Raw genomic sequence first — 144,179 nt, forward strand, 5'->3', positions numbered from 1 at the left:
GCGAGGCTTTGTGTGCATTTTCTTATCACCTCGTCACAGCAACCCCTGGAGGTAGGACTTGGTTCCATTTTACAGACAAGGAAAATAAAGCTCTGAGCTATCAAGGAATCTATACCCCAGGTCTCACAGCTGATAAGCGGCTGGACAGGAATTCCCATCTAGGTTTGTTGGAATTCAGAATCAAGTTCTCAATTACCACGCTGTAATTTCTCTTCCCCAGGTAGCCCCTTAATTAGGAGTATTTCCTGGAGTTCTGTGTTTGGCCCGTGTTTCTTCTCTCTGCCCCATCCCTGAGAGGTTCATCTTCAGCCTTCCTTTCATAGCCCCTTCATGATATCTTTAACCAAAATCTACCCTCTGATCCACCTTTCCAGCTGTTTCCAAGATATCTTCATGTGCATGTGCCACAGTCACCTTGCAGACGTGGTGATGGTGGGCCCACCAACCGCCCTTCCATTTCTGCTACTTGGCCGAAGTCCGTGGTTGCTTACAGAGTGGGCACGTGACCTGATCCTGCCAGGAGAGATTGCTGGCAATGTCTAGGAAAGGTTTTTTTTCTCCCTTTAAAAAAGACACATGAAAAATGGTTCCTTTTCTTCTTCTGGATGTTGTTGTGCCTTGTAATACTGCAGTGGTGACAACCATCAGCAACCATGAAGGATAGGTTGACTCCAACAAGAGAAGCATAGAAATTGGGTCCTTAATGACCAGCTGACAGTATCTTAACTGGGACAGGGGCTTCCAACAATGTTAAATAATACTTTTTCTTCTTGTTTGCATGGCTTTTTTCTTTTCTTTTCTTTTGTTGTTGTTGTTGTTACTTGCAGCCAAAAGCATCCTAAGTGACACATCAAATTCATCATATTCACAGCTCAACTCAATGTCTCCTCCTCCAAACAGCCTCTCCTCCTACGACTCTATCTCTGTTAATAGCACCATAATTGACTCATTCACCCAAGTCAGAAGCCTGGACATCATCCTTGACTCCTCCCTCTGCTTCACCCCAAAGTGAAACCAGGAATTAAGTCCTGGAAAGTCTAATGTTGAAATCTCTCATTTTTTTCTTCCCATTAACCCTCTCCTTGTTCTTTTCAGCACTTTGCTGAATTTTACTGGTCTTCTGCCCCCTTTCTCACTCTAACTCAAGCCACCACCATCTGTACTGCTCCCAAAGAGATTTTTAAAACTCAGTACTAATCCTGCAACTCCTTTGATCAAAATGTGTTGTTAGTCTACCCTCGTCTTCAAGATGAGATCCATCCAATCCACGTGGTTTCTAAGAAGCTTCAAGACAGGATTACTTGTCTGGACTCTCACCTCCACCACTCCATGTGCGCTTTAAGTTCCAGCGCATTGATTTCCTTGTGGTCCACAAGCCAAGTGTCACTGCATGTGAGGTTCCCTAGACCTGGGATGTCTTCTCTGACCTGTCTCCCTGGACAATCCTGGCTGGCCTGTATATTCTCAGGTACCTGGATTTGCCACCCATACAACATAGCAAGTGTGAGTTTCAGGCATGCCAAAATTTCTTTCCTTATTTTCATCTCTCTGCCCTTGACTTTTATTTTGAACCCCCATCCTAACTCAATCTCGGTCCGTTTGGTGCTTCCTCTTTTTCTGGTGTTGTATCTGAGTTGTAGACTCTCTAATGTCAAGGTGCTGAGGGACGTGTCTGCCTGGTCCCAGGGCATCTGTTCGTCACAGGTCGCCATAGAGACATCCCTGGTTTTCTCTTCATAGCCACTTCCAGTGCAGGAGTCATCGTGGCAATGCCCAGTCCATGCTGGATCCCTGGAGTCTCTACCAGGTGGCTTTGGCTATGTCTGCATAGACACCAGGACTCCTGCTCTGAAGTCTTGCCACCTTCATGGGGGTTTGTGGATGGACTCCCACTCTCGGGCCGTCGCCCCCTCCATCTCATTAACTCCTTGCCTTCTCTCCCTCCCACAGCACCTGGGAAGTTTCTTTTCTTGAAAAAGCACTTCCACCTACTTTCTTCTTCTGACATTAGTTTATTCCTGACCTCCCCTAGGTTCCCCTGTGGGAGCTTGGGAACTTGGAGAGTTTAGCAGGATGGAACATGAGAGGCAGAGACTGACGGCCCTTTTCTCTTCTACTCTGCCACATTGCTTCCTTCAGACAGAGAACACGTTCCCAATTAACTACCTGGGAAGGGGGAAAATACCAGGGGAGGAAAGAACACAGAGGGACAATGACAATCCACCACTGCCCTCCACACCTTCTGTCAGCATCTGCCTAGGTCCCATTTCTCTGGGCCCAAGCGTTCCAGTAGCCAAGGCCCGCCATGTGCTCTATCCCAGTGTTGTCAGCACCTGGTATCTGGCACACAGTAGGTCTCCATACTATCAGTTCTAAAACTAAAAGTAGGAAGAGAGTGGCCTTTGGAGTCAAGGAGACCTGACTGAGTCCTGCCAACTGCCTTCCTAGTTGTGTGACCTGGAGCCAGTCCCTGCCCCTCTGCCAGTGGGCAGCGGCCACAGGGAGGAATGGATATGAATTGGGGGTGGTGAGGGACACGGTGCTCCTTACAGCTCTGGTGTTTGTATGTCCCCTCCTCCCAGCCTTCCCAGACTCCAGCTCGACCTTACCATCTCTCCTCACCCTTCTAGAGGCTCAAACTTCTAGATCAGGTGCCTCTCCTCTGCAAACTCATCTTGGATGTCCAGAGATTTTTGCCCTGACTCCTCCAGGTGGATCATTTCTCTGGCTGCAGTGAATCAAATTCCGGATTCTTGAGTTCCAGGGATTCAATTTGTGATAAAGCTCAAAGTTAAGAGGTCTGGTTGTGCCACGCCTTGGCTGGGGACAGTCGGATGAGTTTCTGAGTCCCAGTTTCCTCATCTGGAAGATGGGAATGATGCTAACTAACTGAACTAGATACTTCAGAGCCTGCCTTCAAATCCCAGCCCTGCCACTTTCCAAATATGCAGCTCAGGGCAAGTGACTTTTGTCTTAGCTTCCTTGTTAATAAAAGAGGCACTATCATGGAACCTACCTCACAGTGTTATTGTGAGCATTCACTCCATTAAAAAACCTAAAGTGTTGAGCACGTGGCCTGCTAACACTCCACGTATGTCAGTTATTAGGATCTCGCACGTGGCAGGTGGCCTGTCTTCACCTACCCACAAATTCATGACATAGTATTAGTCTGCTTGGGCTGCTGTAACAAAATACTGCAGCCTGGGTGGCTTAAACCACAGAAATGTGTTGTCTCACACTGCTGGAGACTGGGCATCCAAGATCAAGCTGTGGGCAGGTTTGCTTTGTCTCGAGGGCTCTCTCCTTGGCGTGGAGACAGCCGCCTCCTGGCTGTGACCTCACGTGATCTTTCTTCCGTGTGTGTGTGTGTGTGTGTGTGTGTGTGTGTGTGTGTGTGTGTGTGTGTATTCCTGATGTCTCTTCCTCCTAAGGACCCCGGTCAGATTGGATTAAGTCCCACACGAATGGGCTCATTTTAGCTTACTCACTGTTTTGTAGGCCCCATCTCCAAATCCACTCCCATTCTGAGGTACTGGGGGTGAGGGTGTTCCATATGAATTTGAGACGGGGGGACATCATTCAGTCCATGACAGCATGTAAATAAACCCCACCATTGGATGTTTGGCGGGCGAGCCTATTTCTTAATCTAATTCTTAATAAATGAATCCCAGGGTGTTAGGGTTTAGGGAATTTCGTTTGTGGTATAGTAGAAAAACTGTGCTCAGAAAAGCAGGTTTTGAAGCTCTGGCTTAAAACCCACTCATGGTGTCCGTGGCCTGCCTGACCCTCAGCGTGCGCCTTCTTCCTGAGGGGGTGGACGGCGGTAGCTCATGGTGGGGTGACTGTGAGGGCCCAGGGCACAGTGTAGGTGAGAGTCCTCCATAGTCCCCACCCCCTCACCAGGTTTTTGCCTCTGACCTAAAAAGAAAGAACTAGATTGTTTTGATTCTTCTTCCTTTTTTTTTTTTTAAAGCTGAAGTATAGTTGATTTACAATCCCTCAGATGTACAGCAAAGTGAATCATTTATATACATACATATATAGTCTTTTTCAGATTCTTTTTCATTATAGGTTATTACAAAATATTGAATATAGTTCCCTGTGCTGTACAGTAGGTCCTTGTTGGTTATCTTATATGCCTGTTATTCCAAGTCCCCAGTGTACCTCTCCCCTCCGACTTCCCCCTTTCCCCTTTGGTAACCGTAAGTTTGTTTTCTATGTCTAGGATTCTATTTCTATTTTGTAAATAAGTTCATTTGTGTCATCCTTTTTTTAGATTCCACATATAAGTGATATCCTATGATATTTGTCTTGCTCTATCTGCCTTACTTCACTTACTATGATATTGACTTTCCTTTCCATTCTCAAAATTGTGTGATTCTGATTCTAAGGGTGGAAATTCAACATCAAGAACAAGCTGCTAGGGGAGCAATTCCCAGGCCCGAGGCTCAGTAAACACTGCTGAATCGAGGAAGGAAATGGGCCATCACAGGGAACCCCCTGCTCTGCATCTTCCCGAGGCCCAAACTGCAGCAGTGCTCACGGCATCCTTCCGTCCCTGGGTTCTGCTGTGCGTGGCTTGTCTGCTTTGGCAAGAACTCACAGCAATGTGGGCCCATAAATTAGGTGCCAGAGACAGGAAACCTCCTTGTCTTTAAGAGGACCCCAGGATGCTCTGTCAGAGAGGACCACTTGAAATTCCACATCTGCCCAACTGCCTCCAGCTCCCTCTAAAACCAGCTGTTTCCTTTTCAATGAAAGCTGTGCTCTAGAAGCAGAAATGAAGGGATGGGGTTGAGAAGTTAGATGCCGAGTTTGATTTCAAACCGTGTCCCTGACTCTGGGCACATCATTTCACTGACTCAGTGTCTTCATCTATCAAATAGGGTAATGATAGTTCTCACCTCACTGGATCGTATGCGGCTTCAGTGGGGTAGCAAGTATAAAAGTGCTTCTTCATTCCTTCCACAAATAACTTTTGAGCTCCTCCTACATGTAGGAACATTTCCTACACTGTCCTAGGCACTAGGGATGCAGAATGAAACAAAGCAAAGCCATCATCCTAGGAGAAATTAAATTCTAGTGGGTCAGGTAAAAACAAATAATACGTCATTGATGCCAGATTGTAAAGAAAAATAAAACAGGGTGAAAGGAATGCACTGACTGGGGTCATGACATGTAAGATACCTTAGTCAGGGAGGTCCTGGATGAAGATGGGGCGTTTATCAGACACCTGGGCGACACAAGACGTGAACCCATGGGACTATCTGGGGGAAGAACAGGTAGAAAGGCCCCAAGGAATGGCTGGGCTTGGCAGGAAGCTGCAAGAGGCCGGTGTGCCCGGAGCTGGGTTGGGAGTGGGTGAAGTCAGCGGGCCTTGAAGATCAGAGTCAAGATTCTGGACTTTAATCTAAATACTCATGAGACGTCATGAGAGGACTTTGAGCAAGGGGAGTCACTTTGTCAACTACATCTTCAAAAAGGATCCTCTGACTGCTGTTTGGAGAAAAGACCTTAAAGAATCATGGTAATCACCAAGCTGATCGCCAAATATTTCCTGCATCTGCCGGGCACACAGTGGGCTGCGCTTCCTCTTGCTGAATGGGGCCACAAGACTCTGACCCATGAGCTGCGGGCAGCTGTCACGAGTGTCACTTCCAGGGCCAGCAGAACTCCTTTTCCCTCTGTCTCGGCAATCAGCAATATTAGAGGTGAAGCCCGGGTCCCAGAGGAGCCAGAGGACAGAGCTGCAGGCGGCCTGCAGTGGGCACGTCGCTTCAGTAAGAAATCCGCCTTGGTCAGGATAGATCATGAAGATCTGGCAGTTGTAACCACAGCATAACCTAACACATCCTAACAGGTGCTGAGAGCAAGAGGGGAAGTGGGCAGCCAGTTAGGAGGCCCGAAGGTGATCCCAGCTTGGATTGGAGTTGACCGCAGTGGAGATGATGAGAAGTGGCTAGATTCAGAATATATATTGAAGGTTAATTGCAAAGGATTTGCCGATGGACAGAAGGGAGGGTATAAGGGAAAGAGACGAGTCACGCATGACTCTAAGGATTAAGGCCTGGGTAAGTGGGTGAATTACTGAAAAGAACACTCGGGGAACACAGGATCACCCACAGTGCTAGGCACACAGCAAAACTAGAAAATGCTAGCTCTTGTGGTTACTACTATTAAGGGGGCAGGTAATATGGAATGTTGGGGACCTTTTCAATCCCAAGAGATCAAAAGTCAAATTTATTGAGGCGTTATTTATTTAATTTTATTTTATTGGTGCTTCTATTTTGTTAGCTTTCTTTTTTTTTTTTAATTGAAGTATATAGTCAGTTTACAATGTTTTCGATTTCTGGTGTACAGCTTAATGTTTTAGTCATACATTTACATATATATAGTTGTTTTCATTTTCTTTTTGATTATTGAGGTATAATTTACATGTAGTAAAATTTACTCTTTTTGGTGTATTGATCTGAGTTTTGACAAATGCATTTTGCCTCGTAGCCACCTAAACAACTGAGATGTAAATTACTTCCATCACCTGTCCAGTTCCCTTTTGTGGCTCCTCCCTCTGTAGTCAAAAACTCCTCCCACCCCTAACCCCTTGCAACCAGTGATCTGTTCTCCATCCTTGCAGTTTTGCCTTTTGCCTTTTCCAGAATGTCACCTAACTAGACTCACACCCTGTGTGACCTTTAGAGACTGGCTCCTTCCCCTCAGGATAATGCATCTGAGATTCACTGGTGCTGCACAAGTGTGTCAGCTGTTTGTTCCTAGTGCTCTTCCGTGGCGTGGGTGTACTTACCACTCTTTGTTTCTCATTCACCAGCTGAAGGGCCTTTGGGTTGTTTGCCAGTTTTGGTGATTACCCATAAGGCTGCTATAAATATCTCAGTTCAGGTTTTTGTGTGAACATATGTCTTTATTTCACTTGGTAAATTTCCGGAAGATTGCTGGTAAGTGCATGTTTAACTTTGTAAGAAAATGCCAAACCAGCTCCAGAGGGAGCAATCATCTTACACTCCCACTGTGTTGCGTGAGGGGGGCTCCACATCCTCCCTGGCACTTGGGAATGTCAGGATTTTTTGATTTAAGCCATTCTCATGTGTAGTGGTATCTCGCTGTGGGTTAATTTGCATTTCCCTAATGAATAATGATGTTGAGTGTCTTTCCACGTGCTCATTAGCCATACAAATATCTTTTTTTGGCAAAATCTCCATTCAGATTTTTGCTCATGTTTCATTAGGTTGCTTGTTTTTTAATTGTACAGTAAAAGGTCTTCATATATTCTGGATACAATTCCTTTACCAGCTATATGTTTTGCAAACATTTTTCTCCCAATCTTTGACTTGCTTTTCATTTTCTAGACAGCGTCTTTCAAAGAGCAGACGTTTTTAATTTGGGGGGGGGTTGGGGAGAGGTAATTAGGTTTGTTTGTTTGTTTGTTTATAGTGTAAAGGGAGGTATTGGGGATTGAACCCAGGACCTCATGCATGCAAAAGCACACACTCTACCACTGAGCTATACCCTCCATCACCCCCCAAAGTTTTTAATTTTGATGGGGTCCAAGCTACCAACTTTTTCTTTTATGGATAATGTTTTTTTGTTGTATCTAAGGAATCTGGATCTATCCAAGGCTACAAAGATTTTTTTCTATATTTTCTTCCAGAAGTTTTATAGTTTTAGGCTTTACACTTAGGTCTATGATCTATTTTGAATGGATTTTTGTAAATGGTGTGAGGTATAACCCAGGACAAAACTGACAAAATATTTCCTACCGTGCAAGAAGCAGATCAATGAAAGCTTCTACCTCTGATAAGCACATGCTCAGGTGACATTGTAGCTGGTTGCAAAATCTGGTTAAGGTTCAAACAGATGGTCCTGGAAGCTCCACCTCTTTCTGGCTCCAGGGTTGCTTCTTCAGAAGTTGATCCTATCTTCAGAAATATTCTACAGATATCCCCAGTGATACCAGCCCAGGCCTGAGTTTTTCCAGTGAAATGAGCTAGGTTTTCCGCAGTTCCTAGGACACTCCAGCTAGTTAGTTGCTTCAAGAAACAAAGTTCTCTCTTAAACCATTGAAGGAACACTCAGCATAAAGTACGGCATTAAGTCTTGGCAATTACAATCGCAGTCTTAACCCTCCTAGCTTTTATCCTTTTGGGGCAGCTTTTTCAGGCACTGATACTGTTTTCTCTTTCTCTTCCCCTTAATCACACTATCTTGGAAAGTTTCGTGAAAATTATTTAGATTTTGGTGCACGTAAAACATCAAGAATAAAACTGGTGAGGAGGGAGGGTTAGGAAGGCAACACAGATTTGTCAACTTGGGATTTTGTCAACTGAGGATGTTTTAAGCAAGGCAACTACTGTGTACTATTGCTAACATTCCATTTTAAAAAAGGAGCATTTAAGTAACCCAACCCTCTGAGAAAAGAAAAAAATTGGAAGGACATAATCTCGGAATAAAAAACAGTCTTTGCTGAGAACCAACTCATTGGTAATTTACTTGCACGTACAAAAGGATTCGTCCATTTACCCCCTTAGTGTTCTCATTTCACTGCAGATTGGCAAAAATCTCACCCCGAACCACATTTGGACTCAGACCATAGGAAAGTGTAACCTGGGTGGGGCGGGGTAAGCCCTCAGGTATTTGGAGAAGGGCTTTTTTCTTTCACTTGTTTGTATTACCTTTGTTGGGTATTGCTCAAGTTCAAAGTCCCAGTCTTAGTGAGTATTTAGGTTTTCTCCCTGGAGTTGCACTTGCAAATTCACAGGCAGGAGGAAGCTGAGTTGATAATGTTCTGGACCCTCCTCTTGACAGCCAACAGTAGTTTTTGCTGCTTTCCTGAGCAAAAGAAAGGAGGGAAGAAGCTCCTGCGAACTGCCCTTCCTGGTGCAACTCTCAAGCCAAGTCCCCGCTCCAAGGGGTCTGCCTCTCCCAGCCGCTCATTCGTGAAGGCAGACCACAGACAGTCAAAGAGTCTTGGTACAACTATCAGTGGCTTCCATGGCCCTCCGGATAAAGACTCCACTCCCATCTGAGCCCACCCTGCCACACAGGATCTAGTGGGGGTCAACCTCTCTGGCCTCATCTCTCCTCTCCCACAGGGCTTCTGCCACAGCTCTCCTCCCAAGCTCCTGACCCCTGAATGCTCTTCCTTTCTCTGTTCCGAGGCAATCTCACCTTGCATCCTGTACTTTGTCTTTGCAGCAGCTGTCACAATCATAATTAATTACTCAAATAAAGTCTGCCTTCTCAACTAGAATGTAAACTCCAAAAGATCAGGAATCAAGTCTATCTTGTTTATCCGATCTTCCAGTTCCTGGCATGGGGCATGGCACCTAGACGCTCCTCAATAAATTATTGTTAAGTGAAAGAAATTCTTTTCAACACATGTTTACCAGGCACTGTTCTAGGCGTTTATATATAACACTGTGTGTACTTGGGCGAGGGGGGAGACAAAAAGAGAAAAAAATCCTTGCCGTTATAGAGCTTACACTCTTCTGGGCAAAGATCTGGTACAGAAGATAAGTAAACGGCACGGTATGTTGGACGGTGATAAGTGCAAAAGAGAAAAAAGTAAAGCAGTTAAGGGACACACCAGTTGCAGGCTGGTGGATGATATTTTTAGATTTGGTAACCAGGGAAAACTGGTCACTGAGAATGTGACTTTTAAGCAAAGACCTGAAGGAAGTGAGACAGCTGAAAATGTGGTTATCCGGGGAAAGAGCATTCCAAGCATATGGAACAGCAAGTGCAAAGGCCCTGCAGTGGGAGCATGACTTGTTCCTGGAACAGCTAAGAAGTGTGACTGAGGTGGAGTGAATGAGAGGAAAGAAGGCAGAACATCAAAATGTGGTCTTTTAATCTGTCTTGTGTATCCATGGAATCATTTAGATCAGACATTTCTCGGGGAGTGCTACTAGCCAGCATCTATGCTACAAACATGGGTTTCTCATAGTTTTTAAAGCAGTAGAACACTTCCATCAAATGAAACATGAGATGGAAGTTCAAGGCAGGAAACAGGAGCAGGAGAGGGGCTGTGTGTCAACTTCCACTCATCCCTTCACCCCATACTGGTTCAAGGTGACACCATGGAAAAAGATTTGTTCCCCACCCAGCTCAGATTGAAAGCACCGCTCTAGAATCATAGTCTGATGCTCTGCCTAGAGCCATGCCCTTCTACCGCACATTGCTCCAGAAGTAGCCATGTCTGGTTCCTGGAACTACCAGGAGACTTTCAATAGATATTTACCTCCAACATGTGAATTAAGTTAGAGCTTTTACAGTAAGAACCACATGGTGATGTGTGGGTCTGATATGTTCCTAGAAATTAGTTGTCTATTTTGGAACTTTTTTTTTTCTTAAAACCATTTTTTAAACTTTTTCTTTTTTTGAAAAGGTAAGACAGGTCAAAGACAGGCACACAAAAATATATTTAAAAAGTCAGTCTCCTGTGTATAACTAAATTATCATGTATTTGCTATGGAATTCTACACACTTGAAACAAAAATGAACTACAATATGGGAGAATACCACAAATGTCATGTTGAGCAAAAAGTACCAGCCAGATGCAGACGGTACATACCATATGATCCATGTATATGACATTCACCAACAGGCAAAGCAAATCTTTGGTGACAGAAGTTGAAACAGTGGTTACCCACAGGGTGGGGAGTAACTTCAACAAGAAGATGAAAGTATGCTATATCTTGAACTGGAAAGTGCATGCATAGGTGTGGTAGATACACATAAAAATTCATGGAGCTGCAAACCAACGTGTGCATTTTACTTTAGGTAAATAAGAATAAAGTCAGTCTCCTTCCCACTACCTGTGGCTCCCAGCTACCCAGCTTCCGTCCCCAGTGGCCACTCCTCCAGCTGGGATTTCTTAATGCCCCTTTTCTCTCAGTACCTTCACCCCAGGGACAGAGTCCTGGGAGCAAGCCAGGCAGACACCAGAGGCCAAGGCTGTGGGCACCGGGCCATGGCTTGTGTGCACGCCCCTCGCCTTTCTCTGGCCTCTTTGGCCCTTAGCCCTGTGCCTCCCCCCTCCTCTTCCTCCTGTCCTCCTTGAAGGGTGGCTTGGGAGGTTGCTGACCCTTGCTAAACAGTGTTATCCCTGCTGGCCCTCCAGGGTGTGCCGGCCTAGAAAGGACAGCATGTGCTGATCAAGCTTATCGTTGACACATTCCCTCCCTCTTTTATTCTCTCTCTTCTGATCCCTGGACTGATCCTAGGACTTCTTGCTCCCTGGGCACTCAGTCTCAGAGAGCTTCCCTGGTCTCCTGCCCTGGTATGCTTCCCTTTTATGGGGTGGTCTTGATAACAACCTGCCTTGTGTTTGCATATAAACTGGGGTGGGGGGGCTACCTCAGAGGAAACCGAAGGCCTGTCTTATCTTCCCTCCATACCCTATCCCCACCCCCCACCTTTTAGCATCATCCTTTGACTCTGTCCCTACTCCCACCCAGGACTTCAGCCCAGCCAAGTCTTTCATCTTATCATCTGTGGTCCTCCCCTTACCACAATTCCCCATTGCCTGAGGACAGAGGGGCCTGAGTCACGTTCAAGTCACTCTGGCAAGCGTTCTTGGAGCAGGGCAGAAAGTAAAGTGTACTACTTGTTCCTCACCTCCAAGAAGCTTTTAAAGCCAGGGAAATGGTGCACAACCCAGGCCCAATTGTAATAGTTCTCAACCCAATACTTTGTATCGGTCCTTTCTAAGTGCTAGGCACCGACCTGCATGCTTTCCGTGCATTACGTCCCTGAATTTCCCAAATGACCTAAGGAAGATGTTTTTAGCCTCTTTTTGGAGATGAAGGCGCTGAGACACAAGGTTAAACTGTTGGCATGTGGCCGAAGGGATCTGAACAGCAAGCTCCCTAGGGAAATGCCCTACTTAAGCTCTGGGGGGGCCCAGGCAGGAGCTGAGTGTCCGGCCTTGGGGGACATTTAGTTGTGCCACACCCTGTCAGCACACTTCCCTCTTGCGTCAGGGGCCAGGGAAGGGGCTTCGGGGCGGCGTACAGGCTGGAGGCAGGGACTTCACAAGAGGCTGATACAAAGCTCCACGTGGCAGAGGAGCAGAAGCGCGCGGGGGAGCCCGGGCCAAAAGAGGCCCTACCGGCTCCCGGGGCACTGCAAGCCTCGAGGCACTGCGAGCGTCGCGGCTGTTGCAAGCCCCAGCGGCGCGCGAAAACTGCGCGCAACTACTTCCCTGAGGCGGCTTCGGGGCCGGGGGCCGGGCGAAAGCCCCACGGGGCGCCGCGTGGAGCCTGGCGCCCAGCGCCGGCACCCGGGCGCGGCCACGTGCGCCCCGCCGGGCTCGCACGCTCCGCCGCGCCGGGCCGCGGGGCCAGCGGCAGGCACGCGCGCCCCCAGCGCGCACACACTCCCGGGCACGCACACCGGCGGCCCGGCCCACGTCCGCCCCGCCCCGCCCTTTCCCGCGTCCCGCCCCCGCCCTCGCGGCGCCGGCCGCCGCCTTCCCATTGGCCGCCTGGCGCGTGACGCGAGGCGCCCGGCCCCGCCCCTCGTCAGTCACTCGGCGGAGGCGGCGCTGGCGGGGACTAGTCTCGTCCGGAGACTGGCAGCGGCGGCGGCGGCGGCGGCAGCAGCAGCAGCGGCGACGGCAGGAGCTCGAGCCCCAGCGGCTGAGGGCGGGCGGGCGCGGGGGAGGGAGGGGGGCCGGTCCGCGACGACTCCCCGGACGGCGTTTCTCCTCCGAGCGGCGCCGGGTTCGGCTTTGGGGGGGGCGGGGGTACAGCCCATCCATGACCATGGGCGACAAGAAGAGCCCGACCAGGTACCTGCTCCGAGCTGAGGGGGCGGAAGGGGAGGGAGGACTGGGGGCGGGCGGGGGCCGGCGACGACTAGGCCCCGGAGCCACCCGGGGCGGGGGGAGGCGCTGCTAAGATGGAGATCCGGGGGCGGGGGGAGGCGGCGGCGGCGGGCGGTGGCGGTGGCGGCGGCGGGAGGCGGTGTCGCTCCTGCTCGGGGCCGGCGGCTGTGCGCGCCGCAGCCATGGCGGCTCCTCCTCAGCCGCCCTCCGCCGCCGCCGCCGCCGCCGCCACTCCTCCCAGACAAAGGGAGATTTAACCAGGTGGGGAGGGAGGGAGGGCGCGAGCATGGGAGGGGAGAGGGAAGGAGCCTGCCCACTCCCCGCCGCCGGCCTCGGGCTGCCCCTGCGCGCCCCCTCCAGATCCGGCCCGCGGCTCCCCTCCCGGCCCCCCCAGCCCCACGCTCAAGTCCACAAGTCCGCCCGCTTCCTGCGCCCGCCGCGGCCCTTCCCGGGGCGCCGCCGCCGCCTACTGTGCGAGGCAGCACGGCCCGGGCCCGGAGGCTGCGGGGCGCCGGTGGGGGCGCGGCGTCCCCTCCCCCGGTCCCTCTCCTCGTCCCCGAAAAGGGTGGGTGGGTGGTCGGTCGCCCGAGCGAAGTTTCCAGCGCCTGATTCCTGCGAAAATACGACGCCTCACCACCGCCTGTTTTGCTGTCTTTCCCCCCTTTTCCTGCTCCCTGACTCTTCCCTCCCCTTTCCCCCACTCCTCATTCCGCCGAAGGCCAAAAAGACAAGCAAAACCTGCCGCAGACGAAGGCTTTTGGGATTGTAGTGTCTGCACCTTCAGAAACAGCGCCGAAGCCTTCAAATGCAGCATCTGCGATGTGAGGAAAGGCACCTCCACCAGGTACTTGAAGATCTGTGTTACCTTTTGTTATAGGACTTTTTTTCTTTTTTTCTTTTTCAAAGTGGGGAAGAAGGTTGTGAGCTCTACTTCTGCCCTCTTTCCAACTTGTTGATGATGGGTTTTTCTGCATTTGGGAGGGGGTGTTGATGTGTGGTTTTGGTTGTGTGTATTTCATGTTGGGTGCAAAGCCTCATGTTCACTGAATGATTTATGGGAGGGAATTTTTCCAGGTTTTGTCTTACTTCAAACAGATCCTGAATTTATTTGACACTTGAATCCTTTGGCTTATTGGTACTGGAACCAAACGTAGTACTTTTGCTATGGATTCTAGGACATTAGACCGTTTATTTTTGCCATGTGCAAAATGTTTTTAATTTACTTGCCCTGAATTATTTTTCTCTTCTCTGAGAAATGGAGTGGTGGTTGTACGGTAAAGTGGTGGTTGTGCTTTTCCTGTCCTGAGCTGCAAATGTCTGGTTTTTTTCTTGCACTTGAAAATGAATGCTGGGGTTTGTTAAAGTGCATTTTGGGGAAGACTGAAGGGTCAGTTTGTGTATGGTTGGGGTTTTTTTTTTTTCTGATTAGCTTATGCAGAGTGGTGATGGAGGACGATTTTTGCAAAGTGTGAAATGAACGGTGTGATTATGTTGGAGTTTTGTTTAAAGCTTTACTATGATGAAAAGAATGTTGAGAAAATTCCTTTTCATTTTGTTGGAGGTACTAAACCTTCGGGTATCAAAACGAGTTGAACTACTCCATAATCAACATTTAGATGTACTTGGATGAAATCTCGAAGCTAATTTTGTAGTTTTCCTGTCATCTTTTAACTTGTATCTGGAATGTGTTTCAGTGATGTTAAGAGTTTGAAGTTAAACTATTCTTTATGCCGTTTAATGGTCAGACATTGGAGTGTGTGTGTATGTGTGTGTGTGTGAAAGGAACACAGAAAGAGTGAGTTCCTGGTGGATCTTTAAAGTTGGTTGCCAAAAGTCTCATTTCATCAGATACTTATTTTTTAATTGGTGGTGTTCCAACATGACCTTATAAGTAGTGCTCTGCATTTCTAACTAGGTATTTGTTCTTTGATTAAATGAATGTGTTCTGTTAGGGTTTAGATGCTTTATTTATACCTTGGAGTAAGTAGGGTATTGGGCAACTTGAGAATAACTGGGATGAATTGGTTCAGTGACTGGTGGATCAGTTCTGTGAATTCCACTAACTCTAAATAATGAGACCTTTGAATAAAAATACTCAGGAACTAGAAATATTTCCCCGTAAGTAGTTTTTAAAGTGAACTCATATCAATATTTTCTGTTATCATAGAGCAGAAAGAACACCCATTGGGAGCTTAGTAGATTTTGTTTTGCTGTCTAAAACAGGGAATTCCATCAAATGACATGAACGTTTAGAAATGTATTTGTTATCTAAAGCGGTAGTGATTGTATTTTATTTATGAGTAATGTTTTTTTACGTGTAGAATCCCTCAGAGGCCAAACCTCTTTATTGTGGTTTTGCTTTGAGTGTTACCGTAGATGATGTTCAAGTAAATGACTAGGAAACTCCTAAGAACTTGAGAACTTTACTGATGAAGAGAAACTTAAAGCAAATTCAAGTTTACATCCGATGTATTGCTGGGAAAAATTATCTCATAATAAAATGCATTTCAGTTTCTGCAAGTAGAAAAAAATCTGACTCATCAACTTTTTGGAAGCACGTGGAAGGTTTTGACTTTAAAAACAATATAGTTGCTAAAATGTTTTGAGTCACAGATGACAGCAGTGGAATTCAGTTTTTTCAACAAATGTATTATTAATAATGAAAATATTCTATAGTCTGTTCAGGGATAGGATACTCACCTATTCTTTTTGAGAATCTCCTAGTAATTTTTTGATGTCTGTGGTTGTATAGAATTTGAACAGATTTTAGACATCTGAGGACTTAAAATCTTACCAACTCTTGATATTCTTACATAGCTTAAATTAGCTTCATCTTGGTTATTGTCAGTATTTTGGTGTGTTAGATCTAGAACTCTATAAAAAGACTTTACCCTAGAAGTCATTAATCGGAAGGCAAATAACATTTTGTGTTTCTTATGCAGTGAATGGGCTTCATGTGTAAATTTTGTAGGTTTCTGTTCTGTCCAGTGTATTAACTTGGTTAATTTCTGTGTGCTGCTAATTACTGCTCTGTTTTTTACCTGGACCTTTTTCTTGTAATTTTCTAGGATAATTTTTAAATAATAAAAGGAAGTCTAACCTGTTGACTGGTATAGAAATTGGGTTTTATTGCTCTGAGCTGCTGTTTCATATTTTAACAGCTTTGCTAGTTGGCTAGCCCAGTGGTCATTTGGAGTTTGTTCATCACTCTTGTCATTGTTGTTGCCGTCGTATATCTACCAGTAAAGCAAAGAAGTCAGCTTTGAATTAGTGGTAGTCCAGTAGGACACAGAACTGTGTATACCCTTTGAGATTAGAATTGATGTTACTCAATTTGATTAGGAAAATATTGCTACTCATCCAAAGAACATTTAATTCCTAGGATGTGAAAGATTCTGCTCGACATGGTGGGGGGGGTGTTAAAAAAGGTTGGTAAGACACTTCCAGGAATGACCATAATCCAAGTTATAACGGTTCTAAGAGAGGTATAAACAAAGTGCTATGGGAAGTCCCAGCACTCGGGGTTGGGCATCAGTTAGAAGGATTTCCCCCTCCCCCCAACTCTTCTGGACAAGGAGAATTGATATCTACAAAATTACCTGCCATCTTTCACTGTTACTGCTATGTGTACTAGATAAATTTAATTCTGCAGGTAGAGTCATGAAAGTAATTTAGAAGGTCTTTTCTTTCTGGAGCAGCATAAAGCAGAATGAAAGATCAGAAGCTCCAAAGGAACGTGTTACGAGAAGGAGGTGGCACCACTTCCTAGGCTACTTAGAAGTTCAGGGGGCGGTAGAGATCTCTATTTTGAATGTACTATCAATTTTATGTGGGGTATCTTTGGTTCTTAAACTTCTTTTTCCATCTACACTGTTCCACGTTCTACCCTTTGCCGGTTATTTTTTTTTAATAGTTTTATTGAAGCATAATTTACTTATCATAAAACCCACCAATTGTTCAAGTGTACAATTCAGTGATTTTTAGTAATTTTAAAAAGTTGTACAACCATCACCACAATCCAGTTTTAGAACGTGTCCATCACTTTGAATGGTTTCCTTCTGCCTGTTCTGTGGCGTCCTTTTACCCAGTCTTCAGTACTGGAGCCCGGAGGAGGCACCTGCTGCTGGCCGGTTGCCTTCCCACCAGGCTAACGTGCTCTAAGCCTTTCGAGGTAGTAAATAAAGGAGTGCGCATAGAAGCTGGTTGTGGGTGGGGAAGAGACACTATCCCTTCCCTAGGTGATAGCTAAAGTAGTATTTCCCAGCCCATTTTGCCAGTCTCCTGAAAGAGGGTGCCAGTTTTTAAAAGGAAAAAAAGCAAAACAAAAGCACAAATTCACAGATTTACCTAACCGTTGTCCTGTTAAGTTGAAGTTCTTGAGTGTTGGGCAGAGTAACTTCCTAGACTTGGTGATAAATTAAATATACTTTACTTTTGTTCTTATTTCTTTGAACGCAGTGGTCTCTTTAAACATTGCTAAAACATTGCTGCAGCTCGTCTTGATTAGTGGTTCTTTGATAAATAACTGCATGTTGACCTTCCCATACTGCTTAACACTCATTGGAAAATCGGAAAATTTTTGCACTGGGTAATTACCATAGACTTAAAATTTTTCTCAGCTTCATCTCCAGATTTTTATCATGGTGTTGAGTTGAAATCATGTTTTATTTAATTCCTGTTTATTTGAATACTATCTTCCTGAAAAGTGTACTGTATTTAGAGCTTTTTTTTTTTAATGGAGGCACTGGGGATTGAACCCAGAACCTAGAGCATACTAAGCACACACCCTACCACTGAGCTGTACCCTCCCCCCTTGTATTTAGAGCTTTTACAGAAAAATAAAAGTGAGCAGTTTGCTGTAAGATATGTAATAAAATTGGCTTTAAAGAAAAGTTGGTACTCAGAATATCTACTGGAAAGTTGGTACTCTGTTGATAGTGTGTAAAACGTTTTCTTTGTTCAGGAACTCTCTGATTCTTCGCACTTAGAGCTGTGGACTTTGTCTCCCCTTAAATTCAAATACCCAAACATCCCAAAGTCTCTTGAGTAGTTTTGGAGTGCTTTAGAAGTGGGAAACACATATTTAGTGAAACGTGACAGTTTTGCTCTTTGCTGAAAGCTTCAGAAGCGCATCATCTGGTGACACTTTTCAGATAGGAAGACTTCCAGAAAGCAGAGGGGGTTCCTAACCTGGAGCGAGGCTAGGCCCTTCCCCACCACAGTGGTTTTGCTCCTTAGGCCATATTGGGTTTACTGAAGTGTTGGTCATTCATAAAACTTCTCCATAAAATACGTCGAAAAATTACCTGTCTTCCAAATCATCAAACCTTGTCAAACCTTTCAGCCTCGAAGCTCTTACAAAAGTGGGAACAGTTTTAAAGATCACTCTTACTCAGAAATGGAGTGATAATTTATTTTGTATTTGCTATTACATTGAACTTAACTGATTTATTGGTACTGACTTGATCTTTTGTATACTGGATGACCTTGAAGTAAATTACCTGGGTAGTTGTGGTTATTTGACAAGTTTTTATTGAGTATGCAGCCATCTGGGCTCTGGGTGTACAGTGGTGTAAAGACAGACAAGGTCTTTGTTTTCATGGAGCTTGAAATACTATGGAGAGGAAAAGAAAATAAACAAGTGAACAGAAAAATAAGATAATTTCAGCTAGAGACAAGTACTACGAAGAAATTTGAGCAGGGTAGGGAACTGTAGAGTGAGGAGAGCTGGGTGGAGTGATGCTTTATAGACATTGTTGAGATGCACACTTGCCTTTTTAGGAAACGCTGGTGCTGCTTTCTTATGGAGCAAGGGGATTGTGATTTCTGGAGGTTTACCTGTGCCAGTTAGCTCATTTGGTTGGGGACAGTTTAGAGTTCGAGTGTTTGTGCGTAGGCTACTCAACTTGTCTTAGTTGCGTGTTGTAGACTAAACTCAGACCAGCTAATGGGTCAGTATATCCTATTACAGTTGACCCTTAAACGACTGGGAGGTTAGTGGCACCAATATCCGCCCTCCTGGGCGCTGTCAAAAATCCATGTAACAATTGTCCCTCAGCATCCTAGGGGCATGTGTACCAGGACCCACCATGGGTTTCCCAGGATGCTCAAGTTCCATAGTTGGCCTCTGTACCTGTGGTTCTGTGTCTGTGGATTTAACCAACCATGGATTGTGTAGGACCGTAGTCCATATTTATTGGGAAAAATCTATGTATAAATGGACATGGGCAGTTTAAACCCATGTTGTTCAAAGCTCAGCTGTTACTAAGATGGGAGGTTTTGAATGGATTCAGTTGTGTATTGTTTATTCATGCTTCATATATTTATTGTGTGCTTCTGTAGATGCTGAAGAAATTCCAAGTGGCTGTAGTTTACCAAGATAGTTATCAGCACTAACTCAGTTCATCAGTACTTCTGGTAATAGTGGGTCTCCAGATGTCTCCTTCACAAGTTGAACTAAAACATTCTACAGTCATTGTGGCTCTCATTTTTCCTTTTGCCCTGTCACCAAAGGAGGCCTTTTCTCTTTGTGGCATCTTCCTTTATACTTCCTATCACTAGCTCCCCTCCTGTGTTTTTTCTTTTTACCTTTGTATTTTTAAGTTAAACTTTTTTAACTCTAGCATGCGTATGGAGAAGTGCACAAATGATAAGGCTTGATAAACTTTCACAAAGTGAGTGCGCCTGTGTAACCAGCATCCAGATTAAGAAACAGCATTACCAGAACCCTAGAAGTCCTTTGGGTGCTCTTATAGTGTCTTCCCCCTACCCCAACGCTGTCCTGACTTCTAACACTGGAGATGAGTTTTGCTTGGTTTTGAACTTCATTTAAGTGGAGTCATACAGTATAGTTTGTACTCTTTGGGGTCTGGCTTCTTCCACTCATTGTTATATTTATGAATATCCGTGTTGTGTGTAGTTCTTGTTTCTTTTACTAGTGCTGTTTATCCTAAGACTGTCTTAGAGCTCAACTCTGCATACAGGTCCCTAACACATTCTAGAGATAGGATCTCTCCTCAGCTTCTGGTCATTACCTACACCCTTGAACACAGCTGTCTCCTCCCAGCAACACCGTAAATCCACACACATCATTAGGTGAAAGGAATAAGACCTGGTATGGAGAACTTTCTAGAATATTTAAACGGAGTAAATAAACTTTTGCCTTTTGTGAGTTGTATTGTTCATCATTTATATTTGACGGCATTGGTTAAATTGAAAATTCCTGCTCTTAAGGAATCTAACAGACTTGTTGAAAGGATAAGACAATAAAAAGATAGCCCGCGGTATGAACTGCATGGTGGGCTTGGAATAATGAGTAGTAGTACTTTTTAGAGGAGATGGAGATGGTCAGTCTGGGGGGGTATGATGAGGAGGGCCTAGCTGAATCTGGGGTTTAAAATAGGCCTTTTTGATTCTTGGATATAGGATTTATTGTGCAGGTTGATACAGGTTCTCTGTCCCTGCCTACCTCCTTTTTAACTGTTTACTCTCTTCAGATGTCATCCATACCTTTCCACTTCTCTTTACAGGTTGGTAATCCCCAGATGCTGTTTACTAACCACTTGTCACCACCCGCATGCACACATACATTTGACAGACAGATCCAGCTGGTTCTTGGGCCTCTCCACTTGGGACAACTTAAGTTATGTCCTGGTTCTCATTGCCTCTAGGATAAAGTCCAAATCCGGAGCACCACAAAGGGCTTCTGATTTGGTCTTTTACCATTTCTGTAGGATTTCTGGAAGCAGCCTGCCACCACCCCATCTGCCCTCCACGCACAGCATGTGTGTTTCATGCCAGACTGCTTGGTGTTTTCCTAACATGGACCGTGATGTCTCATTTCCATACCATCACACGTTCTTTTCCTCTGGATTTTCTTCCGAAGTGCCGCTCCTTCCTTTTGAGTCCTGGCTGACTCCTATTTGTCCTTCTAGGTGGCTCAGGATGCCTTTCCATCACCTGCAATCATGTATGCTCTTTGTAACACTTGAACTGTTTTTTTATTTGATTGCCTCTGTTACGTGTTCACCTTTTTTGAAGGCAGGACCTTTCTTTTCAAAGCCTTATTTTCTTATGTCTTACAATAAGGGCACCTAGCAGGGGTTCAGTGAATGTATATATAGAGTAGGTGAAGACTGGAAGTTTCAACTGGAGTTGTCTTTAATACTGTTCCAGTTAGGAGTTCTAATACATACTTTTGCATATTGGGGCTAGCATCCTATATGTAAAGGATTAGGGGAGATTTGTCTTTATGAAGTGTGTCTTTAAAAAGTAGTTTTCTCATTTTTCTGGCTTTGTTTTCTAAACATGTTCTAGAAATTAAACACATACTTACAGCCTTAGAGGCTGTGGGCCATGCACTTAAAGTACTTTCTGGGATGGTTTTGAGCTTTAGAGCTTTTAGCACACTTACCTACATGACAATAACTGTGAAGATTCTTACTCCCTTTTGGTTGCCCATTTGGTGATTTAAGTAGCCAAAAGTCATTTCAAGAAGTCTGGTAATAAAGCAGAGGATAAGTTATGTTGCGCAAAACCAGTTTTGAGGTGTGATAAGGAACTCGATGGGTGTGCTTGTAAGCTGGCACCTAAAGGCAGTTTCAGAATGGCTACAGAACACTCTGGGTGTTGTTGGAAATGTCATGCTACCTTGGCCATTGTGTTCAGTTGTGCTGTGTTAACATACTCAGCTTGATGGTTGTGCCTTGTACATGGTGTACGTTACTGTTCTATTGAATAAATTGGGTTAATTAGTTCTGTTAAGTTGAAGTCTTGACTCATTTATTTAGCTGTAATTTCAGTTCTGTGCAGTGATTACACAGACTGTGCTGCCAAGGATGAATTCTCAGTAAAGGCAATGCAGATAAACTTCTGTTACTCAGAAATCATAAATACAGATCTTTCTCAACCTAAAATGGGGTTATGCCCAGATAACCCATCATAAGTTGAAAACACCTAAAATTGGAAGTGCATTTAATACACCTAACTTGTCTAACATCACAGCTTAGCTTAGTCTAGCTTAAACATGCTCAGGATACTTTTAACAGTAGCTTCCAGTTGGGCAAATCATCAAACAACAAAACCTGTCTTACACTAAAGTATTAAATATCTCATGTAATGTATTGAAGACTGTACTGAAAAACAGACAGGTTGTCTGGGCACAGAATGGTTGTGTTGGGTGCTTGCCCTCGTGGTTGTGATTGGATGGCTTACTGGGACCTGGGGTCTCCTGCCTCTGCCCAGCATCACCAGAGACTATTTATTGTACTACAGATCTCTCGCCCAGGGATAGATCAAAATCCAAAATCTGAAGTGTGGTTCTGCTGACTGTATATCACTTTTTCAAGTCGAAAAATGCTAAATCGAGCCATCTTAAGTCGGGAACTGTCTATAGTTGAAATCACAAAGTAAACATGAAATTTTTATTTTTAAATGTGAGTAGATTTTTATTCTTCCTCTCCTTTCCTCACTCTGTCATTTTAGAAGATCTATTTAAATGATCTTTTGGTTGGGAAAAGAAACTAGGAAGGGGTATGTGAAAGAAACATCTTAAAACTTGTTCAGAACATTTTCTCTGTAATTTAAGATCATTAGCAATACAATAGAAGGTGACACTTTGATAGCCTTTGGAAGGCACAAGAAATTTAGAGTGATGTTAGGATGCCAGTTGCATCAGTGTATTGGGTCTTAAAACCCACTGTGTGTAGTGCTTTGTCAGAGGGAGAAAACAAACCTGGTGACTGCTGTCTAAGAACAGGTCAGATGTCATAATGTAGGCGATGAGTTTTATGCACTGTTCATTTCTTTTACAAATTTGAAAATTGTTTAATATCATAAGTGCTGCAAGAATATTCAGGGTTGCAAGAAACAGGAATTCACCTCAAACTACCTTAAGTCAAAACAAAACAAAAAATGAATTTATTGGCCCACATAGCCAGTAATGAAAAGGATACTACTGTCCGAACTCAGAATCAAAGGAAGAACTGCAGGAACCCCAGTCACTTGCCAAATTCCTGGACCATTCTTTGTTGCCTGGAGGTTGAGATACTGTGATTGTGCAGTCCTAACACATCTTCAGGGTTTGTTACTTGAAGGGAGATGGGACACTTAGAACTAGGTGGACAGAAAATAGCTCTCATGGTATAGTATCCCGGCTTTGTTACTGGGCTCGTGGTCCTGATATGTTCAGTTCTAGTTTCAAACTACAATGAACTCCTTGAATCAGGAGCTCTGTTTATCTGGTATTAAACCAGCACCTTATACATTTTTATCATATATATATAAAGGAAAAAAAGATTACTAGTGACCATTGGTAAAATTTAAAGATACTGATATTCTGTAGGTTAACTTCCTTTATCGTTATGTATGGTCACTAATTCTTTGTCTTTGTTACAAAGGTAATCCTTATTATAAAAAACTTGGACAAAACAGAGAAACATAACTAAACAAAGTCCACTGTCATTCAGAATTATTTATTCAGCAATTTATTTATTTGCTGGGTCACAGATATTTGAATAACTGGTTTTCCAGGTGCTTTGTTTTAATATGCTAGTTCATTGAGTTTTCAAAATGATGTAGGTGTTACTTGCATGTGGGAATCCAAGTATGAGGCAGTGTGTGATATGAAACAAACTGAGTCTGATTGGAAAGATATACTCTAACCTGTTAGTTTATATGGTTCATTTTGGATTCTTCTAAGAGAAAATTTCTTATGAACACCTTATGGTCTTAGGATTTTTATTTGTAGACCATAAAACTAAAATCCAGGTTTAGGATTTCTTTTTGGAGTGTTTTAACTTGGGGAAGAATGAAAATGTCACTGAATTCTTAATACTATCTGTAGCATAATTAGTTTTGCCCAGCTCCTTTATTAAAGAACAAATAACTATACAACACGACCCACATTTAATCTTTTTATACTGAATTTGTTTAAAGTGGTGGTTCTCAAACTGTAGCATGCATCAGAATTACCTGGAAGGCTCGTTGAAACACATTTTTGGGTCCCTCCCCTAGAATTTTTGATTTCGTAGGTCTGGGGTAGCCTGATAATTTGCATTTCTTACGAGTTCCCACGTAATGTTGATGCTGCTCATTGGGGGAGCACTTTGGAAACTACTGGTTTAGATGATGTTAAATTCTCCTTTAAAGGGAAGCCAGCTAGGCTTCCTGATGAAGCTGAAGATAGTTTCTGATGCTTGTTCTGGAAAAACTATGTCTTGGCTTTTGAAGTAAGTTTAGGGGAAATAAGTGATCATTATTCTCGGAACCATGTTTTTAATCCAGAGCTGGCATTAAAGATGATTCCTTAATAAATATGTTGTGTGAAGTATAGGAGGATTTATAAGTTGGACAATATCAACTAAACTTGTTTATTTTTTACTTTCTACAATCAGCCATTATCTTTCATTACCAACATGTGGGTTGAATTTCAGATAAATTTATTTTGAAAATCTATCTCTTTACAACATATATTAGGCAGAAACAGATCTTACAATCAGTACACCAACATTGCAGTAAAATGTTGGCAAAGAACACTAACAGGTAATTATGAAAGAATTACAAACTAAGTCAGGAAACATGAGAAATGTATACAGCCTTCCCATTATTCAAATAAATACAAAATAAGATAATGTTTTTTGCAAGTCAGTAATTAAAGATGAAAAAAATTTTTTTAGTGAGGCTGAGAAGTGGGTATTCCCGCTGACCCTTGGTGGGTGGTATGCTAAGTTGACAAAATTCCCGAAGGCCATATGGCAGTGTGAAAATTTGTGTAAAAATTTCTGTGTATGTATATTATTACATCATTATTGTTACAAAATATAAAAACTACCTACATACGAATCAGCAAGGAATTGTTAAGAAAAAAGTATGAAGTAGCCATGAATATGCTGCAGCTCTTAAAAATGTGTTGAGATCTCTCATACACTGATGGAATATAAAATGGTACAACTACTCTAGAAAACAATTTGGGCAGTTTTTTACAAAACTTTCCATATGACCTAGGAATTTCATTCCTGAGTATTTATCTCAGAGAAATGAAAACTTACATTCACACAAAATCTCTTCACAAGTGTTCATCGCAGCTTCATTCGTAAGAGCCTAAAACTGGAAAGCAATGTAAAAGTCCTTAAGTATGTGAATGGTGCATCTTTACCACGGAATACTACTCAGCAATTAAAAAGGAACAAACTGTTGATAAATACAACAGCTGGTGTGCATCTCAAGGGCTGAGTGAAAAAAGCCAATCTCTAAAGGTCACATATTGTAGGATGCTATTAACATCCTTGAAATGACAAAATTACAGAGAGAACAGGTTAGTGGTTGTCAGGGGTTAGGGTTGGTGGAGGAAGGGAGGGAGGTGGGTGTTTCTAGCCCTATAAAGGGCTAGAAAGAGGGAGATCTTTGTGGTGATGTAATGGATCTGAATCTTGATTCGGTGATAGTTTCATTAATCTACACATGTGGTAAGATGTCATAGAACTGTTTACACACATTATACCAACATAAATTTCCTGGTTTTGATTCTGTACTATACTCAAGAAGGTGCAATCATTTCTGGGAAATTGGGTGAATGTTATGTGGGACCTTTTACTACCTTTGCAACTTCCTGTGTATCTATAATTATTTCAAAATAAAAATTTAAGAAAAATTTTGGAAAAAATATATAATAAAGGAAAATGTTCGTGATATATTAGAAAAAAGTTTCAAAATGATAAAAATATGATTCTGCTTTAAGTTATATTTCGTACCATTTCATGTAATATACATACCTAGAATTAATAGCTGATCAAAATAGTAGCTCTGCTTGGAGGGATGATGGCTTTGTGTGTATGTGTGCTTTTCTACAATTTTAGTGTAGATGAATTGGTATCACTTTTGTAGTTGGAAAAAACACTTCCACATTTGGAAATTTTTTTGCCTTTGTTTTTTAAAAAGTTTTTATACAATTTTTAAAGGTTACATTCCATTTACAGTTATTATAAAATATTGGCTATATTCCCTGTATTGTACAGTTTGTCGTAATCTGTTACATCCAATAATTTGTATGTCCCACCTCTATAAAGCCCCTCCCCCCATAAGCACTAGTTTAGTTTGTTCTCTGTATCTGAGTGCTGCTTTTTTTTGGTTATTTTCACTAGTGTGTTGTATTTTTCAGATTCCACATATAAGTGATATCATACAGTATTTGTCTTTCCCTGTTTGATGTATTTCACTTAGCATAATGCCCTCCAAGTCCATCCATGTTGCTGCAAAGTTTTTTTTTAATGACTGAGTAGTATTCCATGTGTGTGTATGCGAGCGCGCACACACACACACACAAATACCATATCTTCATTTGTTTATGAAATTTAGGTTGCTTCCATATCTTGGCAATTGTAAATAATGCTGCTGTGAACATTGGGGTGCATGTAACTTCTCGAATTATGACTTTATTTTCTCTGGATATATGCCCAGAAGTAGAATTGCTGGCTCATATGGTAGTCCTATTTTTAGTTTTTTTGAGAAACCTGCATACTGTTTTCCACAGTGACTGCACCAGTATACATTCCCATCAACAGTGTAGGAGGGTTCCCTTTTCTCCACTTCCTCACCAACAATTTGTGTTCTTTTTGGTAATAGCCATTCTGACAGGTGTGAGGTGATGTTTCATTGTGGTTTTGATTTGCATTTGATTGGATGTTGAGCATCTTTTCATGTGCCTATTGGCCATCTGCATTTCCTCTTTGTAAAAATGTCTATTCAGTTCTTCTGCCCACTTTTTAATCAGGTTGTTTTTTTTGATGTTGAGTTGTATGAGCTATTCATATGTGTAGGATATTAATCCCTTATTGGCCATATCACTTGCAAATGTTTTCTCTCGTTTAATAGGTTGTCTTTTCATTTTATCAGTGGTTTCCTTTGCTATGCAAAAGCTTTTAAATTTAATCAGGTCCCATTTGTTTATTTTTGCTTTTTGCTTTAGGAGATGGATCCCAAAATATACTGCTGTAATTTATGTCAGAGTGTTGTGCCTATGTTTTTTTCTAGGAATTTCATAGTATCTGGTCTTACATTTAGCTCTTCAATCTATTTTGAGTTTATTTTTTGTATATGGTGTTAGAGAATGTTCTACTAGAAATCATCAATGAATTTGGTAGAGTTGCTGAATATAAAATTAATACACAGAAATCTGTTGCATTTTTATACACGAACAATGAATATCAGAAAGCAATTAAGGAAGCAGTTCCATTTACCATTACATCAAAAAAAAATCTAGTAATAAACAATGCTCTAAAACATGTTGTATCTGTAAATTTAAAATTGTTTTGTGCTCTTTGATTTACAAAATTCTGTGTTGTGTTCTGAATCATTGTTGTCCAATATAAGTGTTACACATTGCAAGCCACGTGTAATTTTAAACATTCTAGTAGCCACAGCACTGAGATATTTTACGTTCTTTTTTGTCTTCAAATCTGGTGTGCATTTTACAGTTACAGCACAACTCAATTCAGACTAGCCACCTTTAAAATGCTCGGTAGCTACATGTGGCTGGTAGCTACCATATTGAAGAGTAGTAGCAGTAGTAGATGAGAGTCAGGGCGTTGGTGTCAGACCTAAGTTTTGAGTAACGCCAGCTCTGTCATTTGCTAACCTTATGACCTTAGGCATGTTACTTTAACTTGTGCTTTAAGTTTTCGTTTATGGTTAAGAACTTCATAGGATAAATGAGTGAGTGTATGTAGCATACTTGGCACAAGACCTGGCACAGAATACACACAGTAAACAAATAAATACGTAACTTGGTAATGTTGTTATTCCAGTAGATCAAGTATTGGATTAAACAACTAGTCATTCTAAATTATGTTATTTTATTACTGTTTTTTTAAATGGAGGTACTGGGGGTTGAATCCAGGACCTTGTGCACGCTAAGCGTGCGCTCTTAACACTGAGCTGTTTCCCTTCCCAACAGCTAATCATTCTCGAGGCATGACTGATTTCTTAATAATATTACTAGTGAATAAATATATAAGGAGTATGTGAGATAATCTTTGTTTTCCAGAATTAAAGATGATATCCTCAAATATGGTATCTATTTGCATAGTACTTCACATTTTGCATGCCAGTTTTATGTCTGTTTTCCCAATGCAATACTCAGAGCAGTCTTGAGGTAGTTATTCCAACTTTCACAGTTGAAGAAACTAAGGCTCAAAAAAGTGAAGTAACTTATTTGATTTCATGCCCAAATAGTAGAATAGAAGAAATTAGAAATTTACTTGATTAAATGGACAGATTAATATGGTACCAATGTGTTTTAACTATGTTCTTTTGATTCTTTTCTTTCCACCTTTCCCATCTCAGGAGAGAACACATCACCCTCTTTTAGGGCCATTTAAATTAAGAGAGGGTGAAAATATTTCAGTTGAATTAGGTACCTTGCTCAGAAATGTCCTGCCGCTACTGCCCTAATCAGATCACCTATGATTGTAAAAAGTTTACATAAGCCTGTATAGATAGGTGATTTATATTGCTTGTTGTGATGTTTCCTTTTATAAAGTTGAGTTTCTCATTTTGTCTCTTGGTTAAATATACCCATAAGAGTGGGTTAAGAATATGCTACATATGCTGACTGCTTTGTCAGCGTAATAATCAGGTTCCCTAAAGTGCTGTTCATGGATTGACTTATTCAGAAAATCACACAGTTCTTTGGAAGAACATTGCGTGCCACCATTGAAGTCAGTGGTGAGAGGCAGTGAGTTTGTGAAAGACTGAATCTCCCAAGGCAGTGGTACAGTGGAAGGCAGTTGTCTCCTGGGCAGAGTCAGATGGAGCATATATCATTGGGTGTTTAGTCTCTCTGTTCTAATATGTCGGTTCTGCTTTGACTGTATGCATTGCTGACCTTACTTATGGTTTCTTCTTTAATTAAGAAAATTGAGGAAGTCACAGGACATCTGATTTGTTGTTGGGTACTCTGGGACAAAATGTATGACAGTAAACTATCAGTTCATCTTGACAAGGTAGTTCTGATGTGTATCACTGAAGCATATTTATAATAAGAGGAATTAAATTTTAGTGCTCAGGACAGGAGTGATGAATTGAGGGGTAGGTAGAATGTCCTTTGCCCCTTAGTTTTCTCTCCTTTTTCAGATTTTTCTGCCACTGCAATTATATTGTGAATACAGGCTTTTAAAATGTTATATTGTAAACAGTGTATGTGTACAGATTTGTGTGCTAGGTTGGAATGTAAAACTGTGGGTTGCAGTTAACACTTGAAATTCCCTGAAATTCACAGAACTAGATGATTTCTGTGTTTCCTCCAATTCTGAAATACTGCGATTTATGTCAATTTTGGCAGCTTATAATAATAAAAGGACTCAACTATCATGGTCAAATTACTTATCTTAAAATATATAGAAAATAATGTATTTGTAATATCTCACCCTCTAACCCCAAGATATATCAGTAGATAAATAATCAGATTCTCTTAATAGGAAAGCTTTATCTATTAAAACTTTCTGGCATTCTCTAGTGTATGTGTAGCTGAATAGTTTCCTTAAGTTATAGTTAATATAAATTCATTATGAGTTAAGAAATCCTTGTCCCTAATTTTCCCAAAGAAATTAAATTCATTGCGGACTGACCAAAACACTAGATTCAGTTAATGTCCTATGAAGTATCTTTAAGATAAGGCTCCCTGTCAGAACACCTGGTTTGGAAGAGGAGTGTTTTGTAAAGCACAGACCGGTGTAATGTGGCCCTAGGGATATTCTTAGTCTTTGTTGTGTCGTTTAATTAAAAGAATGACTTTGATGCATCTTTTTTTTTTTTCTTTAAGTTTGTATTGGTGAAATAGTTAATACTTGTATCATGCCCTGAGGTAAAGCTTGCTTCTAACAGAACAGGTGTACATTGGACATTTTTCATGCTTAGCGTTTATTGAACAACTGTTTATTGAGTGAGCTCGGTACTGTTAAGTGTAACACAGATCCAGAAAGAGCTTCATCAGCGGTAACAGGAAGAGCAGTGGGATACAGCGCCTCAAAGGTTTCATCAGCTCTGCACCCAGTACAGTAATAATGCTGAAAAGAGCCAACATTGAATGGGCTTTTAACATGTAGCAGGCAGTGTTAGGCCCACTTCATGCACTATCTCATTTAATGCCTTCAAGGCTCTGATGTATACATAGATATATCCCCATTTTATGGATAATGCATTGAAGCTTAGAGTTTACATTCCTAACCCAAATTTAAATGGCACAGTTACACTTGAGTGAGTTCTTCCACCTTCACAGGATTTCCTAGTTGTGTTTAGTGTTATCTGAAAGTGGCATTACCGTCTGTACAGCCATTCAGTCTGTATATGTCAGTTTAGACTCCCACCCATAGCAGTCAGATACAAAATTCTGTTGATGATTTCCCCTGTATTTCTGTTGTTACTACCTTAGTTTAGGTCCTCATTATTTCATTTTTTACTTCAGTATGAACTTAAATAATCACAAGCCTTGTAACTCAGACCTGCATCTGGTCCATTGCATTAGCTTTGAAACTTGTAGGTGATGTCTTTAGAAAACAGGTAGGTCATGTAGCTTGTCTGCTTAGAATCCTTTGTTGCTCCCTCGTTGCCCAAGGAGGTATTGCCTTGTGTTGTTAAAAAACAAGGTCCACCGTGGTCTGGTTCTGTGCTGCCTACCAGCTCATCCATACCGCGTCTTACCTTGCACCTTCTGGTCACTCAGTGTTCCCTCAACCTGTTCTTTCATGCCACTGTGCTGCCTGAGGATGTGTCTTACTGCTGCTTGGGAAATGCCACTTTCTGCTTCAAGACCCAGCTTATGCCACCTCTTTGGGAAAACCTTCCTTTATTCTTCTGTGATCATTGAAGCACTTCGTGCACATCTCTAGCGTAGCATATCATCATTTTGTACTGTAATTGTTCGTTGTCCCAAATCTACATTTGAAGCTTTCATGCGCAGGCACAGTGATGTACTGTTAAGTCTTCAGAGGTAGGGTCTTCTGTGCTGCTGTTTTTATATTCTTAAATGTACCTTTTAGAGGGTAAACTGTTCTCTTAATCTGTTTAAAATCTTGTTTCCTTTTAAAAATAATTGTGTCATATATTGGTTAACCCTCTCTGCAAATGGGTATGTTCATTTAAAAAAAACCCTTGGTAAATGACTTGGAAATACTGCCAACCCTAGTTTATTTCCTCTCTTCAGTTTCTAATTTTACTCTTTGCATAGTCTATTGTTACTCTTAAGATAGGCCCCTTAATTATCCCCCTTTCAGGTTTATATCTGCTTTTCTGCTTACAGTGAGACAGCAATTGATTGCAAAATAGAATTATTCTGAAGTAGTGTGTGTTTTAAAAAGTTGATCCTTCTCAGGAGATCTCCTAAAGAGTGCCTTCCTCCTAAATTCCAGTCTGTTCTCTGCTTGCTGGCTTAAGATTTTAGAAACAGAGCTATCTTGAAAGGTTTGTAAAACAGTAACCAGAGGGCCCAGGCTCAAGAGTCTGACTTATAGAGGGAAAGGTGAATTAAATTGATAAGATCATGAAGTCTGTATTTAGAATCAGAGAACCAAGTATCTTTGGGCTGCCTCTACTTCTGCTGTACAAGGTGAAGCAAAAGTAGGAGCCATGAATGCAGAACAACTAGTGCTGGTTTCCAGTCGTCTCGTATGACTTAGCATTTCCTCATCTAACCCCCAAATTCGTTTTAATCATTAGCGTCAACCTTTTTATCACCCCCCCCAAACAAACAAACAAACAAACACCAAATAGCAGACAAACCCAAACCCTGGAATTGATCTAAAAGAAAGGCTTCTGACAAATGGAAGTTGATGTACTTTTCTTTCCTTACCTCTGGCTTTTCAAGACTCAGGGATTCAAAACTCGGGAAGGAAGTCCCACCTCTCCCTGTGTCCAGCCTCATGAAAATTTTTAGATGACATGAAGCAAGGAAGAGCTAACTAGATGACTGACCTTTGAGTAAATTCAGCCTGGCTGTGTTTTGTTCCTTTCATATCTTCTCTTGTGCTGGACATAAAAACATTGGGACCAGATACTGGTGTGGAGATAAGAAGAGCAGGGTTACTCTACTGTAGGGAATATGAGAAATAGCACAGTGACTCCAAAATTACACAAAGTTATAAACAAGCTAGATTTATGATCTCTTCAGTCTGCAGGAAAACCACTTTATGCCTTGGTGAAATTCTGGTGGTGCAGATTGTTTCTGAAGAGATGCATGTTATAATTTATAGGGTGTGTTTTGTGTCTGTGTATGTTATGGTAATGATGGTATTGATACTAAATTTACAGCTAAAATGTCAGGCTCTATTGCCAATTAAAATTACTAGGGATGAGGATAGAGTATCTTATAAGCAAGTAAGAAAATATGATCTACAAAAGTATGTTCTATTTGTGGCATTTCTAGAATGTCATCAAATGGTACTAAATAACTAGATTTGATCTCCTGACTTTAAAAAATATTAACAGTAAAGGGAAACAAGAAGTTTATACTGTACAGCACAGGGAACTATCTTCAATATCTTGTAGTAACCAATGGTGAAAAAGAATATGAAAATGAATATATGTTCCTACATGACTGAAGTATTGTGCTGTACACCAGAAATTGATACAACATTGTAAACTGACTGTACTTCAATAAAAATATATTAAAAAACAAACAAAGAAACCAGTAAAGGGGGAGGGTATAACTCAGTGGAGGAGAGCTTGCTTAGCATGCACAAGGCCCTGAGTTCAATCCCCAACACCTCCATTAAAATAAATAAACCTAATTACCTGCCCCCTAAAAATGTGTATAAATTTTGTACACTAACGTGTAATTTCTGTATTAACTCTGTGTGTTACTTAATCCTCTGTACTACGCAAGAAAAACCAGAAAGTATTTTACTGCAGTCAGGGGGGAAAGCACAACATCTTGTCATCTGTGTTTAATTTTTTTCAGTTTTATTAAAATATATTTGGCATGTAGAAAATTTCACAGTTAAAGAGTAAACTGGGAAACCACCACAAACCAGATGATTATATCTGTCACTCCTTAAAGTTTTCTTTTGCCCCTTGGTAATTCCTTTTGCCCCTTTCTATCCCGAGGCAACCACTAATCTTTTTGTCATTACAGATTAGCTTGCATTTTCTTGGCTTTTATATCAATGTAGTCATGCAGTATCCACTTTTGGGTGTTTTCTTTCAGTTAGCATGCCTATTTTGAGATTCATCCATGCTTATTACTTTTTATTGCTGAATAATATTCCATTATATCTGTATTCTGCTGTTTGTTTATTCCTTCACCTGTTGGTGAGTTTCCAGTTTCTGGCTATTACAAATGAAATTGCTCCTAAACAAATCTTTGTATGGACATATGCTTTTACTTTTCTTGAGTAGGTAGCTAGGAGTGGAAACTTTTTAATAAGTTGCCATACTGGTTTTTCACAGTGGTTATATTATTTTAAATTCCCAAAGCAGTGTATGAGAGTTCTAGTTGCTCCACATCTTTGCCAACCTTGATGTGGTCAGCCTTCAATTTTAAGCTGATAGAAGGCTTCTAATGATCCGTCATTGTGGTTTTAATTTGTGTTTCCCTAATAACTAATGATATGGAACATATTTTCGTGTCCTTATTTGCCATCTGTATATTTTCTTTTAAGTTTGTTTTTTTTTTAATACTTACCCACTTTTAAAGTTGGTTGTTTGACTTACTGAATTGTGAGAGTTCTTTATTCTAGATTTGGATATATGTTAAAAGTGTAGACTTAACTAATTTTGATGAAGTTTAAATTCTTTCTTTTTCTTTTATTTGTATTTTCTGAGGGGGAGGTAATTAGGTTTCTTCGTTTGATTTCCTCTTGGAGGAGGTACCAGGGATTGAACCTGGGACCTCTTGGATGCTGAGCATGCGCTCTACCACTTGAGCTGGAGCCTTCCCCCTTATTTTTTCTTTTGTAGTTTTTTGTGTCATATTAAAGAAATCTTTGCCACACATCATTGACAATCTGGTTTTCTGAGATCTTTACTTCTAGAAGTTTTGTAGCTAGAAAGCCTACATTTAGGTGTTTATGTCTTTCTTTTTTTTTTTTTTTTTTTTTCCTGTGCTTCTTCTTCAGTACTTGGTGTTGCCAGTTGTCATTTTGTCTTTTTTTAATAGTTGGTGTAGTAGGTTGTAGTGGTATCTCATTGTAGTTTTAATTTTCGTATCTCTAATGAATTGTGAAAAGCCCCATTTCAACCTACTTATGTACTTACCTTGCTTATGTGGGTTTTATAATTAGGTGTATGATCCATTTTGAATTAATTCTTACATATGGAGAATGATACAGATTGAGACTCCCAATTTTTGCATATGGACATTCCAGTTTTTTCCATTTGTTGAAAGACTTTCTTTTCTCTATTGAATTACAGTGTTATCTTTGTTAAAAATCAAATGTGTGGTTATATTTCTGGACTCTGTTTGTGGAATCTATGTGTCTGTCCTTTTGGCACATACCACACCGTCTTTAAATACTGTCAGTTTTCAATCTTGAAATCATGAAAACCTGAAATCAGGTAATGTCAGACCTTGAGCTTGGTACAGTTGGCCTGCCATAACTGCGGGTTCCGCATTCGCAGATTAAACCAACTGCAGATAGAAAATATTTGGGAAGAGACAATTCTAAGCAGTTCCAAAAAGCGAAACTTGGAGCTTGCTCCTCACTGACCACTCTTAGGGTAGCGTCTACTTTGTATTAGGTATTGTAAGTACTCTAGGGATGATTTAAAATATATGGGAGGATGTGGATAAATTGTATGCAAACACTACACCGTTTGTATAAAGAATGAGCATCTGCAGATCTTGGTATCCATGGGGTTTCTGGAACCAGTGTCCTGCAGATAACGAGGGACAACTGTACTTCAAATTCAAAGTTGTTTTGCGTTTGCTAGGCCCTCTGTTTTCTCACATAAATTTTAGAATCAGCTTGTCAATTTCTACAAAACTTGCTGAAATTTTAATGAGATTGCATTGAATCTAGAGATCAGTATTACTGCCCCAAAGCAATAGGACTTTCTGTAATGATAGTAATGCTTTGTATCTGCACTGTCCAGTATATGGTAATCACTAACAATAGGTGATCATTGACTAGTTGAAATGCGGATAGTGAGACTGAGGAAATGAATTTTGAATTTCGTTATGATTTTAATTAAATTCAAATGTAAAAGTTATATCGCTAGTGGCTACTTTATTGCGGTAACTCAACTGTAGATCATTTTGAGGAGAATTGAGTTCTTAATAATATTGAGTCTTCCAATGCAGAGACATGATGTATATCCCTCATTTAGGTAAGTCTTCGATTCTCTCATCAGTGTTTTGTAGATTGCAGCATACAGATCTCATACGTATTTTGTTAGATTTATTTCTTTTGATGCTGTTGTAAATGGTACTTTTTCTTTTTTAATTTAAATTTCCAGTTCATTGCTAGTATGTAGAAATAAAATTGATTTTTGCATTTACTTATTTTAGTAATTTGGGGTGATATCTTGGGATTTTCTGCATAGACAATCATGTAAACTGTGAATAAAGATAGTTTTATTTTGTCCTTTCCAGTCTTTCTGCTTTTTGTATATTTGTTTTTCCCCATTATTCCATAGGCCGGGACCACCCAGTACAATGTTGACTAGAAGTCTTAGTTTTCTGGTTTTTTGAAAAGTATGTGTGGATGTTGAATTTTTTAACGCTTTTTTTTTTTAACTGCAGTTATTGAGATATAGTTGAATCTGTTGACATGGTGAATTATTTTGATTTTTAACGTAGCGAATCAACTTTGTGTTCATGGTATAAATCCCATTTGGTATCACGTATTATTATTTTGTGTATTGCTGGATTCAGTGTACTAGGGATTTGTTAAGGAGATTTGGATCTATATTCTTGAGAGAGATTGGTCTATAGTTTTCTCGTGTTGTCTTTGTCTAGTTTTGGTATTCTAATGCTGGCCTTACAACATTGAATTGAAGATTGTTGCTCTTTTTTTTTTCTGGAAGAGATTGTGTAGAATTCTACCTTTCTTACATTTTTGGTAAAAATTCACCAATTAAGTCGTCTTGGCTTGGAGGGTTTTCTTTTGGTCTTGTTATTTCGATTGTTGAAGGTTTTTAAGGTACAAATCAGTTTGTTAGTAGATGTGGGTGGGTCTATTTATGTTATCTCTTCTTAACTGAGTTTTGCTTGTTTGGAAAAGTTCCTTGACACATACTTTATCTCAGCAGTCAACCTTAAGGGTAAAGTTGTAATTTTCCCATGTCCTTCTAATGTCTTTAAGACTTATAGTGATGTCTCTTCTTTCATTCTTCATACGGAGAATTTGTATCTTTTTTTTCCTTAATATGCTAACTCCTTTCAAAATTTAAGAAAAAAATCATCCTTCAAACTAATAGAAAAGAACAAAAGAGTAATATAAAGTATCTATGTACTCACTACCTAATGTTAATAAATATTAACATTATCCCCCATATTTGCCTTGGGCGGTTTTAATTAAAATGTTTAAATAGTGAACGTTTAGTAGGGATTTAAATGATGAGTACACCACTGTTACTGAAGCAGGTGTGTATCATTCATGTGCATATTTTCCTATTTTTATTACATGTTTTTATGAATTTGTTATCAGTATAAACCTTTTGTTTTCTTTGTTTGGGAAATCTACCTAAATGATGTACTATATTGTTTTTTTACTCAGCATTGTTTGAGATACAGCCATGTTGATACTAGGTCTGGATTGCACATGTTAACTGTTCTGTAGCATTTTATTGGCTAAAATACAGCTTATTATAAGATGGATTGCTTCTCCTTTTCTTCTATGTATCTCCTTGTGATAAGTATGGGAGTTGCTGTAGGTTAGAGATCTTTAAGTGGAATTGCTGAATCATAGGATATGAGCTGTTTCAATATTAAGAATCACAGTCATTCGTAGGTATCACCAGGGGATTGTTTCTAGGACACTCTGCAGGTACCAAACTAAGGATACTCAGGTCTCATAAAATGCCATGGTATTTGCATATAAACTGCACACGTCCTCCCGTATACTTTGTCATCTTTAGATTACTTGTAATACCTAATTACAATGTAAATGTTACATAGATAGTTGCTGTCAGGCTGCAAATTCAAGTTTTGCTTCTTGGAACTTTCTGGAATTCTTTTTTCTGTTTCCAGTAATTTCAGTCCACAGTTGGTTGAATCCATGGATGCAAAACCTGCAGATGCAGAGGGCTGACTGTGGATTAAATTGTTCCCTACAGTGATTTTTGCCAGCAGCAGAATTCCAGTTTTCCTTCGTATAGACATACCTTGTTTTGTTGTGCTTTGCTTTATTGTGTTTCTACTGTATTTTTTACAAATGGAATGTCTGTGGCAGTTCTATGTCAAACAAGTCTATCTATTTTTCCAACAGCATTTTGTTTTGTGTCTCTGTCACATTTTGGTAATTCTCAGAATATTATGAACTTTTTCATTATTATGGTGATCTGTCATCAGTGATCTGTGATGTCACTACTGCAAAAAGATTACGACTCACTGAAGACTCAGATGATGGTTAGCATTTGTTAGCAATAAAGTATTTTTTTAAAACTATCATATAATTTAATCCTCATGCTAGGTAAGAACTACTCAATTTCCATTTTACAGGAGAAGACACTGATTTAGAGAGCTATTAAGACACAATTGGAAAAATATTAAGATTTGCAATGAAGTATTTTCTAATTAAGGTGTGTATTTTTTTAGGCATAATGCTTTTGCACACTTAACAAGCTACAGTATAGTGCAAACATAACTCTTAAGTGCACTGGGAGACCTAAAAGTTTATATAACTTACTTTATTATTGTGTTCTGGAACTGAACCCAGGATATCTCCAAGGTATGTCTGTAATATCAACACTTGGGGTTATCAGATTTACGTTTGAGAAGGGAGAATGGAATTACAGGATGGGAAAGGGTTTTTCATTGTTTTAATTTACATTTCCATTATCAAGAAGGTTAAAGATCGTTTCATGTGTTTGTTAGCTATTTGAAATCTTTCTGTATTTAACTGTGTTGGAATGTTGAGAACGTTTAATCTTCTGAACATACTTCGCTGAGATATAATTTGAACTTTGGCATTCCTTTCTTTTAGTTCCTTCAGAGTCTCTTCCCCTGTTTTTCTGTCTTTTGTCTTTAGACCTGTGTAATTCAGAATGTGAAAAAGACCACAGTACAAGCCCATTTTGCTTTTCTTCCTATTGTAACTGTCAGGTAATGTTACAGTTTTTCCAGTGACTACCTTACTGCTGCCCCTTTCTTTGAAATGGAGAGGAAGGCTTCCCACCTTCCCAACTCTCCTTTTCCTGGCAACTGTCCCTTCATTTGAAGACTTGATGGTGTAATCAGTAGATCACCAGATTGAAGGGGCTGGGCTTTACTGACCTTTTAAAGTGAGGATAATGGGAAAAGATGGAATCAGACTCACAGAAGACAGGTAGAAGCAGAATGACTGTGTATTGTGATAGTCTTCCCACTAACCAGAATGCTCAGATGTCCTATCACATGCACTTTGTTACATGTCACGGTGCTAAGAACCCTGGTTAGTGACTTGAACTTGCTTGGTAAACCTGAAATTCCTAACAAAAAGTGTGCCTGTTTGTGTGTCTTACAGTTTTAGAGGCATGGCTTATACCATGCTGTAGTAAATACCTTTCTGATAGATAAGATTGTTCTTGTTTCCAGTGAAAATTTTAAATCCACCTCCAGAGATTGTTTTAAGTGGTTTGCTGTAGAAGTGTTATAAGGGCTGAATTTCTTTCTTACCTTTTTTGTCTGGTGTTTAAGAGTCAATAGTTAATGATTGATTTTGATCACAGCATTCCTTCTGGTGAGGAGGTTTTTGCCCCATAAAAAAGAATAATGTATTGCAAGACTTAAACATAATGCAGCCTTCAGAATATGTGATCTATTGGTAGTCCACAGAGGTAGTAATGCAAATATAGTACTTCGATTTTTTTTTAACTTAAAGAAACTATATCTTGAAATAATTATAGATTCACATGCAGTTGTAAGAAATACTACAGAGAAATCTCAGATATTTTTTAGCCTGTTTTTCCCGGTGGTAACATTTTTGCATGACTGATAACACATCCAGAATATTAACACTGATATAATCTACAGACTTCATTGAGATTCCTATAGTTTTACTCCGACCCGTGTGGTGGTGATGGTGATGGCGGTACATGTGAGAGAATGCATATTTACTTCTTTGTAGTGTTATTACATGTGTAGCTTGTGTGACTACCACACAGTCAGGATACAGAACAGTCCCATCACAGGAATCCCTCATGCTGCTCATTTATAGCCAGAATCATGTCCACCACCCCCAGCCTCTCTGGCAACTACTAATCTGTTCTCCATCTCTGTAATTTGGTCGTCTCAAGAGTGTTATGTAAATGGAATCATACAGATGAAATCTTTTGAAGTTGAATTTTTTCACTCATCCATAAATGCTTTGAGATCCATTCAGGTTGTGTGTATCAGTAGTTCATTCCTTTTTATTACTAAGCGGTATTCCGTGGTATGAACATACCACAGTTTTAACATTCACCCACTGAAGGACATTTGGGTTATATACAGTTTTGGGCTGTGAACAAATAGCTCTGTTGTAAATGTTTGTGTACAGGTTTTTGTCTGAACATAAGTTTGCTTTCTCTAGGGTAAATGCCCAGGAGTACAATAGCTCGGCAAAGCATTGAATTTTTTTTTTTTGACTGTATAGATAAGACTGGAATATGTATGCTATGTTAGAAATTTCTAAATATGTTGTTTCCAAAGAGTCTATTGTCTATTAGTAAATAAAGACTAGTAAGTGAAAATATTTTAAAAATTAAATTGGCTTCTATATATTAAAAAAGTTAGAGGATTGGGTTCAAGTTAACAGCTTTATTGCATTATAATTTACTATACAGCTCACCTATCAAACAATTCAGTAAGCTTTAGTGAACTTGGGCAGTTGTACAGCCATGACAATAGTCCAACTTTAGAACACGTATAGCACCTCCGGAGAGTCCCCTTGTACCTGTTTGCAGTGAGTCCCTGCTCTCCAGGCAACCACTGATAACGTTGTGTTTAGTCTCTATATAAACTTTATGTCAGTGGAATCATGCAGTATGTAGTCTTTTGTGTCTGACTTCTTTCACTTAGTACAGTGTTTTGGAGGTTTGTCCACCTTGTTTCAATAAAGCTGTGTAGTATTTTGTTGCACGGGTGAATCACATTTTCTCTGTTAACCAGTTGATGGATTAGGATTGTTTCCAGTTGTGGCTGTCATGAACAGTGCTGCTATAAACATTTGTATGGATATGTGTTGTTTCTCTTGAGTAGGTAACCTAGGAGTTGATTGCTGACTTGTACAATCATTGTTTATTCGAAGAAACTGTCAAAGGGCTTTCCATAGCAGTTGTACCATTTAATATTACTACCAACAGCATCGGAGGGTTCCGGTTTCTCTGTGTCCTCACCAGCACTTGGTAGTCCTGTATTTTTGTGCATAGCCTTTTCAGTGAGTGTGTCTTGGAACTTATTGTGGTTTTAATTTGTAATTCTTGAATGACAAATGAAGAACATCATTTCTTGTGCTTAGTAGCCATTTGTATATGTTTGGTCAAATGTCTATTCAGATATTTTGCCTGTTTTTAAAATAGAGTGGTCTGTCTTTTTAGAATTTTAAGAGTTCTTTCTATATTTTGAATATATGTCCTTTATCAAATATATGTGCCTTTTCATCTTATTGATGTCTTTTGGAGAGCAAGAGTTTTTAGTGTATCATTTCTTCATACTCTCATAGAAGAATTGTTCTTTTTTTGAGTAAAAGTAGGTTTATTTAGAGAGGTGTACACGGGGGGGGGGGTGCGGGGGGAGTGGTTAAAGTAAAGGTAGATACACACTCCATAGACCGAGTGCAGGCTGTCTCAGAAGGCAAGAGAGAGAGAGCAACCAAGAATATTTTTAAGAAGGCAATCTTACCAGTGAAAGCATGATATATTCACATTGTGAGCCTATATTATTGTGTTTGTAAATTATACTGTTATTGCCTTGAATCTTTTCTTGATTTTTAGCTTTTTTACACAGTGATGAAACAACAGCTTACAGTGGCTATGTTTTTGCCCCATAACCTTCTGAATGTGTTATAAATCTTGTGTGAAAAGTTAGGCTTTCATCATTTTACTTCATAGAGAAAAAGTGATAAATAATTCTACCATAGGCCTGTTCAGGACAGTTTCTTGAAGAACAAGTAATTAATCTTGATTGAGATACACGATATATATGTTAAAAATGATGCCAAATGCCATCAGATTTTTATGAGAAATTCAGGCTAATGGGGAAATCAGTGTCTATTTGACCTCTGTTATATACCCTCCTTCTGTTAAGAATTCAGCAAGAAATAAAAAGGCTTTTATAATTTCTCCTTTTGCAACTTTTTAATATAGACTTCATTCTTGCAACAAGCTTTTAAAAAAACTGCCATCTGGACATTGATTACAACCGTTTATTTCTGGCTTGAGAGGTGTCAAGTTTTTATCTTTTTTTCCTGTCATCATATCTCAGTTTTGTCTTTGTATGACATTGGCTCACTAGTAATAAAGGATTAAAGTGCATGGTAGATACTGAGTAAATCTCCCCCCCTGCAAAAAAAGAGAAAATTTGGTAAGAATGCAAACTGTACACCTTATTATGGCATTAGATTTGGATTGCTTATCCACTCATCGTATTAATATGCCAAAGACAGCAGAATGATAATGTGATTGAAAGTGAACTTCTCAGGTGGATTTCAAGATAGGTACAGGTGAAAGATTATTTGAGGACTTTTCCCACTGCTTTGCATCAACCGTCTGTTAGGAATCTCCACTGTGCGAAACAGTCCTGGGTTTCGGGCAGTGTGTATGGACAGCAAGTCATATAAGTGACTCTAATAGTGAAGATCAGAAATTAGAGGGGCCTGAGATCACTGCTCAGATGGGACACATTGGTATGAACTGAGTGTACCCCTCTTACTTTATGTATTTTTGCCTGTGAACGTTAAGATTTTTCTTGCTAAGAAGTAAAATGACCTATCTAAACTTGGTGACAAGGTGAGGGGAATGTTGATAAATTGTTGCTTCACTGAAAAGCCTCTTAAATGAGAGAATTCTATGGGGGAGATGTGTGTGGCATAGGAGTGTTGGTGGAATACCATGTTAAGCCCTTGTGTGAGATTATTTCCATCAGAGAATTAGCTTTGCCCCCTTTTTTTGAAGAGTTGTCTCCTTTGGTTTGCATTGTACACAGTTAAGGGGAGATTCGCCTTGTAGATGTGGAGCACCTGCTTCTGCAGACATTTAACTTGATGCATTTTTTTCCAAAATAGTTGATGCACAGAAGTGAAAATACATAAGCGTTCTAATAAGCATGCTGTAATCTTTTTAAACATACTCTCCTGGAGTTTGCCAGATATGTATTTCAAATACATAGTGGTTTTCAAGTCTTCTCCGGTGATACGTCCTGCTGAGTTAACCACAGACTTCTGGTTAGGCTCTAGTTAGCAAAGCAGCACTGAGCTATAGGCAGTCTGATCCTGTCCCCTTACCAGCCATAGTCTAGTAAACTGAGGGCCTTCCAACTTGATTTAGATGCTTTCCTTCAATTACAAATCTGAATGCATGTTTTGCAAACTGTTGAAGAAATACGGATGGTTAACGAGCAGGTGACTGGACTCAACCTTCTGTCTTTAACTTTCTTCCCAAGTGCAATAGTTTTGCTCTCATTGAGTATGTTATCGCTATATGATTAATAAGATTTTCTTCACAGCATTCAGAGCTGATGATGAATTTTATTTTTCTGTTTTTGAAGAGTATTCTGTAATACACCTGTTAAGTGTCTTTGGAAGTAAGTAGGGAAGCTATTTTGGGGAGGAATTCTCATTTGACCAGGAAACTTGCACTAATCGATCTCTAGGGCACTCTATCCCATTTAAGCATGAATGTGCATAAAAAGGTAAATCTAACAAATCATGGAATCCCATTTGCTGCAATATAGAAAAAATGTTGGCTTATCTTTTTCTGTTTTATTGTTACCATTAGTATAACTGCATAAGGATTGATTTGGAACCCTTCTGAATCTTTTGTGAATGATCCAAGAGTGAACCATCCTCACTCTTGCCTCCCTGCAGATCTTGGCCCTTAAAGCTGCCAAGGTGCATATGTAATCCTGGTCACCTGTTAAATGATTGCACGGGGCTTGGGAGATCCCTTTTTACGTTCAGTTATAGAGATAAATACTGAGGTGGCTTCTCATCACAGATCTATGATTGACTGAATTGTTCTTAATTTTTGCTATTTGTTGGTCTAGAATTTAGGCTAAAGTTGATTGCTCATTTTCCTTATGTATAAATACTTAAGTTTGTGTTCGGAGTTGTCTGTATAGTTTAGAATATACTTTAAAGTTTTTGAATAGGTCATGGGAAAAGATTTTAAGTAATAACCACGATTAAAACCTGTGGCACAGTGAAAATAAATTACTTTGGCTTGAGCCAAGTAAATTGAGACTTTTCTTATTCTGAAGGTATAAATGAAATGTTATTAAAGTTGAATTTATAAAATATCTTATAGAGGTCTTTTATTTAAAATTTTAAATCAGGCAGAAAGCATTTATTTGGGATCAAAGAATTGCAGTTCAGAGCACACAGATTCAGGTAGCATCCTAAATGGTATCTAGCTAGAGAGTAAAAGTCAGATTTTTTTTTTAAAACCTTTATTGTGGTATGATTCCTGTATAGTAAACTACACATATTTCAGATGTATAATTTGATGAATTTTGATAGATGTATACACCTATGAAACCACCACCACAATCAAGATAGCTAGCATTTCCATCACTCTCTAAGAGGTGCAATATTCGAATTCCCAATTTATCCCTTCCCACCCCCTTTACTCTATGGTAACCATAAGTTTGTTCTCTATGTCTGTGAGCCTTTTTCTGTTTTGTAGGTAAGTTCATTTGTGCCCCCCCCCTTTTTGAATATTCCACATAAAAGCAGTATCATATGGCATTTTTCTGTCTCTTTCTAGATTACTTCACTTAGAATGACAATCTCCAGGTCCACCCATGTTGCTGCAGATGGCATTATTTTATTCTTTTTTATGACTGAATAGTATTCCATTATATATATGTACCACATCTTTATCCTGTCGTCTGTTGATGGACATTTGGGTGGTTTCCATGTCTTGGCTACTGTAAATAGTGCTGCTGTGAACATTGGGGGGGGGTGTCTCTTTGAATTATATTTTTCTCCAGATACATGCTCAGGAGTGGGATTGCTGGTTTTAGTTTTTTAAGGATCTGCCATACTGTCCTCCATAGTGGCTGTACCAATTTACATTCCCACTAACAGTGTAGGAGGGTTTATAGGAGCCTTAAAGATGGAATTCATATTTTATTTTTAACTTTAATTTTCAAAATTTACTGCAAAATTGGATATCTATAAATTAGATGTTCTTAGCACATTAGAGAATATTTCTCCTGATAGTAATTAGTTTCTCTCTGACTAGAACAACAAAGTCATTAGTACAGTAAACAAATCTAAAAGTATTTTCAGGCTTTAAAAAGTCGACGTGGAAACACAACCAGACAAGCTTAGTTATTATAATGTGTGTTCAAGTGACTATTAATGCTGAATTTGAGAAGCATTAATGCTTCTTTCTTATCATTGCAATTGTAAATTACTACTACATTCTAAAGTCCTTTTTCCTTTTCTTGAAGTGTGATGTGTGTCAGTTGTAAAGAGGATGAGCAATGAACAGAACTGGAGAGTACTTGGAATGACTTGCTCTCTCTGTGGCCTCTGCCTGAGTACTGTGTGTAACTTCCCTTCTAATCTGTAAAATGAAAAGCTTATATTTAATGTATTAGAATGGATCACAGTAGTGCTACCCAGCTCTAAATCGTCAAATTTGTGGGTTGTAATTTTTTTTTTTACCAAGCTTTGTTCTAAATAAGTACATCATTTAAGATGCTTAGCAATTATATTATTTGCAGATACTTTACAGACTTGAAACTCGCGTATCTTGTTGCTTTTCCCCCTTTCACCTCTGAAAGAAGACTATGGCAGCAGTGGAAATTCCTTACTGCTGATTAGCTTTCAAATAAGAGCAAGTTGAGTTTTTATACTCTAATGTGTTCAGTGCTAAAATAACTGCACGGCCAGAGTTCTTAAACCCGACAGTCTTTCTTACCTGGTTGTGAAAAAGAGTTAAGCTCCCTTGCTCTAAGGCTTCCACTGGAGATAGTGAATTACCCTCTCCCCCATGCATTCAGAATCATAGTAGTTTATATCCATATCCATATCCTTGGGAGACTTGAGAAAATAATCCGTGAAATAATTGTTCATGTTCTGTGGTTCAGTCAGAGAAAGGCTGCGGACACTGTGTGATACAGTCAATTTTTATGTGAATTTACAAATGCAAAACAAAACCGGGAGCAAAGATGTTCTTTGTGCTTGCGTCACCACTTGGCATGTGCTTTTGGTTTTCCAGTAACACAGGCACTCAGTGAACACCTACAGGCCTTTCTGTCTGGTGATAATATGCTTTGGCCGAAGTTTCCCACACTTGTTTGTCTCTCCCCTTGTATATTTTTCCATCTCCTAGATGTGTTTCCTTTGTTCTCCTGCTTCACTGATTGAAGACCCCCTGGTCAGTTTCCATTACTGATCTCTCAGGGCAGGAGTTGGGATTCCTTCTTTTGTGTCTCAGTACCTGGCCTCATAACCATCATCCCTCAGATTTAAAAAGTAGTATTTTACAGAATGGTGTCACCAACCCTGTCCCTGTCCATCCCCAGAGGGCAGGGACTGTTAGATTTGTCAACATCTGATATGTGTTGGTTGAATATGTGTTGGAATGATCCATTTACACTCTCTTGCTCAGTGCAATGATGGGCTTTTATAGCAAGGTTTTACAGTAGTAACAGCAGCAGTGTTTTGGGGTACCAAACAGCAGAACACCTTGATCTGCATGAAGACAGACACAGAACTATGGCTTCATTAACACCGTGCTCAAACCACCTAACCTGTAACTGCTGTTACTGCCTGACAGGAGCATAAAGGCATTAAAAAACAGCTTAAGTGATGTAAAGACTATAATACATCAAACCCAGGTATGTAATTGGTGGCAGACAACACACCAGCAGGGTCTTTAAAAAAATAAATAAATATAATAGAGCTTCAAAAGAGGCATGTACACAGAAAACCTAAAATGAGATTGCCTTCGTTGTCATTGTCTAGAAGGTCATTATATTAGGTCAGCACCATCCTTGGGCTTCTCATACTTTTCTCATTTGTGAAATTGTTTGCAGAGAATTGCTGGAGAATGTCTGAGCAAGTGTGTTGAAAGCAAGAAAGCACCAAAATAGAAGTGTGACTGTGAAGTGTTAGTGAAACTGAACAAATTCTAAGTTTAAATTGTTGGGAGGTTTCTAGCTGTCACTTCCTTTTATCAATCAAAGAAGCTAATACATAAGGCCTTGCATATAGTGGATATTCAGTCATTATTTGTTGAGTCAGTGAAACAAGTGAGACTTCAGGACATAATTAACAAGGTGACACTGTGGATTGAATTGGGGTACAGAAAGAGTGGTCCAGGCAAAGGGTACCTCTGGAGAATGTCTAGACGTGCCAGCACTACTTGGCAGTGGCTTGTGAAGGTAAGAACTTGGATCTGGCTCAGTGCGCGTGGGAACTCCTGCTGGTACTTTGAGGAAGCGGGTGGTACAATCAGTGACAGTGAAGGAATGAACACTCCTTGTGATAAGCTGAAGAACAGTGCTCGAGGCCCAGAGGTTTGTAGTAGGTGGCTTAGGTGAGCGGTGCTTCGTTCAGTCTACAGTGGGAGGTGGGATAATAACCGTTTATTGAGGGACCATTATATGCCGGGCCTGGTACGAAGCACGTTGTAGATGCCTCTATCTTTACAGCAGCCTTGGAGACACCTAGTATACTCCCATTTTAAAGAGGAGGATAGATATAACTCCCCCCAGAAATACACTGAGTCAGCATGCTATACGCACTTGAAGAGGAGGGCAGGCATTACATAGAAGAGTGGGGGTGGCAGGTTAGAAGTTGCATTGTGAAAGGTACCCTTAACTTGTGGGCCTCTTCAGGCTTTGCCTTTGCAAATTTGGTGGAGAACTAAGATGAAGTTGTTTTGATTTCTTTGGGAACTCACTTGTTCTTACCCAGATTATTTACTAATTATTATTTAAATAAGTCAAACCTTTGATCTGTTACTTTGAAGAGCAGAACAAACATTCTTACTGTGAGAAAGAATCTTTAACCACTTTAAAAATGAGTATTACCTGTGTTAAAAAGATCATCTGATGAATCAATAGTGATAATGTATTGTAAAAATTCTGTATTTGGGGAGATAAATGATTACATATATTTGAAAGTAAAACTAAGCTCTATACAGTAATTTAACTTCCCACTTAGTAACTTAACCATTATTAAAAAATGAAGGAAAACTTTTTATCACTCAGGGATTTGGCTGTGTCTGCTGTGTCCCCTTTTTGGACAGATTACGTTTTCCCCTCATGTCTTCACACTTCTTTGCCTTATGTAGAGCGTGTAGATTCATGCACAGCAATCCACTTCATTTAAGTTTTCTATTCCTGCATGCACGCCTCCCTTCTAATTGCATTTATTTCTGAAATGCCTTGTATCAGCCTGTCAGCTTCCTTCTCAGTAACCCCAGAGATCTGAATCAAGTAGATTCCCATATATCAAGAGTGTTCAGCTCTTCTGTAGGAAGGCACAGTGACCTAGCGCAACAGACTGCTGTCCCTCCTTTGCCTGTTTACTCACCAGTCTGCTGAACGCACTGTTGAGCTTGCATCAAATATTTTATTTTGTTTGTTTCTTTGTATGCCCTGAATATTTTTATTTATAGGTGTAGATTATAATCTCCAAAAGGGAACTGTAGTATCTTTCATTTATTTGGCCTTGAGTTTACTCCAGTGTAAACAGGCTCATTAAAAAAAAAAATGTTAGTAAGTAATAGTAGTTTAGTGGTTTTTTAATATTTTAAGCTACACCTATTGGATGAAATACTAGAAGTAGAGGAAATTGTTTTGGGAATATTAAATTCCTGAGTTTATAGAAACAACTTTTAAGTTTCACACGAAAAGCAGTATGTTTGTATAAGGTGTCTGATGTATTTACTATAAAGTAATTCTGATTTATTTCTGTTGGTCCTAAGATTTATGTTAGGTCAGTATTTTAAACACAAAAACATGCTGTTGGTCTTAATGGTGGTGATGATGGAATAGAACATAGTTTCAAGAATGCAGCCATTGTTAAAAGAAGGACATTTTTAAGTCATCTTTTTTTTTCATAGTGTAACTGTATTTGGGGAAGGAAATAAAAATCCAAAAGGTGTTTTATATTATGCCATCAAAAGGCGAAATGGAATGTTCCTATTCCTGGATTTAAAGAAAAAACATTTCATGTATGTTTGACACTTAGACATTTGGAGGTTAGAGGCATTTGCTGAGCAGACATTGTTTTTTATTTCATTAATTCCTTCAAGATTCTCCCCTTAAGACACTTGAAGTTAGGCTGACAGTTCCATGTGTTCATAGTTTAGGCACAGTGCCAGCCAGATGTTCAGCCTGTAGCTGACGGAAGTAAAGGTGTTGAGAGCCCCAGTGATCCACCCTTACATCAGCTCTGTGTGTTCTGGTCAGTGGAACTGGGGAGAAATTGTGGGCATTAAGTGGGATAGATGATGAAAGGCACTTCTGCCTTTGGTTGCGAGACTCTTTAAAAAGAAGATGACTTTAAATAATGGTGCCAGCATGATGTGATTGATTTGCAGTTGGCCCAGAATGGAAAGTTCTTGGAGGGAACTGATTTTTCTCATTGTTGTCACCTGTAATTGTTCTTAGACTGGGTTCACTTCTAAAGTAAAGAAGGTGAAAATTGCATTGCATCTTTTGAGATGATTTTCATTAAACAAATCCTGATTTTTTTAATGTATAAAACTGCCTGCTTAATGCTTAAAATCTTCTTTATGCTTTCTGTACCTACCTCATACTCAAGAGATAGGCACAGAAAATCCAAAGTTGCCAGTGAAATCTAAAATTACCCATAAGATGTATTTCGTTTTGAATTATTATAAACATTACCTTTGTATATAACCAGTATTCGCGGCTAGAATCCTATTGTGACAGATAAAGTAGACTAGCAGCTTTCTTAAATAACAAACACAAGCAGTAACCAAAGTTTCTCTACTTAAACTCAGGCAGCATTAATAGCTTAAAAGTTGATCTGTATTTGATTTGTATTTGAGTTCTTAAACCTGTTAGATGCTTGTAACTTTATGAGCAGTTTTGAATACACTCCTTTTTCTCGTTCTTGGGATCCTGCTGTCTGATGTTTTCTGTCATTTTCTCAAAGCTTTATTTGCATGGAACAGCAAGCAGACACGAATCTAGTGGTTTTCCTTGCCCTGCTCTTTTTCCTATTTTGCTGATGATGGAGGTGGTGAGGGCGATGGGGTTGGGGGCTTCTCTTGGACAGAAGTCACTCATCTTGTGTGATTTTGCTAGTTTGACTCCCTGTTTAGACCTAACTCTTTAAGAGCAGGGATCAGCCTGCTTTTACTCACCATTGGGTATTTTTAGCATCTAGCACAGTGTTTAAGGCAGCATCTGCTGAATGAGTGAATAAATGAAAGTGCAAAGTAACTGGACACGTTCCGTTAGTTTGTATGTGCCTGTAGAATCAAGTAAATACAAGAGCTGATAGGAACTCAGAGCCTTCTGTGGCTAGAGATTCTGAGAAGAATATGGGTTTTATCTTTTGAGGATTCTGGAGCCCCATTTGGGCCCTGCCAAGATTGCTCTGGATTTGGGACGGAGAGAAACTGTGCGGGGTATTTGTCCTCCGTGGGCTTTGCAGGATGGAAAATAAAAGAGTCAGTGTGGAGAAATAGTGGTTTTATTAAGAGTGGTTATTTTTACAGGAATTGTTATCAAATGGTAGCAAAATTTATGGACGTAAATAAGGTAGTTACGACTTCTGAGTGGCTTTTTTATTTTTAAGAGATAGGTATAAGCCACATCTTCTTAAGTTTTAAAATTGGCGGACAAACCAATTGTTCATTAAATCTTTGATGTTCATTAATAGCCGATGAGTATAGGGCACATTTCTAATATTTAAGAATGTATTTTCACATATCTATGAATACTACTTTCAGGACATTTGTGTGAATTTTATAAGAAAGTCAGTATTACGGGATAAAAAGAGTAAGACCACTATACCCAGGAGTTAGAAGACACTAAATAAAAGTAAAACCTTTGGCAAATCACTCAGTATCTGCATTTCATTTTTGTCATCTGTAAGACAGAAAAAATTGAACTAAATTTTTTTAACTGGGTGAAACCAGCAGAACATGGTTACCTACTATTCCTTTTTGTCTGGACTTATCTCACAGCTTAAAAGAAAACACATACTCACACATAAACCAAGGAAAAAAGATACTCATGGTTGGCTTTTCCCCAGCTTAAATTCCTGTTTTTAATTGTCCAGTGAATAAAATGCACAGGGATTTATCAGTGTTCTTTGCCAGTGAGCAGCCTTGTAGGACGCCTAAGCCTTAAGCTCACCAGAAGGCACTGGCAAAGCCGAATATCCGTGGTGGCAAAACGAAGACTTCCTGTGATGCTGCTGGTGGGCACCTCTCTTAAAAATTTCCAGGAAGAAAATCATCTCTCATGGCCTGTCCTGTAGAACTTTGGGGGTGCAGTTTAGTAATTGTCCACATACAGGGTGGGCTCTCCAAATAAAAATACGAGACATTCCCCACCACTGCCTCTGCTTGTTCGCCCTAGAAGGGCGTGGTTGGCCTGGTGTAAGTGCCTTAATAGTTGTCGTGCCACAGGACTGAGCTCTGCATCTGGTTGCTAGTATGTAGGCCCTTGTCAGAAAGTTCCTCCTCCACCTGATTCTGTTCAGCTTCTCTCAAAAATTGCCCCTCCAAATATATATATGTAAAGTAAAAGAAGATTAGAGAGGCTAAGCAGGCCTTTTGCCTCTCAACTTTCTTCCTTAAGGATCCAACAGCTTTAACCAGAGGCTGTTGCCCATTGATTTTTCAAAAGTACCAGGGAGCCCTGGGAAACTCAGAGCCGACATTTGAATTTCAGTCAACTATAGCGACAGTGTTGTATATTCTTTTTCCTATTGCTAATGTTCTGCTTTTATTTTTTTTTTTACTAGTATTGATTTTTTAATATATAAACATTTAATTTGTGATTGAGAAGATTTGTAAGTCATTTCCTCCTTTAAGGTACACTATGGAGGTAGAATAATGGTTAGAACTTTTAGAAGTCCTAGACCATCTCATTTAAACATTAGTTTCATTTTCACTCTTTTACTTTGAAACATTTAGACCTTTGCTACCCATCTCTTCAACCGTCATTGAAGTAACATATGTAACAGATTTATTGGTGAGGAGATGATTAGCACAGCACTCATTTCTTAAGAAACTTAAAATGTACGTTTTCTTAAAGCATTGAGTTTCCCGAATTTACATAGTATTTCCCGTTTTTAAAGAGTTTTACATCAGCATGGGTTCCTACTACATTTACACCGTTACGCTAAGTATGTCTAAAATATTGAAGACCGTAAACAGTATCTCAGCACGTAGGGTACCCGGATTCACACTGGATCCTTACCTGTCACCAGATGCCCGAGGTAAGATAATGAGGTCTCAGCCCCCAAGCAGGAAACCTGATTAACCAAGTGAGTGCAAGACGTTATGTATCGTTGTGTGATGAGTTCCCGGCTGCCGGTTGTTGGCAGATGTAGCTTGAGCCTGTTATTTTTCCTGTGGGGGTTTTCAGGGTCGTTGATGGGCCCACCAGACTGATTTCAAGTGCTGTCAGTGATATTTCCACTTAAAGGACATTTAACAGGAAACCTTTATTGGGGGAAAATGAATTCTACTGAGAAGATTAATGGGTCTATAATTTTAGAGTCAGAGACAAAACATTGTCTTAAGGCAGATTAAACAGTGAGATTGGCATTTCCTTTAGAAAACACTTCACTGGCTTCTTAGAAAGAGAATTTTCCTAATACGAGAACCTAAGCAAGTGGGGTATTTCCCAGACCTTAATTTCTCTTCATTGTCCAGCCTCTTTACAGTGTAAGAACACCTGCTTGCCACCTAATAGCAAATAAAGAGAATTAAATTATTTTAGGCTTATTCATATTTGTTTTGAAGTTTATGTTACAGTTTTTGCCATTCAGAGGATTTAGATGTAAGAAACTTCAGCTCCATTGTGTGGAATCTGAATCTCAGAGAAAACAAATGACAGGGCAGAGGTTGAACAGCTAGTCACAGAGTGTAAGGGCTAGACTTTGGAGTCCCTATCGTATTGTTATGAGGGCTTATTTAACATGATTAACCTCATTCCAGGTATCCATTGGTCCAGATAAGTTAAATTTACAGAAATGCATGTTTGTTTGTTTGTTTTAAAAAATTAGGAAGCCTCTAGCTTGAGAAATTTTAAAGGCAGAGGATGTGATAAATGGCAGTAGTTCAAGGTGAATTTTGTGATTCCTTGCTATATGGGGTAACTAGTGTGCCATTTTTACTACTCAAGCCCCCTTTCCCTGTTCTCTAATATCACTCTCTTGTCCCTAATATCCTGACTGAAAACAGATTTGCATTTTTCCTCAGTTTGACAGAAATGTCTGTCTTTGTTCTTAGAACTATGGTGTTAAGATATTGTTAACTTTAGAATGGTAGCCTTGCTCTCTTAAGAAAAAGCAGCTATTCTAGTTACAAGTTTTGTTGCTGTTTTAGTAAGATGCATAATTTGCAACCTATGGGAAGTCTCTTGAAGTACAGACACTGAAAGTTTTGGATTTGCATTTGTATGAGAGGCCATATACTCTGTAGTCTAGACTTGTGATTGGCAAACTGGCCCGCCACCTGTATTCTGAGCCTGGGAGCTCAGAATAGTTTTATGATTTTAAATAGCCGTTGTGTAAGTGTGTACATAATCTTCTTGATTTTACCTCTTGGCCTACAAAACCTAAAATAGTTACTACTTGACTTTTTACAGAAAAAGTTTGCTGACCCCTGGTCCAAAGGAATACAGTAAATATTGATAATGTTTGAGTATCTGAAGAGTTGACTGTGAGGTTAGGGTTGGGTTACTTATATTAATTAAGATTCACTTCTGGCTTCCTTGAATTAACCATTATTCCCTCTAGAGCAGATCTGACCAGGCATTTTTCTGTACTTTTAACCTGTTGTCTATTTAGGAAATGTGGGTGGCATGTGTTTGGGTGTGAACTAGCTATAGCTGTGTAACAAATTATCCCCAAGATAGCAACTTAAAACAAATGTTTTCTCATACCTTTTTCTTTCAGTTTTGCTAAGATATAATTGACATATAGCACTGTATAAGTTTAAGGTATATCATGACTTGACGTAGTTATATTGTTAAATGATTATTACCACAGTAAGTTCAGTTAACATCTGTTGCCCTTTCTACCAAAAAAAAGAGAGAGAGAGAAATAGTATTTTTTTCCTCATGATGAAACTTTTAGGATTTATTCTCTTAGCAGCTTCCATATATACTGTACAGTAGTGTTAACTATAGTCCTTATGTTGTACATTACATCCCCTGTACTTATTTAATCTTATAACCAGAGGTTTGTGCATTTTCACCACCTTTATCCAATTCTCACACCTTTTAAAAGGGTTAGGAATCTTAAGAGTATCTAAGCTGGGTGATTCTGGCTCAGGGTCCCTAATGAGGTAACAAAATGTTGGATGGGGCTGCAGTCATCTGAAGGCTTGACTGGGACCCGGAAGATCTGCTTTTCAAGATGACTTCCTTTTGTGACTTTGCTAAAAATCTCAGTTCCTTGCTGGGGTGTTGGCAGGCAAGGCAGGAAGTCTTAGCTGCTCACACCATATGAACCTCTCCTTAAGGCTTTGTAACTGTCCTTAATACCTGACTGCTGTCTTCTCCCAGTGGTCCAAGGAAGAGCAAGGAGGAAGCCACGGTGCATGTGCCTTTGAGAGGTGTGTGTACTTGTGTGGGGTGGATTGGGGAGATTGCTAGAGGGCCTGGGTAGGTATGTGTATGTCTGTTTGTCTGAAGGGGTACGTGCTGATGTGTCTGAGATGAGACTGGGATGCTGTTTTATCGGGAGAGGGTAGACTCTTCACTCTCACAGGCAGGTTGAGACTTCATTTGGAGGCCTCCCGGAGCGGCTACATCTCTGCTTTTGGAAGCTGCCTTTGCTGAGAACTGGCATTATTTTGTTACACATAGGCATAAATAGCTTTGTATATACATACATGAATTTTATATGGATGGCTTTTCTGCACAAGCCTGTGGAATTTGTCTCACCCAAGCTCTATCCCATTTTAGTCTGCCCCCATCAACTCATTCAAAGATCTGCTTTAAAGTATCGCCAAACTCTAATACTCACATTTTCATATTGGACCCAGTAGTTTCTGCTCTGAAGGAGACTGAATAAATCTTTCCATAAAGACTTATTTCCTCATGTTAGAACATTCCAAAATATTTCTATTTTGAGAGGATTTTAAAGTACAGATTTGGAATTCAGGGCTGTTGTCCAGTGTATTACAGGAGAAAAGAAAAAACACAACGTCCTATTATACTAGACATTGGTAATTTATCTTAATCTTTAAGATAATATTTTACAGAAGCTTGGATTTCAGAAAAGAATAAAAACCATTCTTCATGACAAACTATTTAAAATTTAGTTAGGGAAATTAAATACACAAGCAAAAACTCAATGTAAAAATAGTTAAGCAGTGAGTGGAGAGTATAGCTCAGTGGTAGAGTTGCACGCTTATCATGCATGATCCTGGGTTCAGTCCCCAGTATCTCCATTAAAAAATAAATAAATAAAAATAAATAAACCTAAAAATTTAAAAAAAAAAAAAAGATAAGCAAGTGGCACTCGTCACTCAGTGTCATTTGGTTTTGGACATAGTGATGGAGCTGTCTGGGTCCGCTGGCCGGAAAGCATTTGTCAGGGGCCTGGCCAGGATAGAGGCCTGGGAGATCCTCAAATTACATTTTTTTTTTAAAAAAAAAGCAATAATAAAGTAAAATAAGCAAGTTAAAAAATCTAAACTCTGTGGCAGTTCTTCTATAATAAAAGGTAATTATGAGCCAGAATGGAGAGGGAAAGATGGAATGATTCTTGGATTTGGATGTTAAATCACACCCTAATGGGTATACTTCAGTGACTGTATCTATGGGAAAACAGGTAGGATGTGTGTGGCCATTTTCAGTCATTTCCATTTAGCTGTGTTTTTGGATACTGTTCAAAGCATGATCCAACTTCAGTGCTGAATTTGCAGTTTTCATAGTTGGTAAGAGAAGGATCAGACAGCTTGAATGGTAACGCCTGAGATTCTGCAGGTCCCAGATGGAACCTTAGCCAGTCATCGCTGTTGTTCTTGTCTCTTTTTATATACACTGGTAGTTGCTGGGTCATTCCTAACTATGGGATCTGCAAATCTTCTGAAATTGTATGCTGACATTTTCTTGTGTATATGTTTTTATCTGAGTAGGTTAATAGTTTTTGTCGTATTCACGACAGCTCCCAAGAAGGAGCCATTTACCCTCCCAGGTTAAGAACTGCTGAAGAATTTGAGACACAGATAATGTTCTTTCTCTGTTTCCTCAGCACTTAGCACAGTGAATAAATATGTCTCAGAGATACAAGTCTGGAATTTTTCTGGGAAGATTTGCTACTGTAGATGTCCCGTAATTCCCTCCACTAAGCCATGTTTTGCTTCCTTTCTTGGTCCCCAGAACCACAGAATAACAGAGCATCTTAAGGAGAGCACTTTTCCTGGATCATTTTGAAAATTATCTTTTAGGTACTTTTTAAAGATAGACATTCGGTAACCTCTGAAGCTTTCTGGGTGTTAAGGATTAATGAAAGTTAACTATTTCAGATTAAGTGGGGGTGGAAGGGAAGAAATCCAATCTGACCTTAAAACGAGACTATTAAGAATATTTAAAAATTAATTCAGTTTTATTTTTAAGCATTATGTCTTTTTATTGCAGTGGTAACGACTCTAGACAAGTGTTGAGTGATCCAAAGGAGTAAGTCAGATCATGCATGGTTTTGCACCTCTTCTGATATGTCACATTGCCATACTTCAGCCTTGCTGAAATGGTGACATACTGAAATTGTTGATGTCTCAGTTGGTGTTAAGAAGTAGAAGTGTAAAAATTTCCCTTTGACATCTGGTAAGATTAAAAAAACCACATCCCCGTTGGGGCTTGAAGTAGATGATGCAAAAGAGTTTCAGTTACGCACTGACCTTCTGTTAAAAGCTGGGAAAATTTTTTAGGAGTCTTGGTTAGGCACTTACCTGGTTGTTACTATTTGAAGAGCCATATTAAACCCAGATTCTTGAGAAAATTACTAGTTCTCTCTAAGCTTGTTTACTCATCTGTAAAACAAAGGAATTTTTTCATTATGAAAAAACACATTTACTTTCAAACTAAGTGAAGGAGAGAGAGTATCCAGCGTGCTGCAGCAGCCTCTGCAGGTATTCTCATTTCTTTATCTACTTTTCTGGGTGGCAGTTATTATCTTCAAGACAGTAAGATTACCTGGGAACTGTAACGTGTAAAATGTGTAAACCCGTTACCCTCTTGGTTACTAACTGAAACTTTTATCACAGACACATAGCTTCTCTTCTCTTCACTTCGCTTCGCTTCGCTTCGCTTCTCTTCTCTTCTCTTCTCTTCTCTTCTCTTCTCTTCTCTTCTCTTCTCTTCTCTTCTCTTCTCTTCCCCCTCCCCTCCCTTCCCTTCCTCCCTCCCTCCCTTCTTTCCTTCCTTCCTTCCTAGAGATAATTAGATTTTTTCTTAACGGAGGTACTGGGGGTTGAGCTCAGGACCTCGTGCATGCTAAGCACACACTCTACCACTGAGCTATACCCACTCCTAGCACTTTCTGAAATTAATTTTATTATTTAAAAGAAAAAAAGGAAAAAATTAACCACAGCTTCTTTTGGGATAATAGAATACCACTCTTACCCAGCTCTTCTCCAAAAACACCAGTCCTCATATTTTAATAGTTTGATGATGAGACAGATGGAACACAAAAAGAAAATCCTATGAAAGTTAGGAATTCAATGAATATAATAAACAGGGAAAATAAAACCAGAGAAGGTTCTGTGATCAAATAAATGTGGAGTAATTGGGTAAAACAATGCTCTGCAGATTGATTGTAGAGCTTTTCGGTTTTTACTGTTTAGTGTCTGTTGTGGACCTTAAAGGGGATATATGACATATATTTCTCAAATTTATTTTTTTAAGAAGCCTATTTTACACATAACCCAACACTGCTTAGTAACTGCTCTGTTTCTGGAAAGTCACATTATGACTGCAGTCCAAGCTGGGTCTTCAAAAGCTTGAAAATCCTGTTTATTCCTTACAGTCCACTTAAAACCTTCTCTTCCTTAAACATATTTTTCATCACAGCAGCTGGATATATTTTCCCCTTTGCATGAAATTTTGATAACCTTTATACTTTTGGAGTATTTATCCCACTATCTCATTATGGTCCCTGTCTTTTCACCTTTATTTTGCAACATCTAGTAAGGGGCCAGTTTTGCATTTAGTAGGCCCTTAAAAATGTGTAGACTTGAGCCCCTCCTCCCTGATAAGGAACAAAAGTGAGATAAACAGGCATCTATTTTTCTAAGCACTGTTGATTTCCTCTCTCAGAGATGCAGCAGAATTGGGGCTTCAGGCAAGATCATGTTGACCATGGGTTTCTCAGAAGCTTAGGTGCCCGTGGTAGAGTTTGTCTGGCAGCCCCCATGTCCAGTCTAGTCATTGCAGCCTGTGGATCTTGAACTGTGGATAATGGAATGATCACAGCTCCAAAACCTGAGTGTGGGATTGGCTGTGTGCTGTACCTCCCCCTACAATTGAACTTCTTGCTCTCTTTCTCATTTCCTCTATTTTAAACATGTTAGTATTTTCTTAACTTTATGGGATAGTTTGTTTAGTTTTGCCAAAACCTGGTCAGCAAGCTGTTCATCATATTCTTCAGTTCTTGAGAATGTTGAATGAAGCTAATTCTGTTAAAATGTACAACAAACAAGTTAAATTATTAATTAATGAGTATTATTCAGTTTGTGCTTTTCTAAAAATTCCGAATTGAATTTGCTAGTTCTTTCGGAGAAAATGAGTCATTTGTTGGGTAGGAAATATCTCTTCTGTGATTATTTTAATGGTTAATTTTGATGGCTCCCTCCCTGTATCCCTACCAATCAAAAATATATTTCCTAGCTGCTGTTTGAAGAGAAGGGTTTTGGTCTTGATTTTTTGTACATGTTGTTCCCAAGGGATAATATTTCATACTTATAGAATGAATATGGCTATTGATGAGTTTGTGTCTTCTAGACGTGTTTTCCTTACTAGATTTTATGTTTGGGCTATGCATTCATATTGAGATAACATGGCTGTGGCTTACTTATTAAGAACAGTTACGTAGGGAAGGATGTTTTAAATTTGTTTTTTTATTATTGCTGGCTTTAATGCAGTAGTAACTCATGTAAAAGAACAAGTTTCTTTAAAAGACACTTGGACAAGATCCTGAATTAGTGGTCAAAAATTGAATGCACTATAATCTGCTTCTGAAACAATTGTGTTCTTAATTCTAATATATTATTTTAAGTGCATTCCAGTTTCTCAGAATGAGGGCTGGGCATGGGTGTGGGATGGCTCTTATCTTAACAGCAGGCGCAGTGGACAGCTGCTGGGATAAGAGAGATGGCATAACTATAGGACACTGTCATCTTACATACCATGAAAACTGTAAGCTGTATACGGCTGCAGCAGCTCTGCACACCTCTTCAGGGAATTTCACTGTGGTGGCTGCCTAAAGTAACCAGAAGAAGGTTAAATTATTTTCCATGAAGTGTTTAATAAGACGAGGAATACAGAATACAGTTTTTTAAAACCTTAAAAAAAAAAAACTGGTGAATTCACTCATAAATCACCACTGGTGCTCAGTAAATGTAATGTGGCCAATTAAGTCTTGTCTTATTTTTCTTATTGAATGAGTATTTATATAGCATCAACCATCTAAGGCAGATATTGGTATGAAACTTGGGGAAAGTAGTCTTCCAAAGCTTTTAAAAGTTGAATTTGCTTATGGTTATGCATACGGAAGCATGTGTGTGAATGTGAAAACCAAAATAGCTCTTCTATACTTTTTCCCCCAAGCATTTGTTTTGCTGATTCCAACATTTTATCTCAGCTGGATTGAGAAAAATGTAGGACAGGTAATTTCTCTCCTTTAACAGTTGGGAAAACTGAAGCTGAAGCCTGTGGCTTATATGTCATTCTGTAAATTAATAAAAGAACCGGGGGTCAAATTCCATTTTCTTAACACCTATGACTTTTTCACTAGACCAGTTAGGTTCAGATTAAGAGATACAGCAAGCATATTACGTCCATAAATATTGCTAGCCTGTAAAATATTATTGTTTGGTCTCAAGTCCATTTATTCCAAACCCCTACAGATTTTCATTCTATCATCCAAAGTGATAAATGTCCCTCCAGCTAACCTTCCTAGCCTTGTCACCAGTCTACTATGTCTACATCTAATGCATTGATTTTTTTTTAAACAAACTTTTATGTAGTACATCCAGTCTTATTCATCTGGGTCAATTGGGTAATTTTAAAGAATTAGTCTACTAGATTCTTGGAAGTCTGTTTAGCTCAGAGTCAAAATGCTTTTATTTCATTGCTCTGTGCCTAATTAGACAAGTAGTTATCTTTCATTCTTTCCTTTCTGTGTCCTTGTACCTCTATAAGACATTAAGATACTCTGTGGGTGGGTAACCTAGCAGGCTTCTGGTTTATTTTTAATTTCTTTTCAGTAGGCACAGTTTGAACACAAAAGTAGAAACAACAGTCCCCCTGCCTATCACCCAACATTGATAGTTACCATATTGGCAAGTTCATTGATCTTCACAGACACTATGAAAGCTTATTGTTTCTGGTAAGCTGTCAACTGCACTTGTATACAGTGCAGAAAGTTGGCTTAATGTCATTAATCATTGGGGAGTTGCAAGTTAAAGCCACATTGAGATGCTACTGTACACTCACTAGAATGACTAAAACCAAAAAGAGTGACAGTAGCTAGTGCTGTTGAGGATGTGGAGCAGTTGGAATGCCCATACTTAGCTAGAGGAAACGTGAAACAGTACAGTCACTTTTGGAAAAGTTCGGCAGTTCATAAGAAGTTAAGTATATACTTGCCATAGGCTTTTTTAGGCAAGAGAAATGAAAGCGTGTCCACACAAAGACTTGAATAAGTACGTGAATGTTTATAGCAGCTTTTATTCATGAGAACTGAAAATTAGAAACAGCTCAAGTGTCCATCAGCAAGAACATGGGTAAACAAAACACACAGCAACACAAATGAATCTCAGAAAATACTATGCTCAGTGAAAGTAGCCATACACAAAACGAAGTATATGTGCCATCTAATTCCATTTATGTGAAACTCAAGGAAAGACTCATTTAATCCACAGTGACAGACAACAAATCTGTAGTCCCCTGGAGTTGGGAGTGGGGATTGTCTGGAAAGGGACCTTGATTGGCAGTGGTAATTACAGTGCTGGATACATTTGTCAAAACAAACCATACTCTTAAAACCATGTGCATTTTGTTGTATGTAAAATGTGCCTCCTTAAAATTTATCCCGACTGAACAACCAGTGGATCACTGAAGAAATCAAAGCAGAAATCAAAAAATACCTAGAGACAAATCAAAACTAAAAGCATGAGGATCCAAAACCTGTGGGACAGAGCAAAAACAGTTCTAAGAGGAAAGTTTGTAGCAATACATGCTTACCTCAGGAAACAAGAAAAATCTCACAACTTAACCTTAACACCCAAATCAAGTAGAGAAAGAAGAACAAACAAAACCCAAAGTTAGTATAAGGAAAGAAATCATAAATATCAGAACAGAAATAAATGAAGTAGAAACTAAAAAAGCAGTGGAAAAGGTCAATGCAACTAAAAGTTGGTTCTTGAAAAGATAAACAAAATTAATAAACCTTTAGCCAGACTCGTCAAGAAAAAAAGGGAGAGGGTCCAAATCAGTAAAATCAGAAATGAAGTTAACAGCTGACATCACAGAAATAAAAAGGCTCATGAGAGGCTCCTACAAGCAACAAGCAACTCTGTGCCAATGAAATGGGCAACCTGGAAGAAATGGACAAACTCTTAGAAAGATACAATTTCCTAGGACTGAACCAGGAAGAAATAAAAAATATGAACAGACTAACTACCAGTACTGAAATTGAATCAGTGATTAAAAACTCCCAACAAACAAAAGTCCAGGGCCAAACGGCTTTACAGGTGAACTCTACCAAATACTTTGAGAAGAGTTAACACTTACCGTTCTGAAACTATTCCAAAAAATTGCAGAGGAAGGAATGCTTCGGAACTCATTCTGTGAGGTTACCGTCACTCTGATACCAAAACCAGACATAGATATCACAGAAAAAAGAAAATTGCAGGTCATTATCACTGATGAACATAGATGCAAAAATCCTCAACAAAATGCTAGCCAGCAAACTCCTAGCAATACACTGAAAGGGTCATACGCTATGATCAAGTGGGATTTATTCCAGGGATGCAAGGATTTTTCAATTTCTACAAATCAGTCAGTACGATACATCACATTAACAAATTGAAGAATAAAAATCATATGATCATCTCAATAGATGCAGAAAGACTTTTGATAAAATTCAGCATCCATTTATGGTAAAAACTCTCCAGAAAGTGGGTATAGAGGGAACATACCTCAACATAATAAAAACTATTTATGTCAAATCCACAGCTAACATCATACTCAATGGTGAAAGCATTTACTCTAAGATCAGGGACAAGACAAGGATGCCCACTCTAACCACTTTTATTCCACATGGTTTTGAAAATCCTAGCCACAGAAATTAGAGAAGAAAAAGAAAGAAGTAATCCAAATTGGAAAAGAAGTAAAACTGTCACAGATTGCAGCTGGCATAATACTATACATATAAAATCCAGAAAATTACTACAGCTCATCAGCGAATTTGGTTAACTTGCTGGATACAAAATTTAATATACAAAAATCTGTTGGCATTTCTATACATTAACAATGAAATAACAGAAAAAGAAACTAAGGAAACAGTTCTGCTTACCATCTGATTAAAATGAATAAAATACCTAGGAGTCAACCTACCTAAGGAGGCAGGAAACCTATACCCCCAAAACTGTAAGACATGGATGGAAGAAATTGAAGATGGCCGAACAGATGGAAAGATATACCGTGTTCTTGGATTGAAAGAATTAATTGTTAAAATGACCGTACTACTCAAGGCAATCTACAGATTCAGTGCAACCCCTATCAAGATACCAATGACATTTTCCATAGAACTAGAATAAATAATATAAAAATTTGTATGGCAACACAGAAGACCCCAAATAGCCAAAATAATCTAGAGAAAGAAGAATGGAGCTGGAGGAATCACACTGCCTGACTTCAGACTGTACTACAAAGCTACAGCAATCAAAACAGTATGGTACTGGCACAAAAACAGACACACAGATCAATGGAATAGGATACAAAGCCCAGAATTAAACCCATGCGCTTATGGTCAATCTACAACAAAGGAGGCAAGACTGTACGGTGGAAAAAAGACCTAAATGTAAGACCAGATACTAACTCCTAGAGGAAAACTCTTTGACGTAAGTCACAGCAATTTTTTTTTTTTTTCGGATCCATCTTCTAGAGTAATGGGAATAAGCAAAAGTAGACCAATGGGACCACTTAAAAGCTTTCACACAGCAAAGGAAATCATAAATAAAATGAAAAGACAACCTGTGGAATGGGAGAAAATATTTACAAATGATGTGACTAACAAGAGATTAGTTCCCAAAATATACAAACACTCATACAGCTTAATATAAAAACAAACAACCCAATCAAAAATTGGGCAGAAGACCTAAATAGACATTTCTATAAAGAAGACATCCAGATGGCCAGGAAGCACATGAAACAATACTCAGTATTGCTAATTATTAGAGAAGTGCAAATAAAAAACAACATCAGTCAGAATGGCCAACATTAAAAAGTCTACAAATAATAAATGCTGAAGAGGGTGTAGAGAAAAAGGAACCCTCTCCTGCACTGGTGGGAATGTAAATTGGTGCAGCCTCTATGGAGAACAGTATTGGAGGTTCCTTGAAAAACTAAAAATAAAGTTACCATATGATCCATCAGTACTACTCCTGGGCATATATCAGGAGAAAACTCACGGTTGAAAAGGTACATGCACCCCATTGTTCATAGCAGCACTATTTACAGTAGCTAAAACATGGAAGCAACCTAAGTGGCCATGGACAGATGATTGGATAAAGAAGTGTGTGTGTCTGTGTCTGTGTCTGTGTCTGTGTCTGTGTCTGTGTGTATAATGGAATATTACTCAGCTGTAAAAAAAGAATTAAATGATGCTATTTGCAGCAACATGAATGGACCTAGAGATTATACTAACTTAAGTCAGAGAAAGACAGGTATCTTATATCACTTATGTGGAATCTTTTTTATAAGTTCTCTTTAATTCTGTTAATTTCTTTAAAAGACATGTTTAAAGTAAAGATTAACACTGCATTCTGATGTTTATGACAAATGTAGATGATACTTGTATCTACAGTGACACAAATTATAGGGAGATATAGCTGAACTATATATCTTTATTTTTTGTCTGCTGTGGTTTTTATTCTGTTGTGGAAAAACCACTTAACATGAGGTCTACTCTCTTAACAAATTTTTAAGTGCACTATTACTTATGTGTAGAATCTTAAAAAAATGATATGAATGAACTTATTTACAAACCAGAAATAGATTTCCCCCAAATAGAAAACAAACTATGGTTACCAAAAGGGAAAGGCAGAGTTGGGGGATGGATAAATTAGGAATTTGGGGTTAACGTCTCCTATATATAAAATAGATAAATAGTAAGGACCTACTATAGCACAGGGAGCTATATTCAATATCTTGTAATGACCTATAATGAAAAAAAATCTGGGAAAGAATATATGTGTATAGGTATAACTAAATCACTGTGCTGTACACCTGAAACTAACGCTACATTGAAAGTCAACTACAGTTAAAAAGAAAAAAAATTATCCCAGGCAAAGATTGTCCAAGTCAGCGAACCTGTTAGTCTTTCTGGGCCCCCCAACTCACCTTTTTTTCAGGTGGTTGGATGGTGGGGATTATGCCCCTTAAGCAGGGAGTAACTTTGGAGGTGCCACTGTTTTTCAGTTATTTTAGATCTGTGGGAAGAGCTCGATCAAGTTGGGAGGAACAGTAACGTTGTTTTCCTTCACCACAGGCTGTTTACTCTTTGGCACACGCACTCAGCCTTGGCGCATACCCTTATTCCTGCGTAAAATAGCTTCAGTTTCTTCCAGAGTCTGAAATCTTTTCCCTTTCCCTCCGCAGAATGCCAGAAGAATATATTTTAGATTTTAGAGGACACTTTTGTCTAACTAGACTCTTCTGTCATTCCACCTGGAACTTTTACCTCTGGCCACAAAATGTTTGATGATCAAGTATGTCTTTAGAACACAGAAGTAGTCTGTTAATAGACTAGTGAGTACATTCTGAGGAAATGTACTCAGAATATCCAGAGCTCTCACTTCCTTAGATACCACCCAACTCTTGTTACGGGTTATGCTGTCTGAAATACAGCACTAAATGGCATAGGATATAAAATGATTTATCACTTTGAGTGACTGACAAGTGTTTTTTCCTTTAGCTGGACTGTAAAGGTTTTCTTTGAGTACAGTGCTTAGAAATATAAAATAATCCAAGGAACTTTGATCCTAAAAACTTCTAGATTTTTTTAAGGGAAAAAGGATGAGGGCGGGGGCTGTGAGAAGAACTCATTCTGAAGGAAGAGCTCCTAGTGTATTATTTCAGCAACAGAACAAATGATAGTATTGGATTTTAACTTGTAGGATAAGGTAAATATCAATGAATTCATACTGATAAAAATAACTGAAAGAATAAATAAATGAGTTTGAAGAGACAGCTTTCACTTAAGGAAGAATTCCAGTTAATAAATGTGGAAGGAAAAAGAGAACTAGAAAATCACCATTAGGCCAAAACAGAACAGTAGCAATATTTGCAAGGTCTGTGTTTGATTGCTAAAGTTAGTGTGTGAAAGTTTGAGGAGAAGCAGCATATTTGTATATATAGTCTCAAGATAACCCTTCTGAAGTCTTTTATTTAATAGATAATAACTTTAAGGTGGAGAAACCTGACAGATACTGCCTTACCCAAGTGGTCATGGTTAACATCTCTGGGCGTGAGACATGGACACATTGGGAACCCCTTGCTGTGATGCACTCAGGAGGACACACATCTTTGCCATGATGTCAAAATATATAACTTCATTCTGATCATAAGAGAGCCCCAGTTGAGAGACATTTCTACAAAATAACTGAGCATTACTCTTCAAAAGTGTCAAGGTTGTCCAAGACAAAGAGACTGAGGAGCTATCGTAGGTAGAAGGAGGCTAAACGTGTGGACGCCCAGAAGGGAGGCCGAAGGAGAAAAGGACGTTCGTGGGGAAAGTAGTGAGAAAAGTGGCCAGTTTAGTTAACAGTATTGTGCCCGTGTTAGTTTTCTGGTTTTGATAATTATATTTATATGAAATGTTAAAATAGAAGGAGCTGGGTAGGGATATATGGGAACTCAGTCCTGTTTTTGCAACTCTAAAATTAGTTTAAATTTCTTTTCAGACCTCAAAAAAAAAAAAAAATCTCCGTTGTACCTTTGCAAGCTAGTGAATCAAATTTTCAGCAAATCTTTGAAGAAAGTGCACTTGCAGCGTTTTAATTTAAGAAGGAAGAAAAGCCCTTTCGAAGTCATTTTTGGAACATACAGAATCCTTACCTTGTCGGAAGCTTATTATAGGCCATGCAAATTGGCTTCATTTTGATGCCAAAGTCAGATGCTTTGGAGTGGAATACCAACTTGTATGGTGCTTGTATCCGAGTGATGCAGATACGTGCATGTATGCACTGTACCGTCATCCCAGTTTATCTAAGTGTCCCTTTTTAAAAAGCTAAACGTTAAGATAAATCTTTGTAATTGGAGGGCTTGCTGGTAGTGTGAGAATCCCAGGTGATTCTGCAGTACTTACTCTAGTGATAATGTGGTTTCTCCAAGGTTAAATAAGTAGACTTAATAATTGTGCAGCGCTTTGAGAAGTCAGTTACTACCTGAAGATCTTTTTTCACTTTGATAGAGAAACAGAAGACCGAGAGCATTCCTAAAGGACTTAGACTTGATTTCCTAAGAATTTTGTGCTAGGTATTTGAAAATAGAGGCATTGCAGTGCAGAATGTCACAGCACAGCCTGCATTTTTCATACCTGTATGGTTGTAGGTGGGATGTGGTTTTTTTGTATCCGTGTGGAGTGTAGGTGGAATATGTGAAGTAGCTGGATTTGAGGTAAGAAGAAAGGTGAAGAGTTGAGGGGCATGTATGTGACCTAGCGAAGGAATGGAAGAGAAACCCTTCGTCTGGATGGGCACATCCTTGCCTGGCAGATTCAGACTTGTTCTCAGTCATCATTTGCTGCACCTTTCAATACTGGAAGCTTGCTCTTTCTCTTTTTTAATTGGTATACTATTCTTTGTTTTCCTCACTTTCCCTGGCTTCAGTTCTTCTTAAGGTTCGTTGGGGTGGGCCGGGTGGGTTAGTGCAGAGAGCGTAAAGTTGGGATAAACTCCTCTAGCCTTTTTGCTGTTGGACCTTCGGGCTTTTTGGTCCCTTCAAAAACATCACAAAGTTATAAAAAAAAAATTTTTTTTTTAAATACCACGAAGTTGTGAGAATTACGAGATGATATATGTAGGGCACTCAACACAGTGTCGCTCCATAGGAAGCATTTCCTCACCTATTAATTTTCTTCACTTCTAAACTGGGAGCTGTTCGGTCTCCGGGGTAGATAAATTTTATTCATTGAGAACCTACTATGTCCTAGACTTTTTGCTCCGGCATGGCAGTATCAAAGATGAGTTCTACAGGGTCCTTCAGTTCTGAGGCCCAGAGAGACTGTTAAGTACAGAATTTGAATAGTGTTATGTGACTTGCTGATACAGCATATGGTGTCTGCACCACACTGTACAGAGAACACACATTCTTGCAACCAGCATCAACTGAGCTACTGTTGGGAAACATGTAATTATTTTGAAGCAGTTTGGAGAGTGTAGCATAAAATGTGAAAGGCCAGGACTGCCTCAGAGATGTACATAATCTGGTGGGAAGAGACAGGTAAGTAGGGTGATGATGTAGAACATGTAAGTGGTGGGGGTGTGTCAGGGTGGTCTGGGAACCCTGAACATCTGGCCGTAGACTGTTATTTGCTGGGAGAAATTGGAAAAGCAATGGCATATAAGCCGCTTTAAAGTAGTTGTGAGCTTTGCAGATGAAGTATGAGGAAGGACATTTCAGAAGCTAAAGGATCAGCAGGTAGGCAGATACAGCCAATGATAAAAGGTGCTGTCTGAGAAAGAGAAGGTGGCTTGAGCCAGAACTCAGGAGCACCCTGGGGTGGTGAGTGTGGAGGGGTGGTGAGCTAGTGGGCAGTGTTGGCACTAACTCGTGAGGAGCCCCACCTATCACGCTCGGAAGTGAAGATGGACTTCTGTGAGCCACAGCCAGTGGCAGAGGTTTTAAGCAGAGAAAGGCATTGCAACTTACTTGTTTGGACCTTTGGTCCCGGTGGCCTCACGTAAGATAACTAGAGGGAAGACTGAAAATGAGCAGGTAGGACATTGTGGAGGGAGAGGTGTGAGCCCTGAACTAGAGCGGAGGAGGATGATGGAGATGGAGAAGTGGAGGTGAGGTAGCTGACGTGGGTAGCCCACGTTCTGAGATCCTGTGGCACGTGGAGAATGAAGAAGAGGAGAGGATACACCCAAGTGTTTCCAGGAAGCTGTTCTGAACATGGCAGCAGTCAGTTTGCCCCTGAAAACATCAGATGGCACCCGCTATGGTACTGCACTTGCCTTCATTTCATCAAACTTATTTGCTTAGGAAAGTTCTTTTGAGAATTTTGCTTAGACAGGAAAAGCAAAGGTACTCACGGGGAAGGGCTGCACAGAATTACCTTTTTTAAAGAAAGAATTACTATTTTATATAGAAATGTTTGTTAAGGTAATGTCCTAAACACCACTTTCTCTGATCCTCCTGAATAGAGTAGATACAATCTACAAAGAATTGATAGAATTTTTCAACAGATATTTTCTTTGGCTAAAGTGGATTTTGGTACTTGTATGTCTAATTTCTTAGGCACTGAGATGAGATGTATCCTGGGACCCGCCAGGGATATAATATGTGACTAGCATCAGTCCCCTGTAGCCGAGGGTTCCGTGTCTGAGAATTTATTCAGGGTTGGATTGCAACTATTTTGAAGAAAGGAAAAGAATCACAGAAAGTTTCAAAGAGCGAAACTTGAATTTTCCGTGTGTTGGCAACTATTTAAATAGCATTTAAATTGTAATAGGTTAAGTGATCTAGAGATGATTGTAAAGCATACAGAAAGATGTGCATAGGTTATAAACAAATATTATGCCCTTTTGTATACGGGACCTGAGCATTGCAGATTTTGGTATCCCTGGAGGTCCTGGAACCAGTCCCCCTTGGGTACCAAGGGATGACTGTATTGACGGCTTATCACAAAATATCCTGGTATTTATTCAAGTTTCTATTCCTGTCAAAAAAAATTCTAATTATTTCGTAGTGTTCTGAGAAGTGTTTCATCCATGTGTAGCCATTATGACCATCGTTTAATTCAAAGACTTACTGTACTGTTTACATTGCTGTATGGATCCCTCTTTTCACCTGTGCCACACTGTTTTTCTGTCCCAACACAGCAAAATCATGTCTATTGAGTGAAAGGGATTCTCAAGCTCAGTGCTAGTGTCTCTAGCTGATAGAGTCTTTCAGAGTCTTCACCTTCATTCACATCTAATTTTTTTAACCATTTGCAGTAATAAAATATCCTAAAAATTACCTTCCCTTCTGGAACTAAAGACCACAATTAGCCTGAAATGCCTGAAGTATAAGATGACGTTAGTTGTCAGAGTTGTAATTGTATAGAGACCATCCAGTAGTCTTCCCTGAAGCATCTGGTGATAGATCAGACTCGTCTCTTACACACAGAAGTTGCTTTACATTTTTACCTTTGTTTTTTCCCCCTAGAATAGGTGCTACATACTAAAATAATGATTTTTTTATATTATTATTTAAGACCTGAGCAAGGATATGTTTCCGACCAAATGTGTGGTGCGTAGCTCTGTAGAGTTACCAAAGACTTACGTTTAATCAGTGCAACTGATACATCTTATGATGGGTAAATCTATGTGCTGCTGTATATAGTACAGAATTTTATTTAATAAAACTCTTGCAAAATGTTTGAGAGGCTTGATCCCACAACTTAATTTTAAAAAAGGTTGGTGGAGGGTGTAGCTCAAGTGGTAGAGCGCATGCTTAACATGCAGGAGGTTCTGGGTTCAATCCCCAATGCCTCCTCTAAAAATAAATAAAATAAATAAACCTAATTACCACCGCCTCCCCCCCCAAAAAAACCCCACACAGTATCAGTATATTCCGAGCTCTTAGAACTCTTCTTTCTAAATCCTACCCTCTTATTAGACTGGAGAAAATATTACACGTGTTTTTGGCAGATATCTTTTGATAAAGTTTTGATGGGAGAAATGCTGTTTTTTGCTAGGCTGCCTTCCCATGTTTGTCCGTATTTCTATTCTCCTATTTTATGTTTTTGTATAGAACAGTGGTTCTCACCTGGGAGTGATTTTGCCACCCAGAGAATTTTTGACAGTGTCTGTCAGAACTTAGGGAGGGAGGTGCTGCTGGCATCTGATGGGCAGAGGCCAAGGATGCTGCTAAACACCCCTCAGTGCATAAGCACGGCCCCACAGCTAGGAGTTAGCACATCTAAGATAGTAGCAGTGCTTGGTTGAGAAGCCCTGCAGTAGACATCCCTAGGAAGCGATGATAGGCTTTCGGAAAGTTTTGATTACCAGTGATTTACGAAACTCATTATAACATGATAATATGACCATGAACTAGCCTGTTTTTTAGAACTGTTATTTTCTAGTATGTATGTTTTTGTTTTAAGGATTAGATTCAAGGGAATCCTTAAGATTACCTTAATTTAGTCCAACCTGTTAATTTTACAGGTGAGGAAACCAAGACCTGAAGAGGGAAATGATTTGTTAGACTTTGGATTTCTTTGAATTATCTAAATAGCTTTTTTTTCCCCTTTGAAGAATTACTAATTCTGTGTGCTTTGTAAGTGCCCATTTTTGAGCCATGAACTATAATTTCAAAATGGTTAAATGAATTTTAAATGGGATCTCTGATAGCTATAAAGTAATTTGCAGAGCAGATTGGATTGCTCCAGTATAGTGTTTCTTGGAGAGAGAATGACTTGATTCATCATCAAGTTTATTTGCATCTGAAAATATGGTTTGCTTAGAGATTTGTATTTTGAGATCCCTCTTAAAATTATTGGCATGATTTATAAGGTAATTGGGGGGGGGGATTGGGAGAGATCATTTCAAAGTCACTAAGCCAACAGTATACTTAGTAAAATGTACCTCATGCAAACTTGCCTGGACCTTAAGAACAGATACTCTGTTTAGTTGTCTTTATTAAATATTGAATACAAGTATCTGAGATAAAGGACCAGTGAGATCACTTACTAACCCTGTTCTAATGCCTTTTATCAGTAAGGAAACTGAAGTTTGAAGAGAGCATGTAATCCCTCCAAGGTCACTGACTTAGGAGAGGGCTAAGGCATCTCACCTGCTGAGTCCTGTGGTCCAGCTTGTGTGACAAGAAGCAGCCCAGAAAACACAAGGGACCCTTAACAGAGATCTGGGCCATTGCAATCTAATGCCTTGTATTTTATCAGTTCTTTGGAAAATAAGTGTATATCCAGACACATGCAGAGTGCGTAGTACCCTGCCTTGGCGTAGAGTAGGCACCAGGAAAAGTCTGTTTAATGAATTTGGAAACATAAGTGAGAATGAAAGGTGGAACTGGAAGAGGAGATGGCACAAGGAATGTTACGACTTTCTCTGCTCCTTTACCCAAGGGCGTTTTGGGAAGCGGGATGCTGGCCCGGAGAGGAGGGATTTGGTGCCTGCAGGGGCTTCCTCCTAAGCAAGCTGTGTGTCCACCACTTCTGTGGTCACAGCCCCAGAAGCTGCTGTGACGCTTGTGCTGTCTCAGGTGTAACGGCGGCCCTGAAGCACTGCTCACACCAGCTCCTCAGTCAGCAGAAGTCTCTTTTCAGTCTTAACATCAAAGTGTTTTACTGTAGAGTATATTGAAAATAAGGAGTAGCGGGTATCAAAAAGAAATGCAGTTAGCCATCTTCAAAACAGGTCCGTTTTGAAAACAGCTGAGAAAACATTTTTCTTTTTATGATGCCAACCAGCACATTTTGTCAGTGGGCTTGCTTTTGGGGAAATGCTGTGAGAGATCTACAGGGCGTACTTATTATGGGACATTTACTTAAAATACTTGAATGACCACAACAAAATTCTGATATTTTAGGCACCACAAGGGAGAGGAAATGAAACAAAGCCAGGTTTACAGTCAATGGTTGGAATACTTCAAGCCCACTTCTTGAAAGTTGTTCTTATGTTTACTAAGTTTAGAATTTTTCTTTATCTTCAAAACATTTTCTTGACCTTCATTTGGAGGTGATGCTGCTTTTCATGGTTTGTTTTTTTTTTTTTTTTTTTTTTTTTAAGTTTTGCTGAGAGAGAATTTAAGCTTGAGGTATTTTAGAAGTTGTCTTCTAAAGAAAGCCTCTACTTTCCTGGCCTGTGATGAAGCAGCAGACTTGCACAGTAAAATATTTGGTGTGGTCCTAGGGTAGCAGTTCTCAAACTTACTGGTCAGAGGATCCTTTGCACTCTTTAAAATTATTATGGCCCCCAGTAGCTTTTGCTCACGTTGGTTATGTCTATAGATGCTTTCTGTATTAGCAATTAAAACTGAGCAATGTTTTGAACACAATAACATACAGACTTGCAATTCACTAGTTGTCAGAGCAGTGGTGTCATGTGTCGTTTAGTCTTTGGAAAGTGAAAAGGCGAGTAATGTCTTAGAATTATTATGGAGATGATTGTTAGGGAACTAGTTTGGGCCTTGTAGACCCTCCTGAAAGTGTCTTTGTATACCCCCGGGGGTCTCTGGGCCATACTCCGAGAACTGGGCTCAGATATCTGTACATTGCTGCACAGAGGTTAGTTATAAGATAGAGGTTTTATTTTCCAGAGTCAAAACCACTTGTAGCCCCTTTTACTTTCTGAGTATATGTTCCTGAGTTGCAGAGAAGTTAGAATACAGACGGTTACGGTGCTCAAATATTTGTTAGATAAGTGTGTTTTCAGAGCATAAGAGACATTTGAGTACTCAGGAAGACAATTTTAAATCTACAGTAGAACATTTCAGATTCTGCTGTTTATTAAGTTGAGGCTTATGTTAGTTCTATTGGAGCCACTTGTCCTAACCAACTTGTGTCTGGTAAGAGTTTGTGTAGTACCACGTATATCGTAAAATGAAATCTGGTAGCCTCCCCTAAAGGCATCTCCTTTTAAAAGGAATATCTGCAAAACCACAGTTCTCCCCAAAATAAAGCAGAAAAGCTGGCAGCTTTATCAGTGAGGCTCCTTAGTATGGCTGTTGCTACCAGGCAGTGTGATTTAACTTCTGGACACTAACTTGTTCCAAGGAGTTCTGTCTCTAGAACCGTTTCCTTAGGGCAAGGCTTACCAGCTTCTTTCACTTGTAAATCTTTTCATTTGCCCTCCAGTATCTGAGGAAGGGTGATAGACACAGCTACTGCTGGAAGAAGTAGTGCTCTGGAATGTATGTCACTTTAAAGGGAACTACTCTATCTACATGTTCTGTGTAAGTGTATGGTGACAAGAGCCAAGTGGCCCTTACCCAGGCTCAGTAGCACAGTCTGGATAAAGTCCAGAGGCTGTCCGTACTCCAGAGTCCAGCTCTTCCTTTCACCTGGGAAGATGACAGAGGGAAAGCTACTTTAAAGGGGGTGGCTTTTTTTTTTTTTTTTTTTTGATAGTGGAGTCAGATATGAGTAAGAAACCAGTTTTCTGATACAGAGCGGAATAGTTCTTCTACCATTCAAGGATGCCAGTCGAGGATGTATACTGATGGGTAAAAGTGATCTGGAATAAGAACTGAGACCCCTTCGGGCCACCCAGTGGCTCATTCTAGAAGATGAGCCAAAGGCTTGAGGAATTTCATGAAGACAGGTGTTTACATGAGAAAGGAAAGAACTGTTTAGGAGAGAAAAGAACAGCAAGAAGGGAAACTATTTGGGGAGCAGAGGGAATTAAATAATGCCATGTAGTGTATGATCTCAGCAAAGTTAAGTGACAGAGCACTTTTTAAAGTGCCCACGTTATAATGGTAATAGGCTTCAGTGCCGGTCACAAGGCCATGGAGACTCTGTATTAAGCTAGTGCAGCATGACCTGACATCGCGGCAGGAGCAGCTCTGGGGAGGGCTATGAGTCTCGATCTTTCCAAAGCGGAGCCAGCTAGGCCTGAGTTACGCCCACAGGGGCCTAAGCCAGCAAGCTGAAAGGGCACCCTAGTCACTGGGACTAACAGCTGGTACAACAGGGGCTTAAGTTTCCTGCTTCAGGGAAGAACTTGATTGGAGCTGTTGTGTGGTTTTGTCTTCTCGTAACTGAACGCATAAATATTTGTCCAGCGGTCTGTTAAGATAACCAGTCCTTTAAAATAGTGGCAAAGAAGACACCTAGAAACTCTCTGGGAATTTACTGAACCAGATTATCTGCCATATTTATTTCCTCATCTGTCATTCTTCATTGGGCTGGATTGAATCCCATTGGTGATTCTTAGTAATAACTGCATCAAATAGGAAAAGGTGCAGATAATTTTATGAGATTAAAATCACTTATTGCAAAGCTCTCAACCTAGCATACCAGACTTATAGTCTAGAGAGTCTGATTCTCTAGGGTCTAGTTGTAAATCCTCTTTTTTCAAACTGGGAATATTAGTGGCTGTCTAACATACCCTTTAGAATTGCTGAGGATAAAGTGAGGCAATAAATTAAAATATAAGTTTAGGGGGAAGGGAAAGAGCTCTAGAGGGAGCTTAGTTACTTCATACCTGTTCTATCTGTGCATTTCTAGATTAAAAAAAAGTCTTAAATCACCTTTAAAGATCTCATGGTCGTTGGTGTTGGAGCTAGAATCCTGACTTCTGTGTTCTCACAGCATTTCTCCTCTGCTTTATTTTTGGTATTTAAAAAATACATAGTGAATCAGGAGTGGGGAGGTAAAATGAACAGAAGACAGGTTGTTCTTGTAGGGCCTTTTTTTCTGTACCCATCACCAAAGCTGGAAGCCATCAAGGTGTGGTTGACAATGTTGGGATGGACAAACTCTGATGCTGGTGACACTGCCTTAGAGGGAACTACAGGCATTACCTGATTTAAAAATGAAATATATTCTACAAGTGTATTTGCAGTTTAATTGTTTCAACTTAATACATTATTGTATGCAGACCAGTGCAGATGAAGATCAGATTTACTCACATCATTATGGTTTTAACAAGGTACTTTTGCAAAGAAAAAAAAGTGCAGTTTATAAAGCATTTGTACACATTTGGCCTGTGCAGTTCTCTGAGGTTGGATCAATTATTCCTATTTCATCTTCAAAGTACTTCAGTCGGTAGATGTTATCGAATATTAGCTGTGCAGAGTACTTTGCTACATTCCCAGCTCGGGGAGGGTGTTTCGAGGGCATCAGTAGTACAGAAATTCCGTCATTGTTAGATGGGGGTAAGGCCGACCCAGTGCATGTGTGCAGGATGAACTTTTGAGCATAGAGACAGGAAAATAGGTCCTGTGGAGAAGTCTTCTAATTGATGTGATCTTTCATAAAGAATCCTGGGCTCCTAATAGAGTAAGCTAAGTGGAAAAGCATTCTCAGAGTGGTTAAATCCTTGAAGTTGCTAATTCTTCAGTTAACAGATTGCCAAGGCAAGGAATTGATTGGGGGGAATGGAAATGGAAAGGCAGTGTCCAAAGAACTCAAGTTGACTTGGTGAAGACATTTTGTAAGTTGCAAAGTACTCTTTTTTTTTTTTTTAATGGGTGAGTTGATTGTCTGATTGCAGAGTCTTCCGAGTATTCTAACTAAAAGTGGAATTCTGCAAGTGGGCAAAATGCACAAATGATAGTTCAAGAAAAGCTGGACATAATCAAGGAAAAGAAATGATTTATTATTGTTCTTTGTTGCCTGAACAACAGGAAGATGCTTTTGTCTCATTGCTCATTGTGGGAGCTAAGATGTAAAGCAGCACGTGAGAAATGATCTCAGAGCCCACATTGTGCTGAGCACACAGTGGAATAGGACAGGGTTTGCCCGTGTCCCCACAGTGCCCCTTGTGCATGTGTCAGAGCAGTCCAGGAAGATAGCTTGTTTCTTGCTTTCTATGTTCATGCATGCTTGAACTCTGAAATTTTTCCTTGTCAGAAATTAACAATGTCCGTAGATAAAGATTTGCTTCATGTTATAGAATCAGCTCTTCTCTGAAATATTAGCTGTTTAAATGCAAATAGATAGACAAGATTTCCTGATGTCTGATTTTGAAGTTTGACAGCAGATTTTCATTTTTAAACTCTATTGAAATGGCAACAATAAGCTTATAAAATAATTTTAAGTTTTTTTAATTAAAAAATACAGTTTTGAAGAAGAAAACAGAAAAAAAAAATTTGTTGGTTGCCAAACATACTCATAAAGGAATCCAGGCGCCCTGTTGTATACTGTAGCATTTCTGGTCCAGTGGGGCTTTTTGTTTGTTTTTGTTGGTGGTGGTTGATTGGCGTCAATTTGAGGCTTAGGCACCAAAACCTATAAGCCGTGTGCTTTGATCTAATACTTCCACTGTATTGTGAAGGCTCTTAATTACCTACTTAAGATATATTATTTGAGAAATTTTATAATTTTGTAGAGCCCAGACTCTCAACTCTGTGGAAGGATTGACTTCCTGCAGTATGTTGCCAGTTCTGCCCATTAAAGGAGCAGTTCACAGTGTGTTGTGACACTTAGGACTTCATTAAGTAATGTAAATCTGTGGGAAGTAACTATTTCTCACTGATCAGCAGTGTTAAATACCATGATAAGGGTTCATTCCTTTCAGGAAATGTTGCATAGGCGTTGGAAAACATTCCTGCCAGCTCCTCTCCTCCTGCCCTTGTCTCTTCTCTTAAGGACAGCCAAGTAGGCCTTTTCTTGCCGGGGGGCGGGGGGGGTGCTCGTGTGCATGGTGGGATTCTCTGCCAGATGTCTAAGGGACTGTAGCCTGAGTTGACCTGGGTCTTTCATCCCTAGTATCCCGTGCCTGAGTCACATCACCCTCCCTACCCACTGCACACATCGCACACGCACACGCACACACACACGGTGGGGAAACTGATTTGAGGTTACGTAAAAGGTGTCTGTAAAAAGTTCCAATAGATCTGGGTTAAAAATCCCAGCTTAGCCCCTTACTGTGAACCTTAGACAGGTTTCTTAATCTTTCTGCTTTCAATCATCTCAGTTTGAAAAGTGAAGACAACAATGCCTGCTCTCAAGGATGTGTGCTGAATTTAGCTTCTTAGCGTGCCCGTCCTGTGATGGCTGTGAGACGGTTCTGCCTCTGCTGCTTCGGGGGCAGGTTGGACGGTCTTGCCTGGGGAGCCCAGCAGGGCGGGGGCCGGGCGGGAGTAGGGTGCGTGTGGCCCTCCTTTCACAGGAGATCAGAGAGCGTTGACCTGGAAATAAGGAGGGGACGGATGACAAGGGCGGCCAGGGCAGTTCCGACAGTGTGGCACCTTTACTTCCTCTTAGAAGGAGTAGAACGTGTTAGAATGGCTGCTGCCGCCTTTGTTAGAACCTGTGTGAATTCAAGGTTACCTTTCACAGGAGGGCGTGTGTGTGTGTGTCTGTCTGCCTGTCTGTCACCGGGACTTAGAGTACCCTCCCCCGTTTCACTAGGGGCACTTCACATCTGCTTGAATCCGTTGCTCAATGGCAAGCGAGGCCGCTTGCGGTCCAGGCTGAGGTGTTGGTACCTGTGACTGGGTTTCATGCTGCGCCACCCATGACCAAGGCCTGTGTTTGCTGCCGGCCGACAGGAAACTTGGCCCTTGGTTTGCTCCTTTGTTGGTAGGTTTTCTGTCAAAGCCACACTCGCACGGAACCGGCACTGGAACCCTCAGAACAGGCCCAGTGGCTTGCACGCGCGGGCTCGCCTTGATGACGTCATAGGCGTCTGTCCCCGCCTTGTCCTGTATCCTCTTTTCAGCCACATCACACCCCCTCCTAAGAGGTGCTCCAGTACGTGCTTAACTTAGGCTCAGTGTGTCATGTAACTAGCAACTCTCTTTGTTGGTTTTCTTGCACAAAAATTGCAGAATTCTTTGAAAAAGAAACTTGGTTTGGTTTGGTTTTTCATAGGTTGGTTTTTGTTTTGGTTTTTTCCATTTCTGTTCCTCTGCCTCTGGCGCTCTCATTGATGAGCCAGACCTAGTCCGTCTGGTTATTTTTCTCTGGCCAGTGCTCCACTGAGGGGAGTGAGGGGGGGCTGTAGGATCTGAAGGGGATCCTTACGTAACGGCGGGCAGTTACTTCACCTCATTAGTGACCCACTTGGATATTTATTTCCTACGTTGTGCTTCGAGAGCTTATATTGTAAATGTCAACCTAGATGGAAACGTCTTTGAAAATTAATAGTGTATAGGGATGGGCATAGGCTTTCCTTTCTCCCTTTTTCATTTGGGTCTGAATGGTAATGCATTGAGAGAGGCTGTTGGCACCACTTACTATTCGTAAACAGTAGTGTTAAGAGCCAGTGTCAGTTGGAGATTGGTGCGGACAGAATGGTTGATGGCACAATGAATGTATCACTTGTCTAAGTTTTTTTTATAGTGACTTTCAATCTTCACCCCCTTGGGAGCTACTATGAACCAGTTACCTTCTATTTATTGCTCTATATATGTTGTGCATGCCAGTCACAGAACTGCAGGGGAGCAGATCAAGTCAGAATAATTAGATTGAGGAGTGAATGTCACACTTTTAATTTCATTCTCTTTTCAAGGGATTACCAGTGTCTATTTAATAAAATGAGATTAACCCTCTGCAGCAGAAGTATTTGAAAGCTGTCAGTCAGTATAATCTTGACAGCTGAAAATAAGTGTTGCTCTAACCACTGTTAAATGTTTTATTGGCTGAAATTCTTGACTGCACAGGGTTGTGTGTGTGTGAGTACAGGTGTATACATCATCAGCGGTAGATGTACAGAGAGTTGATATTAAACAAAAGGTTTATGGACTTAACCATACTACCTAGAAATAATATAGAAATAACACCATATAATTTAGCCTTTTTTTGAAATATAGTTGATTTATAATACTGTGTTAGTCTCAGGTGTATAGCAAAGTGATTCAGTTATATTTTTTTCAGATTACTTTCCTTTATAGATTATTACAAGATACTGACTATTTTTCTCTATGTCATATAGTAAATCCTTGTTGCTTACCTATTTATACATAGAGTGTGTTATCTGTTAATCCCATGTTCCTAATTTACCACCACCTTCCCTTTCCCCTTTGGTAACCATAAATTTGTCTTCTGTATCTGTGAGTCTCTCGTTTTATAAATAGATTAATCTGTACTGGGTTTGTTTGTTTTAGATTCCACATATAAGTGACAGTATTTGTCTTTCTCTAACTTCACTTAGTGTGCTGTTCTCTAGGTCAGTCCATGTTGCTGCAAGTGACAATAGTTCATTCCTTTTTATGGCTAAGTAGTAGTCCATTGTATAAACATACCACAACTTATTTATCCAGTCATCTGTCAATGATTGTTTCCATGCCTTGGCTGTTGTATATAGTGCTGCTGTGAACATTGAAGAACATGTATCTTTTCAAATTAGACTTTTCGTCTTTCTAGATATGTGCCCAGGCGTGAGATCGCTGGATCATACATATAATTTACTTTTGAGTTGCCAGATACTAGTAATAAAATACTTAAGAAATTATGAGACCAAAATGTTAAAAACTGAAGGAATTAGTAAAGCAAATGATGACGCTTTTTTTCCTTGAATGTTTCAGAAAACCCCGGATCAACTCCCAGCTGGTGGCACAGCAAGTGGCACAGCAGTACGCCACCCCCCCGCCCCCGAAGAAGGAGAAGAAGGAGAAGGTGGAGAAGCAAGACAAAGAGAAGCCGGAGAAAGACAAGGAGATTAGTCCTAGTGTTACCAAGAAGAACACCAACAAGAAAACAAAGTAAGACCCTGGGTAACTCAGCACAGTACTATATTATTTTGCAGGTGAATCAGAAATGTCATTGAAATACCTCTTTTTGTATCTCCCCTTTCAGACCAAAGTCTGATATTCTGAAAGATCCTCCTAGTGAAGCAAACAGTATACAGTCTGCAAATGCTACAACAAAGACCAGTGAAACGAATCACACCTCAAGGTATTTGAAACTGGAATGAAGTGCCACGCTGCTGCCCTGATTCACCTGGTCATAGGCAGGCAGGAGCCTGGGCTGGTTTTGTGCCTGTGGGTTTATAGGCTGAGAAGGGGTGGGGTGAAGAGAAGGGTGTGGGACTGTTAACTTGCAAAATACATGCACATGTACACGAGCTGCTTTTATATCGCTGTGGCCAAAACAGGGGAAAGAGAAATTGATCATAATTTTGCAGTGGTCCAAAGCTTTGCTAACTGATGGTGGCTTCTATTCTTGCTAAGCTTAGTCAGCAGATTTGATAGTAAGGGTTGATACGTGTGCTGTTAGTGTAGGTTCATTGCCACGGTGTTATGAAGTGTGTGTATGTGTGTGTGTGTGTGTGAGAGAGAGAGAGAGAGAGATGTTTGGCCAGGAATCCTTTCTAATCCGTAGCTTATTGAACAGACTGTCCCCCTGTGGTGTCCCTTTCAGGCCCCGGCTGAAAAATGTGGACAGGAGCACTGCACAGCAGTTGGCAGTAACTGTGGGCAACGTCACCGTCATTATCACAGACTTTAAGGAAAAGACTCGCTCCTCCTCGACGTCCTCATCCACAGTGACCTCCAGTGCAGGGTCAGAACAGCAGAACCAGAGCAGCTCAGGCTCAGAGAGCACAGACAAGGGCTCCTCCCGTTCCTCCACGCCAAAGGGCGACATGTCAGCAGTGAATGATGAATCTTTCTGAAATTGCACATGGAATTGTGAAAACTATGAATCAGGGTATGAAATTCACATCCTCCACCTGCCCATGCCGCTTGCATCCCTGGAGAATCTTCTGTGGACATCGACCTCTTAGTGATGCTGCCAGGATGATTTCTGCTTGCCATGGGCATCTGGCCACCAAGGAATTTCGCACCCTGACGATTACTCTTGACACTTTTATGTATTCCATTGTTTTATATGATTTTCCTAACAATCATTTATAATTGGATGTGCTCCTGAATCTACTTTTTATAAAAAAAAAATCTGCTGTGCACAATTTTCCATGTACATTACAACTGGTTTTTTGTTTTTGTTTTGTTGGGGAGGGGGCGGGCTGGGAGGGGGAGGGAACTTTTATTTATTGTGTTCACAGACTCCATCCTTTCAGCATATCCTTTTAAGTTTAGTTCTTTCTTCCAGTTATACTATGTACTATCAGTTTTGATATAACTATATATATATATAAATATAAAATTATATATAAAGGGTTATTTGAAACCAATCCATGGCAACGCTGGTGCTTGATACACTGTGAAGTGAATACAACATTGAACAGTCACAGATCTGGGACAGTCCCTTCTATGAAAGTGCTGAAATTAAATTAAAATCAGTCTTATGTGAAGTATGTTCCAGCCCACATGGGAACTTGACTCTCATCTGTCTAAAGAGTACTGGACGATAGAAAAATATATATTTTTTAAGCAATGTGAGCTCACATTTAAAGACTGCTCCAGATAGCCTGCATTTGCGGTGGAATAACTGACAAATCACAAGCGGTTTAGTTGGGAGGGCTTTGATCGTTCAGAAGTAACTAAACTAGCTCCAGAATGCCAAGTATTCATGTAAATTACGGTTACATGTTAACATTGCTGTTCTCACATAAGCACTCATGAAAATACGGTATTCTGTAACTCGAATTCCATCCATTTTCCAGACCTCTCCTCATGTCTGAGGTAAATCTGTAAAGTGTCTCTTAGTTTTAGGATTAAAACCGTCGAAACTATTTTTGGTCCATCCAAGAAGCAAACCCCTGTGTCCACTTTGCACGTAACATCGCAGCGGTGGTTTGTGTGATCGTTTGAGATTTGTTTGCCTCATGTCTCCTCGTTTCCCTTACCCTACCAACTCAGTCGCAAAATGTCTTTCTCTTAAAATCTAGCCTTGTTTGTTTGACTGCACAAAGGTTATCAACCACACAGCCAGTCCCAACATGGAGCTTGTCAGTGTCTGGAGACATTTCCCAAGTCCCCGCTGTGGGAAGGACCTCAGTGGTGAGCGGTTGAAGCGCTGGCAGCCAGGGCTGCAGGGGAAGCTCCTGCTTCCTGAGAATGTGTGATCTCTTTCTCCCTCGACATAAAGACAGCTTGAGTCAACTCTTAAAAAAAAAACAAAACAAAACTTTTTTTCACTTTTTTTTTTTAAACTGTCTTGCAAAAACAATTAAAAAAAAACAGGAAAAAGAAAAGGACCACTGATACGAATCCACCCCTCCTCATTTTTGAAATGTTTTATTTTGTCTTACTTTGTTTGGTTTAGGGTCTGTTGTGTTTGACTTTTACATTCATTCGCTGAATTCATAGACGTTAGAGTCATTTCAAGCATGGGAACTTGATGTCACCTTCCTTTATCTGACCATACTGTCTAGGGACTTTCTCGGGAGGGCGGCAGGTTGGTAATGAAACACCACATTTTGGTGTGAAAAACCTGGTTTGCTTAAGAATAGAAGTAACTTCTGTCTGTGGAGGCAACGAGTAAAAAGAACAATTAACAGCTTGATTTGAGTAGCCAACAGGAAAGGCTCCTTTCACATTTACATTAAAACTATTCTGTAGTCACTAATGTACCATCATTTAAATTCTGTTCTCAAAGGTGTAGATGATAAAGCAGTGCCATTTGTTGCTGTGGTCCTACTCTCAAATGCACAGACAATGTTCCCCCCTTTTAAAAATACCGCTTGTATCTGGGATGCAAGCTGTGCTTACCTTTTTAAATACATTTTTAAAGTATTTATTAATGAACCAAAGGAAATCAGATGCTTTCTGTAAGCATCAGGCTATATAATACATAGTGATTTGACTATGACTTTTAAATCCACATTTTAATATTAGTGGGGTATTGCAAAGACATTCCTTCTAAAGTTTTAATATTCCTTTTATTAAGGGTCTCAGGGAGGGTAAATTAGTCAGCCATATTTATTTTCCAGAGATGTAAGGAATTGCTAAGTTTTTTAATTAACTTTTTAAAAAAAAAACTTAAAATGCCACCAAACTCATGGGTTGCACTGCTTTTGGAACCAATAAGTGTTGGTATGCACTTTGTTCAGAAACACTGTGTACTTTTTCAAAATTAGTTTCATGTAAAGTGATTGGACCCCTAGATTAGTGGAAAAAGCTGATTAACCAGCTACTCATAGGCTGCTAATTAATTCATTGCCAGTGTCTTGGTTTTTCAGTTTTGCCTCCATGATAAATTCAAGAATAAATTAAAGGTTGGGGAAGGGTGAAGGAAGGGAGGATTGCTTTAGAACAGGTGAGATGACGAAATTGCCATTTTGCTAGAAACTGCAGCTCACAGTGGGACTTCTCAGCAATCGGATGGTATTGGGCCCGTTTTTCAGCTGCTGTTGTGAATTCTTTTACGGTAGGTGATAGGGACTTAAGGCTTAATTTCTGAAATTGATGACATCCCTCAGGCATGTATTCTGGAAATGGAATTCCTGTAACTCCTGCGTTTGCAGTTTGCCCTGCAATTAGTAGGCAGCGCGTAAAACACTAGTGTAGATGATAAAGGTGTACGTTAAAAGAGGACCAGAAATACTTGGTATTCGGCGGCACAGTAAGCAGGTTATGAAAACAAAACAAAAAAAAAAGCACAGTGTTAACACTTGCAAGTTTCCATTTGTTTTAATACCACAGGATCTTTTCGATCTTTCACACTCGTGCGTGCGCACACACAGAGCTTAACTGACCTGCCCTGCTTGAGTCATGCAGTTGGGAAAGGGAAAAAAAAAAAAAAGGAAAGAGATCTTGACACCCAGAAAATATTTTAAGCAAAATCTTTCAGTTTCAATTTGGATAGTTAAAAACATTGGCAGAAGCTTCTGTGAGTTTAGTTCCACTAAGATGTTTCATCTGCCTTATCAAGACCATTCTCAGTCTACTTTTTTAAGCTACCGTATCTTAAATTATTGAAAATTTATTAATTGCTGAATATATAATAACCTTTGCTTGTATGTAACCGAAAATGGTTTAAGAGCCAACATTTAGAGTATGACAATGGAGCTGAACAGTTTTTAATGCGCAAGCAGTTCTGTTCTTGTGTATGACTTGTAACCTTAATTTACTGTGTAAAGATGGTTACATTATTTCCTTAGCTTTGTTTGTTGGAGACAAATAGAGAATGCTTGTTAAGTATGTCAAAACATAATCTTGTGAATTTTTGTTAATGTATTATACGAGCTATATTTTTCATTTGCCCAGAAAGACAGCTTGTATAACGCTTTTGGAAGTTTCTGCTCTGTAACGTCTTTAGAGCTGACAGTCTGTTAGGTTTGTTTTTTTCTTCATGCTAAAGTGTCAGTTTGGTGGTTTTGTGAACTGGTCAGAGATTCACAGGTCTTAAATGTTTTGGGGAAATTTATATTGGACACTGCTCTTTGTCTAGCAAATAAAAGATGTTAATATATTCCTGTTACTGGCATGTGCACGACTATGTTATTAGAAGCCACTTTATCATTTCCCTGCTTTAAATAGAAATGTCTATTTATGAATTCTGCTTGTAGTTTTTTCACAAATAAAATAGTAAAATTTACATTGAAATCTCTATTTTTGTGTGTCTAGATTTTAACCCAGAGGAAAACAGTTACTTTTTACACTCAGATTTTTTTTTTTTTTAGCTTGTGTAGTATTTCCAGTGGAATAGGAGGTGAAAAACTTGAATTTTCAAGATGTTGAAGTTGATTTGGGCGTCTTAAGTCCATGGCTCAGAGATGCAGCAGAAAATATAATTGAACAAGGGAATAACTGAATATTGGAAGAAAACGAGCCGGTGTCTCTAGGCGGAACCTTTGAGATAGGTTGCTTAAGGACATGGAGACGATGGCTAACTATGGTTAATTCAGTGTATGACCGAAAACCCTCAAAAGAACTGGGTTTTGGCCATCCCAGTTAGATCAGTTGTGACTCTGAGGTAAAGGAGGTGCACTGTTTAACCTAAAAGCCACACAAACAAAACCAGCTTACTGCCCTGCGCTAGGGAGACTGCTGCCGAGACAGTCAACGTGATCTTCCAGAGATGCGGCAACCGTAAGAATATGGAAACCACTTAAAACACTTGGAGGGTCCATCCCTGATGACTGTTCTTTATCCTGGGTCTGCACTTGAACGAGCACTGAGAGGAAGGGTACATGTGCTGCAGGACCCTGATTTGAAAACGAGTGTGTCCTGGTAAAAGAAAACAGCAAATTCTATTCTTTTTTGTCCTTGTTTTCAGTATTGAGTCACAATCCAAATCTGGTTCCTCAGGAGTCTTGGAAAGGATTTGGCTGTTGAAGGGCAGGGACCAGATGGTGTCTCTGATGTTTCCAGGGCCCTCAGATAGGCCATCGGCTGTACCCCCACCTCTCAGCTTTCTTTGGCACCCGAGGGGTCCTTGGTGAGGGTCCCCACCGCTGATGGCACTGGTACCGCATTTTGAGGAGGATGGAGGCTGCCTCATACACTGATTGGAGGGGTACAGCAAGAGATTGGTCCTTAAAACAATGAAAGTGGAAAGATGTCTTTTAGGAAGAGTTGATTCCTTCCAGTTGTGAAGATGAGAAGGGAGGTGAAGGAGCCTTCCCTCAAGTCTTTAGCTAAACCTCGCACTTTCAGACCCTGACTGAGGAATACCGTGGCCAGGGTGTGACAGCATCGTGGTAAGAAGCTCTTGCTGAATTGATCTCGGTAAAGGTAGTATGCTGTCTTAAGCTGGAAAGTGCCCAGGCTGAGCTCTGCTTTCCTAGTCCTGAGACATGGAAGCCAGCCAGCCCCTGGGGCAGCGAGGAGAAGACGCGGCTGCCAGGGAGGCTCCTGGTCTCTTCCATCCCTGACCTCCCAGCAGTTCTCAAGATCATCTCTGAAGCCTTCAAATCACAGCAAGGAAAGCTCCAGAGCCATCCTTGTGTTAGGATTAAAAACTCTCGATCAAGGTCTTGTTTGCCAGTCCTCACGAGAAACCAGGTTCTAACCTGGCTGCCCTTAATGGTGTTTGTCAGGAAAGGACCATCTTCTTCTCGGCAGCCTGGCCTCTGTTAAGCAAGGCAGAAACGGACCACTGAATGCTGCAGGGAAGGCTCTGATTTGTCCAGAAATGATCATAGGCCATGTCTGGAAAGATGGGGAGGGAGCTCAGGCCTGGGGAGACCCTGGAGTGAAGGGAATCCAGATGTGTTCTGCCTGATCAACCTGCCTTCTTTCCAGGCATCTAACTGCAAGGCTGGAGAGGAGGCTTGCTGTAAGGTATCCAGTGACTGGACGATTCTGTGGTCCCAGTTACACATCTGGTGCTGTCCTTTCCCAAAAACAGCTGTTAGGGATGAGAGTGTGGAGAGAAAGGCACAGGCTCACTCCTCCAGGTGCTTTTGACCTGGACCAGGCAAATAAGAGCCTAGAGCTCGCGCCGGGCATCACCCAGGGCTCTCGACGTACCTTTTTTAAGCTGAATTCAGACTCGGAAACCTCAACACAGCTCTCCAGGTATCCTGACCCCACATTCCTGTGAGGTGAAACTCATTTGCCCTTCCTGCCCTGGACCAAACCCACCCAAAGCAACTGGGGAACCCTGCAAGGCAGTTTTTAATCAACTCTTCAATTGTGGAGCACTTCCTGGAGCCATGGGACATCTGAGCAAAGGTGGGCTGAGAGGCTTGGAGGAATCGGGAAAGAAGAGAACTAAATACCCGACACCAGCTCTCCAAAAGACTCAGGAGCAGATGGGACGGCCCATGCTGAGCACTGTCACTTTAAATGCCAGACCCACCAGCCTGCCAGCCACGATGGGTGTCACCTTGTAGGCCAGACCAGGACCTGCTCAGGCTGTCACACCAGTTCCACTGACCTCGGGGACAAATAACAGGACAGAACACCAAACGGATGTGACTCCTGGAAACAACAGGATGCACCTTTGGAGCCAGAGCTGGGTGACTCTCACCTCCACCTGGCTGGGCGACCTTGGGCAAGTCGCCTCCCTGGGTTCATTGTCCTCATCTCTGAAACAAACATCTTCTGCCTTGTTCTCTGCTCCACGGGGTCATGGGCCAGCGGCTCAGAGGTTGCTGATAATGGAGAGCAAAACTTTTCCGGAACACTCATTCTAATGCTTCACTGATGTCAACACCCGGAGTGAATGAGAAGGATTTGTTTTGTTTTGTGATTGTCTTATCTTGTTCTTAAATATTTATTTATCTATTTTTGTAGCTTTTTTTTTTCCTTTCTTGGCCCAGAGGGAGGAGCAACTGGTTGAAGGCCATGTGTAAATAAATCAAGTCAGGTGGCATTCTTGACAATGGCTTTGAACTTCTGTGTCTATAAACAGTGTTACAATAAATACGGTTTTCATCATTAAAAGTTTGATTTTTTTTAAATGATGTTCACTGCCCTCTTATTATCAAAAAAGAAAAAGTTGAGAGGTTATGAGAGAATTAGAGAGCCGTGTTGTACCTGGGGTCACCATGCAGTAGGAGCTTAACAAGTGTCCCTTGCTAGGCTGCACACACACACACACACACTTACACACATGCGCATGTATGTACACATAGACGCTCTTAATTGAGAATAGGACTTTCCATTCATGTGTAAACGTCACAAGTTCCTAGCACAGGGAGGTTTCAGCTACAAACCACTAGATCAGCCACACATACTCTCGTGGAGTGTGAATTCTAGATAAGAACCGTTTTGTCAGCCTGAGTAGTTCAGCCTTCACAGCGGCCCCAGAACGTGGGGAGCTCCATGTATGGGAGAGGCAGATAGATATATTTAACTGTATTCTTTGCCTCTTCTCATTTAAAGGAATTTATACCCGTCTGGAGAAGTCTACAGTAGAGTTATCTCATTGCCTAGAATCATTAACAACTTGCCAGAGTGGAAAATGTGTGAATTTGCGGCGTTCACCTCCAGGCAAGACCCTCCAATAAATTACACCATAAAGTTTCCAGCGACTCCTGCTTGAAAGATCATCCTGATGGTGCAGACGAAGGCAGCAGACAAATGGGCTAATACAAGGGAGGATCGCAGCATCTCCCATTCATCGTGCTATTCGTGGTGGACACGCGTGGACCAGCTCACCTGTGAGGCCAGGAAGAGATGGGGACCACTTTGGGGGGCTGCTGAGCAGAGGCAGGGCTGCCAGCACCTAGCCGGGCTCACCCCTCTTCTGGAGAACTGGATGAACTGGGAATAGAGACCCATGTGACTGGGAGGTGGTGGGAATGACAGTTCACTCTAGAACCTTGCTTATGTCCCCAGCCTTAGGACAGTTCCTGTTTCATTCTGACTCTGTAAACCTGCTCTACTCAACATAAACGGGCACCATCCTAGCAAAATGTATTTGAGTAGCAAGAACAGCAGCCTTCACTGGTACTGTTTTTAGCGCCTTACGTGTATTATCTCCTGTCATCCTTGCAGGAACACTTGATTACGGCTGAGGTGGGGAAACTACAGCTCCCAGGGCCATCTCCTTCTCCTCTGCCTGTTTTTGTACAGCCCAGGAGGTAAGAATGGTTTTTTAAGAATAGTATTTGTGACATGCAAAAATTAGATGAAATTCGAATTTCAGTGTCTGTCAGTAAAGCTTTATCAGGCAACAGTGGAGTGGGGTCATCGCGACAGCGACCATGCAGCCCACAGAGCCTGAAATATTGATTATCTGTCCACCTATAGAAAAAGTGTGCTGACCCCTGGAATACACACCTGTCTGTCGCTTTCTCTGAGGTGAGCACTGTCATAGTCCTCAGTGTCTAGAACAGTTACTGGTGGGGTCAGCCTCGATAAATGGTTGTGGAATGAAGGAATCACTGCCTGTCTGATTTATGAATGAGGAAACTTGAGCACAGAGAGGTTGAGGAACTTGCCCAAGGTCACCCAGCTAGTGAGAGGCAGAATCAGGATTGAGATCAATGCTGCCGAATCCAGAGTCCTGGCTTTTAGTTTTCTAGAGGCTGAATGGGCATCTATCTCACAAGCATGTTCCTTGGAACACCAGTTAGGCTAGATGCCAAGCTGTGGCCAAGTAAGTTTGGTAACTACTGTTTAACATAGAAGCCCTCTTGGAATTTCACAGTGATCACTAGTATGTCAGAGGCTCCAAGAAGTCCTTCAAGAAATTAACTTTCTCTAATATGTTTTAAACACTTATTTGACCTACCTCCCACCTCCTGATGAAACTCTGGGCAAAACATTTAGTGAAAAGACTTGTCATTAGGGCATACTCAGTACAACTTGCATCTCTGTGACCATGAGAAAATTACTGAGCCTCTCTGAACCTCAGTTTCTTTCTCTGTAAAGTGGTGAGGTGGCCGTAAGGATTTAGTGAGCTGAGGAGTTCCTGGCTCCTGGTAGATGCTCACAAAGTGTTGGTTCCCTGTTCCGCTCTGGGTAACTCAGGTGTCCTGCCTGCCTGTCACTTCCCATCATAAAGACTACATATGGGTCCTTGCACAGTTGCTTTGCAAAGGGATCGCTCATTTCACATTAGGTGCCTGTTGGTTACAGAGTTGGCACCATTCACAGCCTTAACAAGAACCCCCACCACTGAAGAGGGAAGGTTCTAGCACCCTAACTGCAGACAAAAAAAAAAATCCTCCCAGAGCATTTGGGTACCAACAGCATGGCCATGGCAGGGGGCCGGCTCTCCGCCTCATGGGTTTGTCCTCGTCACTTTCTGGAGCAGATTTAACAGTGTGCTCTGGCTGTCAGTCGCACTCTTGAATCTGCTCTCATCTTAGTCACACTCCTGCTTAAGTGAGTCGTTCTTGACTCCCTGGACACCAGAAGCCTTTCTTCCTGACAGCAGGTGAGATGCTGGCAGCCTCTTGACATGACCATCCACTTCAGTGCCTGCGAAAATCCCCACGGCCCCGCGGCCCAGACATCTGAAGATTTTGCTTAATAGAGTCGGCTGTCACCGGAGGGAGGTGTGCCTCCGGTGTGGGAGCCCAGCGTGAGGCCAGCTCTGCCCCAGCCCAGCCGGTGACCCGACCCCCATCACTGCCTGCCTGGGAAAGGCTGGCCCTCCCGGAGGGGGCCGAGGGAGGTGACAGGCCACCTGGCACGCAGGAGGTGCCAAATACATAAGGATCAATGCCAGAAGCACATGGGTGGTGTAATACCACTTCAGTGTGTATTTTAACAATAAAACGCAGGACCTCCAAGAAATTCCAGGTTTTTAGTATCCACCGCTGCTTTGATGAGTGCTTTGTTGAAATGTTTGAGGAAGCCTGCTGTTTTCCAGTCATGCAACTGCATGGAGCCTGGTTTGGGGAGAGGATGGGGAAGGGGTAGATATGTATTTGACAAGGCGTGGGCTCCAGGCCCTGCTACACGCAGTTTCTAGCCTCCAGCCGGCGGCAGACACGGCCTCCCGCCCTCTCTCACATGTGCTGAGCACCTCTTAGAAGGCTGGGACTCAACTACGAGAAAGCCGGCCTGCAGCCCACCTCCATTCTCAGCTCTTCTCTCCCCCAACAGGAAGCCACCCCCCCACCCCAACAAAGCCCAGCACTGACTCTGCTGCTGATTGATGGTTAAAGAACACGGTTCTAGGACAGCGGGTAGCCGATACCCTCGCCCCCTTCCCGCCTCCTCCCTACACGAATTTCAATTCTCCTGGAGAACAGGCTCTCCCGATCCAGGGCCACCAGTCCCACTGGGAGCTTGCACCCCAAGAGGCAGCAGGCCCTGTGGAAGGAGCCCAGATGACTGCCAGTCTCCCACCGTCATGTTGAAAGGCTTGGCAGTTTATTTCCCAAGGTTTGCTTGGCTTGGCTGATTTTCTCTTTGTCAGATATTAGCATGTTTACCCTCTCTTCTGTCCACCCTGAAGTCTTTGCCTGAAAGGAGTCCACCCTGGAAATGACAGTCTGATCTGGCCTCCCACTGAACCACCACTGTGGACGGTGCACAAACACGATGGTCCTTACGTCCAGACAACCCTCGCCCGTTGTTACAAGCGACACGGCCAAACTGCCTCCAGATCTGTCTGATTAGAAGGGTCACATGTGAATGTAAGAACAATGACACCTCCCAGTTATGCAGTAGAGACTCTCAGCATCCTTGAATGATGGAAGAGAAGTAAGCATTTTTATAGCTTTGCCTGATTCCTCAAGCTTCCAGCCTGGAACTTGAACGTAATGGCTGGAACTCGGTCATCTTCGGCTATGAGGTCACCTGGAGGCTGGAGGCTGACAACAAGGGCTGACAGGTGGCATCCTGGGGGCCCAGCCTGGCCCCTGACCTCCTACAGGTGAGACAGAAACTTCCTTTTTATTTAAGTCTCTACGTACCTATTAGTTAGGAGTCTCCAGGGAAAAAGAACCAATAGGAGATACACAGTTGACACTTGAACAACAAGGGAAGCTTAGGGATGGTGACCCTCCCCATTCAGTCCAAAATCCAAGTATGACTTACAGTCGACCCTCCAAATCTGTGGTTCTGTCTCCACAAATTCAACCAACCAGGGATTCCACCAATCACAGACCATGTCGTGCCGTAGTATCTATTTATTGAAAAAAAAAATGTGTCTGAGTGGGCCCACATAGTTCAAGCTGTGCTGTTCGAGGGTCAGCTGTCTATAAATCGATATGTGTATCTATGTTTAGCTGTATCTGTCTTTCTACTGGGCTATCTGTCTGTCTATCCGGAGATTTGTTGCATAACCATGGCTCACATTCTTATGGAGAACAGGAAGTCCCACAGTCTGCCGTCTGCCAGCTGGAGGAACAGGAAAGCCAGTGGCTTGATTCAGTCTGGGTCTAAAGGCCTGAGAATCTGGGGGGCTGGTGGTGTAAATCTCAGTCTAAGTGCATAATCCCAAGAACCTGGAGCTCAGATGGCCGAGGGCAGGAGAAGAGAGATGTCCCAGCTTCAGCAGGGGGAGAGGAAACTCGCCCTTCCTCCACCTTTTTGTCCTATCCAGGCCTCCATGGGCCAGCCGGTGCCCTCTCACGGTGGTAAGACAGGATCTCTTTACTCATTCTACTGATGCAAATTCTACTCTTTTCCAGAAAAGCCCTCACAGACACACAGATGCAGCCAGAAATACTGTTTTACCAGCTATCTGGGAATCCCTTAGCTCAGTCAAGGTGACACATAAAATTTACCCCCCCACACACTAGTATTTTGGGGTTTTCTCTTACGCAAAGATGAATTTAATATTAAGTGATAAAAAACGTTTCTGGTGAAACTGACACCCCAGAAAATGCGCTACGTTTCTCCTGCAGCCTCCTGTACCCACTTCTGAGTAGTTTGAGCTTGTCTATGGACAGTACCTGAGTCTAAAGTCAATAGATTTGGGGTGCAGATCTAACCATCATTTCATCACTGGCTGACCTTAATGCTTTCTCCTATGCAATGGGGATGCCTTCCCCACAGGGCTGCTGTATTTAGTCCAACAGACATTTTCTGATTGCCTGCTTTGTGCAAAGTATTGTAATGACTCAGAAGTGAATAGAGTCCCTGTCCTTTAATGGAAGATTTCTTAAGTGGTATGTCAGGTCTGACTTAGTTCCTGCTATTGGGAATTTTTGAAGAAGGCGAGACTGAAATTAGACCTGAAATCAGGGTTACATGAATGGGCTGCAGAGAGTCTGTGAGGTGAATTCCTTGAAATCATTTCAGAAATGTGTGTGTGTTTTATTGCAATTGTGCTTTTTTATTGGGAGCAGCATTCAGAGTTTTCATTGGACTCTAGAATGGTTCCATCATCTTTAATTGAAGCACCAATTAAGAGAGGAGCCAAGGGCATCCAGATAATTTGGGAACAGCTCTCACTTCTCTTCCTCTGAATGACTTCCCCTTGAAGAATAAAGAATCTGTATTATGCAGAGACTCTAATGGCCAAGTGAGTCAGTGGGGAGCTGTTGGACAGCTTCAAACGGAAGAAATCCCCACTTGAATTAGCACAGCTAGGGCTGTGTTTTGCTGCTGTAACAAGTGACCTCAAACCCCAAAGCTCACAGCAATGAAGGTTTGTTTCCCACCCAAGCTATGAGTCTCTCCCAGCTCTGCTCCATGTCGTCTTTACTCTGGAACCCAGGCTGATAGAGCAGCTTCTCTCGGAGATAGTATTTACCATCTTGAGGCAGAAGGGATAGGAAACCATCTGCTTAGGGTTGACACACATCATTGCTGTTCACATTTTATTAGACAAAGAGTCACATGATGACACAGGATAGGGATGTATAGTCATCCCACAAGATGAGTATCACAGGGAGAGGCAGCAAATATTTTGAGCATTAATCCTACCACACTATTTTCTTGAAATATAAGAATATAAACAGAAATTGACCAAGGACTAGAAAGACCTGAATCGAACCTAACCTAGCTTCCTCCATTCCAGTCCCTTCACTGCCCCGCCCTATATCCAAGGAGAGGCACCGGACAGAAAAATCTGGTTTTCCATTCGGGCGGTAGTATAAACATTGGAAGGAAAAGGAAGCCAGGTGGAGACACATGGAAGCCTGGGAGAGCCAGGCTGAAGACGATCACAGCTTCACTCTCCCAACCTTCTTTTTGCATCTAGTCGCCTACACTCCTCTAAAGTGAAGATTGGGAAATGTTGCTGAAGCTGGGGAGTTGTGTGGTCAAAAGTTCTGGGTAGGGGAAGAGATGAAGTTTCAGTTACACATATAATTCCTTCTCCTGTGGAAGGTCTTTGGGTGAGGGAGGTCCATCTCTGTAGCCCTTGACAATGAGTCACCTGTGATGATCCAAAAGCAGAACTCACAAGAAGTGTATGTTTAACAAATGTCCGCCATTAGCCCAAGTCTTAGCGCCCTCCCTCCTGGCCTTTGTATCAAGATGTTTCAGCACATGCTGGATACTCCCTGGATGTGCCCTCCTCCATGTGCCCACAGTCTAAAGAATCTCCTGGATCAACAAGACATGTTAAGTGTTATGGGTCAACTGTGTCCCCCAAATTCATTTGTTGAATTCCTAACTCCCAGTGTGACTCTGTTTGGAGATGGGGCCTCTAAAGAGAAAATTAAGGTAAAATGAGGTCATAAGAGTGGGATCTGTTAAAAGGATTGGTGCCCTTATAAGAACAGGCAGAGACACCAGAGATCTCTCCCTCACCACCCACAGAGGAGGGGCCACGCGGGGACTCAGAAAGAAGGCAGGTGTCTGCAAGTCAAAGAGAGAGGTCCCATTACAGGCCAACCCTGCTGGTGCGTGATCTTGGACTTCCAGCCTCTAGAACTGTGAAAAAGTAAGTGTCTGTTGTTTAAGCCACCCAATTGATAGTATTTTGTTATACAGCTCCAGCTGACTAATACATTGAGAGAAACAGCAGCCCCAACTTCCAGCCATGCTTCCCTTCCCTTCCATTTTCCTTTCTTCAGAGGAAACTGTTTTAATTCCTTATTACTATTTCTTTGGTGCTTCTTTCCTTGTCTTATAAGAATCATGCCTAGTATTCCTTCCCGTATTTTCCATATGAAGTGTTATCTCTTGACTTCCACTGTGGAAGATGAGATTTTAGCTCTTTCCTTCTGCCCTTTCTCACCCCACAAATGTAGACTTCTCCTCCACCCCCTGCCCAACTCTCTCTATTGTTACATCATATTTGGTTAGATCAAGATTGAATATGTATATAATTTTGTCTAGGAAAGTGAGTATTACACGGGAGTTTTATGATAAAATTAGGATGACTTCTCTTTTCCTGCACAATTTGTTTTTCTGTAGTTTATAATTATTTTTGTTTGTTTGCTGAGTTTTCTGTGCATTTATCACCAATTCAAACACACATACAGGCTTAGTCAGGGCCTGATCAAACGTAGCATTTCACTCAGAGATTTCATCCCCAGAGCTATAAATGAAAGGGCTACTGAAAGAGGTGTGGACAAGGATGAAGAGGCACATTGGGACTTTAGCAACAATGGGAAGCTCTTACCAGGGCCAGGCCAGAAGAGCAAGGGGAGTAGGTAGGTTTCCTGGAGCCCAGGAGGTTTGGAGCCATGGAGGAAGGGCTCCCTGAGGGATCTGTGGTTGGGGAGGGATAAGGAAGCTGAACCCAAAATTATAGCATCAAAGCCGGCAGGGAGGGGCATGAAAAGAACAAAATTAGCATGCCTCCTGTATTCAAAACTTACTGCAAAGCAACAGTAACCAAGATAGTATAGTACTGGCATTAGGATAGACATATAGAGCAATGCAATAGAACTGAGAGTGTAGAAATAAACCCTCACGTTTCTGGTCAATTGATTTTGACAAGAGTGCCAAAACAATTCAAGGAGGAAAGAACAGTCCTGGGTTCAATCCCCAGTACCTCCATTAAAAGAAATAATTAGATAAATAAATCTAATTACCCACCCCCCAAAGAAAAAAGACAGCGAAAAGACAACCCACAGAACAGGAGAAAATATCTGCAAATTATGTATCTGATAAGGAACATGTGCATAGAATATATAAAGATTGCTTACAATTCAATAATAAAAAGACAATGCATTTAAAATTAGACAGAGGACCTGAATAGACATTTCTTCAAAATATGTATACAAATGGCCAATAAGCTCACAAAAAGTGCTGAACATTGTTAGGTATCAGGGAAATGCAAATCAAAACCATGATGAGATGCACCCATTAGGATGGCAATAACAAAGAAAAGACGAGTAATAATATGTGTTGGTGAGGATGTAGAGAAGTGGGAACCCTCACACACTGCTGATGAGAATGTAAAATTGTGCGGCTGGCGGTTCCTCAAAAGGTTAAACACAGAGTTCCACATAAACCAGCGATTCCTGGCTACTTACCAAAGTAGCAAAAACATAAAAATTTATACACAAATATTCATAGCAGCACTATTTACAATAGCAAATAGTGAAAACAACACAGATATCCATCAGCTGATGAATGGGTGAATAAAATGTAATCTATCTGCACAATTTCCAATGCTGGCAATAAAAAGAAACAAAGTACTGATACGTACGACAACATGGAGGAAACTTGAAAACATTTTTCTAAGTAAAAGAAGCCAGATAAAAAGCTCATCTATTGTATGATTCTATTCATGTGAAATGTCCAAATCTGCTTAGCAAATCTGCTGAGGCAGAAAGTAGATTAGTGGTGGCCTAGGGCTGGGGAGAGGGTTGGAGAGAAATGAAGAGTGATTGATAGAGATGCAGGGTTTCTTTTGGGGTGATGAAAATGTTCTGAAGTTGATTTTAGTGATGCTTGCACAAACTCCATGAATATACTAAAAACCATTGAATGTTATACTTTAAATGATTGAATTACATGGTATGTGAATTATGTATAAGTAACTATATTGTTAAAAGCACTAATTTCAACTGTCTTGGCATCTGCATTTTTACTAAAACCCTTTATTAATTTTGGAAGTATTTGGACTATGCATTATAAATTACTATGGATTTGAGAGGAGATAGCTGGGGTCCTGGACATTGGGTCAGACAAACCTGAGGGGACTCTTATCTAATCTTAAGTGGCTTAGCCTCTTTGGGCCTCAGTTTCACAGTCTGTGGAATAAGATTAATAATGAAACCACAGGAAGAAATTTTATGTTCATAGGCAGGGCCCTGTTAAATAGACTATGGGAAACACTAAGATGCTTTTTGCCTGTCTTCCACCCAGGAAGAATGTGTTGGAGGGATGTAGTAAGTCAAACCCCTTTGGTTGCAAGAGACACACAACAGAACAGAACAGCTTAGGCAAACAAAGGTAATGAATTGGCTTGTATTACTGGGAAATCTGGGCTAGCTTCAGGCATAGCTGGATCCAGGAGCTTAACTGATATAATCTCTCTCTTTGCCTTGTTCATTCTATGGTAGTGGTTGAGAGTGAAGACTCTGGAGCCAGACTGCCTGGATTTGAATCTTACTTGTCGGGTGATAAAGGACAAATTATTTAACCTTTCTATGCCTCAGTTTCCTAGTCTGTATAAAATGGGCAGGACAGTAAGAATGCTGACCTCAGAGGAGAGTTGTGGGGATTCAGGGAGGCAGTAAACATAATATGCTTAGAATAGTGCCTGGCATAGTAAATAGGATATAAGTATTTAACTATTATTATCATTATTATTTATTTTGCAATCCAGGAACACTCCATCAGGCAAGAAAGTTGGTTCCTAGAATCTTGGGTACGTATCCTATAGCATAGAATTTTTAAATTTTTTTTCTTTTTGAAAAGAGAGGACCATCTTTACACACTAACTGTAAGTCCCAGGGAATTTGGGTCATGTGCCCATTCTTGACCCAAACAGAGGGATACAGTCTTATGATTGGCCCAGCCATGATACCCGGGGTCTGGGTACCATAATGACAGCCTGGTGAGACCACATGGAGACACATGTTGTTGAAGAGGCCAGAGGAAGCAGCAAGTGACCAGGCAGACAGTAGAGGCAGTGGCCAGTACTGCCCCACTTGCTACGAGGAAGTTTCCAAGCATTGCTGGAGAGAACTGAATTCTGGGAAGGCTACAGTGGTGAGCAGGGAGCTCTTCAGCACAGCTGATGGTGGGGAAGGGGTGAGCCTTGGTGCTAGGAGTCTGCTCTGTGCTGTGCCATTCCAGTTATCGCTGGGAAAGTGAGGCCTCGCAGGCTTCCTTGAGGCTGAGGAATGCCATGTGGTACGAATTACCCACCAAGTAATAGGCCATTTACCTTCCCCAAGGCTGGGAGCAAACAGACCTAATTGGTGCAGCCACTGGAATATTGTATGTCTCTCATTGTGGTCCCAGAATTTGAGACCCTCTTACTTTTGCAACCAGGACAACATGTTGAAAAGATGGTGGTCGTCAGTCTAAATGGAAAAAGCAACAAAACCACATTTTAGATGGTTTGGGGGGCGATTTGAAGTGGTTTCTGGTTAATCCCAGCTGCATTAGGCCATCTGAGAGGTTTGCTCCAGCGGGGGGCTGCTAGAATGAGGAAACGATTTTGCTAAGCCGGCCTGCGTCTGCACTCCCAAATATGGAGTTCAAGGACTCATCTTGGAGAAAACGAAACAGAAGCTTCCAACAAAGGGTTCTTGGAAGTCGGTTTGTAATTAACCTTTCTGTGTAACATGAGATTTCTCAATTAAATGGAGCGGGGGAAATAGATTCAATTTTAATAATTAACAGATACTTGTAAACAGCAGTTCCAGTGTGCTTTAGAGAGTATTGATCACCGTATGCTGGGGGTGTTAGCTGAGAGCCATGTCTAAACAGATTCCATCTATCTCTTGCCTTTAATTCGGGTTGTCTTGTGTGCTTGACAAACGGGCTGCGGCCGGCCGCACTCTGTGTGGCGGTGGCCACACAGCTTCTGGGGCCTGGGGCCCCGTTCCAGTCTCTGCCCTCATTTAATCTGTGACCTCGCCGACTCTTCTCCAAACCATAATTGAATTCCCATTTGATCCGTTTGACCTCAGCTTCCCACGGAGCCGATTCCCCCGCGGACAGCGTGCGCTCTGGGGACGCACGAGGCTGCTGGGGTTGCCACCTGTGCCCTCTCGGGGAGGATGTGGCCTCCAGATAAGTCTTATTTGCCCAGAGGGGTGGAAAAACATTGTTGAATGTGAATGCCCTCCCTGCTGCATTCGTTTGCTAGGACTGCCGCTATAAAGTACCCTGACCCAGTGGCTTAACAAGAAACCTCACAGTTCCAGGGCCTGAAAGTCCAAGGTCAGAGTGTTTTCTTCAGAGCACTGTGAGAGAAGGATCTGTTCCAGGCCTGTCTCCCTGGCTTGCAGGTGGCCATCTCTCCCTGTGTCTCTTCATGTCATCTTCTCTCAATGTGTGCCAGTCTCTGTGTCCAGATTTCCCCTTTTAATAAGGACACCAGTCATGTTGGACTGGGGCCCACCCTAACAACCTCACTGTAACTCAATCATCTGCAAAGACTCTCTTCTAATAAGGTCTCAACCTCAGATACTGGGGGCTAAGACTTCAACATGTGAATTTTGAGCTGACACAGTTCAACCCAGAACGGATGCCGTGGCACTTCGTTTGCCGTGGTCCTGTCCATCCACTGATGCCTTTTACTGGGTGCCCCTCACTAAGAACATTCCGTCCTGGCTTCTGGATTGTGGCTCTGCCCTCATTTAGAACTTCATTCATTCATGTATTCAATCAAACATAAATAGCGCTTACTTTGAAAGATTGCTGAGAAAATGAAATAACATATTGACATTTTCAGCTTCATGTCTGATGGATAGCAGGTACTCAACCGTATTTATTCATCCATTCATTTACCGCTGTTTATTAAGCAGCGCCAAATACCAGGAATGGGACTGGGCTAAGCCTGTGGGGTCTGCCCTGATGAGCGAAGAGTGAGGTAGAGGAGGCTGACTTCCTCCAGGAGCCACAGCAGAAGTGTGTCAACCAAGTGTGCTCAGTGTGCTATGACGTGGGGTCCCAGTAAACACAGAGCGAGAGAAGGAGGAGAGGGGCAGGGAGGTACAAAGTGGGCTCCCAGGGGCAGCCCTGCCAAGCCCGTGGCCCAAGGAAAGGCAGCCGAGCATCCTCTGAGTGTCCTGGATGACGCTAATGACAGCTTTTCAGCAGAGGGTGATGGAATTAAAGTTGTCCTGAAGGGATCAGGTTGGAATGGGGAGAGAAGGGATTCTGGGAGAGCCCCGGACAAGCTGCAGCAGGTGCCCCTGAGGAGAGAGGTGCGGGCTTGGCCTGGAGGGCGGTGGTCGAGACAGGGAGAGGAGGTCGGCTCTGAGAGAGGAGGGGTAGCATTGGCGGGACATGGGGTTGGGTTTGTGAAGGGATGGAGGGACCAAGGATGGACTGGCCAGCAGAGCGGGGTGTTGGGGTGGCTTCCCTCGGAGAGAATCAAAAGCGTCTGGTTTGTGATGAAATGTTGAATTTGAGGCAAAGGAGCCGAGACTCGATAGAGCAGCAAGAGTTACTGTCAACTATTCACTTCTTCATTCCAGGGCTATTAATGGAGTACTTGTCTGCGGCAAACCAAGTGTTGGATGTCAGGGATCCTGCAGTGAACAAGGCGGAGCCTCATGCAATGAACATTCTGACGCGGAGATAGACAACAAACACGTGAGCACATAGATACGACCATCCCGGACTGTGATAAGGAAATGAGGCCACAAGAGGCCGTGTGGAGAGATTAGGGGCACGTAAGTTGGAGTGGACAGAAAAGGCTTCTCTGAAGAGGTGACATTTGAGCTGAAGCCTGAAGGTGAAGATCAGTCAGCTATGGAAGAATCTGGGGAAGTTCTCAATGGGCATAGCATGTGCAAAGGCCCGGAGGAGGGAGAGGAAGGCTCAAAATGAGGTCGGAGTGAGAGCCAGGGGCCAGGTCACATAGGGACTTACATGCTGAAGGAGTATGTTCCTAATTTCCCCAGGGAAGGGGGAAGGCCATTCAAGAAGGCTGTACACAAGAGAGGGCCAACTTTGAGAAAATCAAAGTGGCATTCCAGGGACCCTGCCCCTACGTTGCCCTTTCTGCTTAACTTGGTTTGAATTGAGTTTTTGTCATTGGCACCCCAAGGGAGTTGATGAACACATTCAGGAAGAAAAATTTTTCTGAGGGCCATGTGCCAGGATCTGAGAAGAACAAAATAGTAGCGCTGGAAGGGGTGCAGAGCTGAGCTTGGATATAGCATTCATGCTGCTCCCCTTGGAGACTGAGGGGTGCTGAGATCCGGGCCTCATTTTCTGGAAAAGCTGATCTTTCCTCAGTTTTACGCATGGAGGTCTGTGTGCTCTTTTACTAGTGTAGTCCTTGCCTGAAACTGTTTGGAAACCACTGGGACAAGTGTGTGATGGGGAAACTTTTACAGAGGGGGAAACAGAGGCCCGGGGAGATGAGTGAGTGTTTGAGGCCAGAGAGCGGGGAAGAGGTCACTCCAAGAGTGGGATGTGGGTCTGCAGCCCCTTACCGCAGCGCCCTTGCAGTGGTGAAGGCCACCTGCCACAGCGGCCTGGGGTGGGGATTTTGCTACGAGGGCAGAAGGCTGTAGTTCTGAGGATGCCTTTCGTGGATGTGGCCAGTGAGGGGCTTGGAGGAGATGTAGCTTTGGATCCATCCCTCCCCAAAGAGGACCAAGCCTGTGCATCCAGGACCATGCAGTGAAGCCTAAAATAGGGCTTTGGGGGTAAAAGCTTTGGAATCAGAGCTGAGTTCAAGTCCTGGAGCCTTGGAGGGAAACAACGCTCCTTGTTCAGTGACAGTAGCAGAGCAGTGCTAACTCAGGGCTCGCTGGGCGCGTGCTCAGTGTGCAGCCTCACTGAGTCCTCACCACATCCTGCCGGGCTGCTGTGTATTTTATCTCAGATGAGGAAACTGAGACTCAGACACTTCAAGTGATGTACCCACATCCCACAGCTAGCCGGGGGCCGCTCTGGACTTGAACTCAGCTCTGATTCAGAGCCCGAAGAAGGCTGGACCAGGGGCTAGTTCATCAGTTGGCATTAAAATCCCACCTCATAGTAAATTTCCGATGCAAACAAAGCATGGGAGTTCAGTGCTCTCCCACTTAATGGAATTGTGACTTTTTTTCCCCACCATGGCTCTTTCTCGTGGATCAAAGTTGTAGCAAATGCTGTCGCTGTTCGCACATCTTTGTTTCATTTTTATTTGTGTGATGAATGATCAAAATAAGTAAATTGGCTGTGTGATTTCAAATAACTAAAGCAAAAAACAAAACAAAACAGAGAGAAAAGCTGCCTTGTCATGTTCCAGACTCCTCTTCTCCCAGGTTCAGGCACCTGGGGGCTTCTTTGTCATGAGTATAGACATGCTTATTGCATGATGTTCCCAAGGCTCAGAGGAGCAGACTCGACATTCAAGCACATCTTTACTACTCCAGTAATTTAAAAAATTAGTAAAAAGAAAGCTAACATTTATTGAGCTGTTTCACTGCACCAGACACTGTAACTATGTTTTGTATATATTCCCTTGATCAGCTCCCCATAAAATGAAGGATTAGTACATTGGGGCATCCTTTTACAGATGAGGAAACTAAGGCTGAGAGAGGCAGATGATTTGCCCAAGGTCACACAGCCAGTAAAGATCCTGAGAGACTCTGACTGCTGGGTTAAACTATGATGGCTGCGCCTTTCTGGGTTCCTGGGGCATCTTGGCAGAATACAGACTGGCCACAGCTCAGAGTACTAACTCCCTGAAAGACAATTTACTTCAAAGAGTAGTGGCCTCACTCCACATAAAACCTCCTAAAGTGTGATAGTCAGATTTTGCTGTGATACTGCTGCATGACAAACAACTCCCCTAAAATCTCAAGAGCCTACAGAAATAGCCATTAATGGATCTTGCTCTTGGATCTGTGGGCCTTCTAGGGTAGCTCTGCTTTAGGCTTTGGATCTCTGATCAGGTATGTTCCATGTATTTCTTCTTTCTGGAGTAAGTGGTTACCCAGAGGATGTCTTAGGGTAAATGGCAGAAGCACAGAAGACCAAGCCAAATGAAGTCTGCCTTCATATGCTAATGTACACTTTGCTGGCCGAAAGCAGTCAAATGGCAACGCACACCATCAATGTGGAAGATGTACGTTCCACTTCTACCAGTCTGATCTGTCACACAAAGGCAGCTCACAAGGCCACCTTGTCATCTTGCCTTTCCATAAGGATAAGCCTGGAGATTTTTCCAAAGGAACTTTACCAAAGACTGAAGGGAGAAATAGAGGCTGTAGTGGCTGTCTATTGGTTCTGCTTGCCAAGAATCCATTCTGCTAGTAAGTGATTCCTGATTTTCGTTGGTGAATCACTTGCCCCATTCTAAGTTTCTGTGATTTGGGAGTGAGAGGTTGCTGTCCTCAGCTGCTAACTTCAGGAGTAGACACCTGATCCATTTCTGGACAATGGGACTACTGCATTCTTTTGACCAAATGATTGGTTCTGGGCTGGTCATGTGACCCAAGCTGGGCCAACAAACTTGTGCTAGAACTATTAGAACAGAATGTCAGATTGCCAGAGAGTTTGTGAAGCAGAGAAGAATTCTGGAGCCTCAGGTAATCATCTTTGTATCTCTGGTACCATAAAGTGAAACTGACCTCGAGGAAAACAAGTCTAAAGGATGAGACAGAATTATGAGAACATTGTTTGAGCACCTGGATTCAGCTGTGCCTGAAAGCCCTAAAGTCTATAATAAATTCTTTTGGGGGATGGAGGTGGGCTTAAGCTGGTTTAAATTGGATAGTTGTCCCCTGCAACTGAAAACACTTTACTAATTCAGAGCTAGGGCTAAAGGTGGTAAAACTGTTACCGAGTCCAAACTCATTCTGCTCATCGCATGACAGGCCAATAAATCGGGAGACAAGGTATTGGGGCAAGGAATAGCAACTTTATTCAGAAAGCTGGCAGACAGAGAAGATGGCAGACTAACGTCTTGGAGAATCATCTTCCCCAAGTCAGAATTAAGGCTTCTAAAAAGGGAAGGGGGTGTGGTTGGTGTTGCCAACTTCTTGCTGTAGGAATTCTTTGTTCTTGCAGCTGTCCATGTGGGTCAGGTCATGGTGCCTCTGCAAAACCTCTAACAAAACAGATTTTATTTTCTATTCTGCAACTTGTTATCTTTATATAAATGCAGAAGTGTTAATATCCTCAACGGTCAGAGCCTTGAAAATAGGCTCTCCTGTATATTTCAGGCTAAAGGCAACATTCTTTTGCAAACGGTGCAGAGCTAGCAAGACTAAGCCTAGAAAATAGGGCACAGGGTTAAAGCCAAAGGAACAGATCTAATATGGAGTCAGATTTGTTCTTTTCTGTTACAGAACGAGATGGCTACGATCCACCTTGGGTTCAAATCCTAGCCTTGCCACATAGAGCTGTGTGGTCTTGTTGAGCCTCGGTCTCCTTCTCTGTAAATTGGGAATAGTAATACTCATCTTGATGATTGTCATGCTGGTAAACCGTATGAAATAGATCGTCTGAGTTTGGCAAACTGTAGATACTCAGTGAGTGGCTGATGTTTATTATAACCAGAGGATTCAGAAGCAGACTTCCTATCCTCCCTGGGCCAGGGTCCAGCCTCAGTTTGTTTGCCCACAGATCCCACAAGTCACACGACATCCGTTCCTGTCGCCTGCGGGAGAATGGGGTTGGCTCTGAGCTCTGGCAGGCTGCACCTCCTCCCCCTCCCCGTTGCGCGTCCTCCTGGCCCTGCCGCTGGGCCCAGGGGACTCAGCACCTTGGAAGCGCTGCTGTCCCAGCCCCATCGACGGGCCCCAGCTCTGACCCTGGAAGGAGGCCCATCTCTTTCCAGAACCACGGGCTCTTAGAGACAGGGAACTAGTGTAATAGAAAAGAACAAATCTGACTCTATATTAGATCTGTTCCTTTAGCTTTAACCACTGTGCCCTGTTTTCTAGGCTTAGTCCTGCTAGCTCTGCATTCATGTAAAGATAACAAGTTGCAAAATAGAGAATAACATTTGTTTTGTTGGAGGTTTTGCAGGAGCACCATGAGCTGGTCCACGTGGACAGCTGCAAGAACAAAGAATTCCTACAACAAAAAGTTTGCAACAACCAACCACACCCCCTCCCCTGGTTCTTTGTTTTGTTTTGTTTTTTATTTTGTTTTTTAATAAAAGGAGCCTATATTCTTACTTGAGTAGGATGGTTCTCCATCCTCTTGGTCTGCCGGCTTTCCGAATACAGTCGCTATTCCTTGCCGCAACACCTTGTCTCCTGATTTATTGGCCTGTTGTGCGGTAAGCAGAATGAGTTTGGACTCGGTAACACTAGGAAACCCAGGAATTCCTTCTGCTTTGGTGGAGGGAAGGCTGAGGCTTCAGGGCTCAGAGCCAGGGAGTGGCACACCTAGAATTCAAACTCTGTTCTCTGCCTCCGCCCCCTCCTCCCCCTCAGCTGCTTCCCTGGGGCTGGTGGGAATTTGTCAGAATTTCCCCAGTTGGGGATCACTGACAATTTTAGGGGCTATGCCACTGAACATTTTTAACTTTAACAGCTTTGTATTTATTTGGGTAATTATCCTCCCACCCCTTCCACATTAGAAAGCCAGGTCCCTGAGGACAGGGGTTCGTATTTACTTTCGTGCTGTTTCCAGAGCTTTGAATCGTGCCCAGTACCTAGTGCTGCATCGATGTTTTGTTGACTGAATCAATGAATACAAAGGTGGAGCGAATGAATTGCCAGCAGTACTGGTTCTCCTAACTCAGAGATCAAGCTCTCTCTGGAAATCCATTTGAGGAAGGGCAATGTTAGGTCGTTTTGAAGACAGATACCTGGGGATGAAGAGCAGAGTGTGTGTGGAGGAGGAAAGAGCAGTCAGGTGGAGCCTGGGTGCCTGGATTCAGGCCATGCCAGTTGACTCAGCCCCCGTGTCCCTCCCAGCAAAGTATCCTGTGATTCTCTGTGGGCCGAAGCAAGAAAGGAGCCTGCCCTTCCCGGGGTGGGGTGGGGGGGATTCATTTCCTGTGGCTGTTGTAACAAATGAACCACAACCCGGCTGGCTCACAGCTGTAGAAATGTTCTCTCACCATTCTGCTTGGGAGATAGCCAAAACCAAGGTGTGGGCAGGACTCGCTCCCTTTGAAGGTCTGGGGAGGGCCCTTCCTCGCTCCTTTCAGCTTCTGGAGGCTCCATGTGCTCTAGGGCATGTGGCCACACCCCTCCAATCTCTCTGTGTCTTCTTCTCTGCTGTCTCAAAAGGACACTTGTCATGGGATTTAGGATCTCCCCCAGTAATCCAGGGTGATTCCCATCTTGAGATCCTTAGTTCCATCTGCCAAGACCCTTTCCGCAAAGCTTCCTGGGTTAGGACATGAACGTATCTTTTTGGTGGCCAAGTTCAACCTACTAACACCTGGGGTCGGGACCCTGTTTAGTGCCAACCCCAGTCCTGCAGCGCCACCTTCTCCAGGGAAGCCCAGCTCTGTCTCACGGGAAGGGAAGGTGACAGTCTTGGGGACATTTGGCGGGGTCTGAGTGAGGAGAACCAGCCTCCCTCCTGGGGAGGGGCTATTAGCGGGCACGCACCCTGGGGGCCTCCCTTCTTTGGCCGGCATTTCTGAGGAAGGAGGAGAGGGGTTGAGCTGGGCGGATTTGTCCTGGAAAATTCAGTGAGGTTTGGGGTCTGTTTGTCCCCCTCTCTGGAGTTGTCTAGTGCCTCTGCAGACCTTTATGAATACTGTTTTCTGAATGCTTGAGGGAAGGGAGAAAGAATAGGAGTATCAGCATGAGGAACGTGGGTCACGAGTCCCTCAGGCCTGGACGCCAACATGCCTGTGCTGCTGTCACTCAGCAGATACTCACAGATCATCTACTGTGTGCCAGGCAGTGGATGCAGCACTGAACCACACGGGCGACAGTGCCCGCCTTCCCTCAGCTGGCAGCCTAGAGCAAAAGAGAGAGTAAAGTTGAACCTATAGATGAAACAATGACACAGTATTATCACTGCTGGGAAGGAACTAGATTGGGTGTGGGGCTGGAGAAAAACAGGGGAAGACTTTCAAAGGAAATGAAATTTGAGCTAGGACATAAAGCTGGGGAAAAGTAATCCAGAAGGGGGAACAGCATATGCAAATGTCCTGAGGTTAGAAACAGGCCAGCACATTAGATAAATGGGAAAATGTCCAGTGTGTTGGAATGTCATCCATGGGGGTGAAAGGGGAAGAGCTTGGTAGGTGCCAAACCCTGCTGGCCCTGTGGGCTGAGGGAGGAAATTTGGATTTTATTCAAAAGATTTTAAACAGGTTGTATCATGACTTGAGTTAGCTTTTTAAAGTCTCCCTTAAGGGGAATGGGCAGAGAAGAGATGACAGGGCAGGGTTGGCAACCTTTCTCTGTAAAGGTCCAGACAGTAAATTTTGGGGGCCAGTCTCTGTCACGACTCATCAGCTCTTCTGTGGTATAGCACAAAAGCAGCCAGAAGCAATTTGTAAACAGCCAGGTGTGGCTGTATTCCAATAAAACTTGATAAAAATGGCAGCAGCTGGCTTGACCTGTAGGCTCTGGTTTGCTATTCCTTTTGTAGGGGAGCAAAGGTGGAAATGAGAAGAGCATTGTGGCCCTGAGCAAGTGACTTAACCTCCTTGAGTCTCAGTCTTATCTGTAGAACGGGCACACCTTGCCTCAACAATCCATGGTGAAATTTCTGAGAATTAATGGAGAAAAACTGTTGAGCGCAGAGCCTGAGCTCATGGTAGGAACTGGGCGCACGGTGGCCATACACTAGTGGCTTCTCATCATCGCATCAAGTGAGGATGGTTGTGTGTGTAAAGCAAAGGCTTTAAAACGTGGGGTCAGTAGTGTTAACCACACGCTGGTCCTCGTGGTACTTCAGTGGCTGATTGAAATGCTTACGGATGGAATGGCACGAACGCAGTGTGCCCTTGATGGGAGCCTCCTCTTCAGTCAGGCGACATTCCTCCTGCAAAGTTTCCTCCCTCTTCGTCAGTGCGGGATCAGTCGCCTCCTGCCGTGGCCGCCACAGCTGACCCTCCTGTCATCCTCCTTCCCCTGTGGGGAGATATCTTTGCAGCCCCTCTGGGCTGCATATGGGGTTTGATGACATCATCCTTGTTTCCACTTTCCTCTAGCTTTTTTCCCACCAGGGGAGATTTGTAGACCTCTCTTGAGAGAGTCCGGGAGAGCACTTTTACCTGCACCTTCTGCCAGTCCTGGGGGTACAGAGCCAGGGTAGAAGCAGAGAGGCTGATGTGGGGCCCTTTCCACCATGTTTCCCCTTGTCGTTGGGGTCATTACCATGGGCACTGAATTCTGAGAGCAGGTACTTCAGGGGAGGGCGGGGCTCATTTTGAGATACCACTTGGGGGACCCTGTTGTGAAACCCGGAGATGTAGAGGCAAGAGGGATGCACAGAGAAGCAGGGGATGTGGCCAGGACCGCAGGGCAGAAAAATGCATGGTCCCCAAAGCTCAGAGAGGGAGACAGATGACAGACAGATGGACAGGTAGATACATACATAGACAGATGCATCAATACATCAGTGCATTGATAGGTAGATCTAGAGCACATCTTCTCTATGGAATTAAGTTAGAGCCACTCATTCATTTGTCAACTAAGGTTTCACAAGCACCAGTGATGTGCCGGGCATTGTCCGGCACTGATGACACAGTGCCAAGTGAAACAGGCATGCTCCCTGCTCTCACGGTACCCTCAGTCTGTTGTGAAGTCTAATGCCCTAGGCCAACAGAAACTATTTTTATTCCTCTGGTTATTTCCTAGAGTGAGTCACACAGCAGCCCACAATTACCCCATCATCAGCCAGCAGAAGGCAGAGGGCAGGGCCTGATCACCTGGTATCCACCACGTAAGTGTATTTGAAGAGGCTGACGGGCATCGTTGAGCTGAACCATGGAGGTATGGGAGTCAGACCCATGGAGATTTGAGTACCTAGCTTTGTGACTTAGTAGATGTGCGACCCTGCGCAAGTCATTCTACCTCTCTGAACTTCAGTTGCCCCGTTTGTTCATTTGTTATTGTGGGTGCTGAGGATATGGCAGTGAACAAGGCAGACAAAACCCCAGTCTTAGTGCAGTTTCCACTCTAGTTGGAGGAAACAAGACAATACACAAATACGTAATTTCTAATACACCGATTGGTGATGAGTGGAATGGAGAAAAGTAAAGCAGGATAGAGGAATGAGAAGTTCTAGGATGTGGGTAAGCGGTTTCATCTGAGGACGTGAAGGAGATGAAGGAATGAGCCATATGGATATCTGGGGGAAAAGCACTCCTGGCAATGAAATAACAAACAAGTGCAAAGGCCCTGAGGCACGAGGGGCTTTCAGATGTGATTAACTTAAGGATCTTGAGATGGGGAGATTATCCTGGTGAGTCCAATGTAATCAAAGGTCCTTATTAAGAGAGAGGCAGGCGATTGGAGGGATAGAAAGCAATGTGAAAATGGAAGCAAAGGTTAGAGTGATCAAAGGAAGGGGCCAGAAACCAGGGCACGTAGCTGGCCTCTAGAAACTAGAAGAAATTAGAACCCATTTCTCCAATGAAGACTTCAGAAAGAGTGCAGACCTGCTGACACCTTAATTTCAGCTCTCAGATCTCCAGAACAGTAAGAGAACAAACTTGTGTTGTTTTAAGCCATTGCATTTGTTGCAGTTTCTACCAGCAGCGATAGGAAATGAGTATAAGATGTAGCTCTTTTCTCCTTTTGTGAAATGGAACAGTGAGAACCCCTGCCTGCCATGCCCCAGGAGGGAGAGCTGCTCAGAGCCTCCGCTGCTGACCTGGCCAAGGCCAAAGGATCCCTCCCCTAGTGTTCCTGGGAGCCAGGAATGAGGGCCTTCATTCTGCCCCCACCCCTCCCCAACTACTGCCCTGGGGCCTCCTTTCCTCCCCCATCCTGCTAGGACTCCAGCTCCAGCTCCACTAGCTGGTCCGGGTGCCCCAGATGCTCCACTCTCTCCAGCCTCCAGGTCTTTGCACAGGACTTCTCCTCTGCCCAGAACCCCCAGCTGGGGCAGTCAGTCCCTTGGGTTAGCCCTTGCTGTCTGGGACCACTTCTTGTCCTTCCTCAGTCCCTCCTCCACTAAGTGGAGGTCCCTCTTCTGCATTCTCACCCACCTTGACTTAGCCCTTAGCACGCCCTTGGTATTTAAATATTTATTTCCTTCTTTGCTTTCCCCTTTAAGAAGACAAATAAATAGGTCCTATTTATTGAGCCGTCATTGCATGCCAGTCAGGGCCGCTATGAAGAGCTACAGAGGCCATGACAGATCAGCTAGGATGTGACTAGCACCTTCTGGAGCTGTGCAAGGCGGCAGCCACTATGCTAAGTGCTCATTAACTCATCACCATGACCTGCGAGGTAAGGCTAAGCCCATTCTGCAGATGAGGAAACAGTTGTGGGGCAGAAGGGACACGCTCTCAGCTCTCTGAGAGTTTTTTAAGCATTTATGGAGCATTTTGTCCAGTCCTCTCCATGACTCTGAGATTGATGCTACAGTTACCCCCACTTTACAGATGGGAAAACTGAGACTCGGGGGAGAAGTCACAGATCCAAGATCACAGGTCTAGTAACTGGCTGAGCTAGGATTCAAATGCAGGTCTACCCAGTTCCCGAGTCTCAGGTCTTAAGCCTCATGAAGACATGAATGAGAAAGGAATGAGTCAAGAGGTGAACTTCAGTTCCTTGGCCGTGACCTTAGGGATGTTTCATTACTTGTTTGTTGTCATTTGCAGCTGTGGGTGGCTCTGAGGGTCCAGTGAGCTCATGTCCTCAGCAGCCCTTTGAGAACAGGGCAGCGGCATTAGTGAGGCAGGGATTTTTCTGGGTTCACACCCAGGTTCTCAGCCTCCTGGGGAAATTCCTCCTCTTGGCCCGCCCTGGCTCAGAGGAGAGCCTGGCCTTTTCTCTTGGCCCTGGAGGGCCTGAGTCCCTGGGCCTTCCTGGAAGAGCCCCCCACTCCCCAGGGCTATTCAAGACCACTGGGCCCTTGGCTGTTCCCAGGGGAACCCCAGAGAATTTCCTCTTTTTGCCTCCCTGACCACTGGGGGCCAGGCCGCAGTGGCTGTGGTGTCAGGAGCAGCTGGTGTCCCCAGAGAGTCAGTTGGATCCTTCAGGAGCACAGGGGGCATTTCAGGGCGGCTGGGGAGGGCCTGGCCGGGCTCAGTGAAGGGGCTCGTGCCGCACTGAGCAGTTGCCTCCCCCTGCTTTGGGCTGAGCTCCCCAGCTTCCCTTGCAAGATACCCATTAATCTTAAGACAGCCCCCGTGATAGGAGTATTAATAATCACTAAAGTTCACGTTTCTTGGTTGTTTACTTGGGGCCAGGCCCTGAGCTGCAGTCTTTACTTGGATTATATTTCTTTTCCTCTCGCGACAAGCTAATAAAGTAAGAGACATTGTTGATAATACTCCCTCAGCAGGTGAGAAAACCACACGTTCAGTAAGTGGCAGCGACATCCATGAATCCAAACGGCCTCCTATGCGAAGTATCTCTTTAACAGAGGAGGAAACTGAGGCCCCGAGAGGCGGAGCGCCTTGCCCAGTGTCGTTAGCTTTGCCCCTGAAAACCTGCTGCCCAGGGCCCTCTGGGAGAGGAAGCGGGGGCGGGAGGTCACCGTTTTCCTGGGCTCTGATGGGGTGGCCCCGGGAGGGCTGTGTTGTGGGAAATGCCCTGGGCCCTGCGGGGCACGGGGCTCTGGTTTCCTCAGCTCTAAGATGGTGGCGGGAACAGAGGTGCGCCTGACACACACAAGCTCCTTCCTAAGGCTTCCTCGGCTCTGCATTACAACGCCTGAATTTTCTAGGGCCGCGTCTGGCCCCCATCCAAGCCCGGCAACTGGCAGTCAGTGGGCCCCGCCCCGCCCCCACCCCCACCCGGCTTCCCTCCTCCCCCTCCCCCACACCAAGCTCCTATAATGGGAGTCCTGTCTGCAAGTTATTGGCTCAATATTTTTATAAGTCCCCCCAGCTCCCCTTCCCCTCACTACCCCCCCTAATAAAGGAGCTATAAGACTTGAGCCAAAAACGCAGCTCAGAGCATGTGTGCCAGTGACACAGCCCCTGTGAGGGTGAGGTGGAGAACTTTCCAGCAGGGCCCGGCCCTGGGCAGGGCCTGGTCCTGTTCTCCTCTTCCTGCTGCCGGCTGCTCCACAGAAGCTGCTCTGTCCCCTCAGGCTGGGCCGGCTCCCTGTCGGGCCCTCCAATGGTTCTGGGACAAGTAGGGACTGTGTTTGCCAGCTGACCCGGAGGCAGCCAGCCAGGAAAGTCAGTCTGTCATAGTCTCACAGTCAGACTCTGACACACAACCAAGGCCACACAGTGAGACAAGGCCACTCACGACTCAAGTCACAGCTGTGGGCAGCCGGTCGCCAGGCCAGCCTCAGGCAGCCAGCCAGTCAGCAGCTAGCCACTGACTCACAGACGGACTCGGTTACACCCAGTCACAGCTGTTCATGCCAGGGGTCACAGCCACAGCTCACTGGTCAGTCTGCCACCTAGCCAGTCTCAGTCAGCCCGCCAGCCAGCCCGGCAGTCATTGCCTCACAGCCAGGCCTGGTTATACAGTCAGGGCTGCACAGTCAGACACGGCCACTCACCGTGGGGGTCACAGCCATGGTCAGCAGGTCTCCCGCCAACCGGTCGATCTCAGCCTGTCAGCCAGCCAGCCAGTCAGTCAAGGCAGGGTCAGTCAGCCCACCTCAAAGCAGCCAGCCAGTCACCTAGTGTCACCACATCATCTGTCATCCAACAGCCCATCAAAGTCAGCCAGCCCATGAGCACACTCCAGTCAGTCAGCTGGCAGGAGACTGTCCCACGGCCAGGCTCAGGAGCACTGCCACTCAGTCGGGTGGCGCTCAGTCAGTCTAGTCCGTCTCACGCAGTCCCCAGCAGTGAAGGTCGCCGGATACTCCCTTTACAGCGACTGAGTTGGGTAGTCGGTGCCCTCAGCCAGACCAGTCAGTTGGACACAGTCAGTTTCTGTCTGCTGAACAGTCAGTCACTGTGAGTCACAGGCAGCCACCGTCTGTGGCCTGGTCAGTCCCAGCCCTGAGGAAACACCAGCCAGCCAGTCGGTCAGTCTCAGCGAGTCGGGGGGGCAGTCAAGGTGGCCAGCTCAGGCTCCAGGGTCGCAGTCACACATCCCGTCATCCAGTCAGCCTGAAAGGGCTGGTTATCACCCCCCCGTCGGCCACCATCAGTCACTCATCTCACCTCACCGACACCAAGGAGCAGGCAGGTGAGTATTAGCAAATCCCTGACAGAAATCCTAAATCAAACTAAAAACATGCCTTAACTCCCTGCAGCAGTGTCCAGAATGAATGGTCCCCAGTCAGCCTCTGCTCCCGATTCATCAGGACAGGTGGGGTGAGGAGGGGCAGGTAAGCTGACTGAGGATTCCAGTGGGACCTACTTGTCAGCCAGAGAGGCTGAAGGCCCCTGGGACAGGGCAGGAGACGCCCGGGACCAGTTTCTACCCACACCACCAACGTGCTCCGTGAGGGTTTCCTCAGAGCAGGGGCCCCCGGAGCTCTTCCCAGGGGGGGTAGGCGGAAGACAGTGGGAGCATGAGTTCCCCTTCAAACCCCCGGTGCCTCCTTTTCCTCATGCCCCTCCCCCTCCCCTTGTTCTCCACGCCCTCCTCCAGCCTCACCTCCTCCTGCTCTGCCCAAATCAATGCCTAAACCTCCCCTAGTTTTTCAGATTGTGTCCTTGACATCTCATAGTGCCACTCACCTCCCCTGTACGCACACACGTGCACACACAGATACACGGCACACATGCGTCACTCCCTCACGTGCCTCCTCATTTCAGAACATCCTGATCCGAGCAGCCCAGGGTGGAAGGGGGGGGGGCACTCAGGCCCCCTCTGCGCTCCATCCCTCCCTTTCTGCTCTCCTGGATTCTGCTGCCCAGTGGTGCTCTTGCCGGACCCACTCCTGGCGTGAGCATCAGGGACTTGGATGTGGCTTTTCTGGCCGCAAGGCCTCCCCTTCCCAGCTCTCCCCGAGAGGGATGAGGAGAAGCCTGGGGGCGGCGTCCCACTCGCTGAATTCCTGTGCCCACCCTGGGCTTTCCCTGGAGCTAGGCAGTGGTTCTCATCACGGGGCAAACGCTGGCTCCGGTCCAGCTGGGGAGTCAGCCAGGGTTTCTAAGCCTGAGGGGAGAACTGTTCATCTCAGAGGCGCTGAGGCTGCTTCCTGCTGGAGTGGGGCGTGCTCCAGGCGGAGGGAACTCTCTGGGCTCGCCCGCTTGTTGGCCTGTGACGGCACTGGGCATGCTGGTTAGCTGGCTTTCATAGCCTCAGATCCTCCCTCCTAGGGTCTGGCTGAGCATGAAATTAAGAAAGTATGGAAAGGGGTTAAGGTCCCTGCTGACTTAGCACTAGTTTTTTCCAACCCGGCAAACTGACGGTCCAGGCTAAAGAGGCTTCTAGAAGCTTCTTCCCCTCCCTTCTTTCAACCTAGTTCCATACGCACCTGGCCTTGTCATCGATTCCAGTTGCTCAGGGCTTCCTTTGTGCCCAGCGCTACTGGATGGGCTGTTGACATTTCACTCTCGCAGTAACCCCATGAAGTCCATGGTTTTACTGTACCCATTTTTCAGAGGAAGAAACCGAGGTTCCAGGAGTTGGAGTAATTTGCCCAAAGCCAGAGTGGTGAGCAGCAGAGCCAGAATTGTCTGACTCTTAAGGCCCAGGGCCACCCCCTCCTTGTACTGAAAGCCGCGTGTGCATCCTGTCCTTGCACCCACCCCCCACGCCCTGCCCCCTAACATTTCACCCTGGCCTTTCCTTCTCAGGAGGCCTTTCACTCAGCCTCCGTTTCCTCCTGCCTCCCCTCAACCTCACCTTCTTGCTCCCACTCTCTGGGGCTCTGCTCCCCTTCAAGATTTGTTCTTCCTTCTTTAGAAATTGAACTTCTAAATGTGAGGTGAGCATATGACCCGCCTAGGGTAACAGCGACATCCCACAGCCAACCTTGCTATCCAGTGTGTGAGCCAAAGTTAGGGCAGATAGGCTGCAAAAAGGCCACTTTCCTGTGAACCAAGAGAAGCCACTGCCTCTAAGAAGATGTGGCACCAGGGCCCAGGGCTTGGCGAGTGGCCGGCTCTGTGTGGACTAGAGAAGCAGCCCCATTAGAGCACACAGAGGGGGGCCAGAGTGTGGACTGGGGTTTCAGTCTCCACTCACACCCTTGAAATCTAGTCCTAATGCTGGGGGCCAGTAAGGGGGTTCTGCCCCAGGCATGGGGGTCAGGCAGCACATGAGCGGCTGTGGAGCATTTGCCAGGAGCTGTGTAGGCTGGGACCCCAGGGCTGGCTGTCTTGGGTCCTGTGATGGTCCTTATTTAGCTTTCCCCCATCTCCCCGATCTTCCCCATCGGCTGTTCTTTCCCTGCCCTCTCCCCATCTCCTTCCCTGCCTCTCAGTTCTCCTCATCTTCACTTCCTCCTCCTCTCCTTTCTGCCCGGTCCCCCTCTCTCCCAGCTTCTCCCCTCTCCCCTCTCCCCTCCTCCACCCTCCTTTCCAGGGTCTTTCTCCCTCTGTAGTTCTTCCATCTCACTCCTGGGCCTGTCAGTTTTCTCTCTCAAGCCGCCTCCTCTGCTTCTCCTCCCTCCCTGGCTCCTTCTCCACCCCTCCCCCCACCCCTTGTTTCCCTTCATCCTCCTCCGGTGACTCTGCAGCCGCCGTGACCTCAGGTATGCAGGAGCTGTCCCTCTGTCTGTATGTTCTTAAAGATCACCTAACCCTGACTCCAAGCCCGTGTGCTGGTGGGACCGGGAGGCTCCATCTCATCTGTCTCCATCCCCACGGAGTCTTCCCAGCATCTTTCCTACAGGGTTTGCATGCAGAATAGCGCCCCTCGGCCTTTCCCCACCCTGGCCGCCTCTTCGTGAAGCCCAGCCCATCCTTTGAAGTCTCCCAGGGCTGCTCCTTCTAAGCCGCACTGGGGCTGGCATTTGTTGGTGTCAGATGTGGGGGATCAGCCTCCTTAGGGGTCCCACGTGGCCGCCAGCATCTGCCCACCCCAGCCCCGCCCACCGCGCTGGGGGTGCTCTGAGCGCTTTCAGACTCCATCCCCTTCTGAGGCAATCGTTCCACTCTCTTCCCTCTGGGAATCCAGCCTAATCTTCTAGATTGTACAGCAGCCGGAGGCTGTCTCCAAGCCCTGCAGTAACCCCGAAGGGCCTGGCTCCCCGTGGGGCCACTGAACAGCCACAAACAGCTCTCCTTCCCAGCAGCAAAGACAAAACACGCACACAGAAACAGAGGTCTCAGTTCAACATCTCCCCAGCCCCTCCCTTCTCTGTGCTCCCACGTCCCACTGTGCATGCCCTTGACCTCCTTTGAGCCTTGCATCCTGACTGGGTGGGGGCAGCACACGTGTGTCCTAGGGGAGGGGGGATGTGTGCAGCAGGAAGCTCCTGTTCACCCAGGTTTCTGTCGGGACCACCACCCTGTCCTCCAGTCTCTCCTGACAGCCCCCACTGGGACAGTTGGAGGATTTCAAGACAACTCAGGCTTCTTGGAAAAGACCACTAGGGCCTTTGGAGAGGGGCTGGGTGCTGTGTTTTCCTTGTCCCAGTTACCCCCTTCCCCCAGCATCTGCTCCATCTTGTAGTTACCTGATGGGATGTCTGCTGACAACATTTGCTGGCCTAGGGTTGGTGAACTGTTGAGTGGCTATCAGTGGAGGCCGAAGGCACTCAGGAGGCTGGGAGGGGGAGATGGCGGCCCCAGGGAGACTTGAGAAACTCTGGTTTGGCTGAGGAATTTGGATATGAAAGGAATGTAGGCAAAGAATAGGCGACACATGGAAGCTCTCGGTTTGTGGGCGGGGGAGGTGGTAGGAGAAAGGCTTCTGGCGTCCACACCCCCTCACCATGTGGGTCTTGCTCCACATCACAGGACCCTTCACAGGCCCCAGCTCTGCAGGGGGTGAGGGTTGGATCTTAATCTCTAAACCTTCCCATGAGCAGCAAGTCTGGGGACCCCACCCCGTGCCTCCTGAGATGGGGCTGCCCTGTAGGTGAGATTTCTGTCAGGCACCCTCTGATGGCCTCCCAACAAACCCCACCCCCAGCAGCTCTGTGGAGGCTTTTCCTTATTTGGATTCATGCTTGGCAGGGATGAGACTTTCTGAGGGGCCGCAGGGTGGAAGTCAGCCTCAGAAGACCTTCATTCCCAGACTGGAGGGGGCTTCGCAAAGACAGTTCCTCCCCTGCTGAGCGCAAACCCACCATTTCTCTCACTTCCAGGTTCCAAGTAGGAGGGCCAGGGCGCAGTGTGAAATGCTCTTAGAGGAATCCTGCTGGGGTGACAAGGCTCGGAAGAAAAAGGCAGATGGCTCCCCACTGCCCTCGGGATGACATCCAAATGGCCTGCCTGCTGGATTCACAAAGGCCATTCTCATCCATCCTCTGGGCCCTGCTCCAGCCGATGCCCTTGCCACATGCAGCCCATTCCAGCCCCTAGAGCTTCTTCAGTCCTTGGAGCAGGTCTCCTGGCACCCCAAGCTACTCCTCTACAGAGAACACTCTTCCCTCCCATCACCTCTTAGCCAGCTCCTATGCATCCCTCATAGATGTCACTTCCTCCAGGAAGCCTTCCCAGAATGTCTCAGGAGAGAAGCAGTAGAGGATAACTGTTAGGAGTTCAGACAAAGCTGGGTTAGCCTCCCACTTCCTAGCTGTATTAGTTGCCCAGGGCTACTGTAACAGAGTACCACAAACTGGGTGATTCAAACAATTGAAATTTATTGTCACATAAATCTTGATGCTTGAAATCTAAAATCAAGGTGTCAGCAGAGTTGATTCCTCTGAGGCCTGTGAGGGAGAATCTGTTCCCTGCCTCTCCTCTAGCTTGTGGGAGCCTCGAGTATTCCTTGCCTGGCGGATGGCCTTCCTCCGTGCCTTAACACCATCTTCCCTCTGTGTGATGTCTCTGTGTCCAGATGTCTCCTTTTTATATGGACACCGGTCCTGCTGAATTAGGGCTCACCCTAATGACCTCATCTTAGCTTAATTACCTCTATAAAAAGCCTATCTCCACTTAAGATCGTATTCTGAAGTACTGGGCATTAGGATTTCAACGTATCTTTTGGAGGAGACCCGATTCAACTCATAACACTACTCTATGACCTTGAGTGTGTTACTTATTTTCCCCGAGTCCTTTTTCTCATCTGTCAAACCAGGATTGTGAAAGGGAAAAGCATTGCTCCAGGAGGCTGGGTACTTTGGTTCGAGGCTTAATTCCACTGACCAGCTCTGCGACCTTGGGGCAAGTTCCCTTTACCGCTCTGAATCAGTTACCTACTGCTGCAAAGTGTTCCCCAGTTAGTGACTTAAAACAACAGGTATCAGATATTTTGCTTATAAATCTGCCATTTGAGCAGGGTTGAGAGGGGAGAGTTTTTCTCAGTTCCACGTGTTAAAAGCGGAAGCAGCTTGGCTGGGGCTGGAGGAAGAGTTAAGACGACTCATTCACGGGGCCAGCACAGAGATGCCGGCTGCGGGCTCAGCGCTCTGCCAGGACTGGGAGCCAGGGGCCTTGGCTTTTCTTGTGAGCCTCTCCATGGGGCTTCTTGGGCTTCCTTACAGCAATGGTGGCTGGGTTCCAAGAGGGAGCATCCCAGGAGAACCACGTGGAAGATGCATTGCCTTTTACGAATCAACCTTTGAAGTCACATAGTGTCATTTCCACCAAAGCCACAAGCCTGCTCAGATCCCAGAGAAGGGAACAGAGATTCTGCCTCTTGCTGGGAGGAGTATCAGAGTCATATCATAAGAAGCATGTGTAAACTGGAGAAGCGGCTGTGGTCAGGTTTGAAAGTAGAGTTGACCACACACTCTTATTGCCCTGTGTACCAGGAGGTACCACTTCCTTCCTAGGCCGTGAGCTGAGGCCATGACACACGTTATCTCACGTAATAATCCTCACAAAAACCTCATACTACGGATGCTGCTACTATTCCATTTCACAGATGAGGAAATTGAGGCTCAGGGAGGTGATTTGACCAAGGCCACTTGGCTAGACCATGGCAGAGTCAGACTCTGCCTCTGAGGCTTCTATAACTCCGGTGGGCATCACCACTCACTGCTTTCCAGAAGCCCCTGCCTGCCTCTGCCTGGCCCCACACACACTGGGTGGCCCCTGACTTCAGAGCGTACCACGTTCTTGGTCTTATGAATTCTACCTTTTGTGCCCCAGTCTTTTCTCATGCAGGAGAGGCCAGCCGATACAGTAGGGTAAGGCGTGAGAGGTTCTCTGAACCAGCCTTCGGCACATCGTGGATTAAAGCAGCTCTGGTGGACTGAGAACACTGTTTCCACAGGAAAAGGATTGAGGTTCAGCCCACTGCTTTCCAGACACTTCTGGAAACTTCTGGAAACAGTTGGAAATTACGTCTTATCAAGAGTCACCTGGCTAGATCTGTAGGTAAACGTGTGGGGGGGTGTGTCGTGGGGAGGTACCTTCAGATACAGGGTTTAGAGCCTGACGAATTGGGTCCAAGTCCTGACTGTGCTAGTCCCAGGGCATTGGTTCATAATCAGAGCCCAAAGCAGCTCTCACCACCACCCCGCTTTAGAGATGAAGTGTTGGGGTTCAGAGAGGTGACCTGACTTGCCTGAAGTCACAGAGTGAGTGTGGAAAGAGAGGGATGGGCAGTTGACTGTTGAGCGTGAGCCCTTTGGATCTAAGCTTCTCCGCAGACCGTCAGACTGTGAACAGCAGTTGGACGAAGGCTGCTGGGCTGGGGAGGGAGCCTGGCGGGCAGTGGGGGCGATGGGCCAAGGGCAGCTTGGTGGTCAGGTCCAGCTTCCGCAGGGTCAGGATCCCCACATACCTCGCTGGTGCTGCTTGCTTGTTGTGTCTCCATGGGAAAACACTTAACCTCCCGACAGTTCACTCCCCTGCCTGAAAAAGGAGGCTGAGAATTGTTGCTTCGCTGGGGGTGGAAAAAGAGGGGATGCGCGTGAGGGTCTTTGCCCAGGACCCGGCACAGGGGATGCTCTCGATAAAGTTGCCTATTTTTATTCATATCCATCCCTCCAGGCACCTGAGCAGAGGCAGGGCCCACGGAAGCGCTCCTTGAAGTCACTTTACGGGCCATACAATGGCAGAAAGGCCAGGAAGACCTGTAACTTACATGAATGAATGAATGAATGGATGGATGAATGAATGAATGAATGTTTTCTGTCCTAGGCTGGGTCCTTTCAGAAGCAGATGCTGAGGCAAAGATTGGAGGGGACCCCGGGAAACACAGGTGGGGTGTTTGGGGGAGAAATGAGAGAGGGGAGGCAAGCAGCCAAGATGGGGTGGGTTAAGGAGCAGGTCACTGCTGTAGGCAAACGAGACCCAGTGCCACTGGGTCCTTAGGAGAATTGTCCCCCTTGGGGTGCGAGGAAGTTGGATATTTGAGCCCCACCTCCCAGCTGGCTTTGGTTGAGGCTGCTCCTGGGAGCGTTAATGGCGTAAACTCTGCATGGCCAGGCTCCCTCCCGAGGCCGGGGCGGCTCCCGTGAGAGCTTGCCTAAGAAGCTGTTGGGATGTAGGTGATGCACCTGCAGACTCGGTTAGGGCTCTGGGCTCCGGGCTCCCTGATTCCGGGCATCCTTCAAAGGCAAAACATGATTCTGTACAGTCTCCCTGTGGCCCTCCACCCTCCCCTATACTCTGAACGTTCCCCTAGACCGGTGAGTGTCTGTCTCAAGTGAGCCTTCCTCCCGCCGGCAACTTCTCCAGCTTTATCTCCCCATTGCCTCTAAAGTAGGTCATCCCACCTGAGACTCTGAAGCATTGGGACAGGCTGGGAAATTGATGGGTAGGACTGGGAGGAGCTGGTTTGCACAAGGGCATTTAAAACGTTTTTGGCTCAAGGAGCAGGGAGGTTTCCCACATGGATGTCTGGAGGTTGGGTGCCAACCACTAGCCTGTTGTTTGCCCTCCCTGCCCCCTCCCTGCAGCCCCTCTTCTGGCTCTGAGACCTATGGAGAAAGGGGCTGCGGTGGACACTGGAGTCACCCTTCTTTGTGGGATGAAGGGATGGCTGCCTAGCACAGGACGAGGCCTGACGGTCACACCGCACTTGCTGTTGGGCTTGGGTTCTAATCGTGGCTGAGCCACTTTCTGGCCATGACCTTGGACAAATTACTTTCTTCTCCAGGCTCATTCTTCTGCATCTGTAAAATGGGGCCGTTTCTTCACATCCGCCTCACAGGGCTGACGTGAGCATGACACTAGAAATGATGGAGTGGGGTGAAGAGTGTCTCCCCACTTCGGCCTGAAACTGGGGCTTCTTGGGACGTGTTCTTGGAGGATTTGAGCCTGTGAGGATCTAGAGAATCATATGTGCTATTGGCCGTCTTGGCATCGGGGGTATGACTGAGGACCCCCTCCAGAGGCACGCTGTGTAATTTGCTGGACCCCTAATTGGTAAACTGAAGATATGGGACCGACCCTTTGTTATAAAGTGATTAAGAATTTCAAGATGGTGACAGCAGAGATTAAATGTGGGGCCCTCGTAAATGCAGGACCTACATGTCATGAAGTCATTGGCCCTATACCCCTGCTTTGAACAGCTAGTGGGTACAGACTGGTTTCTCTGTGGCAGGATGAGTATGGGGTAAGTTCCAGGGTCAAGTGGCCTGGGTTCGAATCCTGGATTCACAGCTCTCTAGCTCATGACCCTGAGTCACTTCTTTAACCCCTCTGAATCTCAGTTTCCTCATCTGCAAAATGGGATGTTGTTGGTTCTCGTTTTCTAGAAGTATTGTGAAGTGGAAACAATACGATTCAGGTCAGGTGCTGAGCACAGTGCCTGGCCCATGTACGTGCCAGCAGTACCAGGTCCCTCCGCCCACCCACCTCCCCAGGCCATGGATGCCAAGGAAATGCCAGGTCCCAGCTGTCATTCCCTCTGTGCAGCTCAGCCTGGGTCAGAATCTTGGAGGCTGCAGCCTCTCTGCTCAGGCAGCCACTCCTTGCCTTCCCATCCCCCAGGCTTTTTAATGAGTTTAGTATTTTCATCAAATCATTCTTCCTACAACACAGGGCTGGGGGAGGCTAAAAATAGCTCCCTGAGTCATGTGACAGCTCCAAATGCGGAGGCTCCCAGCAAAGGTACAAGTGCGACTCCCTGTTTCCTAGGAAATGAGAGTCATTGTGATGCCTGACGCCAGGCCGCCGCCAACGCAGCCAGGGCGCTAGCAAAAGCACATTGTTTCCTGTGACATCCCTGTGTGTGACAGGCGGAGGGGGAGGGCACGGGGGAGGCAGACCCCCACAGCTGGCAGATCCCTGGCCTGGTGCCCTCCGGTCTGAGCTGGAAGCTGTCCCTTGCCTTCAGGAGTTAAAGGGACGCCAAGGGAAGAGCTTCCTCACTCCTGGACCCTGTGTCCCCATCCCATCCCCCTGGGAGCAGGCAGGGAATGGCTTTGCCAGTGGGAAAGATGGTTCTCTTCTGTTACCAACACTTTCTACCCCTTGTTTCCCTGTCAACATCTTGCAACTAAAGGCATTCTATTGTTTGGCAATGAGAGTAAACCTCTTGGCAAACATTTCCTTTGGGAAATCTTGCTGGGCTCCACCCCGCCCTCCTCCTCCCAGTATAAAATAACTCCCAGTTCCCCTAAACCAGTCTCAAGAAACTTGAGTGCATCCCAGTCACCTGGAGATCTTGTGGACCACTGGATGCTGGTCCCAGCCTGAGCTTCTCATCTAGTAGGTGTGGAGTTGGGACCAAGAATTTGCATTGCTAACTAGTTCCCACAAGATGCTGGTGCTGTGTTCCAGGGAGCAAATTTTGAGGACCACTGCCCTAGACACTCTGGCCCATATTTTCCCCCAGTCCCTCCTTTCCTTCCTTCTGGGCTCTCACCACATCCTGTAGCAACCTTACATCCCTTTTAGTCCCCGGTGCCCTGGTCCTGCACTCACCCAGCCTTCTGGCCTGGATCTGGCTCTTGGTGCCTGGAGTGCCCTCCCTTCTACTTCTCACTGGCTAACTTCCTCATGCCTTAAGTGTAAATAGTAAGAATGGCTGCTTATTGATCAGTAACCATGGATGCCTCCCTCTTCACAACACTATGTGGTAAGCACTGTTATTTCCTCCAGTCTGTGGTAAGAAAACTGGCATTCAGATGGCAAGTCATAACCCCAAGTCACAGAGCTAGGGGACAGCTGGGATTCCAGGTAGTCTGAATTTCAATCCCGTAGGTACGTCATAGCTCACCCGACTCCCTTGGAAGCCTTCTCTAAAGTTTCTGGACGGGATTTTGCACACCTTCTTGGAGCTCTCCTACATTCCTGTGTGTCTGTCAATTCACTAGCACCCTTGTAGAACAGTTCTCTTTTGATGGGTCTGTCTGCTTGCTTGGAATGTTTGTTGCCTAAGGGCATAGACTTTGTCCTAACTCTCATTGCATCCCATGTGCCTGGAACAGGGTCTGGCATTTGTAAGTGCACAATAAATTCTCACTTGCTGACTGACTGAGTAACGGTTGCTTCACTGTTTATTAAGTGAATGAATAAATGTTTGCTGCCTGATCACTATTAAGTGAATGCATATACAGTAGGTGCCCATTGCTGGAATAAATGAATGAGATAATAAGTTCTTTATACATGTTGGTTGAATGAATGAATATAATGGTAGCTATTAATAAATGCTTGCTGGATATATTGATGAATATATGAATGGCTAGCAGGTGCTCATTAAGTGTCTATTTGCCTGGCTGGGTCAATGAATGGCTTGGCTGGTAGAGGCATGGTTGGGTTCGTTTGGTAGATGGATGGATAGGTAACGTTCAGTGGTAGAATGAGTGGATAGATAAGTTGGTTGATGGATGGATGAGTGAATAGGTGAAGAGACGTGTGGGTGGGTGAGTACGTGGGTAGATGGGTGCACGGGTGGGTAGGCTGGTGTATATATAGTTGGATGGATATGTGAGTAGATGCATAAATGGGTGGGTGGGTTGGTGGGTGTATGGTTAGACAAGCAGGTAGGTGGGTTGGTGGGTGGGAGGCAGGGCCATGACTTTGGCCTTGTTAGCACGGGGCATGCCCTGTGTGATGCCACTTTGCTAGATACATGCCGCAGAGCAAGTTATTCGCGGAACCCCAGGGCACGGGGCGTCTGCAGGCAGCACGGCAGCCCGAGGGTTCTCTGGGCCACCAGCTATGACTGGGGAGACCAGGCATCTCAGCATCGGGAGTGGGGAACTGTTTTAAATGTCAGGATGTCAGCCAGCCATGGGACCGGGTCTTGACGTTTGTCATGTTCCTGAAGCACTTGTTTTAATGACTAATTATTTTCCCTCTTCTGACATGGCTCCATGGGAGGAGAGCAGGGGTGCTTGGCTGGAAGCTGGGGATGTGAGCTCAGCAACTGAATTCACTAACGAGCCAGAAGTGAATTAACCCTGATCTGCCAGGTGTGGAGCAGAAGCTGGGGGGCCTGACTCCTAGGCCCAGCCAGGTGCCACTCAGCTGGGAGTTCCTTCCAGGGCTGGCAGGCACCTGTGAAGAATTCAGAACATCTAAGCCAAAACCCAGGTGGGCATCTGAAAAATCTAGGAAAAGGCCGATTGTTGGCTTGAAAATTACTAGATTTTGATCTAAATGACATGATTAACCATGTGTTTTTTTTTAAAATACTTACTATGTATGTATTTAGTATACATTATATACATAAAAGCATTGTATAAATACTTCACCTGAATTATCTCATTTCATCCTTGTGATGGCCCTTTGAGGTGGACTGTTAATATCATCATCTTTTCCATTTTACAGATGAGGAAATTGAGGGACAGAATTTGTTACAGTGGTTTTAGAACATGCCTGAAGATTCTTTGATGCTCCCTTCAAGAGGTGAAGCCGGGTTCCCTTCGCCTTAAAATATGAACTGGGATTAGCAACCTTATGCTGAAGATGAGAATGAGGTAGAGACTGCTCCTGTGACTTCTGAGACTAGATCAGGATGGTGGTACAGCTTCCTCCTGGCTCTGTCTTTCTTGAGACGTGTGCCTTTGGAGCCCTCAGCTCCAAGAAGGAAGTCGGGCTGCCTTGAAGTTGCCATGCTGGATGGAGAGCCCATGTGGGGAGAACACATCTACACAGAAAGAGCCCCAAGGACCTCCAGCCTTCCAGTCTCAGCAGTTCTGAGTCTTTCTCACCCTGGGACCAGACAGGTGAGTGAGGAAGCCTTGGAGGTGACTCCATCCCCAGCCCATGTCTGACTTCAGCTGCAAGAATGGTTTTCAGGGAGAACCAACCAGCTGAGCCCAGCCAGCCCCCACATCATGAGCGACCACGATAAAATGAGTGTTGTGAAGTTTGGGGTGGTTTTTTATGCAGTCCTGACTGGAGAAATGGTAAAATCAGCTGCCCTGGGTGATCCAACCAGAGAATGGGGGAGCCGAGATTTGAACCGGACAGGCTGGCTCAGGAGACATACGCTTAACTGGGAAAGTGGTCCAGCCCTGCCTCCATAGTCTTACTTCTTTAATCTACCCATTGCGTGGACTAGTCTCAAACTTGTAGGTTTGGAAGAAGATTGAATTAAACAATTTGTTCAGTGCTTGGAACACAGTCAATTAATAATCTTAGTTAAATTCACCGACTGCATCCTTACAGATACTCAGCCATAAACCTTGCCCTTATCTGCAAATTGCTCTCTTTCTCTCACATCACACACCTAACATGTCTCCAGAGCCACTTGGTGCTACTTTCTTTGGATCCAGTAAACCATTCCCTCTCCCGTCCTCCCTCCCCCCAATCCCTCTGTTTTACCTAGTGGTCCGAGCCCCCACCCTCTCCTGCCTGCCTCACTGCAGCAGCCTCCCAATTAGTTACCCTGCCCAGTTCTGGCCCCTTCAGTCTCCTCTCAACAAAACAGCCAGAGAAATTCTGATAAAATTAAGTCAGACCTCTCACCTCTATCCCAAACCTTCTGGGACCAGCCCATTCTCTCAGCATAAAAAACAAAGTCCTTTCAATGGCCCTCAAGGTGCTACATGATCTGCAACTCCCTCCCTATCAAGTACCTCCCTGATTCATCTCCTGAGATGCCCACTCGGCTCTTGTACTCATTCCAACCACAGGAGCTCTGTGCTCTTCCTAAAATAAGCCGGTGTCTCCTGCCTCAGGGCTTTGCATCTGCTGTTCCCTCTGCCTGAATTGCTTTGCCCGCTGATGTCCACATGGCTCACTTCTTCACCTCTTTCAGACAGTGGCTTAAATGTCATATTCTTTTTGCAGCCACTCCTCACCACCTGTTTAAAATGGCAGCACCTCTCTCTCCTTCCTTCCCCTTTTCATTCTTCTCCATAGCCCCATCACCTTCTAACACTTGAATGTCTTTTTTTCTCATTCCCCTTGTTTTCATATCTCCCTCCACTAGAGTGTGAGCACACGAGGACAGAGATCTTGGTTCATTTTGGTCGCTGCCCCTGGGAGAGTGCCTGGCACGCAGTAGGTGCTCGATAAATACTTGCCAAATGCCTGAATGAATGGCTGTTATTCTCAGGTGGGAAGCTACTGAGCTACTCCAGGTGAGGACAGACTGTGCCCCAGAGGTGAAGGGCTGTGGAGTCTGGTGCAGGGAGGGAGGGGTGGTGGTGAGTCCTGGTGCTCTGGTTCACGCGGGGAGACTTCCATCCCTGGGGACGTGGTGGGAGGAGCCGACTGTGGAGGGAGGGGAGATGGCGTATTGGTGCAGGACAAGGGGGCGGTGCTGCAGGGATGTCCACGTGAGGCCCAGGTAAGTGACAGAAATGAGGACCGGGGGTGTGTGGAAAGTCTGGCATGAGAGCGTCCTGGGAACCCCAGGAGAATGGAGCCCCGAGGGATGGGACAGTGAGAACAAAGAACAGTGGGAATAGAGGCCCTCACTTTAATGTCCATGGGAGCCAGGCGGGTCACATTAGGGAGGAGCATGGCCTGTGGCAAACGGAAGTGCCCACATCACTGCTGGAAGAAGATGCAGCCTCTCTCGCTCCCACTGGCTGGTCACCAGGTAGGAAGACAAGCCTGGGCTTGTTAAGAGCTCCCGGTTTGTTGAGGGAAGCTGGAAATCTGGATTTTTATGTGAAATTTATTGTTGTTTTGGGAGAGTTTTTTCAAGCTTCGTGAAAACACTATATGGGCCAAAGAATCCACATCTGTGAGCTGGATTCAGCCCATGGGCAGTCAGCTGACAATCTCTGGGGAGAGTGAGGGAAAGGGCCAGGATGGGGGTTGGTCGCAAGGGGTGCTGTCGGGCCGAGGGCCCAGGAGGCTGGCGGGTGTTCTGTAGGCGGCGGGCTGGAGTGTTGAACGTCACAGGAGGGCCCTGGGTCTGAGTACGGAAACTTGGCCCTCACGACATCACAGGGGGTTTCTCACAGAGCAGGTTTATGGAATGGCAGGGACAGAAGCCAGACTTCACTCGATTTCAGAACCTACTGTTGCTGTACCAAGGGGAGACAGATGGCAGTTTCTTTGCTTCAGACCCGGGCTGCCCCTGGAAGAGAGTGGGGCTGGGACCCACCAGCCAGTGTGAGGCCAGTGTCCCCGCCCACCTGAAGGGCGGCTGAACTGTTGACGTCCTCCAGAGGCCTCCTGCCATACTGTGAATCACAGACACTTTGAAATTAAACGTTAATGATGCTCAGAAGAGAAGAGTCCAGTTTGTCACTCCCACCCCCAACTCCTGTACCAAGAACAGGTCTGGGGAGGACACCGCATCCCTCCACTGGGAGTTATTGTGAGAGCCTAAAGCAGCATTGCTGCTAGAACTTTCCACATCAATGGCTGTGTTCTCCATCTGGGCCGCCCAGTAGGTGAGCACCGGCCACAAGTGTCTTCTGAACACGTGAGATGCGTGACTGTGGCTGGGCAGCTGGATCCCTTATTTAATTTAATTTAAGGCAATTTAAATGTAAGTGGCCTCATGGGGTTAGCAGCTGCCCTAGTCTACAGTGCAGGCCTAGAGATTTGGAGGAAGCTGTGTTGGTTATAAGGACAAAGTCTGCTGGCTTCTGCCTCGGTTCTCCTCCCGTGCCTGGAGTAGAGGATGTGAGTAGGGAGCCGGGTTTCCTGGTGGGCGGGGCATTCACGGGGGGCGTGGCTTCCCCCTCATGGGTGTCCGGGGTGGAGAGCCAAGCAGAGGCTGAGCCCGTGTGCCCACCTCCCTCGGCCCCTCTCTTTTCCATTTCTCATCGGCATCCCTGACACTCTGGTCGCCATCAGGCCCAGCAGAGAGCTGGACACTGGCCCCGGGCTCAGCAGAGAAGCCCGTGTGTGTCATGGGCCTGCGCCTCATGCTTCAGCTCGGTTTCCTGCCCCAGGGCTCTGCCTGCCTGGGCACCAGCCCAACTCATAATAAAAAAGCCACTTTTAGTGTTCTTTCCTGATCTCTCCTGGGAGTTTGTCTTCCAAAGAGACTTTGTGGCACAGAAGTGTGTATGGCCGGCGGGGAGGAGAGAGGGTGGCCCTGGTTTGGCAGGGTTCTAGCATTCCCGAATCCCCAGAATATTTGCGTGTAATTAGGTCTTAAGCCCCTAACAATGGTATTTTCATATTCTTTTCTTGTGGTATTCTAACCAGAAAAAGAGAACTTCATGTATAATATATAAACATATTCCCTGTGTAAAAGATTACAAGAATTCAGAAAGTTTTCCCCACAGGTAAAACTGCCCATGACCATCCTCCTAGTCTTCCTTCTGTATACACACAGACACAAACATACACACACAGACACACATATACACACACATACACACATATACACACACACATACACACAGACACACATATACACAGACACAGTCACACAGATACACATACAGAGATCCACACGCATACACAGAGACACATACAGACACACAGATATGTGCACGCACAGAAATACAGACACACAGACACATACAGGTGCACACACATGGATACACAGGTGGGGTGTTTTTCCCTCTAAAAGGGATCATACCGAATCTGTTTTTCTGTGACTTTCTTTCCTCACTTACCATATCTTAGGGAATGTTTCTCTATCAGTTGATGGAGACAGGCCCTGTTCCTTTTGACTGCTGCATAGTATTCCACTGTAGCCACGTAGGGTCATTTATTTAATCACTCCCTGTTGATGGGTTTTTCTCTCTAGGTTTCAACAGCACGAACTCTGCTGCAGCAAACATCCTCACACACACAAGCAGACATGCACACATGTGACAGAGTTGTCCAGACTAGATTACTGTTTAGGATGTGTTCCTTCCTCCCTTACTCCAAACTTTGTGACAGGACGATGCCTCCTTGTCCCACTGACTTGGCCACAGGCTTGGCCACAGGACATGCTTTGCCCAGTGGAGCAGGGACAGGGGTGATGGTAGCCTGCGCTGAGCCTAAGCCTTAAGTGTCCTTGAGTGTTTCTGCTTGTCCTTCTTGTACCTCTGCCATCACCACAAGAAGGACATTCCCCAGGGAGCCACGGATCCAAGGAGGACAGGAGACATGGCCTGGACCAGTCCAACCCCAACTGAACTGCAGCTAAGTGAGCTGAAAAATAAAGGCTTATTGTTTTGGGCAGCTCAAATTTCAGGGTTGTTACCCAGTAAAAGTTGCCTGACATAGGAGTGAAAACTGGGAGAGCTTTTAGGATCCATCAGAATGTTTCATGGCATGCCCTCTGACCCATGTTTTGCTTCCAGGTGTCCAGCCTTCTGAAACACTCCACACTGAAACCTGTGAACAATGATCTTTAGGCGGACGCCCACTTGGTAAGAGCCTGTGTCCCCCTCCCGTTGAATCGATAGGGCTGTCCAGGCATAGAGCTGTGAAGCCACTTAGCAGCTCATCCTGGGCGCCCATGGCAGGTGGGGAGCCTCTGGTGCTGGCTCCCCTACTACTCAGAGCGACAGCCCCAGGGCCAGCAGCCCTTACCGTTGTGCATGTTTGGGCACCACCTGGCCTGTCAGGGAGACTTGCAGTTTTATCATCTTGGGAGCCTTGTCCCAGCAGGCCCCGCGGCCCCGCACAAGCAGTTCCAAACCCCGGAGGGCTGCCGAGGGCTCAAGATTGGCCGAGAAAAGTCATCAGATAGAATGCCTGGGGAAAGAAGAATTTCCCATTGGATTGAAGTTGACTGTTTTCCATTCAGCTTCCAGACAGCCAATCTCTTTTCTCCTAAGAACTGCATTTTTCAGACTCCTTTTATTCCCCTGGTCCTCCAGCGGCCTCTTGGATGGGATCGCAGGAAGTCTTCCTTGGGGCGGGGAGATGCTGCGGGCTGCAGCAAGGGGTCTGCTAGCTGGAGTCCTCCTGCCTCCTCCCTCAGCCCCTCGGCAAAGGCCTGGGGAAGAATATTGACTCCACCACAAGAGCCTGTGGACACCTCCGCTGAGAAATTCATCTTTTGTTGTGGGGGAGCCCAGATAGAATCTTGGAGCTGGGAAATAGATCTGTTTGCTGGCTGTCCCCACTCGCCTCTCGGTCCATCTCTCACTGTTAGCTCAGTGCTGATAATTCTGCCGAGTTGGAACACTCGCTGGGCTTGGCAGTAAATTCAAAGGAGAAGCAGTTTTTCCCCAGCAGAGACTTGTGTGTCCATGGTTATTAGTGGCAGATGCTATTGCTGGAGTCAGGGCGGCAGGAGTCGAGGCTTCATGCAGGGGGTCGGAGCCATCAGCATCTCACGCTCAGCCGAGGTGATGGGCATCTGGGCATCCGCCTGCAGTGCCTGCCCCAACAGGGAAAGAATAGCTGAGCCGAGAAAATGGTACTTCTCAGCCATCCTGGACGTCCACAAGCCCGTCCAGAGGGACCTGCTCCATCTTTCCGTATCAGGCCGTGGAGGAAGGTCTTGTTCCATGTCACACTGTATTCCACTGTAGATCTGCGATGTGACAGCTGTGATGGGGGAGGGGGCGGCCACTGATTCCATCAGTGTGGGCACAGGGCTGATTGTCCACAGGCTGGTCAGCGACTTGGGAGGTGGCACGTATCACAGCGCTCACCTCGGGGCCAGACGCACTCTTCCCTCTGCTGTGGGGAACAGGGAGTACCTCATTTCATCCTCAAAACACTCCTGTGAGGTAGGTAGCATTATCACCATTTTACAGATAAGTAAACTGAGGGACAGAGAAGTTAAGAAACTTGCCCAAGATCACACAGCTAGTAAATAGCAGAGCTGGGATGCAAGCCCAGGCCTGACCCACCCCAAACACCGCCCCTGTGTAACTACTGCCTCCTTAGATGGCCTGGTTCTTGGGAAATTTGTGACGTCATGCTGTTGATAGGGAAGCTAGGAGAACACAGCTGTGCCTTAGACCCTGGGCCTCTTAGGGTCCCAGGTATGACAATGACCCTCCCTGCCCACATTTAGCAGCTTTAAGTAGCCAAGGTAGGGCTCTAGTTTCAGTCAGCAGTCTGATCTGAAGCCCATGGCTTTTGGTTTGCTTGCTTTTGCCTAAAATAACCAGATCATTGCAGCTGAAGGAAATCACTCAGCCTGAGTTGCAGAAGCCAACTGCCTCCCTCCTGGACTTGGCCGTCCCGAGGGAAGCCTTTGCTTTTCCTTTGCCTGCTCTGGGCTGATCACTGTCAAAGCCATGATCTTGGACCCCAGTGTCAGCTCTTGTTCCCCTGCAGTCAGACACCCCAGGCCTGATGCGGACAGACCCTGGATGGGGGCACAAATGTTGCCAACTGAGTTCTCCCCAGCCCGGACCTCCTGAAAGCAACCTGGAGCTCGGGGAGGCAGGGCTAGGGGGGCCCTCTGCCTGGCAGCTCTTGGCAGATGTGCTGCCTGGGCTCCCGCACGCTTGCTCTCTGCACCCAGCACTTCCAGGCTGGGCCAACACTAATATTTATATTTGAAGGCAAGGCTGCGGCTTGAGGCTGCTTCCCGTCCCCGTGGCTCTCCTGGGCCCAGGGGACGGAATTGCAGAGTGGGGTGTTGGTGACTGCTTGTGTGGGCTGAGCGGGAGCCATGATATGGTGGGCAGGGAATTAGGCCCGGGGCCTCGAATAACAGAAATAACCATGGTGATCATAATAGCAATTATTTAGAAAGTTCCTACCCTATGTCAGATGCTGAGATAAATCTTTCCCATGCATTTTAATTTTAGTTCTCAACCTCATTCTTTAAGGCAGGCCTGTCATAGTTTTACAAGTTGGAAGACAGAAGTAGCTTGCCCAAGGTCACGCAGCTAGTAAGTAATGAACCGAGGTGGCCAGCTGAGCATCTGGGCCTTGGCGATTCTAAGGCTCAGGGTCTACAGGGGCCAGGGAGTGGAATGTAACAAGTGAAGGCTGGTTAAGTGCAAGGCAGTAGGGAGTGGTGGGGACTAGGGTGCACTGGAGGGGAAACCCCTTATTAATTCTCAGCTCAAGCTAGCTGTTGCCACAAGGAAATGTGGACCCAGTGGGGCCAGCTTGTCTGATTTTTAAGAGGAAATCTTGGCATGTTTGTCTCTATAATCGGAGGGGGGAGAATACATATTTATACATCTACAGGTTTTTATTTGAAGTATTCTGATTTTTAAATGTTGGCAACATATTCCTTTTCTTAAAAAAACACAGTAGGAGCCAAGTCAAACATGGCTTCAGGCTCTCACTGCAGAGCCCGGCTTGTTCACTGGGCCCCTTGCTCCTCCACCCAGAAGGCAGGAGTGAGAATTTGGCTCAAAGGCCCCCAGTCTGGACGGTCACCCCTGAGCCACCTTTGGGCTGGGTGCCTGGGGGCAGTGTCACCCTTAGACACAGAGACACAGGGCCACCTCTATCCAGCCGGGCCCCTCCCCATAAAGAAGAGGAGGGTCTGCTGGCAAGGGGCCTGCCCACCCAGAGCTTGTATCCCCTCCTCTCGACCAGCCTCTGGGTCCTGGGGACCCCAGAATTCCCTCTCCCAAAGGCCTGTGCCCACTTTGGGGACAGTGAATCTGTTTTCCTTTGCTGTGAAAAACTACCGAAGCTGCATAGTATCTTATTATCACCTCTCGCGGGTCTGGGGTGGGTCTGGGGCCAGCTGGGTCAGCGCAGCGGCGTGCTCTCAGGTCTCTCCTGCCGTCCAGTCCATGGTGGCCGGGGCTGGAATCATCTGGAGGTTCTTACCCACACGTCTGCGGTCCATCTGGCTGTCGGCTGAGGCCTCGGCCAGGGCTGCCGGCCAGCACATCTGCATGTGGCCTCTCCAGGGCTGCTTCCTCCTCATGTGGCAACTGGTGCTCAGAACAGTTGTCTGCCCAGGTTCAGGGGGAGGGATGGCAACTCTCCCCTGTGATGGGGGCAGGGAGGGCAAGATGACACAGTAAGAAGGGCCTGTGGAGTGGGAGATGCTTCCGTGGCCGTTTTGGAGAGTGCTTTCTGTATCCATCTGCACATTTGTCTTCCCTAGGTGACTCTGGGGATGGGCCGGCAGCAGGGGAGGCCAAGGGGCGGCCGCAGGGGCTGGGAATGGATGGACAGGCCGGCTGCGCACACGCCAGCCCATGGGGCCCTCTGACCTGCCCTTGTCGGGGGCAGGCTGCCTGGAGGGCAGGGCAGGCCTTCTGGATGTGCTTTGAGGAGTCCCCACCGAGAGCTGCGTGTGGACAAGGCAGAGGCCAGCTCCTGGGGGATCGGAGTGACGGCCCCCGCTGAGCAGGAAGGGCGGAGGGGAGGAGAAGAGAGACAGAGATAAATGACCCCTTGTGTGTCCACCAGCCTCCTGGCCGACCGGGCCTGACTGAGTGTGGGAAGGAGGGTCAGCACTTGGCTTGCTGGGAGTCGTGAGGGATTCCACATGGTGCTTCCTTGCAAGAACTTGGTTTTGCTTGGGGCATGAGACAAAAACATACACAGGCCAGCTACCAAACAATGAAAGGCACTGGGCAAATGTGGGTCAAACTGCAGGCCTTTGTCACTGGTTCTCCAACCTGCCTGCAAATCAAAGTCACCTGGGGGAGACTGACGACCTAGTGAGCCAGGGCCCTGCTCCACTCCATTCTGAAGCAGGCCTCCCTCAGGGGCCAACGTGTGGGGATTTTTTAAAAACTTATTTTTTATTGAGGTAACATGAGTTTCTAACATTATAAAAGTTTCACATGTACAGCCTTCTATGTCTCCTTCTGTAGGCACTACAGCGCGCTCGCCGCTGAACGTCGAGTTTCCACGCGTCACCCCACAGTTGATACCCTTCCCCCGTTCCACCCTCTCCCCTGCGCCTTCTCCTCTTGGTAACCACTCCTCTGTCCTCTGTATCTGTGCCTTTGGTTTGGTGTGTGCATTTATTTTGTTTTGTTTTTCATATGCCAGGTATGAGTGAAATCATGGAGCATTAGTCTTTCTCCATCTGACTTACTTCACTTAGCATCATGCCCTCAAGCTCTCGCATGGGGATTTTTAAAAGCTCCCCAGTGATTCTAATTTGCAGCCGAGTTTGAGCCAGTGGAGACATAGCTGGAGGGGAGAGAGTCCCAGGCTTTAACGAGGGAACGGCTTGAATAGACAGAGAAGGCATCCCAGGCGGGAGGAACAGCTGGAGCAAAAGAGATGGGGTGGGAACATGCTTTGCAGTATTAGGGAGAAATATCACATGAGGTTGGACACTCTGAGGTACCAGTATTGGTGACAGTGACAGTTTAAAAAAAAAAAAAAAGACCGACGTACGCTAGACACTGTTATGAACTCACTGATTCAACCTCATTCAATCCTCACTACAACTCTGTGAGGTAGCTATTTTAATTCCCGTTTTACAGATGAGAAAACAGAGGCTCAGATAGACTATCTGATTTGAATGTACCCACGTGGTGGTGAGCATGGCAGGGCAGTGTGGAGGGCAGAAGGTGGGAGGTGTGTGTGCAAGAGACAGGAGCCTGTGAGCGAGGGAGCCAGTAGGAATGGTGGGGCAGAGTCCTGGGGGAGGGAGAGCAGCTCTGGTCACAGCTCTGGGGGCCGGAGCAGCCCTGTCCAAGCTGTCTCTCCCTGTCTGCATGGGGTGGATCTGTTGAGGCCTGGGCAGCCTCCCTGGCCCATGTGGCCTTCCTAAGCATCTCAAGCCTCCTGGCCTTTGCACGTGCTGTTCTCTTTGCCTGGAGCTGTCTTGCCATCTTCTCCACCTGTCTCACTGAGCATCCTTCCGTGCACAGCCGAGATACCACCTCCAGGAGTCAGACAAACTGAGTTTTGAGTTTGAACTCTGAAACTTACTGGTCCTATGTCCTTGGGCAAGTTATTCAATCTCCCCGATTCTCAGTTTCTTCATCTGTAGAGTGAAAAAAGTAAAAATAGTCCTTACCTCAGAGGCTGCTGGGAGGGTTAAACGTTCTCATGCCCGTAAAGCTCTTAGCAGAGCATCACGATTGATCGCTCAGAACTAGCTCCCGAAGTCAGCACCCGTACCGCCCTGGTGCCTTCACATCTGCATTATAGTTGCTATTTGTCTGTTTCCCTCTTGAGACTGTAAGCTCCCTGTGGGCAGAGGCTGACCTGGCCTTCCTGGAACCCTGTGCCCAGCATAATGGGAGGGTCCTTGGCAAATGTGGGGACTTCTGGACTTGATCTAGAGGTGACCTGATCTAGGTGTGGTAGAGACTGCCAAACAGTCACGCCCAAGATGTTACCTCTTCTCTCTTACTTTTTTTTTTCATTTTATTCAAAGATTTCTTTCTTTTTAAAAATTTATTTATTTTTATTATTTTGGGGGGGAGGTAATTGGGTTTATTTATTTTTAGAGGCAGTACTGGGGATTGAACCCAGGACCTTGTATATGCTAAGCATGTGCTCTGCCACTTGAGCTATACCCTCCACTTCTCCCTTACTTTTTTTGTTTTTATTGAGTTATAGTCATTTTACAATGTTGTGTCAAATTCCAGTGTAGAGCACAATTTTTCATTTATACATGAACATACATATATTCATTGTCACATTTTTTTTCACTGTGAGCTACCACAAGATCTTGTATATATTTCCCTGTGCTATACAGTATAATCTTGTTTATCTCTTCTGCATATGGCTGTCAGTATCTACAAATTTTGAAATCCCAGTCTGTCCGTTCCCACCCTCCGCCCCCTTGGCAACCACAAGTTTGTATTCTATGTCCATGAGTCTGTTTCTGTTTTGTATTTATGTTCTTTTTAAAATTTTTTTTAGATTCCACATATGAGCGATCTCATATGGTATTTTTCTTTCTCTCTGGCTTACTTCACTTAGAATGACATTCTCCAGGAACATCCATGTTGCTGCAAATGGCATTATGTTGTCAGTTTTTATGGCTGAATAGTATTCCATTGTACAAATATACCACAGCTTCTTTATCCAGTCATCTGTTGATGGACATTTAGGCTGTTTCCATGTCTTGGCTATTGTAAATAGTGCTGCTATGAACATTGGGGTGCAGGTGTCTTTTTGCAGTAGGGTTCCTTCTGGATATATGCCCAGGAGTGGGATTACTGGGTAGTCTGGTAAGTCTATTCCAAGTCTTTTGAGGAATCTCCATACTGTTTTCCACAGTGGCTGCTCCCTTACTTGTTGATGGGAGCACTAAAATATACATTTAAAGGATCACACCTTCCAAACTCTTGCAGCCAAAGTGATCCGGTGATGCAGTCTGACTCATCAGGCTGTCTGAGTTTGGGTTCTCAGAAGCAGAATCTTTAAGGCAAAGATATAAGAGCCAACAGTTTATTTGGAAGATGACTCCTGGAAGGATTCTTACGGAAGCAGAGAAATAAGACTAAGAGAAAAGGCCAAACGCAGGTCCTAGAAGTGAGAGAGTTACTGTTAGGGGCAACTGGGGCTCAAGTCGCACCAGGAGCCTCTGAGAGGTAGTGTAGAATAGGCCCCAGGCTTTCCCATCTGCTGGTGGGAAAGCTGGAGTATTTTCCCACCAGCTGCTGTGTGTTATTGGTTGAGGCTGCTCCTGGGCCGCATTAACTCTGGCACTTCAGGCCTGCTCTGTGTGGTAACCTGAGCAAGCTACTGGAGCCAAAGGAAGTTGCTTGTAGAAGGAAATTCTTGCTGCCTGACTGATGAGTGTGCCGGGGACATGGGAGGGACAGGCATCAACAGTGTCTGTTACAGAAGTGTAAGATGTTGCAAAGGACTTCCTGAAAAGCCCCACAAGGGGCTGATTTAGCTGATAAGGGCTCTTTTGCTCAAGACCTTCCCATTTTCCTCTTGCTTAGAATATAGGTTAATGGCTGGAGCTTTGGCAGCCATATTATGTCCATGAGGAAAAGACCAACAGAACCATCAAGATTGTTCTCTGTTAGAAAACAAATTATTACTAGACATAATGTCATAGAAGGGAAAAAAAACCCCTAAACTTTATAGTTTAAGGTAGCCATTGACATTTGAGTTTCATGTTACTTGCAGTCTAACCCAATCTTAGTTCAATAAATTGTACATGTTTAAAAGTGAATGAGTAAACCCTGGGCGGGGGGTGGGGGGTAGGGGTAGGGTAGAGAGCACCTTTTGTTTACAGAGATGCCCAGAAGGTTGGACGATATTCCTGGACGATGAGGCTGGATCATGATTATTTTTGCTCATTATTTTATCCTCAGTCTGTGCTGAGGGGACTTGTAATAATTGTTTCCTGAACAGATAAATGGCCAATGTTTCTCAGGGAGGAGAGGGAGCTGCAGATGCTCTAGACAGAATTTATCTGCAATTACATTTATGGAACATCTTTTCATATACCAGATTGTATTCCTTTTTTTTTTTACTAAGGGGGAGGGGGAAGAGTTGGGGAGGGGAAGGAAGGGAGAGCAAATGAGCTAGGATCAAGTATGGGCAGACCTCGGACATGTGCAGGCTCAGTTCCGAACCACCGCAATAATGTGTATGTCACTGTAAAGCGAGTCACATGAAGTTTTTGGTTTCCCAGTGCATACAGAAATGATGTTCACACTCTCCCACAGTCTGTTAAGTGTGCAATAGCATTATGTGTGAAGAAACAATGTGCATATCTTAATTTAAAAATAATTTATTGCTAAAAAATTCTAACCATCATCTGAATCTTCACGAATTGTAATCTTTTTGTTGATGATGGGGGTGGGGGTGCGGGTTTAAATATTGCTAGAATTACTAAAATGTGACACAGAGGCACGAAGTGAGCAGATACTGTTGGAAAAGTGGCGTTGATAGACTTGCTCGATGCAGGGTTGCCACAAACCTTCAATTTGTTTTTTAAAAAGCCCAGTATCTGTGAAGCGCAGTAAAGTGAAGCACGATAAAACGAGGTATGCCTGTATTAAAATCAAGTAGGTTAAAGTTCTTCTCTCTGAACCTCAGTCTCTTCATCTGTAAAATGGAAATAATAACCATACTAAACTGAAATTTGTTGTAAGGATTGAACAAGATAATGTGTGGCCAGTGATTAGCGGAATTCCTGGCACATAGTAGGTCCTCAATAGAGGGTACTTTCATTATTGTGGTCCTTGTTATTACTAATGGGTACCTCTCCGGGGCCCTGGGGAAGATAAATAAGACATGGTCTTTGTCCTCAGATGCCTGATGATCTGATAGGAGGGACTCACTGCGTTATGAGAGAGGATATGTAGAATTATTCCCATTTTATGGCTGGGGAAATAGACTTGGAGAGGTTCTAAGATGTACCAGAGATCAGCTGACTGGTTTGTGGAGGGCTCCTCACCAACACCATGCGGGAACCCGGGAGGAATACAAGAAATGCTGTTACTTTGCGACAAATTCAGCAGAGAAATTCTGTGACTTACCCTTGCACTGAGGACCAACATTTGGGTCCCGGTGCGCCGCTCTGTGACGGCAGCCCCTGCTGCATCTCATGGCACCTGGTTCCCTCTTGAAACTTGAAAATGCACTTGTTGAAAGGAGTTGAACTGGCATGGAACGACTGAAGGAGGTGTCTTTTAGGAAAGCTGTGGATGGAGATGTCTCCCAAATTTGCATGAGGTGCTTTATTTTCCAGCTTAGTCCCTGAACAAGCTTCTTCATTCTCAGGGCTGTGCCGGTGCTGCCGATGGCAGAGTTACTCTCATCGAGACCGCAGACCACGGTGCACTGTCTGTCGGTGGCTGGTCCCACTACCAAGGAGGAAAGAGAAGACTTCCCCTCGTCACCTGGCTGGGAACCTTCCCCAAGTGGGTGAGGATGTTTCTGAAATATTTTTATGGTAATCGATGGCATTATTAAGATTCATTGTGTAAATAATGCTCCTGTTCGGAAGCTCAGGTCTGAAGCACCTCTAACTTCCCTGGAAGCGGCTTCCTTTGAGCATCAGAGCCCTGCCAGTTCCCACGGTCTCCATCACAGACTTGTGACCATCGCACTCTCTCAGATAAAGGGACTTTCCTAAGGATGAAGGTCTGGGAGGGGACAAGGACAGGGGCAGGGGGGTGGAGAAGCCTCTGTCCTCCAGCATCTTGTCTCCTGAGAGAGGCCGCCCTATGGTTTTCCTATGGTGACACATACCCACAGGCACAGCTCTACTTTTCGGGAAACAAGTAAACAAAAATCATCCTCTTAAATCTTGACAGAACTCTTTGGAGAGCATGTGGTGAGAGGTGATGTGCTCTTTGCTTGGGGTGTTCCTACCTCGCCTTCTCTTTCATGCTGCCCGGTGCGGTGCGTTTTGTACTTACTGCCTCGGGGAGGGGATGACTCAGCAGAAACTGAGAGCAAAGAGTGTCAGCTCTTGGCTTTGGAGTTTCAAAAGCTTAGGGCTCAGGGGGATGGGAGGGACTGAGGGCATAAATAATAGATGTGGGAGAAGGGTTGGGAAGAGAGAAGCTTCTGGGCAGGGGGAAGGGAGAGAGATGGAGGGATACAGTGAAGGGCAGTGGACATGGGGCCATGTGGGCATGGGGAAGGTGGGGGTACTCAGCTTCCAGGTACTGCCCGGCCCCCTGAGTTGTCAGCCAGCGATGCACCAGGGAGCTCAGTCAGGGCCTCCAGACCCTGCATCCTCTTTCTGTGGTCATCATACACCATCAACACACAGAAACTATAAACTAGAGGTGGGCGGGGCCCTGGACACCTGCAGGGGTAATAGTGATGGAACAGACACAGCCCTGTCCCCGGACCCCACCCCAACTGGACTTGCCAGGATGTACTGGCTGGGGTGCCACTGGGCAAACCTCACGGCTCTTAGAAGCTCTTTAGCTTACAGGGCAAGAAGGGAGAGATTGGATGGTGCATGGCTTCATGCACATCCCTGAGGACCAGCTGTATCTCCACTTTTTCTGTTCCTCTCTGGAAAGCTTAATGGGGTGCAAATCTAAGAGAGAAGCCCCTCTTCCTGCCTCCCTTGCAGAAGCTCTGAGGACTTGGTCTGTTTTCTCAGCCCGACACTTCTCCCCTGGGGACTCTCCTCCCCAGCCGGCCGCCCCAGGGGTGGAGTCTCCCAACGGCCCTGCCTGGCCCTGCTCCCCACCCCCCGCCCAAGTCCACAGGCCTTTTCATTTAGAAAGCTCATTGTTGCAGGAAACAGATGGGAGTAACAAAAATAATAAACAGTGAGAATTTCAAAGGTTCCGGAAGCCTCGAGTCATGATCTCAGGCCTGCAGTTAAAGACTTCCTTTGAGATAAGTCCTGAAAATGATTGTAGCCACTGTTACTTGAGCTCCTGTGATGGTCAGGCAGGTACAGGCCATATCATGAATCGTGAGCAGCTGGACTGGTCTGTAATCCTCACAGTGGGTCCTGCGGAGGGAGGCATTACTGCCATTTTTTTTTTTTCACAGATGCAAAAATTGAGTTCAGAGAGCAGGCCATGTGGTTTGCAGGGTCCAGTACAAAATGAAAATGCAATACTCTTGTTCAGAAATGATAAGAATTTGAAGATGGGACATCAGAGCATTAAACCAAGAGCCACGGCCCTTTGGAGTGTGGGGCTGGGTGTGACAGCACAGGACTCGGGCCCACGAAGCCCAGCCTGTCGGACAGATTAGGCAGCCAACCCCAGAAGACCCAGCTGGAGGGAGGAAACCCAGCTCTCAGTGCAAGGCCTCGGACAGCCTCAAACTGAATTTCGCTGTCTCCTGTCCTTTACCGGCAGGCACCCCACTCTCTGCCTCCCACCCACCACAGCTGACGAAAGCTTGGTTGTGACCCTTATATCCATGACTTACAAAGAAGAGTCAAAAGCAGAGCCTGACTGGAAGACACGGACACCACACAAATCCTGACGTCGTTCCAAGAAGCCCTTTGGCTTGTGCTGAAATGGAAGGGAAAGAGACACGGGGCGGGCTCTGCCCCATGCCTGGCCTTCCCCATTCAATTAACTTGACAAGTAAACATTTTGAGACAGATGATTCTCATTTCCAATGCAGTTTGAAAGTCCCTGAGGGCAGGAAGAACATCCAGGCTTACCTACATCAGGAAGTGGTGTCTTTACTCCAATTTATGTGGACTGTATTTTAAGGGACCACTGCAGGCTCAGCCCAGGGAGATAAGCCTCCCTGATAGAACACGTATGTACAATACAGGCTTTACAAATGACATTTGATGCAATAGCTTAAAACATGTTTATATGAGTGTATATCTGTATTCCATGATCACGATGATTCTCAACTGAGGGAGTGACTTTACCACCCCTCCTTCCCCTGTTGCAGGGGACATTGTCTGGGGACATTTTTGTTGTCACTGCTGGGTGGGGGGAGCCGCCACTGGCTTCTAGTGGGTAGAGGCCAGAGATGCTGTTTGACATCCCACGATGCACAGAGTGGCCCCCACAGCCAAGAATGATTCAGCCCCAAATGTCAGTCATGCTGAGGTTGGGAAACCCTGGCCAGCAATCATAATCCATTTTGCTCTTTTCAAGGAATGAAACAGATCTCTAAGATTGGAAGCCCAGTTTGTGAAAATCTATCCCTAGGGAAAAAAGGTTTGAGAGATGCAACCATTATGTAACTAACTGGACCCCAAATCAAGGGTCCACTGAACCTCAGGTAATCCTCACAATAATACCAAGGAGTCTGAACTGTTACCCCTATTTTGCTGATGAGGAAACTGAGGCTTAGAGAAGACAAGTAACTAGGGAAGGACTCCCCGGAGGTTAGAATCACCCAAAGATGCTGCCACAGAGTCAGGCAGAATAGTGGGGGGTTCTTTTGGCCCTAAGGGATCCACTTTTGTCCCTTGGCACCCCACCTGCTTTAGTTACCACACTACCTGGGGCCCCCACTTCTCTGTCTCTGGCTCAGGAAATCCCTGCTCTGCATTTGCTCACAGAAGCTTCTGCTTTTCTTGCCTCACATCCACCCCACCTCTACTTCTAAGTGCATTGTATTCATTACATCTGGACTTTGCTTTCAGGGAACCACCTTCCTCCTAGGAGCTTGGGATAAACTGACCCCAGACTCAAGAGTCTGAGGATGGCGCAGGTAAACCAGGTGACAGCAACCAGTGCATGAAGCTTCTTAGACCACGGTGTTTGCTTTGGGATGATCCAGCCTGAGCCAGTGAGGAGCTCTGAGAGTTTTGCTGCCCTATTGCTACCCAAAAGGACTCAGCCTAAGAGGCTACCAGATAAAATACAGGAGGCTTGATTAAATTCAAATTTCAACTAAAGAATGAATTAAAAAAAATTTTAAGTATAAGTATATCCCAAACATTTAGTGGGATATACTTATACTAAAGAACTTAGTAGGATATACTTAGACTAAAAAAGTAATTCTTGTTTATATTAAATTCAAATTAAATTAACAATCTGTATTTTTTAATACAAATATTTACAATATAATATTAGTTTCAGGTGTACAGCATAGTGATTGTACTCCATGAAAAATTATTACAACATAATGGCTATATTTCCCTGTGCTGTACAATATATCCCTGTTGCTTATGTATTTTATACAGAGTAGTTGGTATCTTTTAACCCCATACCCCTCATTTGTCCCTCCCTACTTCTCCCCTCTGGTAACCACAAGTTTGGTTTCCGTATCTGTGAGTCTGTTTGTTTTGTGTCTACATTCATTCATATTATTTTTAGATTCCACATATAAGTGATATCATACAGTATTTGACTTTTTCTGCCTGACTTATTTCACTGAGCACAATATTCCCTAGGTCCATCCATACTGCTGCAAATGGCAGTATTTCATTCTTTTTAAAAAATATATTGTCTATATATACCACATCGTTATCCATTTGTCTGTTGATGAACACTTAGCTTGTTTCCATATCCTGTAAATTGTAAATGGTGCTGCTGTGAACATTGGGGTGCATGTATATTTTCGAATTCATGTTTTCATTTTTTTTTCAGATTATAACCAGGAACGGACTTGCTGGATCATACAGTAGTTCTGTTTTCAGTTTTCTGAGGAACCTCCATACTGTTTTCTGTAGTAGCTACACCAATTTACATTCAAACCAAGACTGTACAAGGAGTCCCTGACACTCTTTTTATTTGCTTAATCTGGCCACCTATCAGAGGAAGCTAAAGAGGAGATGGCTCGTGGTGACACCCTCTGAGCCCTGAATCAACCTTACCTAAAGCCAGTTATCTATGGACTTACAGCTGCAGAATTGCCAAGGGATTTTCTGGACCTTCTAGAAGCTTGGCCTTACAAAGCTTGGAAAGAAAGCCTCCTAAGGGTGTCGTTGTCCCTCCCAGTGCTCAGTGTCAGGGACAAGAAAGCCTTATTGAATAACAAGTTTCTAGGCTTAGCTCCCTTATAATAAACTGCTTTTTTTTTTTTGAGCATCTACTATGTACCAGACACTATACTGGGGCTTTCACTTAAATTACTCCCCACTCTTCAAATGTCTTTGAGTTAGGTAACATCACACCCATCTCACAGGTAGGAAAACAGGTCTGGAAAGGTAGCATCCTTTCTTTTAGAACACAGGCTGAGAAAGTGAGATGTGGAGAATTTGAAACAGATCCTCACACCTGCAAAGCCTGTCTCTTTACAGCTTGTCACCTCCTTGCCCCCACACCTTGCCTGCCCGGCAGCCCTCTGGAAGGAACCCAGTGTTACCCATGACCCTACCTTCTTCTCTCAGCCCCCGAGGACCCCTGTTCATTCCCACCTCCTGCTTGAAACAAGCCTCTGAACATCTGGACACCCTAGGAGGTCATTTCTTTGACAACCCTCGCTTAAGGGCTCATGGAAATTCTTGCCCCAACCTCTGTGCTGTGAGCACCCCAGGTACACAGGCTTCTGGAGGCCAGACGGGCTGGTGGCATCTGCTTCTGATTACCCCGAGGAGGGACTGCACCGCCAGCCACTGGTAACAGGAGCCCCTGGCCTCTGATTTATGACCCATTTGGAATGAAGCCGCAGGAGCAATTACGTGTTGGATGGAGCCTGGCGAGGGGTGAGAGCTTCACAAAGCCAAGAGCGGATCTTGACTGGCTGTGGTCCCTCCCCAGGTGGATGAGAATCACCTAGTGAGTTCCTTCTTATTTATGTAAGTTACCAGGCTCTTATGGACCTGCCCATGTGCCAGGTACTATTTTAAGCGCTTCATGAATATTCACTCAGTTAAATCTCCTTTGGGGGAGATGCTATTAACATCCCATTTTATGGTTGAGAAACTGAGGTCCCCAAAGCATAAGTTGCTGTAGTCACATAGCTGGGAACATGGGCTCAGCTGGGTTTTGAATCCAGGCACCAGGACCCATGCTCCTCACCACAGTGCTACCCACAAACAAATGATCTTAAAAACGTGAAAATAGGACCAGATTCCTGCTTAGAACTGGCAGTGGCTCCCATTCACAGCATAAAATCCAATTTCATAAGCTGTAAGGACCTCCATGAGCTGCCCATTGTTCTCTTTTCTTGCTCACCCGGTTCCAGACCCTTCTGCCTCTTCTGGATTCTTTTTGTTCATTGACTTCTTTCTTAAAAAAAGAAATTTGAGATATAATTAATGTAGCATAAAACTTATCCATTGAAAGTGTACAGTGCAATGGTTTTTCCTTTTCTTCGCAGAGTTACCTATGCCCACAATCTAATTTTCATCATCCCTAAAAGAAACTTCATCTTCATTCCCAGTCATTCCCATCCTCCCTTCTCCCCAGCCCTCGGCAACCAGTAATCTTGCAGTCTCCCTAGATTTGCCTATTCTGGGTATTTCATATCAGAGAAATCTGACAACATGTGGTCTATTGTGACTGGCTTCTTTCCTTTAGCATCAGGTTTCAAGCTCCAGCTGAGTGTCAGAATCCGGACTTCATTACTTTTTGTGGCCAAACACCATTCTGTTGTATGGATATACCAAGGTTCACTTACCCATTCATCAGCTGGTAGACATTTGTTTGTTTCTACTTTTTGGCTTATGAATA

At 44.0% G+C, this 144,179-nt stretch overlaps 1 protein-coding gene across 1 annotated transcript; it reads left to right on the forward strand.

Annotated features, from left to right (window-relative positions):
• Positions 1-12,686: 12,686 nt before the first annotated feature.
• Positions 12,687-83,351, forward strand: RYBP (RING1 and YY1 binding protein). The gene is made up of 5 exons (XM_031471157.2): positions 12,687-12,808; positions 13,563-13,688; positions 79,227-79,403; positions 79,498-79,596; positions 80,062-83,351. The coding sequence occupies exons 1-5, from the start codon at positions 12,777-12,779 to the stop codon at positions 80,312-80,314; spliced, it is 687 nt and encodes a 228-aa protein (XP_031327017.2). The 5' UTR covers positions 12,687-12,776; the 3' UTR covers positions 80,315-83,351.
• The last annotated feature ends 60,828 nt before the right edge of the window (positions 83,352-144,179 follow it).

The sequence above is a fragment of the Camelus dromedarius genome, chromosome 17 (genome assembly GCF_036321535.1).
Source record: "Camelus dromedarius isolate mCamDro1 chromosome 17, mCamDro1.pat, whole genome shotgun sequence".
Classification (NCBI taxonomy): Eukaryota; Metazoa; Chordata; class Mammalia; order Artiodactyla; family Camelidae; genus Camelus; species Camelus dromedarius.

What these genes read in the sequence shown, in the direction of transcription:
- RYBP (XM_031471157.2), top strand. Translation starts at nt 12,777, where the DNA reads ATGACCATGGGCGACAAGAAGAGCCCGACCAG. An exon ending in AGGAAAGGCACCTCCACCAG is followed by an intron (nt 13,689 to 79,226) that starts GTACTTGAAGAT and finishes TGAATGTTTCAG; the next exon opens with AAAACCCCGGATCAACTCCC. An exon ending in GAAACGAATCACACCTCAAG is followed by an intron (nt 79,597 to 80,061) that starts GTATTTGAAACT and finishes TGTCCCTTTCAG; the next exon opens with GCCCCGGCTGAAAAATGTGG.